General features: G+C 39.4%; 3 protein-coding genes across 5 annotated transcripts; 2 read left to right on the top strand and 1 right to left on the bottom strand.

Annotated features, from left to right (window-relative positions):
- Nucleotides 1-2,606: 2,606 nt before the first annotated feature.
- On the top strand, nucleotides 2,607-17,734 carry LOC117427647 (retinaldehyde dehydrogenase 3-like). Its single transcript, XM_034045820.3, has 13 exons — nucleotides 2,607-2,794; nucleotides 4,138-4,242; nucleotides 4,910-5,050; nucleotides 7,413-7,542; nucleotides 9,237-9,298; nucleotides 10,085-10,213; nucleotides 10,776-10,889; nucleotides 10,978-11,080; nucleotides 11,773-11,957; nucleotides 12,525-12,689; nucleotides 13,287-13,444; nucleotides 15,368-15,442; nucleotides 15,967-17,734. Exons 1-13 carry the CDS (start codon nucleotides 2,699-2,701, stop codon nucleotides 16,037-16,039), a joined length of 1,536 nt encoding a protein of 511 aa, XP_033901711.3. The 5' UTR covers nucleotides 2,607-2,698; the 3' UTR covers nucleotides 16,040-17,734.
- A 461-nt stretch (nucleotides 17,735-18,195) lies between these two features.
- Nucleotides 18,196-60,590, top strand: LOC117428132 (leucine-rich repeat serine/threonine-protein kinase 1-like). 3 transcript variants are annotated; one of them, XM_058995329.1, is made up of 34 exons: nucleotides 18,196-18,678; nucleotides 21,256-21,475; nucleotides 27,269-27,435; nucleotides 30,742-30,913; nucleotides 31,462-31,641; nucleotides 32,217-32,365; nucleotides 33,526-33,752; nucleotides 34,837-34,964; nucleotides 35,737-35,900; nucleotides 36,311-36,448; nucleotides 37,491-37,603; nucleotides 37,978-38,048; nucleotides 38,699-38,828; nucleotides 39,613-39,725; nucleotides 40,068-40,282; nucleotides 41,224-41,388; nucleotides 42,055-42,227; nucleotides 42,697-42,817; nucleotides 42,994-43,153; nucleotides 45,855-46,131; nucleotides 46,310-46,481; nucleotides 46,856-47,025; nucleotides 47,828-47,967; nucleotides 48,970-49,219; nucleotides 49,804-49,973; nucleotides 52,706-52,903; nucleotides 53,230-53,507; nucleotides 54,698-54,892; nucleotides 55,414-55,565; nucleotides 56,495-56,612; nucleotides 56,931-57,047; nucleotides 57,149-58,020; nucleotides 58,182-58,280; nucleotides 58,559-60,590. In XM_058995329.1, the coding sequence occupies exons 2-34, from the start codon at nucleotides 21,409-21,411 to the stop codon at nucleotides 58,734-58,736; spliced, it is 6,039 nt and encodes a 2,012-aa protein (XP_058851312.1). In that variant the 5' UTR covers nucleotides 18,196-18,678; nucleotides 21,256-21,408; the 3' UTR covers nucleotides 58,737-60,590. The 3 variants fall into 3 exon arrangements, with proteins under 3 accessions (XP_058851312.1, XP_058851311.1, XP_058851313.1); XM_058995328.1 differs by having other exon boundaries at nucleotides 38,678-38,828; XM_058995330.1 differs by lacking the exons at nucleotides 18,196-18,678; nucleotides 21,256-21,475 and adding an exon at nucleotides 24,365-24,577 and having other exon boundaries at nucleotides 38,678-38,828.
- Nucleotides 60,591-71,194: 10,604 nt separating this feature from the next.
- On the bottom strand, nucleotides 71,195-112,961 carry LOC117963135 (chondroitin sulfate synthase 1-like). Its single transcript, XM_034902042.2, has 3 exons — nucleotides 112,251-112,961; nucleotides 110,055-110,550; nucleotides 71,195-74,165 (listed from the first exon to the last, which is right to left on the bottom strand). Exons 1-3 carry the CDS (start codon nucleotides 112,562-112,564, stop codon nucleotides 72,567-72,569), a joined length of 2,409 nt encoding a protein of 802 aa, XP_034757933.2. The 5' UTR covers nucleotides 112,565-112,961; the 3' UTR covers nucleotides 71,195-72,566.
- Nucleotides 112,962-115,090: the final 2,129 nt, after the last annotated feature.

The raw sequence follows: 115,090 nt of genomic DNA, 5'->3' as shown, positions 1-115,090 counted from the left end.
TATTTCAGACTGTGTATGCGGTATGGTATTCGTATGTCATATGATTTTATTATTTTAATAGGAGACGCTTCGACGAATTTGATTAAAAAGGTGCGCGAGCGTTATTGCCATGCAGCAACTATGGTATTCGGAAACACATCGAGCAACTTTCCCACAAGTGAAACCGCGACAAATTAGCAAGCAAGGGCATAACTGGACGTGAAGTCTTATGAATATTATCAAAACAAAGTTATTGTACATCTCTAGTTTTACCAGGGCTGCATATTGGTAGGATATATGAATCATATGCTATGTTGAATTATGGATAACACTTGGGGACCAGACCTCTGGTTCTTGTAGATATTTGCTTATTGCAATAGACTATATTAATTAAAATGTCTGGGTGGCAAGGGCATGCTTCTGTAGGTGTACATTAATACATTGTTATATAAGTGGAACATACAGAGCATGCATTTTGCTTGATTGGTGGGTGGCAGCGTTCCTTAAAAGGCACATACTATCATGTATCTAAAGAATTCAATATTACAACTTTGTATGGTGGGTTAATGTCATGTTTGTGTCTCATGGCTGTACGTGAATTAATATAACCTGCGTACTTTACCTAGCGTACCTTCGCTACACCTGCGCGAAATCAAATTCCAGCGCGTTACCCGGTCGATCTTCCTAGAGTTCCCTCTCAAGTTCATCATGTTAATCGTCCCTTTTACTTCTTAGAGTTTTTCTGGTTTCTCCCCTATATCTTTTGCTTCCTCTTATATTTTCTCTTTCGTTTTGTTTTCTTTCTTTTCCTTCCTTCCTCTTTTGCCTTTCCCTTTTTTCCATCCCTCGCGTCTCCAGGCTCGCTCAACCACGCTTTAGTCTCTGTCTCGTTATTAAGTGTTAGAAAGTCGCTGAAGTGAGAAATGGGCCTGCGAAAGCTCGTTGTCCTAATTAAACTTTGACAAGAAGAGTGACAAGAAGCAACGGAGAGGAAACAATGCCAACAGTGTTCGAGAATGAGCCCAGAGCGGGGAAATACTTTGTCCTTCCGAACAAAAGCATTTGTTTGCATGTGTTAAACTCTATTAAACTTCATCAGACCCAGGTGCAAAAACCAACTTCTTCAAGAACATCACAACTCATCACACCTACAAGGCTGATGAACGGTCCGCAGTCACTGCTCATCAGTTCATATTCATCCGCGAGCTTCACATCAAAGGTACTCTGTTACAATATAAATACTGTGCTCCAAAACGAATTCACAGCCATTCATTGCATGGCTAAAACACAAGTACTGCCAGTGAATTAGGAACAAACTTTAAGTAGTTTCTAGAGGATTTGCAAGATTTTTATATTAATTCATGTGAAGTGTGAAAACGAAACAGTATGTAACCTACTGTTTATAGAAAATAATACGTATTCCTCTGATCCTGTTATTATTATTATTATTATTATTATTATTATTATTATTATTATTATTATTATTATTATTATTATTATTATTACGACTAATAATATTTCATTTAGAAACATTTGGATATATTTAATACGATAAACCCAAAAATATCTGTTAAATGCCTACTTCGTTATTATCACAGCAGAAATATGTACATATTGATTCAATAACTGAAACAATGCACAGATTGCAGAACTGTTTAGGTATCGATGGCCAACATAACTGCGATCAGCTGTGTGGGTTTGTCTACCCAGGCGTGAGAATGGAAAAATTATTGGGCGTTTGGCCCAGAGCAGATGTTAAATAAAAAAACAGCGAGCGGCAGCTAGATGAACGGAATAAACCATTGGAGCACGCAGATGCCGGCAACACAAAATGAGTTAGTTCTCCTTCCCTTTATATGAAGTAGCTTTAAGGCTACGCACAAGCACGATGTCTGGTAAGGTGGAGACAAAAGTATTTACTAAATGTAACTGCAAAAACAATTGTGGTGTGGGAAGTTACAGTATATTAAACACACACACGGCAATGGAATAAGCATTGGCAGCGTTCCTTTGATTAATGTAGGCTAGTCGCTCTCCAGATCCACCTGTGGTAACTTCTACGCGTTCTCAAAGTAATCGGTGCTACTATATATTTTAGGTGCCAAGATGAGCGCAAAATACTGTAGAGCCTGTAGACTGTATGGAAAGGATTCCCTACTGCTCTAAAACTTTTCCATTTGTAGTCTGATTCCTGATCCCATAAACTACAATACATAAATAAATACACGATTTTAGAAAGGTGCTGCGGAAATGCTAACTTCGACTCTATGACATCTGTTTAAATATTTACGAACCGTACAATAGTTTTGATAGTCTATGACATTAGCAATAGGTAGGCTAGGGCTACAGTAAATTTAAAGTGTACATTGTGTGTAAACAAGCATTACAAATAAAATATTGGAATTTGCAATACTCTTGTAAAACTTTAGGTATATGACAATGTTAACAATAAAGAAAAAAACACGCACGTATATTTTTTCCGTGTTGACTTCTGTCTAAAATCTTAACTCAGGTAAAACTGCTACTGCCAGAATTATATGAATGAAAAAAAAGAGCAGCGATTAGGGTTTGGGGGCGGGGTAACCCAGCCTGTTCTTAACCGCTATCGGCTGGGAGGAACGTGCATTTCTTATAAAGCCTGTTGAATGTGCTAGACACACAGACATCAACACCCAGCAGCGGAGCAATCTATAATATAAGTACTGTAATTATATTTAATATGGCAGAGAACGGGACTATAGAGAACGGACAGCCAGAGAGAAAAATCCCATTCGTTCCTCATCCCATTAAAAACCTGGAAGTGAAGCACACAAAGGTAAGATACTGGGACAGGCGATTCCAGCATACAGACACTCCACAGCCTGTTGCTTCAGTTGCATTTAGATAGTACAGCGCTATTAGACGGTTGTGTTTGAAATAGACGAACACAAATTAGTCGGATTTAGGGGGAAGATGAGGAAACGCTGTAAATGTTTAACATGTCATTTGTATGAATTCACTATGAACTAAAATACACTTTTAACAACATGTATGCTTAGAAATGTCGAGGAAAACAAAAACGATAATGTCCGGGATATATGTGTTAGTTACATTCATTTCAAAATGTTATTTAAGATTCCTGTAGTATTCTCTTTTAATATCGTAATACTATTAGGAAATTCATTTCCAGGTCTCCTTTGAACAAGAGATTTTAATCTCAATGGGGCTTTCCTGGTTAAACAAAGGTCAAATAAATTCAATGTTAAATTTGAAAAGGATTTGTAGTTTTAATTTTGTAATACAATTAAAAACGAATACAGTGTGTTACCATGTAGTAATCTGATTTAATTGTATTTTCTTTTTAAATAAATTAATTGTACTGGTCATATACCAGCATTATAAATTATAAATATAATGTTAATGTATTATAAATAGCCTGTACTTAATTCAAAAGTAAACCACAGCTATTATTTGACATTAAAATACATTATATATATATATATATATATATATATATATATATATATATATATATATATATATATATATATATATAAAGGCGCGATATTATAAGGCAAACGGGTGTAGCAGTGATATGCATTTGTTTTTCAACAGCAAGCATTTCAATGCAGATTTATCAGTGTGGATACTTTAATGAACATCAGAGAATATTTACTTTCAATATGAATTTGCAAAGTATCGTGTGCGTATGTTTACTGTACAGAGACAGAACCTTTTAAATGCCACGCACGTTTTAGATTGATATTAGAGAAACGCAGGTGGAAATGCAAATAAGAGCCCTTTTGTCTACAGTAAGTTGTCAACATGACAAATCCTGTATCTTACTTCATGCAGTCATACTAATACAGTCATCACAGTGCTACTATAATCAGAGCGCAACAGGTTGATGCTTTCATTAATATATAGCTATAGACATCGCGGGTGTTCCCAAGATATTTTCTTCATTTTTTTCGTTCACAAGGTAACCTTCACCGTGTTGCTATTTACCAAGCTCTGATGCTGTTTGTTTACAAGCCTTTGGATTATGTCTGTTGCGGCAACGAGCGTGTTTCTTTTGCAGTGGGGAAACGTCTATACAAAAAGCTCAATATTAGCCATGTTTGGAAATACATTACCAGCACGTTGGTTGTTTGAATACGTTGTTTTCCGTTTCCATAGGTTTTTATTAATAATGAGTGGCACGCTTCTGTTAGCGGGCTTAAATTTCCGATTTACAACCCTGCAACAGGCACGAAAATCTGCGACGTGGAAGAAGCTGACAAGGTAAACGTTTTGTTGTTGTTTTTGTATTTCCTATAAAAACTATCGTAGTCTGCTCATTTTCCAACAGACAAAACTAACGTCGGATCTGCGAGACGTGCCCTACTGTTTATAACGAGTTCTCCTATATCTACACATTGTTTTCTTATGTTGTCAGCTGTATCACCGATAGGTAATGTATAACCATGTATTTTACAAGTTTCCCATCTGTTAACAAAACCCACAGTAACCAAATATATTACTCAAGTTTAAGCCCCTGTCTGCCACTTATCCCTTGTGGTGAATAAATATCCGTGGGTTCTTATGTCTTAGGATATATATCTTGTGAAGCAGCACTCAGCCAATCGTTAATCATATTTGTTCTGAATATTCCTTAGCACAAGTTCACAAGGGTATCAGAATCAAGGCTCCTAATGCACACGCAAGTCTATGAGAACCTTAATTAAGTCATTTTTTTACTTTGATGGTACTTCTAGTATCTGACGATGAGGTCCAAAGGAGGCTATCAGGATTGCAGCAGTTTGATCACTATTGACATACAATCACCTATTGAAATGTTATTATCCAGTATAGCTGCATCTTTTAGAAGTCTAGCTACCAGGAGGTCGTGGCTCAGATGTTCTCTTGTGGTGCAATGCGTTGTCTTTATAATCACATCTCCATTTCCCAGGCTGATGTAGATAAGGCAGTGGAAGCTGCAAAAGCAGCAAACCTCAGGAGCTCTCCATGGAGGAAGATGGATGTGTCGAGTCGAGGGAGACTGTTATACAAGCTGGCAGACCTCATTGAAAGAGATCGGGTGGTATTAGCTGTAAGTACATCCCCTACCTGCCTGTCTGTCAGTCTGTGCTCCTGATGTACTGGTATCTAACTGTATGAGAATGCAGCCAGAGCCTATATCAGTTTTAGAAGTTCAGTTCCTCGGAAAATTAAGAAAGAAACAGGGTTTAAAAATGAATGTGCCCACGTAATGGAACCCAGAAGTTAAAATAATATATAAAAAATAATAATGATGTTTATTTTACATTAAGAAAAATATGGACTTCATTCCATATTTACTGACGTCCATGTTCTGATTGTTTTATTGTTCTTATGGCGCCTGGGGACGTAATTAGCTGCATATTTAGAGGCTTACTGCTAGGATGGCTGGCCCAGTTTTTAAAATAATCATCGTTCAGTTTAAAATGTGTATTCCTGCAGCAAATCTTTCTAACATTATACCTCCAGAAACAAAAAAAAAAGTATTATTTACAGGACCTAAAAAACACGAAGGAAAAGGTAATGGGAGATTAAAGACAGTTATTTACCAGAACACAGAAATAACTTAAGACATAAAGTACTATTCCACCATTTAATTTAGGGGCTGGTATGTACTCTGAAGTTATTTCTGATTAGTTTTAGTATTTTAATTAGGCTCACAAGCAGGTAAAAAACATTGAGAATATATTAAAAGAGCAATGGAATTAAATGGCTGCAGTATTGAAGTCTATTTAGATAATAACATAGACTTCAGCAATACAACATTAAATAAACTGCATCAACTAACTCAACATTCCTAAATGTTATGTTGCAAACATTACTTAGTTCAAATTATAGGCAGCTCTTATACGTAATCAAATCCTGGTCTGAATCCGTTTGCACTTCATTCAGCTGTCACATCTTATTAAGGAAACACTATTTTAATTCACAAAGTAACAATGTGAATGAAGTCATATTCTTGTGGGTTTACATGTGGCTGTTAAGTACATACATGCCAGGCTGGGTTACTGTATCAGCAACTGCATTGACTCCCAAACCTGTACATGCAGAATGGAAGTAAACCCGAGGGTCAACTTGGAGATGACAAGATAAACATGGATTTTGTTTTGTTTTGGTGATATGTATTTAATGAGCCATTGTCGCACCTGGATAAGTTATTTGCTAGTTGCTTTGATAATAATTAAAGCCTGGGGGATTGACAATTACATTTCTAAAAGGAAGTCTGAGCTTTTACAGCGAAAGATTGCTTAAGGCAGCTCTTGCACAGGAAAACAAAAGCAGAAATCTTCGTTTATCCCTTCTGATTCACGTATGGGTTTCAGTGCTCAATGCAAAACTATTGCAACAGCGTCGAGGAGTCTTTTCAGAAGTCTTCGCTAGAATAGTTGATAAGCATGGGAAGTAACGGCAGACACAATAATGCAGTATTAAACAGAACATAGAAAATGAATCAGGTTAGAAATAAGAGGATGATGTTGTATGTAGATGATACTATTCAATATTGCAAATAACAAGTTTTGCTTAAGCCTGTGTGTTGGTGTATTACCAGAATTATTGAAATAAAAAAGAGAACACAAGAAAACACTGTTGAGCTACTCCCTGTTCTTTAGCGATTGCTTTAGGGGGGAAAACAATCTTTTAGTGAAAAAAAGAAAGTTGCATCGTTCCCAAACTGTATGTTCTGAACTGCAATTCGTTTCATTTTGCAATTTTAAATAAGCAGAGAATCAGAGACAGTTTTGTCGTTTCATTGCCTGTGAATCCCAGTCTTGTGTGTGTGAATCAGCTTCACTGCAGTTGCAGGGAGAATCTGTGACAAACTGAGAATGCGCCTGCAGAGGGCTTTAAGTAATGAACTCTTCATTCTCTATAGGCAGCATCAGCATATGGGTTATTGTTTTAGGTGCAAAACATGGGGCTAGATTCCTGAATATATTTGAGAGAAATCCCCACAAATACTGAACATAAAGCATCTATGAAAATATTGCATGAATGGGTCCTTCTACTGTGAGTCCTGGCATGCACATGTGTTAGCTTTTTTTAAAAAATAAAAGGACAGCTGGATGTCTTCAATGCGGTTGGTTTCATTCTCTTATTTAGATGAAAAATGATCTGAGGCCATTCATAAGAAATGAATATAATTGTTGTGTCCAAAGTCAGCGATAGATAAATTATGGATGATGTCCTCAGGCTGAGCTCTTTGTCAATAGCAGTGGAATCTCAAGTACTGTTCTGGGGAATTCATACAGGACAGAGAGGATCTGCAACCGTGCAGCACCACATGTGTTGTTTTGTGAAAAGCCCCGGTGTGTTGCCAGGCAGACCTTCAATCAGATCCACTTCAAGTTGTATGTAACCCCCTATGTTAAGACTCCAGTGCTTATGAAATATTTGTTCTGTGTTGTTTTTTGCAGACAATGGAAACGATGGACACAGGAAAACCATTCCTCCATGCATTTTTTATTGACCTGGAAGGTTGTATAAAAACTCTGAGATACTATGCAGGCTGGTCTGATAAAATACATGGCAAAACCATGCCAGTGGGTAAGTCCATTTAAAGAGGTCTGACCCACACATACATACATACATACATACATACATACATACATACATACATACATACATACATACAGTACATACATACATAAAATCTTAATACAAATATACACATTGAGTCTTATTTTCAACACGTTTCCTCAATTCTTTAATTAACTTCTATATTTTGAAAGGAGAAAAAAAAACATGTTAATGTTACCAAATGAAAAAACAAAACACCTTGAGTGTGATGAAGATAACTTAAAATATCTACCTTAGTTGTTTATTTCTAGTTTTGTAAAACTAACAGGTGTTTTAAAAACAATAGGGGTTAATTAAAGACTGCACCAGCTGGAAGCTGAACACCAATCAGGAGACACACAATAAGGTCACCTGCTTGTGTGCGTAGTTAGTGTATTTAAAACTGTATCACTGGCAGCCAAACCTGTTGGAAAACATTTTTAAAAGTCTGATGAAGTTAAGAAACTATTACAAAATAGATTAAACCTATTTCTGTGAGCATGATGTATGATGTCTCTTAGATTGTTTCAGACTTAGTCACTTTTACAGCGGGTGTTTTAATTACCGTACGTTCTCAGTGGGTGTTTCTTTGGTAATATGCTTCAGTTCTGCTTAGCGTAATTCTGAAACACACGTCATGGTAGCTACAGTAAACCAGTTGGTCAGATTTATACACTTAGTGGTTACACGCTGTTTAGACTTACTGCTTGGGGGGGGGGGGGGGGGGGGGGCTTGTCACATCTCGCTCTCTAACAGCTGGGTAAAGTCTCTCACTGTTTAAGGGAAATAAACGCAATAACCGAGTCACTTATCGTTACATGGCACATTGTTTCTAATCTGTCAGGTTTTTTGGTATTTCATACATGAATATTTCAATTTACCACAAATGAATATATCTAACTCATCCAGTCTATCGCAGTATTAGTCACTGTCACTAGGGAAGGGCAGGAGAACTGCAAAGCTACGGTTCATCCCAAAAGTTATCATAAACATACCCAATCTTATGAACATTTTACAAAAAATAATTTGGATCATACTGTGAACTGTACATTCTATCCAAACATTTATTTATAAAGTTTTGACTCAAATAGGGTTCATCAGAGTTCCATATTGGAAGGGCATCTTACAAAAAAAACTGTCTTTGTGGCGTCAAATATCTGCTAGTTGATATTTCAAATGACTATTGCTTCCTGATTTCAGCTGAATTATCTTCTTTCATACTTACGATGGCTTCTGACATAAATAAGGAAGCCATACTGTTAATGTGAAACTCGGACAAGCCTTCGATCAGCAGTTCCACCTTAATTCATAATATAGCAATACCACCTTAAATTGCCTTTGTGTCGATATCTGATGCCACCTTGTATCAAGAGTAATGGAGATGGAGTCTCTAAGCCCAGAACAAAGCTTTAAACCAGAGCCAAAGGTAAAATTCACAGAGCTTGAACCAGAGCCCACTCCTTTCAATGCTCCCTCCTCTCTAGTTACAAAATGACTCTCTAATAATATATAGTTGTTTGTTCTGAGGCTGTGATTAGAATTGGCTTGCAATAATTCCCATGTTTTATTTTTTCTTTTGGAGTCCAGAAAGGTTTGCCCAGAAAGAAGCGTGCAATTCCTTGGCTCAGGAGAGCTTTAAAACCCTTTCGCTAATGTGCTGGTTTATATTTCTCTCCTTCTAGATGACGACTTTGTGTGTTTCACTAAGCACGAACCTGTCGGTGTGTGCGGAGCCATCATCCCTGTAAGTAAAAGAGAGAGAAATCGGGGTGCGCAGGTGAGGAAGCGCATCATAGTACAAAACTATCCCATCAAAGCCAGTGACACTGGAGTCTTCACTCGGAAGTGCTGTACATGGAAAGCTAATAGAATGAATGAATGTGGCATCTTCATTTACATATGAATAATAGTGTTAAGGAATTGATCATTACTTCAGCAGAATTCAATAGCATGGTAAAGCCTATTACATTCCAGATGTAAATATATTTAAAATCCCACTGCTTATGGTTAACTGTGACTGGGCCTTTTTGAAACTTGTCAGTGCAAACCTACTTGTGATGAAACTGTTATTGGCAAACACATTCGCTCTGTGTTGCCAGGTTCACAAGTAGATTCTCGTGCCACAGACCCATCTATTTGCCCTGCACTTGTCCATCTCCCGTTGTCAAACTGTAGGGCGGCTGTTGTGTTGCCTCTGTTGTTGTCAGCTCTTTAGTGACAGCGATGCTATCTGTCAGAGCTCTGAGGCAGAGGTTCAAAGTGAACCCCGGGGGAATGCAGTGCAGGTGTTTGCTTTCACTCACAGTTGAACACGGCTGGGTATCAGAATGTGAACTGGTGTCAGCTTGATAAGATAATGCCAGTCAGCTATCTAGACTCTCTATATGAGACGGACGCGCTTTGGAACACAGAGCTTTATCTTTTGTCTTTATTCTTAGTCCTGAAACTCTCTTTCCCTTCCCTGTTTTCATTAGGGGTGTATCCAGTCTGTTTCTGTGTAAAAACATGTGCTTCTCTTCTCTCCCTGCAGTGGAACTTTCCCTTGTTAATGTTTATGTGGAAGATGGCTCCAGCACTGAGCTGTGGGAACACTGTTGTTATCAAGCCTGCAGAGCAGACGCCTCTAACAGCACTGTACATGGGTGCTTTAGTGAAGGAAGTGAGTACACCAGTGCATAGAGAATACTAGAAGCAAAACAAACAAACAAGCGACTCGTCTTCTATGATAGCAGTCCAAACGTTTATGGATAATCCCTGACAGACTGATGCGTTAAGCAAGGCTTGTTTTTTAAAGCAATACCTGTTGACAGGTTCACACCAAGAATGAATTTGTAAGCGAGCCTGATGTCTCTGGTACTCTCTTGGAACACAGGTTGTTACTTTAGATCTTAAACAACACTTCATTAAGGAAGCTGTTAGAAAATGCATCTGTGGACCATGCGCTGTAGAGCCACTGAAGTCCTGTTAGGATCAATAGATTGTGAGAATTGCATCCTTGCAATGAGGAACCCTCAAAATACCAATGTAGCTGAGACCGATCCCCAGGGGAACATTGGTTGTGTTGCTGTAATTGTAATTATAATCCTCCCCTTCAGACTTACCTTTAAAAAAGAAGAAGTATTTTAGACGTGCATCCTGAACAAACAGATTTATCACAGTGAAGTTAGTATTAGAACACTGTTTGTCTGTAACTGGTTACAGTTAGTATTTTCTCCATGCAGGCTGGTTTCCCCCCTGGTGTGGTGAATATAGTCCCAGGATTTGGACCCACGACAGGTGCAGCCATTGCTAGCCATATGGATATTGACAAAGTGGCATTCACCGGATCAACCGAGGTATGTTTCTTTAATAAATACATAAACATCATTGCAAAACACTCACGTGCTGTTTGACCATTTCATTTATTTTATTTTTTTTTCGTAGATTGGGAAACTTGTCAAAGAAGCATCTGCTAAAAGTAACTTGAAACGAGTGACTCTAGAACTAGGAGGGAAAAATCCATGCATTGTTTATGCTGATGCTGACTGTAAGATCTATTTATATATACATTCTATTTTATTATTTCAAATATCTACTGATTATAGAAATATGGGCTAGTGCTTAACTAACGCTTTCCTCCCTCCTTGATACTGTTGTAACATACACCTGTTCATTGTCAATAACACAATAACAGAAACTGTCTTTGCTAACTGACCTGTAGTGATGATGGCAGATTGAGTCATAAATCTGGTGCATTGCTTCTGACAATATCAAAGCAACATATTTGAAGTATGTAACTCCTGAATCCATAAGGCAAATATTTGCAGCATCAATGGCATTAAACAGTCAAACCACTTAAAAGAAAGCCTGGATAATAGAAGTGTTTTTGTCTGCCTTAAACTGAACAGACATTTCAAATCATTTGATGAGGGATCAGAGATGGTGTTAAAGTTCACAGAGTTTGAAGAGGTCAGATCATTATTAACAGAGCAGAAGCATAATCCTTTTTTTTATGACAAAGTGTAACCAATAGGCCAATATCTTTACATTGCTTACTGCTTTACAGGTTTGTTTGGATTTCTGAAGGCATTGTCCAATTACAAATGTGGTTTGATTATTATGTAAGTTACGTGGTTGGGGAGGCTGTGTTTGATTCCAGTTCACTCCAATGTGAAATGATTTCAGGAGTCTCTCTCAGTGATACACGGACGCATGCATCTCTCTGTGGTTCTCTTCTAGTGGACCTGGCCGTGGAAGAGGCGCAGCAGGGAGCGTTCTTTAACCAGGGACAGTGCTGCACGGCCGCCTCTCGCATCTTCGTGGAGGAGCAGATCTATGAGGAGTTTGTCAGGCGGAGTGTGGAGCACGCTAGGAAGAGAATCGTCGGGGATCCATTCGATCCACGAACGTCCCAGGGACCGCAGGTACTTCTAACACAGATCATCAAAGCCTCACGCTCTTTTTAACCACCTTCAGTGTAAAGGTTCATAAATTATAAACCTTTGTCTCGGGACAACTGTCACTGCATAGCAGACCTTAAAGTTTCTATTAACTGTTGGTTTGTCTTGAAAAGTTTCATGCACACAGATCTTTCTTTATTCAGTGAAAACATGCTTTCTCTAAGTAATCTTTATGAAGTGTGTGTCTGAGGTTAGTTGCATGTAATTTACCATTACACTCTGCAACATGCAGGGGGAGCTAATAAGACATTTTTTTTGGATACCTGACAGTTCTGGCACAGCTTCCAATGTTGATTTAACATTGAAGTATTTGAAATATGAAGTGCCATAAGAAGCCAGGGAGATCATAAATGTGTGCAGCAGAACAGCAACAACAGAAAGACCTCTGAGCCATTCATTTCCTTTTAATCAGTTGAAATATTACATCCCTACCGTATTTTACATAGATTTACATTTATTAATTTATTATCAATCCACATTCAACAGCTTGATTCACTGTTATCCCTGGTGACCCCCTCCCTCCCCCTCCAGATTGACCAGGAGCAGTTTGATAAGATCATGGAGTTGATTGACAGTGGGAGGCGAGAAGGTGCCAAGCTGGAATATGGCGGCTCAGCCATTGAGGACAGAGGTCTATTCATACAGCCCACTATATTTTCAGGTGTTAAAGACCACATGCGCATCGCTAAGGAGGAGGTACGCCACTGTCTGTATATGTAGTTAAACAACATCAGGGGTATTTGTAAGTTTCACACCACTTAGACCACTTGCTTACCAGATATCGTGGTGTCTTGGAAGAGATAATTAGGCTCACTTCAAAGATGATCTAGACGTCCCACCAGAATAGTGGTATCCCAAATTATATCTTCACTACCAATGAAGAGCTGTTCTATGGAATGTTTGTTTTTCATTTTACCCTTAAAGTTTGTTTGGTTTTCTTTTGAAATGGTGACTTCCAAAACTGGTATCACATTGAATGTCGGATGAAGCATTTATTGATGTCTTGTTTTATTTCTAAAATGCTCCACCTGCTGAAATATAGTTGATTATTTGGCAAACAAATGATCTTGGGACCCAGAAGGTATACAGACCTGACACTGACTACAGGCAGCGCAATCATTTCATTACAGTGACCAGGAGGTGGCGCCAATGGACTAGATTCTGCAAGCATTTATGTGGCTTTTTGTAGATAAAAGGCCAATATTCGTGTTTATTCTTAACAGGATAAATATTTCAACTTCACCAGCCCTATTATAAAAACACCAGTTTAACTGTGTTGATTAATTATTACAGATCTTTGGACCCGTACAGTGTATATTTAAGTTTAAAAGCCAAGAGGAAGTCATTAAGAGAGCGAACAGTACTCAGTATGGATTGGCAGCAGCTGTGTTTACAAAAAGCATGGACAAAGCTCTGAGTGCAGCTTCCGCTTTGGAGTCTGGGACAGTCTGGTAAGGGTTTCCTTTAATGCAGTCCCAGTTCATTGTGTGAATTAGACATGCTTTGATGCTATAAGGATGAAATAATTCACATGACCCAGCCTAGTTCACATGAGCAGTAAGGGAAAGCTTCACAAACACCTGCCTATTATGTGCCACTATTACATTGCATGAAACAATACAACAGTGTAAATTATACCCGGCATTAACATGATATCATAATCGCATTACAGAACACCCTGCAGCTTTTACAAGAGACGCATTGCTTTACCATTGCTTTACCATTGCTGTATCCAGTGTTGTTTGTATAGCAGCTCTGGATTTTTTATATTTTTATTCACACTTTTTCACATGTGAGCGTTCTTCAGAAGAGAAAGAATTTCTCCTATGAACCCCATAGTGTATCCAGTTCGTTCTCTCTCCTGCAGCAATGCTGGTGCTCTAATTGAAATGAATGGAGTAATGCGGAAACAGACAGGAGGGAGCCTGATCTGGATACACTACCATTCTCATAATAGAGATACACAATCTAACAATTCATTGGAAATTAAAGCAATTGTGCATCTTATCCACAAGATGGCGCTCAAATATGGCAAATACACTACTGTAAGCATTAGCGTTTCCATAGCCTGAGGAAAGTGTCGGGTAAGAATGTCAGTGTTCAGCCAGAATGACATGGTTCCTATTTACAGTCTGTCAAGAAGGTTTCCTTTGTTTCGGTATTGGATTTCTTCATTGTGGGGCATATTAAACTGCATTGTTTACTATGATTTTGTAGAGCTAAACAGATGACTGCATGTCTCCTTGGCACTGTTCAGTTCCTGGATTTTATTGACTAAAATTGATTCCAAGTGAAGCAGTCATTATCCTACCAGTAGTGCCCACCAAGCTTGGAAACTTGAACTCTCACTGTAACTATTCTTACATCCAGTCTTCTACAAAACCAGTGCACGCACATCCAGAACAAAGGGGCCTTTCAATCGCTTGAAGAATATCTTCAAATGGCATTTTAATGGCTTTTGTTATTGTTTTTGTTTTTTACATTTGCCTGACTATTTTCATGATATTTACAGTCATTGTTTTACTATTTTCATGATATTTACAGTCATTGTTTTACTAGTTCATGATATTTACAGTCATTGTTTTACTAGTTCATGATATTTACAGTCATTGTTTTACTATTTTCATGATATTTACAGTCATTGTTTTACTAGTTCATGATATTTACAGTCATTGTTTTACTAGTTCATGATATTTACAGTCATTTTTTACTAGTTCATGACATTGACAGTCATTGTTTTACTAGTTCATGATATTTGCAGGCATTGTTGTGTGGTTCTGGATTGTGTTGCTCCAATATTGAATTATTCAATTTCTTCTCTAATTTACCTTCATGGTTTTCCGCTTGTTTTGAGCTTGTCTGGAGAATCGTACATTCCAGGACTAAGCAGCCTTGCTCATTCCATTAAAACCATGTGGCAATATGACCTTTCAACTGTGCTAAGCCTACTTTCTCTCTGTCTACATACCAGCCTGCTGTATATCTGTATCTATATCTATATCTATATCTATATCTATATCTATATAATTGATATGTTCAATCCCACCACTGAACATTCACCAGACAAGATCAAAGCCAGGTAAAGGCAGATTTACAGAACAATGATAATAAGTCAACATGAGAAAAGGCAACACCCAAAAGCAATTCAAATAAAAGCTGTAGCTGTTGACCATTTCAAATGCTGTATCACCAGGAGGACAGTAGTCTGTGATCAAAGTTTGAGGTTTTATTTGAGGTTCCTAACCTAATTGTTTGCCACTGGTAATAATCTGTATGTTCAGTAATTCAGGCTGTGTTGCGTATTGTTGCTTAACAGTAAAGCAGCAGTTCAGCATTGCATTCTCATAGACGTAGTTCTGCTTTTTCTCACTCAGGATAAACTGCTACAATGCTCTACATGCCCAGGCTCCCTTTGGCGGCTATAAGATGTCAGGAAATGGCAGAGAACTGTAAGAACATCCTGTCTTCTATATATAGATAATGACATGCAAATGAGTTGTGGTGCTTGATATTGAAGTACATATAAATCTATACCATAATAAGTAAATAACACCGTACCAAGTTGTATTTTACTGAGGGTTGTCAGCAAGCTATTGAAGCAAGTGGAGCTGGTTTACTTCTTCTATAAGCAAACAAGGAAAGCCCTGGAAGAAAGCAGTCTCTAACTGTCCAGGGGTCTGGAAAGACTTGCCCCTGGTCCAAAATGTCTCAAGGATTCTGTAGATTTATATAGCAGGGATGGAAATAAGAAGCACAATTTGATCCATTCCTGGTTTTACTAGGAGTTTAATAAGACACGCCTGCGCTTGTTACCTATACACTGGGGCTAATTAAGCGCAGATTAAAACCTGGAATGGGTGAAAATGAGATTCAGTAGGAGTCTTATTTCAATCCCTGTATAGACCAAGGGCCATAGGGTTGTGTACAGTTCAGTTTTCTAAATGTGTTTTATTTTTATTTTATTTTTTTCCAGTGGTGAATATGCTTTGGCAGAATACACCGAAGTTAAAGCAGTCACAATCAAACTCACACAGAAGGATCACTGAATAAACAATGAACAGAGAACTGGAAAACTCCCAATATACAGTACAAGTCACTACTGGAGTGGAGAACACAGCGTGCCAGCCTCACAGCTGGTGCTACGGCAGCACATGTTACTGTATCAGAACATCAGCCCTTTAGAGATAATCAAGGGATTTGCTTTAAAACCATAGTGTTTAAAAGAATCTTCTAATATGTTTTAGATTTTCGACTCTAAGAAGCTCTTATTTTATTTAGAAATGGTCTACCTAGGAGGACTGGAGTGCAGCACCTTGTTTTTTATGGTCCAGTCCTTGAGATTAAATGTCTTGAGAAAGCAGCAGGGAAAAGGATTATTAAGAGGCTTATTGGGGCAATATAATCAAGGAAGGTGCTGTAAAATTGTACGCACCTTGTGTCTGCTGACATAGTGTCGTATAACCTTTAGCAAGCCATTCAAGCCACAAAGGCTTTTTTTGTCCTTCAGCCAGTTTCCCATTTCTCAAACCGCAGAGATATACATAGCTCTGTGAATTTAAAAAAGTTTACAAAGGCAGTTCCTGATATTTCACAAAAGAAATGCTTCAAAGACATCTGTGGGTTTTGTGATTTTGTTTTTTTATAATTCCAAAGCCATCCAGAATGTTTTTCTAGTTTATGGCAGCTGTAAACTGCTTCCCCACTGGCGCACTAACCTGCACTGTTGGTTCCACTCTTCCGACCAAGCCACCACATTTATGAAAACAGAATAATAATTTGCTCGAAACATACCCTTTAATAGTTGATCTGTTGTCTGCTTAATCTCTTGGAAGCAAAGCATTCTGTGCTTGATCTGCTGTTTGATTTCAGATTCCCAGTACAGGACGAGATCAAACTTGGAAATTGCTCTTTAGGACATTTATAAAATATTTATATATGAAATGTGAATTTGTATTATTAAAATTTTGTTTGTTAATATAAAAAATGATAATTATTTTGGAAGTATTTGGGTATGAATAAACACTTCTCATTTTAAGATTACAATGTAACTTGGTATGTGGTGTAGTATACATTATATTTTGTTTCTGTGAACATTATAACATCTCTGTGTAGCCGTTTAGATTTCCTAACTGGGACAGTAAACAGACCCCAGTGAAAGACCAGCTACAGCTTTTATAATCTTATGGTCTCTGATTTTAAAATCAGCCCTTGATAATGTATGCACTGGGTGGGGTGGGGGACTCACACTTCCATACATTTATGGTTCAGCCCAATCCTACTGTAAATGATATGAATGAGCCTCTTTGATTATTAAGACTCCCTGGTAATGCAATGATGACACATGTGAAACTATATTGGAAAACTTTAATAACCGTTTGTAAGATGGTAGTTTATTCATTTATATATATATAAAAATTAGCATTTAAAACGACTTGTAAAATATACAACAATAATTTTCTATTTAATAGATCATTTAAGTGTTTTGTAAAAGAGATGTCTTTCTTGGTGAATTGTCTTTTTTTTTCTTGAATAGATGACATGTCAGTGTCGTCAATGTAGGCCATCAAACCAATTGTTATGCTGTTGTATCAGTTCCAATATAGAATGTATAATTGTTATAATATTCTTGAACATTTATGATTATGCTCTAGTGATTTCTGACTTTTAAACTATTTTTGACTATTTTATATATTTAAATATCCTACAACACCTCTCTATCTTTTAAATAAATAAAAAAATCTATCCAATTTGTTTTTCTTCATTGATGTTCTGCATGTATTGAACACACCTGGCTGCCAGTATATTCTGAGGCTGCCAGCCATATGTTTAAATATAAATCTGACATACAGTATGCTTCCAATAGGATTACCATATCACGCCATGTTCACTGCGACAGCTCAGGCTTTTCAACTCATATGGCAGTGCCATACTTGCCAACATTTGGAAACTGTTCAGCGGGACGCTTGTTCCGGGGGGGTCATAGGCAAAAATAAACAAACACTCATACCATATAATAGACGAAGAGCACAGCGTGTGGTTTTCACTAACTCTATTGTGCAGAATAAATGATTTTTTGATTCTACGAATAAATATCTTCCTATGCATCGGGACGCGGGACATTTGCTAGGAAATCGGGACTGTCCCGGCCATATAGGGACTGCAGTGCATTCTGGTACGTTTTACCTGTCTCAGGTACATGTCACTTGTTTCTTTTCTTTAAGAGAAGCAGGACTACACTTACCAAAATGCATCGGGGTGTGTGTTAAAAAAAAAACTGAACTGCCCCAGTGAACATGGGCATACGTTAATCCTATGATATACTTAACCTGTGCTAAAAAAGACGGGCGGTTAGCAAGTTACATCATAATTGAGCAAGGAGTTCTCTCAAAATATAAGCAAAAGTCTAGACCGGATAGAAATTAGACTTATCAATTGTTAGATACAGCAAGTACGTATTTTGTAATGTGGGAGTTGGTGCATTGAGAGTGGTTTTGTAAATGAGGAAGTGTTTCCAATTTTGCATCAAGACTGCTTGTCATCTCGATTGGAATCAATGCTTTCAACACACTGCAACTAAACGAGCTGAAGTGAAATACACCCCAAGTTAAGGAAAATAAATGCTTATCTGTCTACCTCGATCTTAATTACGGTCTACCGATGAGCTCGTGCACTTTGGAAACATGAGGTAAGTGAAACTAAAAAGGTTTATTTTAGTTTAAGGACGGCATTCCCACGTCGCAGGCCATGGCATAACCAAACCAAGGGATCACGTAAAAGCTCTCTCTGTGTAAAAAATATATATCGTTTCTCGTTGTTAAAATACACGATGCTAATTCATGGGAAAGGTGTAGTGTTATTTTATTTGTACCCTATAATGCTTTGTTTATGGGTCAAGTTGAAAAGTTTGAGAGTGTATAGAAAAAATAATAATGAAGAGTGAAGGGATACCTGCTGATAAATTCAACGTAACCGGTGCCTTTTCACTAATGTAATCAGTATTTAATCAGTTGGCCTTTTTGAGTCAGTCATGAGCAGTTTCTTATCTTCATTTGAATTTTAATAAAATGCATACGAAATATTTTGTGTTGTAATACTGTGTATTAAACACATGACCAAATATCTGTTTGATAAACTGCAGCTTCATTAACTAGAAATCTCTCTAAGCTAGGTTGCTTGCATGTTTGTTTCATACAGGAAGAGTAGTTATGTGCTCAGAAATAGACAATCACACTCATAAAGTGATGCCAGCCCACTCTGTTTAGCAACTGGACCCTGAACACAAATATGTAAATGTGAAGTCTAATTTTAACTATACACTCTTGTAAAGACGAAACATATACTTCAACGTTCCTTCATATCTTGTGGTATTTTTGAAGAAAAAGTACAGCTGTGATTTTTCAGACTTGTCTTCCAGTTGCGTTTAGCAAAAGACAGAGACGCTGAATCTGAAGAATTCTACCTAGAATCAGGAACATCTCTTCAGAAAACACCTGTAAAACTCAACTCTTCCATTCTGGACAATATAGCACTCTGCCTTAATGCAATTTAACGTGGACTTATCTGCTCCCCATTTTACTGTATTTAATCCTGCACTTAATCCAATCTGGAATATTTTGTATTTCACTTGCACTTGTATATAACCCTGATGTAACTATCAACACTGTTATCTGCTCTTGAACTGCCCCGATATCAAATCGTACTGTGTTTTGTATTTGCTCGTATTAGGACTGAAGTCAATGTATTTTGTATCTTGCTCTTAATTGTACTGTAATTATTGATTATGTATTTTATTTTGTATACAACTTGCTCTCGGTAAGGGTGTCTGCTAAGAAATAAATAATAATAATAACAGAGACTGTTATTTTCTAGATAACAGGAAGATAACAGGAAAGCAAGATAACAAAAACAAATAGAACAAAGACTTGCTGCTCTTTTGAAAGTTATAGTGAGACCTTGTGTTGCAATACTTCTGAGGCACCAGTACAACTCAGACTAGCACATAACTATCTAGTAGCTGTTCCATCTGCAAAACACACACACACAGAGTACCATGTCTTTACTTTGGCTTTACCAACTACAGTTATAATCAGTACAGAAATTGATCAAGATTGGTATCTTTGTAACCGGAGTGGAGAGTGTTCACAGTACAGACTTGATGCTGTTGGATTCATGTGACATTAATCAGGTATTGTGGTGCGTTTTTAAAATGTTCATCTTGCTAAACTAATAATACTCTGAGCTAATATCGGCCTGTAAAAAGCGCTCGTTGTGGTTTTTTTCTTAATTATTATTATTATTTTTTTTAAAGCTCTGCAGTCGTAGTTGGACTCCAGTCAGGAAGAAGTGACTAATGTGTGTCCACTGGCTGCATTATTGGCCTTTTAGAAATGAGTCTTCTGGTTTATGGTTGGCTTCTGGAGTTGACAAGGCTGCCAAGAGTGCACACACTCCTCTCAAATACAACTGGGAGAGGAGCTGTCGTGGGAAGGCTCTTACACTGCACACAATGGAGGGATGGATACAAACCGGACTCCCATTCACAGCAGTTTGAGCCATTTCAGGTTTTACTATGGGGGTTATAAAACACACTTTTAATAGGCAAACAGTGGAGAGGAAAAGCTCAGGTGGGCCAGATGAAGTTCATAATAAAAACTGGAATGGCTGAAACTGCTGCAGGAGACGTATTTTAATCTCCAGTACCCAGTCTGTTCCATCGAAGTCTTATAATCTAGAGGCTTTACTTGAATTCTGAATGGTGCGTGGTTGTTGTCAATGTAAATATGCTTTTGTTGGTGCAATGCTGTATGGTAAAGGAATAGTGTATCAGATTGGATGCTTAAAATACACCATTGTCATGCAGTTGAACAGTAAATGAGGGTCATCCTTAATTTAAATACTCCATGATAAGAGACTGTATATAGAGACATTTCGTTATCCTTAGCCAGACTTTTCTTGCTTGAGAGGTGCTATTTTGTATTCTATCCTTTTAAGCTGGAAAAGATTGAGCTGTACATATTTTGTGAGTGCAAAATGTAACTCGGTGGGGATGCTGGTCAACATTGCATTAATTTTTATATTGATAATTGCTGCAAGTATCTTATAATGAATGGAGAGGAATAATTATTGGGATAGTTGCACAGCTTCAAAATCTTATGTCATTGTATGGTCTTATTCTCTGTTCTTACAAGACAGTCTTCAATACTTTTAAATATTGAACTGCAGATAAACGCGGATTCGTTTTGACTGCTCTTCTGTTTTGCAGGATTGTTGGTGTCGTAGACGGCTGTCTGTTTTTGGCAGATGGTTTTGTGTAATCACATCCTGAGAGCTCTGGGTCCTATGGACACAAGAAGTTTTTCGTTTTAAGAAGCCACGAGAATTCGTCGGGCTTGACACACTGCCAGTAAAACAGAGGATGTACTGGTCTGTGGGCATGAGTGAATCTACAGACGGTACTGAGAACAACATGGACGACCAACATGGTGAGTAGCACATTAATACTGAGTGTTGAAGCACATGCTGTGAGTTTTCTACACATGAAAATACTATGAGCCTGTCTTGCACTTCAGCTGCTGTATTGTATGTTCTTTATTCAAGTCGTTTTTAAATAGGAGAAAGAGGTCTCAAGTACTTTAGGTAGCAGATCATTTAAGTATTCTACAGAAAGATGATTAACTCAGTTTTGTCTTAAACAATACGATCTGTCTGTTTTTATATATATATTAAACTTGTTATATATATATATTAAACTTGTTATACTTTTTAAACAATAGTCTTAAAAAAAAAAAGGTCACGAGTACCAGAAAAAAAGTCAATATTTGTTAAGCTGTCAATTACAGTATTTTTTTTTGTCATCTGCTTTTTCTAACATAATTAGCTGCACATTTGCTTCACTATGTGTTGACATTCATCTACCAAAATGATTCTTCTTCTTTTTCCAAACAGCTTTAAAGAGAAGTAGGTAGTTTCTGCCTGTACCCGGTTTAGACTGTCTGACTTTACTGCACGTTTAACCACCTCTGGGTTTCAGTTTCTAGAAGTACTGCAAGCATGTGAAAATACAAATTAGATTGAGCTGAAATTGCCTGCAAGTGAACTCTTAACGTTAGACTGCAAATCTTGTATTCATTTGTCCCAGAATTGGGCTGCTGTGTGTGATTCCATTGTAGATATTAAGGGTGAGGTTTGTCATGCTGGCTCTCAGTTTAGTATAGCTGGTAGAACAGGCTTTGCCTTAACTGATCACTTCTGAGAGAGACTAGATATGATAGTAGATTGATAGTAGATTTAAAGCATGTTTAAATGTACTGACAAGGTTTTGAGTCTTGTTGCTAATGCGTACACTACAGGTAATTGATTTGGGGGGATTTCTTGAACCTTGAGTTAGTAAAGAGTTAATTGTATCCAGAGGGTTATCACCATCTCTCTTCTGTTTTTTTTTATGGTGTGATGGTAACCATGTGGGTCTCAAGCTTCCTCCCTTGCAAGACCAAAAGGAATACTCCTGCAGAAGAAGGGTATAAATATCAGCAAGCAAACTATTTTTCAAGTGATCTTTGTTTTATTAATATTTAAATATATATCTAATACCTATCGAGGTGACACTTTGAGCATGCCACTCATATGACACCCATCTTGAAAATGCAACTGTTTCAGGCACAGGACCCTGAAGTGAAAGTTCATGAGCTGCTGGAGTGCTTTGGCTGTGTTGTGCATCCTGTGTTATATTTAGTATGGCGACATGTTTGGGGTTCTAAGCCAAAGGCAAAACTTCCTGTTTTAAGTTCTGAAAAGCTTGGTAAATCTGCCAGCATTCTGTATGTTCTTTAGATACAAGTACTTTACATTATTTGTTTAACATATTTTTGATAGGGAGTTGGTCTCAAGTGGTGTTAAATCAATTTTTGAACAATATATATATAATATAAAATAAAAAATTATATATATATATATATATATATATATATATATATAATATATGCCCAAGATAAATTGGAGGCTCTGTTGTCCAGTGGTTAAATAAACGGGCTTGTAACCAGGAGGTCCCCGGTTCAAATCCCACCTCGGCCACTGACTCATTGTGTGACCCTGAGCAAGTCACTTCACCTCTTTCGGGTGAGACGTAGTTGTAAGTGACTCTGCAGCTGATGCATAGTTCACATACCCTAGTCTCTGTAAGTCGCCTTGGATAAAGACGTCTGCTAAATAAACAAATAATAATAATAAATGACTGTAACTGATTTTAGTTGTTTCTGTGACACTCTTGAATACTAGTTGCTGCAACTCGAGCGCTTATCCCGGTGTGACATTTTTAAATCAAAGTCTGAATTCGCTACATGTTGTATTTTAAATCAGTGCTTGTAATAAAACTGATTTAAAAACGGATTCCAATTCATAACCGCGTCTCCTGTCTTTAGACCTGTCTGTGAGCTTGCGCTTGTTTAGTGAAGCCTACGGTTACCAGAAGAGAGAAGCAATAAAAATAAAATGAGAAGGAAATCGGTGGTGTGTGCAGAAGCAGTGATCTTGAATAGCTGCTGTGAGGATTTAACTGATAAAGCTTGTGGGGGGAGGGGGGGGGGGGGGTTTAAAGTACATTTTCTTAACTCTTATTAGCACTAGCAATATAACCCTTATCTTCTGTTGAATATCTTTGGTTATTTACTTTTAACCTAATGTGGAATATAGAGATATTTTAAGGGCAGTTTAGTGGATTAAAGTATAACCTCTAGTGATCATTAGGGGGCTGCTTTTTGTCTTTCAGAGGTAAAACATTCAAAGTATCTTTCTGAAGTTGAAAATTCATAAACGCATAGCTGTAGTCATACTGCACTGTGTGCAAACCGGTAATGCAAAAACAAAACACACTTACAATAACACCTTAAAAGAGAAACAACATGAAACTGTAATAATATTATTTTTTTTTAAATAAAATGACATTGCAGTGTTTCAGCCTTAGATGCAGAATCACCTGCTGTCCCAGCATCTTTTATCAGTCCTCTGTTAAAGCCTGGCAGATCTAATGTGGTTCCCCATCATGTGTATAAAAAAAATTGCAACAGGATTTTATATACAGCAAAGAAGTGTGTGCAACATATTGCGGGTGTTTCCAATTTTTGATCCAGTCCCTGTAGATATTACAGTAGAAAGGACCAGAGTGAATATCATACAGCAATATACTCTAACAATGTTATTACTGTAATAGAATTTAGCTGAAGCCATCTGGTGCAGAATCAGGCTTGGAGGTCACCTCAAAGCGCCATGGATTTTTTTTTCTTTTCCCAGTGAATCTCTACTTAGGTTAGAGAGGGTTGGATTTCACTGTAATGGCTTATAGGACAGCAGAGACGAGGCTTGCTATCACAGCTAGGAAGCTACTGTCTTCTGAACAAAGGAGCATCAACCACACCAGTCAGAAGGGCTGCCAAGGATAACACTGCAGCCACTATCTCTAAGAAAAATGAGAAAATAAACCCAATAAATGAACAGGCCAGAAACGCACGGCTAATGTCAAGAAATCGAGTTACCGCACGGGATCGAGCTCCCTGGATCTACAGTTTTATTCACACAATATGAATAGAAAGGTGAGCAATATTTATCAACGTACAAGCGAAGCCCTTTTCTTGTGTTCTGTGACACTTTGGAATCAGCTGTCCGTGTGAGGACGAGCATTGGGTTTGTTTAACTGCTGTATCACTTGCTGTGTTTACAGACTGAGATTAGTGCTCATGAATAGGCATTGCATGAGGTGAAGGAAGCGCTTGATGTATAAGGAAATTATAGCATGTGTTTAAATAGCAGCCGGCTCTTTTAGTACTTGTGTAAAACAGCATGCCACTGTTAAGGGAGTATTATTGTTTATTAATATAGGAAGAAATAAAACACAGAAAATCAGTTATTTAATTTGTATTTTGTTCAATTAGATATCTAGTTTCTTTCGTAACAGATGTTATTAGCTGAATTATCTTGGTGCATGTAAATACAGGCTCTCGTCTGAAACAATCTCCAGCTGCCTCCCCTTGTCTTTCTGATTAAGCACAAAGTTCTGTGGTACAAGAATCTATAAAATAGCACTGCAACATGCTAATACAGGCACCTGCTAGTGATTATTACAGCCAGTTCCTGCAGTGGGCCAGTCGCCAGTACCCAGTGTTTGGTTTGTACAGTACTGCAAGCAAGAGGTTTGAGTTCTGTTAAGCACCCCCTTCACTCTCTAGTTTCCAGTGAACCTGTCGGCTCCAGTATGTCTCGGCTCTGGACCAGTGTAGCTGCTCTTTTTAATACGCGTGTTTAATAAGAAGTCATGCATGAACGAGGACCCCCAAGCAAACTATTTAATATGTGAGGAGTGTGCAGCAAGTTCCTCTTTCAACTACTCCCTTTCAGAATAAGCTCTGGAATTAACTTAAAGCATTTATGTAAAAAATAAAACTCTCATGTAATAAAGATTAAGTGAAATCGATATTTGCATGGATGTCATTCCCTTTTTGAATAATAAATAAATAAAAAGTAGGCCAAGAACATGCTACCAGTCTTGTTAATTCCAGATATGCTGAAGATTTAAAGTACATGCACAATTCAGACACACTAACCTGTTACCTTTCATTTTTAAGCAAGACATGAAGGTTGCTTCAGGTTGACATTAGAGAAGTAATTCACAAGGTTTAGTTGCTGTGACTGTAGGCCAGGCTTTGTGAAATCTTTCACTGGTGTTTAAGTGCACTGCTTGGGTAGTGAGTGGGGGAGACGGTCAATCTGAACAATCTTTTTATGTGATTTCTTTTGTTGATTTATTCATTTCTATGTGGTTGGCACTTCCTTTGATCTATGTACCGAGCAGAAAACATACAGCTTTTTTTAATGTGCTCTAATCAAAGTTTATAAATGTACTGCAACTACACCGGATACCGTAACTGTAAACTTGACTCTGCAGCAGTCTTTTGTAGAGGACTAAACAATGTAAAAAAAAAAAAAAAAAAGTTTATAGAAAATCTAGATTTGCTGCATTGCGATTTTATCTCTGGTTTGGTCCATGCTAGAAAGACAGTTGCATGTGAACTTCTGATAAAATGCTTTGGCCTGTGTTTCTCAGTTTCTTGCCCTTCAGATGTCTAACTTGGCTGCATACCATAAAGGCTGCAGTGGTGCTTGCTGTATTTCTAATGGCCATGATCCCCTGAGCTTTCTCAGCTATCTGTCTGACTCAGCTGCTTAATAATTAACAGGGTCTTATATTAAGCCACAATGTATTAGGAATTGAAGCAGTTGGCATCGGTTTTTCATTCTGCTTCTTGCAGCTTTCGACTTACCCTAAAAACAGATACATTTGTCTCTCTTGCTGGAGAAAAACATAAAATCTATTCAATATTTGATTATATCTCCACAGTGAGAGGGTAGGCTTACTTGGGCCCCCACTAAGTGGTCTGAGACAACCTGAGCCCTCATGTGAATAGCTACAGCATGATGGTCTTGCAATGTGCATCCTTTTAAAATCCCCATGGCTATATACTACATAATATTAACTGTTATCTGCGAGCGTTTTACCTCCAGGATTGCTACAGAGACATTACAGATCTGCAGTGCTTTGTGTGGTATGTGTTAATATTCTGAACTATGAAAATTAGCTGAAATTAATTCACACAAACTAAGGAATTATACCTAACAGCAGTACAAGTGTTCTGCTATAGCTTCTGCATGCAGGCTTCTTTATTATTATACATATATTTATTTATATGGTCACATGAACAAGGTAGTCACCTGTTCTTACCAGCTGAATACAGGTGAATGATGGAGAATATCTTTAATAGGCAGCCATCTGTCTTGTTCGTTCACTGTAGTTGCTCTGTGTCTTATTCCTGATTGGTAACATTTTTCATTTGAATAAAATCATGCAATCCAGTTGGCGTTGCAATATGTTTTGCATTTTGTCATTGCCCTAATGATTCTTTAAGCACGCATGAATTACAAACGAGACTCGCTCATAAATTAATACTCAAGTACTGAATGGTGCCAGTTGCTCCCACTTAAAGTCCAGCTGCAGAAGAGGCAAAAAAAAAAAAAAAAAAAAAGCATTTTTCATATTAACCATACTTCATTTTTCATAAGAGTATCACAGGAAAATTTATATTTTCTGTACCAAAGTGACTGATTTTCAAAGCTGTCTTTGTACAGGGGTTGGTAGCTGCCTGTAAATCTGGTGTGATGTTTTTTATTATTTTCCCAGTGCAGCAGTGTTTGCTTAATGTGTTGGACTGCTCCTCTTCTTTCTGTGGCAGGCACTGTGGATATGGGAGGCAAGCATTCCGTCCTGGGCAATTCCACTTTGAATCAGTCTCCTACGATCGAAAACATCCAGGCTGCATACAAAGAAGGTGATACCAGCAGGGCCCAGGAGCTCATTAAAATCTCGTGCGGCGAGAACAACAGGCTCCGGCTGGAAAAGGTAAGAGATTGACGGGGGATGAGACGGCACACATCCAGGTGGGTTTGCTGCTGAAGGGGCTCCTGTCCAGGCCGTCGGCTGACAGGAGACACGATCATGCTTCTCTGCTGGAGTCGTCCTTGTTTTTCAAACCCATTTATGCAAATAAATTACATTAAGTCATAAATAGAATTCATTATAAAGACAAAAAGAATAATAGTGGTCATGGTTTTCATTATGCAGTTAGCCACTAGTAAAATCATGATTATACCATACATCTAATGTTATTAAATAAGAAATACTACTATTTGTTCTCTGTTGCTCTGAAGTACGTAGAAGAAATTGGGTGTTAAGATGATCTTGCCCTTCATTGCTTTTTAATTTGCGTTAAAACACTACCTGAGCTGTACTCTGCATTACACTCGTAAAGATGCAGGCTTATTAACTATGTTTTTTTACCATGAAGAGATTCTGTTATCAGGAGGCTTGACTGTAGTTCTGTGCCCGGATGATGGATTAAAATCATATCTGGGATGTGGATGAAAGAATACTACTAACCAAACCAATTGAGTGCCTTTATTCAATTGAGCCAGTAAAACATGGCTGTGTATCTAAGCTGGTGTATGTAAATGTTCTTGGTGTTGCTCCTGATCCAGACATGCTTGTTAATATGGATAAGGATGACCTTGATAGGAAAAGACTTGTAATAAGATGAAGCGTTTATGGGACGAGTTGTCTAGTTCTGTTGCAGGTAATGTGGGCGGGGAGGGGGGGGGGGGGGTGGTATTGACTGCTGTAACTTGCAGGTTCTATATATGGAACAGCAAAAGGGAATAATGTAGGTGAAATTGGTATTGATATTGGGTACAATTCCACTGACTGTTGAAATTAGTCTTGTTTGCTCAGGGCCAGGAGATGCTTGGGTTGTGTTCTTGAGCATTCTCTTGAGTGCATCCCATGTTATCAGATAAGTGAGGTAACCACTGGAGGAGCCTGGGTGCAGGCTGTGTGCTGGTGCTTATAAATATTAAATGAAAAGGCGACTCCTTTGTAGGTCTCTGTACTGCGGGGAGCTACCCAATCCGCTGAATGCAACGGTATGGCAATGCTGTAAAGATTTCTGCTTCGAATAAAAAACGACTCTGCTGAGGCACAATTAACAAGAGCATTTTTCTACACAATTACACCTACCAATAAAGTAGTCTATAATAGCTTTAGTTCATATTTGTATTTTTGCTGTTTAATAGTTTGGTTTCATGGGGAGTACAGAGTTACTACTCACTGCAAATATTTGGCGTTAACACTTCCATCCTACTGTAACTACAGAAGATACTGACGGGGACAAGCTGGGCTTTACATTTACAGGACAGCTTGGCGTGGCACTGCAGTCATAAACACATAGAATCATTCCTCCACACACTCTTGTACCCCCCTCAACAGCCAGCTCATTTGAACCTTTCCCAGGGCAAGATGACCATGGTTACATTTTACTGCTGCAATTTCTGACCAGTGTTAGTATTTTTTCTTAATAGTTAGTTTATATATTATACCATTGTAAATTTAATAAAGTCCAGCTAAAACTCTACTGTAGCAATGTTTAGAAGATGAGATCAGGTTTTATTTTGTCACTGACATTGCATCAGCATCCCAAGTAATTGCTAATTGTTTTCAGTATGACATAATGACTCTCTCAGCGGGTCGCCAGGGGAATACATTACTGTAGGGTTTACAGAGTGCTCGGACCATTTCCTTATACTGCCTTGGGCAGGTGTTAATCAGCAAGATGCAAATAAGGTGGACTGTAAACTGTGGTCTGTTTTTAAACAAGGTGGCAAACATATGTAATTCCCATTCTTAATGCTGCCCTATTTACTGAAATAAGTATCCATGCAGTGCTCCAAACTGTAAATAAGGTGAAGACACTGGATCAGTATTCTTGACTCATGCAGTTTTATCACCCACCGAAACCCTACACTAAGTGCTCCAGGGAATGTAACTGTAGGTAGAAAATGTATTTTTATGACCCACCAGGGATAGTGTTATCTTCCCTGCATAATGATGAATTCAACTAATGGAGAGTGTTTAGTCCTGAAAATCTGTCTGTCTTTAATCAATAAGATGTAACCGACACCAGACCTAGCACTTGCTGTGCAGTGTGCTGACGTTCACTTGTAAGGGTTGGCCCTGTCAAGGATGCTGACTGCAGCACTTCCAAAGGGTTTCACGTTGTGAGCTGTCGCAGCACAAAGGAATATCCACTAAAAAGTGTCCTGAGGGCATCGGATGATTTTTAATGGTTGGGTTTCGGGTTCGGTTTTAGGGCTGGGGTTGCTTAAGGTTAGGGTTGGGGTTGGTTTCATTGAGAATCATCCGTTGCCCTCAGGACACTTTCTAGCAGATATTCCTTTATGCTGCGTGAGGTGCCACCTCTATCAGGACTGTTTTGACTGCCGTTTTGGTATTTCCTTAAACTGTCTTCACGGTGCAGCTGCAGGAAAGCATCTGTGAACAGCTGTTGTGATTTTGAGCAGCTGAAGAGGAAGGTGTATTTGTTGTAAATCTTTCACCGTATTCATTTTAAAAAGGCTTTAGGAAACTTAGGAATTTACAACAAGCGTTCTGGCTACGAGTCTTTCTCAATGTCTTCAGTTGAGAAAGACTTTCTAGTCAAAAGATTTATCAATATTTAATATTTCTAAATTCCGCTCTGAGTGTTTTAGTTATGGATGACACATTTTTATTAAACTTTTATATTTTGTTATTCATATGTACTTTAATCAACTGGGGTATTGCTGTGTCATTTCACCTGCTTTTGTACTGCCGTTGGAGAAAGTCTGTATTTATCCAGATTGCTGCCTCTTGAATAAGTGAATTGAAACGATTCCTATCTCCTGGGAGGCCTCGGCAGTAAGCTGTAAGAATGATTCACAAGTCGGGCTTCAGTAACACACTGTAATGTAGATCTGTCTGCTTGTCGCTTGCCTGTCCCTGAGGAAGGCTAGTCAGTAGGGTTGTTTTATACCTTACTCTAAAAGGCAGCAGCTCTACAGCTTATAAAATGACCAGTACTTCTATTGCCCCCTAGTGAATATTTTTGATAGGATTTATATAAACTGTGCTCTATACTACAAAATATGAGGTGTACAAATATTTAAGGTACATTTCCTTACTTTCATGCTGGGAAAATCTAAATGCATCCAGTAGATGGGGTTCATGTTAATTTTGAGTTGGTATAGTACTGTAAACATTGTTTTATAATAGGTTGATCAGGGCCTCGAGAGCAATGAGTTTCTGTTGTAGATTTGATTGAGCATGTTTGTTTTCCAGCACCAGCTCCTCAGTGTTGCAGCAGGGAATGGAGACCTGGAGGCTGTGCAGTATTTACTGAAGGAGGGCAGGGTGGACCTGCCCAGGGAGCCCACAGATGAAAACCCAGCAGTCGTTGCAGCTTATTATGGCCATGAAGACGTTGTGAAGGAGTTGCTAGACTCCTTACCAGGTGAGACTCTCCTACTTAAGTATTAAGTTCTGAAATGTCTTGTTTTCTGCACCCAACGATAAATACAAGCTTAACGTGGTCTTGGAATAAATTTTAGGATGAACTGAAACTTACTGTCTTGATACCTCTTTAAAGGAGTTCAAACAAAAAATTGACATCTTCAGTATGTAGCTGAGACATGTTTTTGCTCCAAAATGGTTTCTTGTAATTTTGAATAACTTGTTTGTATTTGTTGTGCTCATTTGCATTTGTGTTTTGTTTTATGTGGCGCCTTCTTGACCAGGTCAATCTCAACGGGACTTTCCTGGTTAAATAAAGGTTAATTAAAAAAAATAAAAATAAAAACATAATTTGGTTTCTTCCCATTATTTGAGTTCAATGTGTTCTAATCTCTCTAATCTTATGTTAAATTCTTGTTTGTACTTCATTACTGTACTGTATCACGACAAAAAGCTCAAGGCAATATCTTTTGTTTCGTTCGAGTGAATGTGTTTTGTGTTGTCGTCTTTAATGAGGTAAGGGGGTGGTATCGCTGTTTCTTCACCCAGGGTCGGGCATCAATAAAGATTTGCTAAACTGGATGCTGGCAAAAGCTTGCCAACAAGGACACGTGGACATCGTCAAGCTGCTGGTGCTCAACTACAAGGCCGACACGGAGAACTGTGCGATAAGAAGCAATGACTTCGCTGTCATCACAGGTGTACCACTCTATGCAGCGGCAAAGGCAGGTATGGTGAACACGAGCGGCAAGACAAGCACGCTGAATGGTACTTTTAGCTTTTAACAAACAGTGTTTTTATTGATGTTGATGTTACTTCTGGGAAGCATTTTGAAACGTGTTTTAGTACTGGTACATAGTGCAGATTGTATGATCTTATGTTCACTACTGAGAAGATATCATGCGAACACCTGCATTACCTGATATTTAGTAGGTATGTATGTTTACCATAGCAGTTTACAATCATTTATTTCACCAGTACAGGCTAGTATTGCATTTTACCCTGCTGTATTACTAAATGAAGCAACCTTGCCTGTCAAAATGTCAATGAAACTGTACAAATTAGTGGTAATACATACATTTCACTGCACACTGTAGCCTGGACTTGTATAAAAAAAAACTTTGTTTTGGTTGGCAGATCTAAATATACTGCAACAATAACATTTTGTTAAATTAGCACAGTTCCTCTTTGAACAATGAACTGTACTTCCCAAATCGGTTTAGCCAGGCAAAGGGGATTTGTGCACTGGGTTTTAGTCCTGCTTTCATATGAAGCAACACTTTTATTTGTTTTATTCCTTGTAGGGAATGAAGAGATTGCTGCCTTTCTGCTTCAGAATGGATCTGTGTTCTGCTCCTATACTCTAATGGACCACCCTCACTTCGCCAAGCAGCTCCTGAGAGCGAGGTTTGTGGAGCCCAGCACTCCGGAGCACAGCGAGGAACTGAGCGATGTAGGTAACAGACGAGTTCTCTTTGTAGGAAACTTACATGCTGCAGCTTGGGGCTCTTCTTTTATAAAGGGAAGCCAGAAGCAAAGTATGTCAATGCAATGTGTTGTCTTGTTGGTCCTGCAGTTTGCTGCAGCTTTGGAGCACGGGTGGCTGAAGTTGGCCCTTCCACTCCTGGTCTTTTTTCAAAGCCTTTTTTAAATTGTTTATTTGAACCAATTAAACCTCCATCCAGACCTTGAAGTAGTTCATGATCTCATTTTACCTGTTAAACCTGGAGTGGCCCTCCAGGACTGGGATTGGACACCCCTGCTGAAGAGTGTTAGTTACGCTGCTTTTTTAGAAGGTTATTGGTCTATGAAGGCTAATCCTTTTAACATGTCCTGTGCTCGTATTGCTGTCCATGGGTATATACTGTGTTCATTTCATTGCTTTATGTTGAACTGTACTGAATGTCGCTAACATATGAAACAAAATGCATCATTTTTAAAAGTTTTTCAAGGGAGGTTCTTTTTTTAAACCTGGATCCTGTATCAATATCACTCAAGCTAACGAGAGCCTAAAATGGAGTTTGCCTAAGACTACCAAAAATGTTTTCAAAATGCCTGAAACTTCTAAAGTTGCATATGGTCAGCCGTGAAACAAACATAATGTATCCACTTGTTGTTCTGTTACCGTGAAACATGAAGTTAGTTTCCCACAACTGTGTTTTCCAGACTTTCAGTTCCACAAACTTTTTATTGAATAAATGTTTTACAGTTGTAGAAGTTAACAGTATGTGGCCAGCTTTTTCAAAGTGCACAGTGCAGACACACACACTCAATGTGCATGTAGTTTACAATAAAAAAGAGTGAAGCACTGTCATATAACCAACAGTTAAATATAAATATTCTCATAAAAAATGGAGATGTGATTCCTATTGCGTAGCAGTTTGGGCGATATTAATCACCACCACTGGTTCATTCATTCCTACAAAATCATTACCATACTGTAGCGCTAAGTATGTGTCACCAAACCACACATGTTGTTTTTGTTCTTGATTTACATAGAGGCTAAGCATCCCTTTTTGAAAGGGAAAGTTCTAAGCTTGTCTGGGAGAGAATGACCTCTGAACTGGGAATGTGATTGGTTGAGAGCACAGCTGATGTTTCTTCGCTCCCCAGAACCTCTCTGTGCAGTGGTCCAGATTGAAGCTGCCTTGGCTGGAGCTGGACTGGTTCATTGACCTCTCCTCCAGGATCTCTCAACTGGACCTGTCTTCAAACAGCCTCACTGGCCTGCCGTCCGTCATCCCCTGGGGGCTGATCCAGCTGCGGCAGCTCAACCTGGCGGACAACCAGCTGCGAGAGCTTCCCTCTGTCCACTCCTCGGAGGGTATCCTCTGCACAAGGTGTGTCCCGTCTGCCACTGTTTCAAGAGTGCGTCTGCAAAAGCCCACTTATAGCCAATGTGTGTGGAGTGTGTTCCTGGGACGTTGCCATTGAAAGCAGAGCAGGTGTAAAATTTGAATTGGGCCAAGTTTGTGACCAACTTACTTGTTTCTGCTACTGGCAACTCTTTACAAACTTTAATACAGTCGTCTCCGGCTAATAGAACACCCCTCGGGAAGCAAGTAAAGTGTTCTCTTAGCCAAAGTGTTCTTTAAGACAGAGTTGGCCACCGAGCACAATATGAATCCATAAATAAATATTTATTACTGGTCATGACGCACATGCATCAACATATGAAATGAACAGAATAAGCAAGAGAAAAGCAATTGGCAAATGTATGTTAATGAACTATAATAATAAAGTAACAGACGAACTAACGTAAATAAACTAACTGTCAAACTAAATTTACACAGCACCCCTACACATGTTAAATGCAGCAGCAGCTCTAGATTATTTATGAATACCTGTACAGGAGCAATATTCAAGACACGCACAAAAGTATTTAATAGAATGGTGAAGCAACTCACCAGAACAGGAAACTCCAAATTGCTCGGCGACTTGTGTCTGATTCAGGTTTTTTTCAGGAGCTTGAACAATTTCCAACTTTTTGTGGCAAGAGAAACACATTTTCCCATTTTTTGTCTACATGCCATCGGAATACAAAACGAGCATTTAAGTCTGTGTTTGAGTTATCGGGCTACAAAACAGTACTGTATCAGTTGTGAACAAATCGTTCTTGTTCCTTTAGACGGAGCATTTACAATGGGGGGGGGGGGGGGGGGAATACATTTCACCACAAGGGTGTTCACGTAGGCAAAGTGTTCTCTTAGGAGGTGTTCCTATACGTGGACACTACTGTAGTCTATGCATATCTTTATCGCATACCCCAGGAGCCACGTGGCCACAAGTTCCAAAATGGTCAGTTAGGAGATATGGCCACAGTGAAGAAGTTAGAAAAAGGCAAAATAAGTTTTCTGTTTTGTATCTCCTTTCACTGCTTCTAATTGTAGAACTCCATTTCACTGTCATGATCTCTTTCCTCAGGCTCCTGGAGGTGAACCTCTCCCAGAATGAGTTAACCAGTCTTTCTTCAGGATTCTTACATCTTTCCAATCTCCAAAAGCTCTTAGCAGCAAAGAACCAACTGACAACATTATTTGAAGCTGAAAATGGTACATTCAGGTTTCTATATTGCATTCCTTGTATGTTGTACAACACTTACATTATTCTTCAAAATACAGCATAGCCTAATAGTGTAGGCTTCCTGGAACCTTTTACCACACATCTTTGGCATATAGAATATCCCATCCTCCAAGCAGACTCCTGGGCAGGCAACAGTTTGAGAGTCGGTTTGTTACTGATGGTGAATTGCCTGTATTTATAACAATACAGTTTAATAACTGAATAATAATATTCTTTGTTGTGGTCCTCATAAGCTTGTCATGCTCCTGCACAATTCTAATAAAACCTGTGCATATGGTAGCATACAAATGTAATAACCTGAATTCATATACTCTACCTGTCTGCAGTCAGGAAACAATACCTGAAGCGACGGGGAAACGCTACATTAGGGGTCCGAGTGGCTCACCTGGGGTAAAAAGCACGCCTGCATGGTGTGCAGGGTGAGCCAGTCAGAGGAGCGCAGGCTCTCATCCTGGCTGTGCCAACTCACCGGTCTTCGCTAGGGATTCTGGTCAAGTGGACATTCTAAATTGGGAAGTAAAATAATTGGGCACTCTATATTAACCAATAGGGTAGGGGGTGGGGGGTGGGGGACCTTTATTTCCATCACACCTTTTAATGAGTGCCTGGGTGGCCAGTGAATCAGCACCCTAAATTAGCACAGCTGTACAATCATTAACTTTGAACCCAACTATTAGTTTTCTCTCTGTTCCCGTGTACAGTGTCTTGCAGTGTTATCGGTATTCTCTTGGTCTTTTTTAGGTACTAACTGGATAGGACTGCGGAGGCTGCAGGAGCTCGATGTGTCAGACAATCGTCTCACAGAGGTCCCTGCTTGCTTCCTTCACTGCTTCAAGTCGCTCCGCAGCTTCAGTGTTTCTAGGAACAAACTGAAAGTGTTTCCAGATCCGTGGGCATGCCCCCTGGTAGGTATCCACAGGGTGAAAATGAAATGCTGCTTTGCTTGGTGTACCTTGTATTAACCACTAATACTGGACAATTGTTGTAACGGATAAATGTTCAGAGAACTAGTGTACTGTAAAATCAAGGATGGAAATAAGACTCCTATTGCCTATCGGTTTCATCCATTCCAAGTTTTAATACGAGCCTCGGTGTATAGGTAGCAAGCTCCTAGTATCCTATTAAAACAGGAATGGATCAAATCACCCTGCAACGGGGGTCTTATTTCCAGCCCTGAAAAGTGAATTGATAACCTTTCTCCATGTTGGGGTTATGTTGAGGTTACATTTAAGGGTAGTACTGTAAAAGTCCTGGTTTTGGGAGAAAATAGTAATACATGATTACAGTGTTGTTGTTTTTTTTTCCTCCCCTCAAGCAATATTGTAGAGCATCTTCCAATTCCGTGGCGAGCATTCCAGACACTATTTCCATATTTTGGAAAAATCATCTTAAAGAAATGGACTTATCTGACAACTGCTTGAAGGAGCTGCCATTGCATATCTTTCAGCTAGAGGTAATTATACATTTGAAGGTGTATGATGACTACAGACAGCATTCCAAGCATTATAGTAAGCTTTTTGAAATATGCAGTTTCAGTTTCTTTTAAGCACTGCTTCTTTATTGAAGTTTACTTTAATTGAATGAGTGAATGTAACTGAAAGTATACATTAAATACATACAACCACTAGAGGGCGCCTTTGCTCTATGCCTTTACAGCATGTCAATGTAAACTGTTTCAAGAGAAAGATACAAGACATTTAAAGCATAGTCTTTTTAAAGACCTGTAGTATTTAAAATGATTGGTATTGTTTAGTCTAATTTACATACAGTAAATGAATTCAAAAGGAACGCAATATATACGGAGTATCAAAAGAAATTTATCACTATTATAACACTTTCAAAAAAAAAATAAAGGTATATAAATGATGGACATTGACAATGTTTTGGTTTCTTTTTAATCACTCGATCATTCATCCTTGACCATGACACGCTTGAGTGACTATGACTGAAGCATATGCACTTAATCACCTAATTAGTGAGACAGTTGATTGGACACTGGATATGAAGTGATTTCAGCTGTTGAATTGCAAGCTTGAATAAAAGCAATAAAGAAAATCACAGAAAAAACAATATGCCACGTCTGTCAAGAGAGCAGCACCTTCGTGCAATCGGCATGTTGGAGGCTGGACTAGGGCAGCGTACTGTGGCTCGCCGTCTTGGGTGCTCACAGCTAGCAATTTCAAACCTGGCGAGACGGTATAACCAGACGCACTCTGTCAATGACAGGCCACGAACTGGGAGACCAAGAGTCGCAACACCTGCTCAAGATCGACAGATCATTTTGTAGCATCTTCGTGATGTCAATTGTTAATCAGCACTATAAAAAGTCACTGCACCTGCTCAAAAACGGTTTGTCATTTTTCGATCACATCTAGTGCATTTTATCCAAATATAAGTGATAAGTTTTTTTTGATGCTCAGTGTGTGTATATATACAGGTGACAGTGCAGGCTGTTAGGACTGCAGTCTGAAATGTTATCTCCTTTCTTCCGGCAGGCATTGGTGTCACTAAAAGTGAGCGAAAATCAGCTATCTGCTTTGCCTTTGCCAAACAAGTGGACTTGCTGTCAGCTCAAATCACTTGATCTTTCAAAGAATCAACTTGGAAAGTAGGTTATTAATATGGGGTGGCTGTACTGCTGTAGAAGGCTTTTGGTCTGGATTAACACTTTTAGCTCATTATTTTTGTTTTCAAAGCCTTTTAGCCTCATGTTAAACCTTGGAGAGTTTATAAACTCTTTTTTTAAAAAAAAAGCATTCCCCCACCAGTGATACTGAAGTGAATTAATAAGTAGATAAATAAAATAGACCAGGGAATGACAGATCCAAACCCACCCTTTTGTAAGAAGAAATAAAGACTTCTTTTGGAGCTTTTTAGCTTAAACCATTCTAAGCTTCAGTATTTAAAATTGTAGTTTTGTTTTTAAATCGCTCAGTAATGCAAATGATTGACCGTGAAGGTATATTTCTTCATTCCTTATAGGACTGAGGAGGGAGCAAAAACTAAGAGACTCAGTTTCTTCACCACATGGAGCAGAAGAGACCCGCATACAGGTAATCTGGGTTGCATTATACCGTGTCTGGGTCTTGCAATAATGGCCGTGTCTTAGGCAGGTCCCCTCGGGATACACTTTTTTTTTTTTTTTAGTTTTTGGAGTGTCCTGTTTCCTCATTTGCATTCAGTGTTTCACTTTGGGATAAGATCATTTTAATAAACGTGAAGCCTGTGACCCCAGCGTGATCCCCAGGATGGTGCAGCAGGTGAAAGGACCTGTTCCTTTAGATATGGTTTCTCCTGGCTGCTCTGTCCAAACCTTTGCTTGAAATTTAGACTTTTGTCCCTAGCTGCAATCTGAAGCATTCAGCCCAGGGATTCAGTCATGCTCTTGGTTTCTGTATTTACCCTTTTTAAGAAACAAAGTTATCATCAGTAGCACCTTTCTAAATGTAACCCTGGCCTGCTTTTATTACCTCCTTGGTAATACGCACTTATGGTATGTTGCTGGGTCAATAATATATGAACTAAATTAGAAAGTTGTACTTCTGGATATCTGCTGTTACTTAAATGAAATAGTGTTACAATCCAAGTTTGTTTGTTTTTTTAAAGTGGACACTTTGCATGTGTAAAGATGTGTGAATTTGGCCCGTGGTAATGTATTGACCTCCTAGACCATGTGAAGTAGCTGTTGTTCTCTCGTCGTCAGCTTCTTTGATCGAATTCCCCGGGTTCCTCAGCGAGTGTTTGGAAGTCCTGTTCCTGAATGATAATCAGCTGGAGGCAGTGCCCCAGTCAGTGTGCTGTCTGAAGAGCCTGAATGAACTCTATCTGTCACAGTAAGTAACACTGGCAGTGGGGCAGGTTAAAGTCTGTTACTGCAAATTCGTTTCTCCAGGGGACTTTGTCATGATTTCTGTGATTTTTTTTTACAGCAGGGATAGCCATATTCTCCTCGTTGATGTTTTTTATTTTGGAGCCATATTAAATGTTTTTCTAAACCAGATTCTGGTCTAATCCCCACAAATCACCTAACCAATGCACATGAGCAGTGCCCTACTGTAATGTACTCTCATGACCATCTTGTTCCTAGCTAGCCCTATAAACTACTGAAGCGGGAAGTACTTTTGTTGTAAACTGTCTGTGTTTAAGCTGTCAACATGTTTTCTTGTTATAATTTTGATGCGATATGTGTTTACAGCTTCAAAGAAAACCTGTATAAAAAAATAAATCTCAGCGGTGGCAGAGCGTGTCAGTGTTCTTGTCTTTCACATATAAAAAGAGTGTGAATTTCAGTGGTGTCAGGTTGCTGTCAGCTCAGATATCCATGGCCCACATCACAAAGCCACAAGACTACTTAACAAACAGGCCCCAGTAACAGTGCGGTGTGATTTTATGCAGATTACACATGAAATGGATAAACAGATCTTCCCTCTAGGGAATGCAAACGTGAACAATTGTTGGAGTTTGTCCGTTGGTGGTCACGTCTTCACTCGCTGTTTATTCCTGTGTTCTCCACTCAGAACCACATGTGTAGTAAGCATGCGAATATGTATGTGGTTATTACTGTTCTGAGTGTACAGTAACATTGGTATAATGCAGTATCCTTTCCTTCCTGTGCAGTAATCCCGGGATTCGAGAATTGCCTCCTGAACTAGGGCAGCTGTCTAATCTTTGGCAGCTGGATATTGAAGAGCTGAATATTGGTAACATCCCAGCCGAGGTCAGGAAGGAAGGTAATGTCCATCTCCTGAGATGTGCTGACCTCTTAGCCCTGTCTGCTTGGCTGGTGTTCCTGCACAGTGGCAGCGGAGACTGGCTGAGCTCACTGCATTGACAGCTGGGGAGCCGATGCATGTAGCTTCTGACTGCACTCTATTAACTGCTTCAGGCAATAACAATTCCATAAGAAACAGACAAGTACAGGTGTCTTGATAGGTTGTCACAAGACATCATTGTTAGTTAATAAGCTGCTGTACATCCACAACACTATCTCAATCACAAAGCTAATGAAAATGGAAGACCATCGGTGCTAAATGTTTGTTTTTTCACTGCGGCTGATTTTCTCGTTGATCCAGGTCCTAGTGCAGTGCTGGCTTTCTTGAGGGCTCATCTTAGGAAGGCAGAGAAGTGCAAGCTGCTGAAGATGATCATTGTGGGGCCTCCTCGGCAGGGGAAATCTGCATTGCTGGAAGCCCTGCAGACGGGGAAAGTGCCGCAGATGATGCAAAATGAAACCAGCATCAGAACAACCAAATGGGAACTGGAGAAGCCCAGTGGTGTCAAAGACAAGGTGGGCATGCCTACTGTAGTGCTGTTTATCTGAGAAATAACAATGATGGGCATGCATACTGTAGTGCTGTTTATCTGAGAAATAAGGCTTGCTGGTATCAAAGCTCAGAGATTATACAAAAAGACAGGAGCAGGTACTGTTCTGTTTTATAGCAACTTTTCAGTAGGGGGTCACACTTATTTTGCACTCTTCCTGTGAGTCACAGTTGTCCTAGAATTTAATATTTTGAAATTGTGAATTTGAGTGTTTTGAATGTGCACTTTGGCTAACTGTAAAACATTAACATAGCCAAACTTACTTTGTAAGGAAAGTGCAAATCCCCTTCCCTCTACTTGTGATGTGCTTCCTAAATCCAGTCCAAATAAAGAGGAGCTGTGTACACTGTGGGTCCTGTACTTGATAGTTATTTGTGTTTAACATGTGAAAAGCTCTGCTGTTCCTCTGATTTATCTTCACATTGCTTGTGCCATTCTGGCCCATTTACATTTCTCCTTTACGATACACAGGACATGCAAACCCCTGAGAATAAAAAAAGGTTCCGATTCCATTCAGTGAAAGATACAAATGTTTAATAAGCCTGATTTTTAATTCTTATCTTTTTGGAGTCAATATTTAACTAAGTTACACATTCATTCGGAATAAGTTTGCAGTGTAAGCAATAGAAACAGTACTTGAAGATAATTAACTTGCGCTTGCACCTTGAAGGGTTTCATAAAGCAGACAGATTTTGTGTTACTCAAATGTAAACTGTGTTTCTGTAAAAAAAAAAAAAATCTGCAGCATTTTAGGGGTTAACTGGATAAGCTATATTGAGGGTTGAATTAAAAAAAGAGATTAATGTAGTTTTTTCTAATTAGCTCAGATACGCACAGAGTAGTAGAAACATTGCCTGCATTATTTGTCAATTTATGGAGCGGTTTGTTCTTGTCTTGTGTGAATAGATGGATTCAGTGGAGTTCAATGTGTGGGTTATTGGAGGCCCTGCCAGCATGTCCACAGTCAATCAGTGTTTCTTCACGGACAAGGCCCTGTATGTAGTTATATGGAACCTGGCTCTGGGGGAAGAGGCTGTGGCGAACCTGCAGTCCTGGTTATTAAACATTGAGGTAAGAAAGAGGCCACTGCATCTCTCCTAGGAACCCTTTTTATTAATCTACTGTTGTTGTCCTCCTCCCGTGTCCCTGCCCCTGGCTCTCTGCGCTCCCCCAGGTGTTTCAGTGAACAGATGCAGTACAGTATGGTGTCCCAAGGTACAGCCAGCCATTGTGGGTGGGAGGTAGCTTCCAGCTCCACTGTAGTTACAGAGTTACTGCTCGGTGGAATCTGTTTCACTTTTAAAAAGTAGATTTATAAATGTCTCTCTAACCTGCAGAAGCCGTTATTGATGCATAATTTGGGAATTCTCAGAAAACGGCTATTGGCCCCAGATCTTGTAAGAATCGAAGGTAACTGGGAGGGTAGTGTTTAGTGTGTGTTTGGGGATTGCCCATCCCTGATGAATGACCTAGCCAGCCACATACAATGGTCCCTGTATATCAAAACTTTTTTTCCAGGGTGTACTTTTTTGTGTAAAAGGAAAACATACCAATAACAAAACTAACAACCTTATTTTTACCCAAGTCATTAATTATGCAAATTGACCATTCTTAAAATATAAGTGCCGATTATATTTAAAGCTATGCCAAAAATGTGTGGTTGTCGGGGTGTTGGGGTGTTTTTTTTTTTTTTGGCTGCACTAATTGGAGTGATCTCCATGCTGTTTCTCACTGCAGGCCCGAGCCCCAAATGCTGCTGTGGTGGTGGTGGGGACCCACCTCGATCTGATTGACTCCAAGTTCCGCACAGAGAGGATCGCCACCCTGCGTGCCTACGTCCTGTCCGTGTGCCGCTCCCCCTCCGGAACCCGAGCCACGGGCTACCCCGACATCACCTGCAAACACCTGCAGTCAGTACAGCCTTTCTCATCGCATTCTCATTCCATGGCATTTTGTCTAACCTGAATTAGAATTACAAATCCCTTTTTGCACAGCCAGACACCTAGTAAGTGCATCTGCCAAAATGTTCTATCACTGAAAAACGGAACAAAGTCTAGCTTTTTTTTTAATCATCTTGCTTATCAGACAAGCTGTGCAAAGGGAATGAAACACCGCAGGTCGAAAACAAATCTCTATTTACAGCCCAGAAATGATACCAGGCCCTGTTGTAGTCAAGCTGTGTTTCCATTGTCAAACGGTAGTGCTCAGATGCATACTCGTGCCTGTTCTCATTGGGCACCGTTCTTGATTTAAAAGCAATAGTTTCCATCTCCAAAGGTAGCTGCATGTGTTGAGATTTAAAGTGGCATTTAACAGAGAGAGAGAGAGAGAGAGCTGTCCAACAGTGCTGATGCACACGTGTCTCTTTCTCTTCTCTAGTGAAGTGTCTTGTAAGACCCTAGAGGGCTTCGATGGGCTGCGAAGGCTGCTGTTTCAGGTTTCCTGTAACATAAAGGATATGTCCAACGCGGCAACTTCCCAGAAACTTGTCGGGAGATTGGTGAGTAATCTATAAAAAAAAAACAGAAGAACCGTGCAGAGCAATCGGTCAATTTTAAGGAATAAAAAGCTTGCCGCTGATTTAACTGAATCTCTCCTTTCTAGTCCAGAATGATATACCTCCAGGAGTGTTGAATCGGCTCCCTTTTTTTCAATTACATTAACTGTAACTTGCAGATACCCAAAAGCTATCTGCTTCTACAAGCGGCAGTCCTAGCGGAGCGTCTGAGGAGAGACCTGGAAGATGAAGTCCAGTATCTGACTGACCTGCAGCTGGAGCAGATTATAGAGCAGAACCCTGACAGTGACATCAAAGACTATGAGGACTTGCAAACCGGTCAGTCCTCGCCCAGACTCGTGCAAGATCCATTTCTTTCAGAGCTCCCCATTCCTGACCTAGCCCCAACACCAAGTTAAAATGTCAATTGCCACGTTTATAATTACCCTCATAATCTGGTGTAGGAACCCTGAGTAGATTTCATATGCAAGTGTGTTTTGTAATAGTCTGATATTTATCTGAAGTGTTACTGTGGCAAGAGATTGCAAGTACACTCAGTGCTTCCACTTTTTTTTCTTTTGACAATTCCTTCATTGTGTTGTCAGTTTCCTTGGCCATGCTGTCGGAACAGCCAGATACCAGAAATAACCACGGAAGCAAGATGAGACATGAGGCTTTTCCACCTACAGCTGTGGCCAAAAGTTTTGCCTCACTTAGAATTTTAGGATTGAGATGTAATTTAAAAAAGAATATATATACTGTGTGTGTGTGTGTGTGTGTGTATATATATATATATATATATATATACACATACACACATACAGTACTGTGCAAAAGTTTTAGGCAGGTGTGAAAAAATGCTGTAAAGTAAGAATGCTTTCAAAAATAGACATGTTAATAGATTATATTTATCAATTAACAAAATGCAAAGTGAGTGAACAGAAGAAAAATCTACATCAAATCAATATTTGGTGTGACCACCCTTTGCCTTCAAAACAGCATCAATTCTTCTAGGTACACTTGCACACAGTTTTTGAAGGAACTCGGCAGGTAGGTTGGCCCAAACATCTTGGAGAACTAACCACAGTTCTTCTGTGGATTTAGACAGCCTCAGTTGCTTCTCTCTCTTCATGTAATCCCAGACAGACTCGATGATGTTGAGATCAGGGCTCTGTGGGGGCCATACCATCACTTCCAGGACTCCTTGTTCTTCTTTACGCTGAAGATAGTTCTTAATGACTTTCGCTGTATGTTTGGGGTCGTTGCCATGCTGCAGAATAAATTTGGGGCCAATCAGATGCCTCCTTGATGGTTTTGCATGATGGATAAGTATCTGCCTGTACTTCTCAGCATTGAGGATACCATTAATTCTGACCAAATCCCCAACTCCATTTGCAGAAATGCAGCCCCAAACTTGCAAGGAACCTCCACCATGCTTCACTGTTGCCTGCAGACACTCATTCGTGTACCGTTCTCCAGCCCTTCGGCGAACAAACTGCCTTCTGCTACAGCCAAATATTTCAAATTTTGACTCATCAGTCCAGAGCACCTGCTGCCATTTTTCTGCACCCCAGTTCCTGTGTTTTCATGCATAGTTGAGTCGCTTGGCCTTGTTTCCACGTCGGAGGTATGGCTTTTTGGCCGCAAGTCTTCCATGAAGGCCACTTCTGACCAGACTTCTCCGGAAAGTAGATGGGTGTACCAGGGTCCCACTGTTTTCTGCCAATTCTGAGCTGATGGCACTGCTGGACATCTTCCGATTGCGAAGGGAAGTAAGCATGATGTGTCTTTCATCTGCTGCAGTAAGTTTCCTTGGCCGACCACTGCGTCTACGGTCCTCAACGTTGCCCGTTTCTTTGTGCTTCTTCAAAAGAGCTTGGACAGCACATCTGGAAACCCCTGTCTGCCTTGAAATTTCTGCCTGAGAGAGACCTTGCTGATTCAGTATAACTACCTTGTGTCTTGTTGCTGTGCTCAGTCTTGCCATGGTGTATGACTTTTGACAGTAAACTGTCTTCAGCAACCTCACCTTGTTAGCTGAGTTTGGCTGTTCCTCACCCAGTTTTATTCCTCCTACACAGCTGTTTCTGTTTCAGTTAATGATTGTGTTTCAACCTACATATTGAATTGATGATCATTAGCACCTGTTTGGTATAATTGTTTAATCATACACCTGACTATATGCCTACAAAATCCCTGACTTTGTGCAAGTGTACCTAGAAGAATTGATGCTGTTTTGAAGGCAAAGGGTGGTCACACCAAATATGGATTTGATTTAGATTTTTCTTCTGTTCACTCACTTTGCATTTATTTAATTGATAAATATAATCTATTAACATGTCTATTTTTGAAAGCATTCTTGCTTTACAGCATTTTTTCACACCTGCCTAAAACTTTTGCACAGTACTGCGTATATATATATATATATATATATATATGAGAACATAATTTTAGATATGGGAAAATTACAAAGCGGCATGTAATTCAATGTGTCAGCAGGTTTCAGTCGACCTTTTATGAAGCCAAACTTGTTTAATTCTATAGGATGATGCGAAACGTTTGGCCATAGCTGTAGATTCTGCATACTTTTACATATTGTATGTGTGATATTTGAAAAGGAAACCTTGTGTGCTGCAAAAGGTGCTCGAATAGAGGATTCCAGTCCCGTTCAGCCACTAATACACAGAAGTTCTTTTGCAATTAGTGGTCAGTAAAAAGTCGCTCACATTTAAAGTCATGTTAGCACATTTGTGTGGTTTCTTTCTGATTCTGGAGTGCAGGCATTCTGATAAACAATTAAAAAAAAAAAAAAAGTAGTCCAGGAAAGTATATAAACTTAACTTGGGAACAATTTTTGTGATCAAATCTGTCCCTTTAAAATGTTCTAGAGACCAAAGCCCATCTGTTTACTAATAACCACAGAGCAGGGATAGCCTGGTAGAGTGGTGATGTGAGCTTCACCTCAAGCCTGCCCAGGAGAGATTCTTACCTGCCAGTGTGTCGGTTTAGTCCTGCTGATGCGGTCTTTACTCTCGACCAGCTCTCAGCTTCCTGATCGAGACGGGAGCACTCCTCCATTTCCCTGACACGAGCCACGGCCTGCGGAACCTGTACTTCCTGGACGCGGTGTGGCTGTCGGAGTGTCTGGAGAGGATCATCAATATTAAGAGCTCCAAGTCGGTGGCAAAGAACGGAGTGATCAAAGCAGAGGATCTGCGCATGCTGCTGGTGGGCACCGGCTTCACTGAAGAAACCGAGGAGCAGTATTTCCAGTTCCTTGCCAAGTTTGAAATCGCACTCCCAGTCGCCAGTGACAGGTGAGCCCTTTGAAAGCGGACTGCATCCTTATTTGTGTTTTCCTGCTTTTCTCTGTATGAAAATGATCAGTGAACAGACCATTATTGGAACGCCCTAAAGGGAAAGTGGTTTTAACGTCTTTTGTAAACATGCAGTTGCTCCCAAATGTTCTGACCTGCAAACCTCTTTGTGCTGCAGTTACCTGCTGCCTCACCTACTGCCTCCCAAACCGGGATTGGATATCCACGGCTTCCGCCAGCAGACAGCCAACACCATTCAGAGGCTGTTCAAAATGAGCTTCGTCCCTGCTGGATTCTGGCAGAGGTTTATAGCTCGGATGTTAATTAGCCTCACAGAAATGGACCTCCAGGTACCTGTAATCTTGTAATGAAACAGCAAGGGGATTTGAGGACAGGCCTCAGAACAGCTCTTATTCAGCTCTGCTATTCCCTGGGGAGCATCACCACCTTGCATATTCCCAGGGAATGCAGAGAGAGAGAACACAACTGTGAATCGCTGAATGTCAAACTTGTACAGAAATACCACAAGCAAATGTACTTTAAGATTTTTTTTTTTACTTAGTAACACGAAGTCATTGTGGTGAAACCATGACCAGAATTTTTTTTATTTTTTATTTTGCTATAAAATCTGACTCGCACAAACGGCAAACGACTGCATTGTAAGCAGAGAATTTTTGTAATCAGTTGTGTGTGTGTGTGTGTGGTGTTCCATTTTTCATTTCAGTCATTTGAGACCAAAAAGAACACAAAGTCTGTGAGAAAAAGGCAGACTATCATTTATAGTTTTGCTGGCAACCAGCAGCGAAACCGTTGCAGTACCTTCCGCGTCCGGAGAAGCCAGACAATTTACTGGAAGGAGGGGCTGCTGGTGACATTTGACGGTGGCTACCTCAGGTAACCAGAATAAAGTTCCCCTTTCAAATACAATAAGCCATCTGTATATTACTGAACTCCTCCAACAGGCTTCCAGCCAGCCTGCAAGATTCCCTTGAATTAAATGAAGTCTTGGCTCACTAGGATAAATTACAGCCTGTTGCATCAAATGCTCCATTCTGTGACTCATTACTACTTCTATTCAGATGATGACATACTAATTTGCCTTTTATTCTTTGTATTTGCTTCAGAGCACTTCAGGTCAAACTAGGTTTCAGCTTTGCAGTGTTGAAGTCTAAAAGTAAAAAAAAAATAGGTTGGCACGTCTTTATATAAATGAAGAAATCTTAGCAGAATCATTAGCAGACCACTGCATTACCAGGGCATTGTGGATTTGCAACAACAGCTGTGATACTGTAGTGCTAATGAGGTACCATGGCAGGGATGGAAATAAGACTCCTATTGCATAGCAGTTTCACCCATTCCACTGATTCAACTTGTTAAAACCAGGAATGAATCACACTGCTGTGCAATGGGCGTCTTATTTCCATCCCTGCATGGTACTGTGTTGGGTTATAGGACAACCATCTGTGTGAGGTAGTATCTGCACATGTTTATATGGCCGAATCCATCCACTGTGATGTCACCATTTTGAATTGACTTAAAGGGTTGTTTTTTTTGCATAGCAAGTGGCCATACTGATATTGACAACAAAGCACAGTAGAATCCCTATATAGCACAGTGTACAAAACTGGCGCTTTGAGCTGAAAGACCCACAGTGGTCTCTAATGTGTGGTTTGTGCATTTCTGTTTGTTCTGGTAGTGTTGAATCATCGGATTTGAACTGGAAAAAGAAGAAGAGTGGCGGAATCAAAATAATCTGCCAGTCCGAAAACCGAGATTTCTCCGCCATGGCTTTCATTACAGACCATGTGAACTCCCTGATCGATCAGTGGTTTCCTGGTGAGAGTCTGATTTTCATTACATCTGCTCGGATCCTTTGAGGCTTCTGCTACTGATTCATACAAAAGATTGCCGTGTTCTAGGATCACAGGCAAATTGCTTGTCCTGGTAGGATTATAAGCTTCCCAAGCTCTGTTCCATCATTAATCAACTCACAATTTAAATAGTGTCTGAAAGCGCAAGCTCTTACGGTTTAGTTACTGAAGCTCAACATCAACACATTACATATTGCTGCAGGTGTGGGGCGAACATGTTTCTGTTCAAGCAAGGCAGCTGGTTTCAGGGCATCGGCATTGTGATAATGTAATGTCAACACTAGCAACAGGGCTGAGGTCAGTATTTCTTTAAAAGCTAGCCAGACACGGCGGAAATGTGCTCAGATGGTCTATAACATTAAACACTCAATAATAGTCTGAATAAAGCTTAAAGAAACTTCTTAGTGTATCATGGCTCTTTACAACACCTTCTGTTTTTTATAACACGCTGCAGAATCCAAGGCCTACCTCTCTGGAGTGTTGGTATCAATATGAGCCACACTTCAGTCGGTGACCTTGACTGTTGAAGCAGCTTATCAGTAAAATGGTTCATACTAGAACTTCTACTGATCGGGTATAATGACACTTCTTGACCTGTTGGTAATGCAGCCGTTCTGAACTATTTAATCAAGCTCAATAGAGTCCTCTGTGTGTTGCAAGTGACAAACGTTTCAGCTTTCTGCATGCATCTGACTCGGTTACCAGAACTTGTATTATTAATGTACTTTTTTTTTTTTATAACATAACGTGGTGTTTTGACATAAATTATTTCATTTTTGTATCAATTTTATTTAGATATAGTCCTGCAATGGAGACAATGCCGTGAATTTAGTAGATTTCTGGTTATCTGCTTGCTCCCTCTTTGCATGCCTGCTGTACTTTTGAACAGATCACTGGCTATGAACCCTGTCTGAGGATCTCCTGCATTGCTTCGGAGTCAGTTACGATGCCCTCCTTCATTTTCCAGCGCTGACTGCCAGTGAGAATGATGGCACGCTGCTGATTGAGCAGTATGCGCCGTGCCCCTGCTGTGCTACAGCCACCGCAGAGAGAGCAGGCGTGCCGGGGACATCGAAGACCGTGCACTTCTTCAACATGGAGGACTGCGTTCACGCTGCCATGGAGCTGGATCACATTGTCTGTCCGAATCACCCCTCTGTCCCAGTGCCCCTCCAAGAGCTGGTCCCGGAGCTCTTCATGACGGATCTCCCTGCACGGTAGCGCCTTCATTCCCTCTTGCTGGAGCTTTCATTGCTGCCTCTTTCTGTGCCTGTTCTCGCTATACACTCTTCAATATTCATCTCCTTGTACACTGTGCATCCCAGATGGACGTTGCTCCTATTTGGATTTTGGTTAAAGCAGAGTATGCACAACAAATAAAAAAAAATCCTAATCTATCACGTACTTTTGTTCCGGGGGTAAAATGTCAGCCACCTGTTCCATTTTATTTCAGCACTTACTGTATGTATATGCACTACAATATATACATGCATCAATATTACGCAGGAAAAGCAAGATAATGTATTCTAGTCGGCATTTGCTGTATACTGATGCAATAAACAAAGTCCATCATATTTACAGTGAGGGTTGTTTTCAGGAAATCCTTTATCCACATACAATAACATCATCGTAATGAATGCACCAGGCACACCTGGTCCTGGCATAGAAAAGTTTGCTTGCAAGCTGTTTCTATAAAATACAAGTAAAAAGAACCTGTGCCTCTATGAAATGTAATCATCCAAAGGGTTTTCTTGTCCGTGACGTGGAGGGTGTATGAGGTTCTCTGTGGTTTCTGTTGCAGGTTGTTTCTTGAAAAGAGCAGCCTGGAATACAGCGAGCATGAAAGCAACATCCTTGGGCAGGGGGGCAGTGGGACCATTATATTCAAGGCCCAATACAAGAACATGCCTGTCGCAGTGAAGAGGTTCAAGTTCAAGAGGTGTCGACAGCAGTCCTTCGATGCCAGCACAGGTAAGGGTGCATCTCCACCAAGCGAGACTCCCACCCTCCAAGGAATTGCAGCGTACTGATGCGCTGGAGCCCATAGCTGCCGGGTGCTGTTTCTTAAGGGTGCCGTGTGGGGGCGTCTGCAGTTCTTCTCACAGCTCTGACCTTTATTATCATTACAGTTGTGCTGTTCCCTTGCTCCCTGCTCAGTCTGTCACGGTTCCTTTTCATCTCTGCTCTGAAGAGCCCCACGCTTGAAAATCCATGCCCTTACCTTTCGCTCCCACACGAGTCACTCTCCCAGTTCGGTTCATTTTTTAACATGTTTGCTTATTACCTGTCTAAACAGCTGTCTTGATTGTTATTGTTTAACATTCAGATTGATGACTGCTATTACAAGTTCATAAATCCAGTGTATATTAATGAGAATTTGGCTACAGTGCATGACTTGGATAATATACAGGGTGCCTCAAAAGTCAGGAATCGTGGGCAATATATCAATATCCTGTTTGTTTTAAAGAAAAGAAAAGACATTAAAAAAAATATATAGATATATATCTATATATATATATATATATATATATAAATGGATTCCGGTTGAGGGTTCCTAAATGCAGCACAAACATGGTGAAGCCCTTTCACATTTTCAAGTGCTCCAGTTAATCATTGTCTAAATCGTTTGTCCTTGATGAGTGTTAATTATCAAGCATGATAGAAACTTTCTCAAACTTGTGACCATCAAAGAAATTGGATATTCGTTTTTGAAATGCCTATCAGTGAGCTTGCTTCCCTTTTCTTAAACTATTCTACATTTTAAAATAGCTGTAACGTAAAATATTTGTTTGGTTATATTGTTATAGTGATGCTGAGCACAGTGCAATAATAATTTTAAACATGGAAGGAATTTAATTTACCCAAATGCATCTGTTAAACGGGCCTCCAGGGGCGTCTGGTATATTATCCAGCCGGTAGATAAATAATGGGTTGCAGGAGACCTAATGTATACACAGCCAGTGTAAACAGTATAGTGTTGAGATCCTATCGCTCCCCTTTAGACGGAGTAGAAAAGAGGTACACAGGGATTTCATTTAACTAGACAAACAGGCTTGATATTCTGATGAAGGATTAGAAGAGCTTATATAAATGTTATTTGAAATGTATTCCTTTGCAGTTGGGATTTCTGTTTCTGAGGATGTTTCTTTCTCATTCAAACCCAGCATGATGCTGCAAGATCTGGAGTTTGGGGGTTTAAACCTTCCATAATTCTTCAATCAGTGGAAAGCACAGTATACCAAAGTCAAATGTGTATTATAACTGGAATGTATACAGCTATGAGAGCATCTACTTAACCCCTTCCCACTTATCAGCAAATTTAATATTCCCAGCTGTCAAGCTAGAACAATTTCAGGAGTGCGCCTTGTATTCCACACTTCATTCAAACCGGTTTGGAATGTTTTAGAATTGTTTTTGCGTGATTTTATTTATGTTCTATCCATGAGTGGTAGAAACCAATTCATTTGGGGTTTAGTGGCATTCTGTTGATTTTAAATTTGTTAGTGATCTTTATCGCTTTCAGTTCCACTTCTAACATCCTGAGTTTTACCTGGTTTTGGTGCATTTTAAATAAAAAAAAAAAACATATATAATACCTGGGTTAGCAGGAAATTACAAATTGAACAAAATGATGGGAAAATGCAGTAAATGTCAAACCAGTGCTTTTTTTATATATAGGAATGGCTTATGCAGGCTGGTTGGTTACATAAGATTCTGGCTGATTGTTAGCCAGAGACCTCTACACCTTGCAAGCTTTTCATTGGCATGGAATATGACGCAAGTGAAACATTTTTTGTTACTTTTAAAGTGTTTCCTTTTTTGCCACAGTAACTAAAGCCTTACAGAGTTCAGAAATATTCCTCCTAGCAGGGGCTGCCTCACACTGTGACTGCTGAGGGGGAGGGCTGAAGGTGACAAACATGTCAATAACTCTTAACTGAATGAAAGAAAAGCAGTGTTCAGAAAACTCCATTCTGCATTGTATTCTGTTAGAAGTACAAAACGTGAAACTGTATGATTTAACGAAAATCAAATCACTGCTGCCAGAGTAACTTAACACCATTTTTGCTGAGTTTATAAAACCCAGTGTGGACCCCTTCTCAGTGTGGTATCTTCATCTATTTTTAATGAAGTCATTAAACTGTTTCAATTGTAAAATCACTGCATCCACATTTGGTACTATGCTACAAAGAGTTGACTCATTTCATAAGATAATTCAGAGTATAAATCGTGCACCAGAGATATATATTGGCCTGTTTTTTATATTGAAACCAACCCCTGCTTGTGTAAATATAGCATACATTTGTTATTTAGACTAATGGAGAAGCTAGCAATACTTTTAATAGCCTTGTTATTGGAAGAAGGTGTAGTGAGACCTCATTCAGAGTGCATGACTGTTTCGTAACAAAAGTATTATGTTTATTATGTTTAGGGCTTAACAGCTGTCGGTGCCATAAATTTGTTTTAAAAAGTGGGGGGTGCAGTCTATGTAGCTGGGGAATATAGTAATATAATTCAGAATAAACCTTTATTTCATTCAGATTTGGTGACTTTTGCGGTCGTGAACTCCCTCTTAGGCGGACAGGAGGGGTATTTCACAGGCACTCTACAACAATAAGATCCCTGTGTTCAAATACAGCATATTTTCTATTTAGAAACAAATAATGCCCTGCTCACAGTATTATTTTTTTATATTGATTCAGACACTATGGTTAGACACTTGCGATCCATGGATGCTCTGAGGAATTTTTCGGAGTTCCGTCAGGAGGCCAGCATGCTCCACTCCCTGCAGCACCCATGCATCGTGTCTCTGATCGGAATCAGCATTCATCCACTCTGCTTCGCTCTGCAGCTGGCCCCTTTGGGCAGTCTCAACACCGTGCTGGAGGAGCACTCGAAGGGTGAGTACGTTTCTGTAATAGACAGCCTAGTTCAAATGTAAATTCCACAGATGGAAAGAAGACTCCCGTTGCACAGCAGTTTGTTCCATTCCTGGTTTTACTATGAGTTTAATAACACACCTGAGCTTGTCATCTGTGGCTAATCAAGCACATATTAAAACCTGGAATGAGTGAAACTGCTGTGCAATAGGAGTCTTATTTCTGAAATTCTGATTACCTCAAACATGAGATACTCCAAACATTTTTTTAAACTCACAAAAGCCTAGCTTGTACACTGGTTGAATAGGTCCCAGTCTCACTGAACTCTCAATGTTTCCTCAAAGCAGGAGTGCTGTTTATGCCACTGGGGCCCATGCTGACCTTCAAGGCAGCCTATCAGATTGCAGCAGGGCTGGCCTACCTGCACAGGAAGAACATCATCTTCTGTGACCTGAAATCCGACAACATTCTAGTTTGGTCCCTGGAGACAGACGACCCGGTGAACATCAAGCTTTCAGATTACGGAATCTCCAGGCAATCATTCCACGAAGGAGCGCTGGGGGTGGAAGGAACACCGGGCTACCAGGCACCAGAGATCCGGCCTGGCATTGTCTATGATGAGAAGGTACGGAACCTTCCTGGAGGTTCTAATTATTATGTGTCCGAACAATGACTTGAGGGAGAACACAAGTGAGGATCACACTGGCCACGAAATGTTTTGTTTTGTTTTGTTTTTTTGCAAACATAAACTAGAGCAGTGGTGATAGTCTTTTATAATGGTCCAATCATTCACTTTTGCCGTTTTATTAAGGTCCTAATAAACGTTGTCCCATGTCCCTGCCAGAGGTAATCCGATAAACAGTGCGAGTCTTTGTGCAGTTATTAGAGGAGTAGCTGTACCTGCTGTTCTCATGACTTTATGTGGCCTTTATCACCTGGACCTGAGCTCATTAACTCTGTTGGCTTTTGTCTATTGTGTAAATAACCACTGACTATCTAATGAAATGAGGCAGTGTTGAGTGAGGTCTAAATTTCCCACAGAGAATGACATTCGCCATCTATTTCTTATAGGGGTTGTAAATCTGCGATGAAACTGCCTGGTGCTTCTCACCACGCTGCACAAAGGAAAATTATAGGTCCCTGAAAGCACAGACATGGACTTGCATAGCAATCACCTCCTCATTATAGAATGAGTCATTTAATTTGAGTAAATGCAGCTTTTTGTGTTCACAAAATTACTAAATAATCGGTTTTGCCTGGTGTACTGTTCTTTCTGTCTTTTCATACAGTATATTTACTCTAGAACGAAATCAACTAACCATCCCTTTTCAGTATGTAATGTTCTGTAAATTCAGACAGCGGTCACATGTGCTTGCTTTGATTGGAAAAAAATGCAGCCCTGGATTGTCCCGTGAGATGGTCCATCTGATTTTAAAAGGAATGCAGTGTACTGACCACAGTACGCTCGGAACACTGGGGCTCTGACCCACATCCTTCTGCAGTGCAGTCCAGTGCTCTAACTAGAATACTTGAGATTACAGCACAATGGAAGTAAGATCAGGACGAAGTTAGCCAGACTTGACCCACTTTTTTATAAAAACCCCATAGTCACACATAGGTATGAGGTACATATACCACATGCATATACAGTCTGGCTTTACTGTATTTTTATAAACAGTCAGACTATGACTGTTTCTGATAACTGATTCTAATTCCTGGATTACTCAGTCTCAGTGGTTGTCCTGGGTTGACAGTGTGCACTGTATTGTTTGTGCTCCTATGGGATGGTTCTCTATTGTTTGTGCCTGTGCTCAGGTGGATATGTTCTCCTATGGGATGGTTCTGTATGAGCTGTTGTCCGGGAGACGGCCTGTGCTGGGTCAGCATCAGTTGCAGATTGTGAAGAAGCTGTCCAAGGGGATCCGACCGGTGCTGGGACTCCCAGAGGAGGTGCAGTTCCACTGCCTGCAGTCTCTCATGCTGCAGTGCTGGGACACCAAGCCTGAGAAGGTACAGGGGGAGAGTTACTTCTGTGTGTGTGTGTGTGTGTCAGCTCACCACTGTACATGGGCACAAGTCATGTAATCACACAGTTAAACATTGTTAACATATTTAACTCTAAGAATGGACCAATCCACAGAAATCTGTATGAGCAAATCCAAATCAATCCATTTATTTATTTATTTATTTATTTATTTATTTATTTATTTATTTAATAATCGCTGTGTATTTAATTCATTCATTACTTATAAACACAAATAGAAATTATTATTTATATCTTGTCTTTTGCCAACAAAATTAGATTCCCAATAGCAGCAAAGATAAAACCGCTTTAAAGGGGAGCTCAGCTTTCAGTGTGTTGCTGTGGTGTTATTTTGGCCAGTCAAGCACAATGTATTCTGTTTTAAATCTGTCCAGGAGTGTGTAAGAATACTGTGTATACCCTGTTAATAGAACACTAGCCTGGATATCCTGAATTGAGACCACTAGAAAATGCCTGACTGTCTATTTGGTTCTTGTCTTGTGTTCAGCGTCCTGTAGCTCTCTCCCTGCTGAAGCAGATGCAGGAGCCCAGCTTTCCTAGCTTCATGTATCTGCTGCCTAGTGAGAGGCACTCCCAGCTGTTCCTCTCCACAGAGCAGGAGCACACTGCTGTGTTTTGGGATGGGGAGAATGAGGAGAGGTACTCAAATTTCCATGCTCCGAATCAACACTTGAGCCAAGGATCACTGCAGTGTTTCTGAAAATGTGTATTAAATATATTTATAAAGAAGACACACTAGACCCTATTCATTTAGTCCTGGTACCGTCCACCCTCATGTAGAGGAGGCTGTGTGGTCCAGTGGTTAAAGAAAAGGGCTTGTAACCAGGAGGTCCCCAGTTCAAATCCCACCTCAGCCACTGACTCATTGTGTGACCCTGAGCAAGTCACTTAACCTCCTTGTGCTCCGTCTTTCGGGTGAGACGTAACTGTAAGTGACTCTGCAGCTGATGCATAGTTCACACACCTAGTCTCTGTAAGTCGCCTTGGATAAAGGCGTCTGCTAAATAAACAAATAATAATATACAGATACATCTTTAGCCCCACTGTTTGCAATACAAATGAATGACAGAGGCTTCTTGAATAAGCAGTTTTAGTAACCAAAAATAGGTCAAGTTATTTCCGGTTTCACAGTATAAAGCTGATATTTAGCATATCATATTTGCTAAGTCTTGCTTTATTCAGTACTGTATAACTGCATACTGCAGGTACTTTTAATAGCCAACACTGCTAATGGCAGTACTGTAATAGAGCCCTGTGGATTTGTGGTCGGGGCACAGCCTTTCATTAAAGTCTTAACCATTTAATTGGTACTTTTTATTTTAGGATAATGATAGAACGAGAGGTTTACGTGATTGTTTTTGTGTTGGGCTAATTAGGAAAAAGCACAGATGTACTGTTAATACGCATGGCCACTTCTTATAATACTGTGCTCTGGGGCTATTGAAAGCTGCAGGGTACCCACTAAAATGTGATTTCATTGCTATATACTTCCGCCGTCTATTGAAGTGCTTGGATGTGGCATCTCAGTCTGTCCTGTGTATTTCAACATGCTTTGCTTGCAATCACAGGAATTACACTGTGGTGAACATAGAGAAAGGTCTGGTAGAAGTGCAGAGAATGGCTTGTGGTGGAATGAAGTTGAGTTGTCAACTGAAAATAGAAAATACACTCTGGACAGCGACAGAGGTAAAGTACTGAGGACCTTTTAAAAGCAGGTCAAAGATTCTGATAAGTGCCTTAATCTGTGGGAAATGTTTTTGGGCTCTGCAAAGGCTTTTCATTGCTAAGTGTCAGTGTAATGCTGTACAGGTCTATCATGTGTTTTGTTTACCTGCTTCTTACAGGAATGATGGACAGTGTTATAGTTAATGAGAATTTTTTTTGTTCGGTCATTATGTATTGCTTAGAAAAGGTTATAAATACAAGCTCATGCATATTAAAAGAAGCTGTGTATACTTTTGTGACCTTATGCTGAAAATATGTAACCATGTCATGTATTTGTAGGACCACCATATTTATATTTACACTCTGAAAGGCATGTGTCCACTAAGTACTCCACAGAAGTGTCTCCCCTGCCCAGCTGTTGTAACTTGCATGCTTGCAGTGCCAGCTCAGAAAAAGGTAAGTGCTGAAGCCGTTTGGATTATTTCAGAGATTCCCATGAACTGTACCAGGCTTACCACACAGCAGTGCTTCACATTTGTTTTTCCGTCTTTCTTTAGACTTTACCGCTAGTCTTTGTTGGAATGGCAGATGGGCTAGTTGCAGTGTACATATTGATCAATGACCTCCCACATGAAAGCCAGTCCTACCTGTGCTCCCACACTCTCAATAAATCCGTCTTTAAGATCTCGGATGACGACCCACGACAAAACCCCTACCCGGTGAAGGTCATGGTGCTGGTGAAGAGCGGCTCGGAGATCTGGTACAGCACTGGCCCCGGCATTCTCATCATAGACTGTTTGACCCTTCAGGCTGTCAAAAGACTAGATCCGTACGTCTGTCCCTCAACCATCATCTCAATGACCTGCAATTCTGGCTGCGGTGGAGAAGAGGCAGTTTGGTGTTTGGACGACAAGACCAACACCTTGCTAATGTATCACGCCGCTACATACCAGCTGTGTGCCCACTACTTCTGCGGAGACAGCAATCCTCTCCGAGACATGTTTACAGTCCAGAAACCTGCTGGGGTGATTCGAGAGCCTGACGCTACACCTACCTCCTCCACCTCCCCCTCCATTGATGAAAAGGGCTGTGAAACCAACAGCCCTGGGGACGTGACCATCATCTACAATGAGGAGACGGGGACCCAGATAATAAGACACCAGGACTCCCTGACGGACTATTGCTCCATGTCTTCCTGCTCTTCTGACCGACTGTCACAGATTGACAGGTCCAGCTCGGGGATCTTGAACTCTCTTGCCAGCTCCACCAGCATGCCCTTCTCCACAGACTGCGAGGAGTCGGACAGGTGGCAGGATCAGATGGGCATGCCCGTGCCTGAGAGCATGGATTCCTCTCCCCAGGGTGACGATGTGGAGGGCCTACAAGCCGTGAAAGTGCTTGCGGTTAAGGACACCTTGTGGATCCCAAGGTAACAAGTCTCTTGAGTGAAAAGTGTTGACCACCAGACCTCATGGTCGAGATCACACTAGTGTAGCGGGCAGTATGTACATGTTTTTGTAGAATTGTAGACTGTCGTGCTTTGCCTCCTCTGTTTTCCTGTATCCTCATTGTTTGGCTTGCCATTTGCAGGAGAGGCGGGGATGTAATCGTTATTGAGCTGGAGAAGGGGTCTGGCACCCGGGGCAGAGTGGTCGCAGTACTCAAGGAAGCTGCACTGGCTCAACGAGGGTAAGATCAATTATATCCAGATTCTTCCTGTATGATAGAGAAGTCAAGTTGAGTACCACCAATGCACCCCAACTCATTTAATACATTACCGTCTTGGCTAGCTTTTGAGATTTACAGATATTCTTTCAGATTCCTATTGCAACTGCACCTTATTATGCAATATGTTAAGCCAGCCCCCTCAGCAGGAAGCATTTCCTACTACTGCCTTCCCATTTCTAGGTAGACGCATTTCAAGTTTGATTTTTTTTTTTTGTGTTAATGCTGTCTGTTTTTCCCAGGGTGCTGGTTGAAGCTGCTGTAGTTGCAAAGGACACTGTTGTGTGCGGCTTTCAGAATGAAAACATGGAGTGGTGCCTGGCTGTCTGGAGAGGCTGGGGAGCCAGAGAGTTTGAAATCTTCTACCAGTCCTACGAGGAGCTGGGAAAGCTTGAGTTCGGCATGAGAAAAAGAAGGTAGCTCTTGTGTGGCTCAAAATCAGGCCTCTGTGAAGGATGTGCTTTGGGGAATAGAGACTGACCGCCTTCAGTGTTTCAACCTGAAGGGAGGCATGCTTCGACCATAAGTGCTGTAGACAAGAAAAACACAGAGCGAGCGTCTACTCAAACTGCTAGCTTGCAAACACTGTTTGTGTGTGGCTATTTTTGAAGCTCCTGTTGTGACTGAAATCAGATTACACTTGCATGCTGTCCTTGGAACACCGTAAATTACTTAGAGGCTGCCTAACTTAATGGATGTCTTTACAATGTCCAAATATGAGCTACGTTGAAATGCTTTAGAATTTGAGACACTGTGGGACAAACCTAGCATGCTAGAAACAGACCCTGAATATACTGCACTGCATGTTCTGAGTGGAGCAAGAAATGCTCTTTTAACCCGTGTAAGATTATTTAAACGAGTTATGTGTAATGTTCTTGTAAATATCATGAAATAAGCTGTATATGTAGATTTTTTTTTGTGTAAATAAAACTTGAAATTGAAATGGTTGAATGCAAAATAGAACAATCTTGTGTATTAATACAGGAGGTACAGTATCCACATTTGATATCAAGTTGCCTACAACTAAAAACAGTAATCATTTTGTCCAGTAATAATTACCCATGCTGTTTATTAACTTCAAATCAAGTGTCTGATAAACCCCTAATTACCCCCAGTAACAAAGTCACTCCTTTTGGTCTTGGTTCTGTTATTATGCAGTCATAAAAATAGAAGTAGGAACGGTAAACAGCAATTGTGCTTAAAAGCCCACATGAAATTGCACAATGAAAAAAGGACAGACATTCTCAGGGCAACAGAAGCAAAGAACAAAGAAAGGCCACCAAAGCCATTTGCTATATTGGCCACACATGTAGCAAACATGTTAAAGTTCTCAGTTTTGTATACCTATATTTGGGTTGTCTGGTACAGTTACACTTTACAGTTCATTTCACCACAGCACTGTTTTGGGGGGCCATGGCATGCGACTGGTTGGAAAGCATGTCAGTCATTAGGGGAGAGCAGTTTTGGTTAATGACAGGAAAGAAGGCCTTGAAGAGGTACAATGTCATTCTCCAAATGTAATGACCTAGGAAGAGTGAGAGTAGACATGCAAACAGAGCTTTTTAACCTTGAATAGTACCAGTTATTTTATTTATAACTGGTACTGCAGCGGTGTGGAGTAGTGGTTAGGGCTCTGGACTCTTGACCGGAGGGTCATGGGTTCAATCCCCAGTGGGGGACACTGCTGCTGTACCCTTGAGCAAGGTACTTTACCTAGATTGCTCCAGTAAAAACCCAACTGTATAAATGGGTAAATGTATGTAAAAATAATGTGATATCTGTATAATGTGAAATCTTGTAACAATTGTAAGTCGCCCTGGATAAGGGCGTCTGCTAAGAAATTAATAATAATAATAATAATAATAATAAAAACTGTGACCTACATAGAGAATGGAAGAGCAAGGGATGTTTCAATAAAGCCATATAAAGTCTTATTGTATGTTTTAAATTGGAAACAAACCGATGGTCATTTTTATTCCTGTCGTCTTGAAGGAAGTGAAGGCCTTAAACCTGGCTCCTCGCCTCTGAAAATAAGCCCATCAGATGAGCTTGGGCGGGGGCTTCAGAGTATGCTTGACTGCTAACGACTCTGACTGGCTGAAACCATTATTTAGTCATTATTAAGTAATTTTCCTTTTTAAAAAGCCAAGAGACTGCATTTTTCATGGATGGGTTAAGGGACTTTCAGGAACAAATTTTTCATGTGAAACTGTAAAGTGCTTTCTTGACAATAATTAAACAAATGTGACTTGTGTTGCGTTGTATTCTGACCTTTGCCTGGCTCCAGTGGTGGTTTGTTTATTAGTTGTGTATTCTTGAAGGACTGTAGTTGCTGATTATCCAGTCAAAGCAGAGGACTGGCTCTAACAAGAATCATGTGTGAAAACCCTTTCTGAGAATGAAGGCCAGAACGTATGTACTATATAGCTCAGATGCCTATCAGAAGGCACTAGAGACTGGATTTGGTCGATTTGTTATGTGCTGTAATATGTGTTTTTTTTTTTTTTTTCCCCCATGCTTTTAATTTTACATGAGGGCAGTTTTAAATTGTTTTGGGTGTCTGAGATTTGTATGCATTACAAACCATATTTTTCTCTTAAGATTGAACTACAGTTCAGCTTCTAGAATTGCTATACCCAGCACCCCCACCCCCCCTGCAAATCTCTCCCAATAATTGTTGAAAAAGTGTATTTAACAAAACTGACCTATGAAACTACTTTTTTGAAGCTGGTGGAATGGTATTTCGGTGTATATATTAAGCCCTCTGGACAAATTGGAGAGCACCAATTCAATATAATTAGGGCTTCTGATTTTAAAACAGTGGAAATGGTTCATCAATTCACGTTGACCACCCCTTTCCCATTAAAATAAAAAACCTACTACAAAAAACAAACCGTTTCCAGTGCAGCTGGGCAATGTGCCTCCTTCATGACTTGTATCTATCATTGATTCTTTCTGAATACTTTAAACCCACCCCAACTACTGAGTGACGGCACATTCCTACATTTCTAAAAATAAGCACCGAAAAATGAAATTTAATAAAAATAAAAAAAACGAAAAACAGAAGCCCTAAATGTAATACACCAACTATGAAAAGTACTTTCTGAAGCCCTTGAAAAGGAGCTTCTTGTAGTGTTTCATTTCCACTGGTTTCCATACTGTAATGTGGGACCTTGCAGTTACACCCTTTGGCAGAGCAGGAACAAGCTGCCTCAGCCCTCGTCCACAGGCAACTATAAAGTGGGCCTGGACTGAGGGCAGGTGATTGGTGAATTATTAGAGCGATGACAGGACGTGCACCTGGCTGTTAAAAAGAAGTATTTTTAAGCTGTTAGTAACCACAAATTAATGCTATTGCACAGCACTGATGGGAAGACTTTTGAGCTTAAAACTTGAATTTGATCCTTAACACACAAAGGCAGACCCAGCCTTTGTGTGTTAAGGATCAAGTTCAGTTGTCTTCCATAACTTCATCGATTTTGTGTGATGATGATGATATATATATATATATATATATGTCTGTGTATTACTCTGAATAGCCCCATTTTTATAGTGGTGCCAGTTCCCTTGCAACACGAGCTGGTCACTTTCCATGGTGACACATCCTACTTCCATGTTTTTGGACTTGCAAAAGATCTATGAACAAGCCCTGATCATTTCAGCTGTACCGTCACCGTCAGCTCTTCAGAACCTTACGGTGAGTTGTATTTCGGGAGGGAAGAGGGTTTGTGTTCTGCAGTCTGCTACAAAAGCAGGGCAGTGTTTTAATGCAAGTTAGAAGTAATGACAAGCCAAACGTGCTTGGCCTTTTTAAAATATTAATGATGTATTCAGCAAATGCCAACTAAATGTCACCAATATTTGCAACTGCACAAGTAATCATTTGTGCCTCTATTTCATGGACTCGCATTCTTGAAAGCAGGATGGCAAAGATTAATTGCAAAGATGTGCCTCAAAACATCCAAGTGCAGCAGGAGAAATACTGGGCTATCGTGTCAACTGTATTCCCATGTATCAAGGTCACCTAAAGATTGTACTAAATTAACCAATATCAATAGTTTCAATGCCTGATGAAAGAAAATGTGAATATGGTTTGGCTAGATGAACATATTTTGCAGGCAATAGAATTGAAATAAAAGTTCATTTGTTCACCTCTGGCTTTTTTATCAAATAAAACGCTTATCTTCCCAATTGGTTATTTGTAACTCATTGGTATGACACTGTACAGTGTTGTTTTTATTGTGTTTACTCATGTAATAAATATATGAAGCTCATCCTACCCTTATGTCCATAATGTATGGACAGTACTATACGTTATCGCCAAGGAAGTCCTGGCACACTCTCTTGTGATGTTGTGTCTCTTCCAGTCCAGGTCTGTGTTCCAACTGGGGCTTTTAATTGAATTATTCAATTGATCCTTCTCCGTTCAATTACATGAGCTGAAGGCCTGGTTTTAACAATTGTCCGGAGCTGGAAGAACCGCAAGTGAGTAACACTGTTCTAAGTCAGCAAGCTGTCCTATTTAGTTTTAAACTGGATTTTGTATTGCAATTTAACGCACAGACATAATATATGCAATGTGTATGGTGCTGGATTATAAAACCCAGTTTTTTGAAATAATTGGTTTCAGTGCAATTTAATATAATAAGCAAGTGCGCTGCCCTAAATTGCTAATGCGACTGTCCTTTTCATCACCAGCCCCACTCTGCAGCTGCTCAGAAGCAGACACAAGCTGAAGGTAAGCTTGTGGGGGTGGGGGGGGGGTGAACATATTCCTAAATACAACTAAGTCATGGACACGTGAAACTACAGTACAATTACAATTGAAACCGCAAACACCCAAAGATCATTCACAGCTTCTCAGAATAAACCCCACACATCCCTTTCAGTTACGGGAACAGTTTTCTAGGAAGCCTGCTCAGCCCCATAAAGCAGCTCCTTGCTATTCCGAGAAAGGGGGTGAATTTCCTTGTAAAACAGCAAGAGGCCTGGCCACAGACGGCTGGTAATGACTTCCATATGGTGGCCAGCCCCCAGTTCCTGTCCCCTGGGAGGTCGGTGTAGTCAAGTGGAGGGAAGCTAATGGGAGAGAAAGTTGGAGCTAAATTACAAGGACTCGTTTGAGCAGCAGAAGGGTCTAGGACCGCCGTGTTAACAGCAGGAAAGTGGAGACAGCTCCAGAAACTGAACACTTGAGCATTGCTTCCGCACTGAGAGAACAGCCCCACGATGGACTTTTTCACACATAGCTTTACCAAATTAAACTTTCAAATGCTGACACTTAAATTGCATATAATTGCTTTTTTTTCCCCATCCTGTGTTGGCTTTAAAATACATCCAGATTCACAATTTTTGTTATTTTAACAGTACTTTTTACTTTTAACAGCCTACATTTGATCAAATGAATGTCGATTCAAAGATTTAATATTGAAAAGTTGTGGAATGAGATTTCTATTGCACAAAGATAGAAACTGATGCGGTCGTGATAATTGTGTTAAATAAAAAAGGTAGGGTTCAGGATAATCATGGAATTGCAGTATTGAAATACAAAAAAAACAGCGTGGTGTTACAGTATACCTCCATTAGTCTCTCTACATTTTAATAAAGGGCATTTAAAGGGTAGCAGCAACATTTATATTGGATTTCAATACCTTGGTTAACATTCCTTTAAGTGTCCTGTTTTTTAACCACTTTTTTATATCGTATTGAAAATAAATGCAAGAATCTGTGACGTGCAGTGCTGTGTCCCGTAATTTGAGTGCTTGTCCCGATGTGTGGGACACCAGCTTTTTCAAACCCTGATTTGTAGATACTGACTGAGCTTAAGTGGCATCAGAATAGTAGCCACATGCATCCCTTGTTTGCAGACCGCCTGTTCTCAGCTCAGATCCCGGGTCGTGTGATGGACTCTCTTAGCGTATCTAATTGTGAAGGGTTCCATTCTCTCCGTGGCCTGCCAGAGATTATTGCTGCTGACATGCGGAGTTCTGTGGTCTGTAAGCAGTTAAGATGAACATACACAGTTGGAGCACTATGCAGCTTGCTGTCTTTATTGTTTAATCCACTGCACATCTGCAAAGCAACAATACTTGTAATTGTTTATGAGTATGCTATTATATCAGAGGTGCAAATTTGGCAGCAGCAACATTAAATGCTGGCGCCAGTAGACCTGTTTTAAAATTGTGCATTACTTGGCAACAAATAATGATAGTTTCTCATTGGGAGTACCATTTGTTAACATGTTGGTAAGCTTGTTAACAATGCATTAAAGTTGAGCTTGCTATCAGTTTAGTAAATACTGATTACATTATTGATTTTAATTTTGGCCAATGGCCTCCGATCAATATGAAACTACTGGAGAATTGAAAACCGCACTGCCTATAATTCATCTAGATGCTATACTGTGTAAATGACTGACTCTACAATTAAGTGCTGCCAAATTTCAATGTTGTTGGCAACCGTGGTGATAAATTCCTTATATCTGGCCTTGTCAGCTCCATGTCACTGAGACTTAATTTACTGAAATGAAGTCGCCTGAAATGTAGCCATACAGAAAAAAAGTTAATAGCCAGACTCCAAGGACATTTTGGATTCAACAGATATTTCAAAAAACGTTCTCCTTCCCTCCCTGTTGACCTAAACAGCTGCAGTCTGTTACTCCGTGGTCTTGAGACGACAGGACGACAGCCTGGGCAACCGCACTGGTTCAGTGTCTGACTGAAATACAAAACGTGTGCCATTCTAACCGTAAGGAGAGCATCGGTGTGTTTCTCAGCACTCGTTTCTACTTCCTATATGAAACAGCTGTTTGCAGTCACACGTTGTATAATGTTTATTTGTGTTGCCCTCTCATCAGTAATGGATAGGGGTTATGGGGCCATAAGCCTTGTGCTCCAGTAAAAACTGCTAGTGTTTGACAATCCTGAAATAAACAACTCGGAATGGTAATTAAGGTCTCCTACAAGTACCGGCAGTTGGCTTAGCATTATTAAAAAAATAAAAAAGGCACAACAGCAAATCTTTAATAAAACTGATAAATGAGCTACTTGGCTGAAGTTTTCCCTGTCAAAGCATGGTTAAGCAAACATGAAAAAAAGACTCATAGAGAAATACATGCTTAGGAAAGTCTACCATGGTAACCAAGGGCAGATAGGGTTCTGAGAGTGCTAGTTCATAATGTTAAACTTTAGGTTTTCAAGTTACTTGGTGCCAAATGTATCCATTCACTTACTTTTGTAATGATTGATGATAGCATCTGTAAACAACTAAGGTACTCGGGCATTTGCATCCTGTTAAATAACAGCTTAGGAAAGCAGGGTTGTCCCAGTCCTTGTGGGGGCACATTTGTTGAAATCCACTTAAAGATCTGTGACCGCTTATTATCTGGTGGAAAGCAAAGTAATGAAAACAAACAGGAACGTCTATCTCAATAATAACACACAGGGCGTGGATTAGGGGGGGGGGATAGCCCACAGCTGTGAAAGTGTACCTCATCTTCAAGAACAAACGCTTTGAAAGCTGGATTGCACTCACTGAGGGGGGAGTTTTGAGCCTATGACTAATCGGCACCTTTTTTCTGCATATCTAATAACCTAGAACAATTCTGCTATTGTTCTGATGTTGTACACATTGTTCAATGTCCTGAGCAGTTTTGGCTCTTGTATTAATTGCCCTTCATAAAACACGCTTTTGGCAAGATATACTTAAGTTTATGTCCTCACTGTTTAAGTATTAAAATGAATACATTTATTATAAAGATCAGCAGGCCTTGATTTCTTGCAAGTGTTGTGTGTGTCTGTAGTGGCTGATTATGGAAATGCATTTATGTATTTGTCTATGTTCTAATGTGCACCAGGTGCCAGTATTGTCACAGTGAGGAGGACTTGAATAACACAAATCGGAGGCAGCTGTTGTTTTACATCTTTATCTCCAGAGCAACAGGTAGGCTTTTTCTTCTAAAACGCCCGTACAGCATTCCTGCACAGATATTCCACATTAAGCAATCGGCCACCTTTTAGAGATCCCATCTAATTGCTTGCTTGCTTGCTTGCTTGCTTGCTTAGGTGATGGCTGAAGAGATGTGCACTAGCCAGCAAACCCATGCCTGGCTCAGACACAATCTTTGACTTCATCTTGTCAAAAGCTGCAGGTGTCTTCTTTTTTTTTTTTTTTCAAAACTAGATTTAACGCAAGAAAATATTTTCCCCTGCTAATTAAAAAGAAGCCATTTCACTGTTATAGTTGGCAGTGGTGACTGCCAAAGTTGAGAATTGAAGTACAGGGACGAATATGTTCTTTCTAATTTAGTTTTTATACAGTACTTGGCTGGCGCGCACTATTTGGGCACTCTGATCTGATATATTTCAAGTTTTAGTTCTTAATCCTTGTTGCATCCTGTCATTACAGTGGGCTGTGGATCAAAGTGAAGGAGAGAGTCTTAATGCAGTAAAATTCATCAGAGGAGGCTGCTGATTTCTGTGTTGAGTCTAGAGCTTCTACACAGTTGGGAATATACTTGTATAATTATTACAGTATACACTCGCTGGTCTTGCTATCTTTCTAACTGGCTATTGAAATAATAGACTTTAGTTCCATCAGAAGGGAGTGGAGCAGTAGCTTTTGCTGTCATAACAGCACAACTCTAAAACCACAGTGTCTTTAGAAAATGTAACTCTCTTTAGCCATGTGTTCTACAGGTGATCAGTTATATCAAACTAATTTAAAATACACATGTACCTGTATTTTAGGTATTTTTTCTCTGTACTCTGTGGCCAGTCTTAACCAGGTTTAGTACACAGTTCTGTGAATTGTTTCAAGATTTAGTGTTTTTTTTTCTCCATTTTAAACAGAAAACGGGAAAGTGTACCCACAAGCCTCCAGGAAGTGATCCAGTTTTGTTTCCCAGTTTACCCTGAAGCTACAGCAACAGTTACTTCTTATCAAAACAATGTGCTCTGCGATGAGTAGGGATTTTATTTATCAAAGCGCAATTGATACAAGTCAGGGCCCAGAAGACTAAAAAATCTGAGTCGGTCAGTTTCCTCTTTTTTTTACAGGTCTTAATTGCTTAATTAAAGGATAACTGTTTAACTGGTTTGTGTGTGTTCATTTGAAATAAAGTTTTGATTAAACCTTGTTTTACCTCTAGAAGCAGGGAAGATGCTTCCATAGTAAGCTATTTTCTTAACTGCTGTTGACCTGAGGGGTTTAGTTCTAGATTATTAATCTGTTAAAGTGCTTCTTCATATCAAGTTCGTTTACAGTTACGAAGTGAAATAATATTGTTAAAGTAGAGCCACCAGCAGGATTTTATCTGAATGTATCTAAATGCCTTGGGGTTATATTTAATTGTTTTTTAGGAGTTGTGTCGCCTCAAATCCATATTTTGTAACTGTTACTGGCTTTTTACCTGTATCTTTAGTGGAAGTGAAACCATTTAAGTGCCATTGTCTTCACTGAGGACAGGCTACTTTAATTTTTTGGCCCATTTTTAACTGGCATCTACCTGTTATTTTAATGTTGCTCTTTATCTATACTGTTAACGTACTCTAATTTTAACTGTTGAAGTTGAAAATGTAACTGTTAATTCTGCAAATACAGCCCTTCAGATGCTTTTATGACACCTAAATATAAAACGAGAAACTGAAGCCTAAAAGTGATGATAAAGCTCCATGTTCTAAGTGCTGAGCTTCATAGCCGGTGTGAAATTTCACTGCTCTGATTACAGGTACGTCTAACAGGACTGTCCTCAAAATAGGACACAGCAGTTTGTAACCAAAATGAAGGATTTCATTTTTGCTGTGACGAAGTATTGCAAGAAATGAATTTGGTACTTAATTTAAGATAAGAGCCAGCCTTCTGATTGATTTACAGCCGAGGAAATGATTAGATATCCAGAAACAACAACAACTTTTTAACCTAGAACTTTGTAATTGAAATATCGTCCTATACTGTACCAAATCCAAGAACATCAGAAAATCTTAAAACCTGAAAATTAAGACATTGTGCGAATAAAAGGGAATAGATTTCGCTTTTTCACTGGTATCAGAACTCTTTAAATGCTGGAGATCTGTATGGGTTATAAGAAAGATTACATCTACTCAAAGAAAATATAACTCCACTTAACTGCATATTTACTAATACTCATGTAATATGTATATCAATGCCCATCGTTCTGTTGTTTTTGTAACTTGCATTCTACGGCCTGCAATGCCTAGATTCTATCCAGAATATGAAAAGGTAGCAGAACCATTTATTTGTCTCGTCTGATAAATGGCCACGTTTGTGTCGCTCTGGGGCTGCACTTATGAAATCCAGATGTTGCTTGACTTTTGAATTTTACATCACTTTTAATTGAGCAGTTTCAGATACAACTTGGACGTTGTTAATGATGATGTTTGACTTTGTGATATGCAGTGCCTGCCTGTCATCCTCCCAGCCCCTCTAGAAGGAGGACAATTATCATTACCTGAAAGCGTGAAGCTCCGGACCACGCATCGAGGTTAAAAGGCCCCACTCGAGAGTATTGGGTAAGAGAAGAGGCTGTATACCAGACTATTTTATGAAAGACGCTATAATGAGCCTGGAGTTAAGATTAGACCTTCCCTGTGAAAGCATCAGACCCAGATGCAAGGCACTGTTTTGAAAACTGAGATGAGTTGAGTGAGTCCACACAGATAACAAAGCACAATGAATTCTCTCACCCATCATTTTTATTAAAGTTATTTCCAAATACTTTCAAAGGTGCTCAGCTGCTTTTATCTGGGCTTGTCCAGAACTTTTCAGAGATATTACGTGTTAAGGACAAAATGTAACTGTACTATTCACTTTGACCTGTGTTCTAATACAGCTGCCATATTACGTTCACATGACTTCCTGGTTTCTAAATAAAGACTTACCACAAAAGTGGCTTTATATTTGGTAAACAGGTGTATTCTATGACTCACTAGTACAGTATTGTACAATAATAATGGATGCTGTAATATTTTCTCAGATTTTACTGAAACCGTTCTGGTCAAGGAAGAAAGCGTTATGAAATCAGAGGTTTTCAGAGGTAGCATTTTGTAACTTGTACATCTCATCGTATGTTTTGGTGCAGAGATGAAAAAATAAGTTAATATATATTTAAATTGATACCTTTTATTGGACTGACATAGAAGTTGAAAATATATACAAGCTTTAGCAGTTAAAAGGGAAGTAACAACGTAGCTTATATATACAGTGTGTCCTGCGAGTCGGGAATCAGAAGCAGAATTATTAACATTGATAGTCTCTGTCTTTCAGCTGTGAAATTTCTAAACCACGAAAAACAATTCAGATCCTCTTGATGCGTGGTGCAGATAGTCAATGGGTTACAGCCATCTGATTCAACAGAGAACATCCTAATTGGCATAACATATGATGCTGCCTCTGCTGCTTGAATTATGGGACACCCTCATGATCCAGTAAAAAAGATGAACTTCAACAAGCTGAATGGGAAGATTGGTACGTACAACCATTTTAAATGTTCCGCTCTCTAGGCACACTCAGCGTAAGGGGTAGCAAAGAATAGTCTAAAGGGTTTGTAAATATCTCCAATGAGTTGATTGCACTATAATAAACTGTCATTGTTCTCATAAGAGGGTGACTTTGTTAATGAAATGTACCTTTTTTAAAGGCAATTCTACATCGGTTATGTGTAATCATTGAGCTAAATAATTGTTTTTCTTTACTCCATGTGCATTCAATAATCAAAGTATTATTATAGCCACAGTCTATATGAATCTGCTACAGAAACCCAGAACCTCGTGACAGCCCTTCTGCATTGCCCTCCTGTGGGGGTGACTTGCGAGTTGTGGAAAAAGCTTGGGCTGCACTCAGAAGGCTCCAGCTTCATTGTCCTTCAGTAGGGAAGGAGGGAAGGGTAGATTTAGTGGGGTCAAAAGTTGGAAAAAACATATTGCCTTCTGGTGTGTTGGCAAGAGCCAGTAACAGTTCCAGTAGGAGTCATTGATCTAAACAGGAAGTTGGGAACAAGACTACAATGCACTGAGCGGAACAGAGACATGTGGTATATGTTACCAGTGTAGGTAATTGAGTGCAAATGGCAGAAGCAAAGAACAAAGTGTGTTTCTTGTGAAATCCGAGAAGGTTACTGTATTTAGATAACACACTACAGAGGAGAGAAGAAAGTCAACCAGCTGTTAGGATTACATTTTAATTCTAGGTGCTGCTACCCATAACGGCTTTAAAAGAAGTAGCAAAAAAGGAAATGTAAAGCTAGTGGAGCTACAATTATCTAAATTGGAGACAGGCTTCCTCTCCCCAGCAATGTAATCCATTCCAGGTTTTACCGTAACCATATTAAGAAGACAGACCTGAGCTTGTGTCCTCTGATTTTAAAATCCTGTGATTAAAGGATTCTCCTTATAAAACCTGGAATGGCTCAATTTGTTAGACAACACATTTTTTCAATTCCATCTCCTGTAAAATCATTACAGTACCAACGATATAAAAAGAGTCCTTGCCTATTTAAATAAGTAAATAAAGGGGAGGTGGACAGATTACTGTGTGTTTTTTCATAAGGAAAGGTCATCACTCGTAGCAAGCAGGAAACAGAGATTGACAAGCCTGTTCCTACACAACCTCAACTGCAATTGAATAGGCAGTGTGCTCAGTAACACTTTGTAGGGGGCCATGCTGGCACAGCGGAGTTTCCCAGGGGTCTCTTGATCTGATTTTCACAATGACATTCATAGGCTAATAACTTCGTGCCTCCAGGTCTTACATTTCATGTTTTTGTCACAGGGAGAACAAAAGACGAAACCACTTTATTTTACCCCAGAGGCTTCTGCTCATTTATCAGACAGTCGCAGTAAAAACAAAAAGGAAGAAGCACATTTGTGTGTGTTTTTTGTAAAATAATTTTATTCCTTAAATATAAAACCATACCCTTTTGAAACAAGGTTTGAACATACTGAAAACAAAAGCCCCATAGAAGTAAAAAAAAAAAAAGGCTACGGTGGGAGATTGGTCTTCTCTGTACAAACCCAAGTGTAAAGCAGAGAAAATACATTAAAACACCTCCAGGGTGGATTACTGTATAAACAAATTGCAGAATAGTCCTAATCCACACAGACTGCTATGGAGTACTTGGACTCCAGTCCCTTGGTCAGACTCCTCTGTATTTCATACACAAGGTTGTACAGTATGTTGCCCCGTTTGCTATATTTCTGCAGTATATCCTGTTCTGGTGGTTATGTACCTTCATTAGCAGGGTATGCACAGATGCAGAAAGTCAAACAAAGAAGCAACTGTGCAAAAACTCTTTGGAAATCAGTTTACTCTGAAAAAGTAAAAAAAAAACTGAAAAAAAGTAGGTTACCCAAAAGAGTGATAACGAAGGTCATACGATCCTTCTAAAATACATAAGTAACAATACATCAACCAATGATCTGATAACAGAAAACAAAAAGTGAATGAATATTCAATAAATTAGACAGTCAGCATTTAATAATGCAGACATTTTAAAATCCAGCAGATGACTGAGGAAGAAAAACGTTTCTTAAAATGTACTTTTAATTGAACATAAAATGAAAAACTTAAATAAGTTCAGTGTTACTCTCAATTAAGGAAAAAAAATCCCAAAACCCCACATAAATCAATGAAACTCTCAATTCCCTGTGAATTATTTTGTGTCTTCATGCACCTTCCTGTAAACCATTAAAAAACAAAAAAACAAAACAAATGTAGCCTCATACCATTGCTCAAAATTCAAGACTTATCCACTTGATATGCCCGATTAAAACAAAACAAAAAAAGTTTCACATCACAGCCAGTTTACATATATACTCCCGATCCAGAACCTCATTCAAAACACGACAAGTACTGTAGTCTCCATTATTTGGACAATCTTGACAGACCACTGATAGCGCAATACTGTCATTACAGTATCTTCAATATTTAAGCTTTCTGGATGTTCTTAACATGCTAGGAATACAAAGTATAAAAACATAACCCCTCTATTTGTTCATAGTTCCCATTCCATCGCTTTAAAAAAAAAAACAATGCACATTTACATTGGTTTAGGCTCAGCCACAAGAAAACAAAAACCTATGTTTTTTTTTCTTTTTCTTTTGTTCAAAAATCTCATCTTGAAAAAGTTTCTGTTAGAAATTTCCTTTTCTAAAATATATCCTACTGTGGTCTTTTAAAAAAAAAAAAAAAAAATTGTAAAAATAAATTAGGTAGTTAAAAACCAGTCAAGCTGGTTCATGATGTCCTCATTGATCCATTATTATTATTATTGCTGATTCTCTGAAAGCTGGGGTCATTTTTTTCAAGCCACAGTTCAGCCAGCTGCTGTGTTGACCCATGCGATGAGGCTTTGGATCCCAAGCACATTTTATACTGTTTTGGATCAAGATTGGGGTCACATATGACCGCGTGGTGAACATGCACAATACCAATGTCCGTGCTTCTAAATATTTTAATGCCCGATTGAACAAATTTGTTAAAAAGGTCCACATCTTCCAAACCCCATCCCTGGATGCCGACGTCAAAGCCTCCGGCCTGAATTAGGTCCCCTTTATAAACACAGGTAATGCCAAACCCATAGTGCCTCCACAAACCAGTTTTGAGAGTATAAACATAATGGTTGTCACTTTGGACTTTTCCAGCATAGACAACCTTTGGATCATACTGGCTAAAGATGATTGGGAAATAGGACTGCTCTCCTAATATTGTATTGCTTCTACATCTTTTCATGAAGTCTGCTGTAAATAAAAGGTCTACGTCACAGTAGAAAAGCAAAGAATCGTTGGAAAAACGGGAAGAGCCAACATCCAGAGCCAGGGCCCTGGAAAACGGACCAGACACTGACTTGATCTCCATGTCAGCCTTTGGATACTTCATATGATATTCTCTCATCAACTCGACCTGTTTCATCTTTTCGGTATTGTTGTCTGTGCTGAAAAGCAGAAGCAGCAATTTGACATTCTGATTCGGGATAAGGCAAGTTTTCTCAAAGTTCGCCATGAATCTGACAAATATTTCGTAACGCCCTGAAAGCGGGACCAAAATGTTGATTTTAGTCTCTTTGGGCTCTTTGTACTCTGCGTTCGTGCCGCCAAGTTTGAAAGGAACCAACATCTTCAAGGAGTTGGAGAGGAATGACAAGGAGCCGGAGTCTTGGTTGATTCTGCTGGCCAATTCTCTGGCATCTATCTCCTCCTCTTCTGTAAACTGGATCTTGCTGAAGGTCTGCTGCAGGTAGGCATGCCTCCTTACCGGGACAGTCATTGCCTTTCCCTTGTGCTTTTTGTACAGCAGGAGCAGATCCAAGACATACTCGGCTCCGTACATAGGGTTGACTCGGCGGTAGCCGTACTGGATCTCTTTGAAGTCAATGACCCTTCCCCTGGTTTTGGCGTTGGCATTGATCATTTCCATAACCTGCATGACAATGTCGTCCAAGGCAATCTTCTGGGAGGAATCCATCCCTCTCCGGGGAGGCTGCCCATCTGCTGATGAATAAATGTACTTCCCAGTCAGGAACTCCCACTCCAGAATGTCTTCGCGCTGGTGGGGGTGGAAGCGCATGAAGGAGGGCGGGATTCCCAGCTGCAGGTCATCTTTGTGGACCTCCGTGTTGCTGTACTTGCTCATCTGGACAATCTCGCGGTGTAGCTGGATGGTGCGGTGGCGCAGCTCGGCGATCTTGCGGCTCAGCATGTAGCTGTGAAGACGGTACTGGTAGGGCGGGTTCTTGTTCGGGTGCAGGGTCATGGCTCGGTGGATCTTGCTGTTGTGCAGGTCTCTGATGTAGCCCTTCTTGTTGGGTTCGTAGTTTTCATAGAACAACTGCTGCATCTGAAAGGAAAACAAAAAGCTTGTTAATGAGATAATAAAACCAGTTTAAAAAAAAAAAAAAGCTATTTGAAATCTGGGATCCAAACTTACAGTAAAATCACAGCTTAAAAATAGAGGCTTTCAGACTTTCTGCTATTGGGGTTCATACTGATTATGGAATATGAACATATCTTTGACTGTTATACATCTGTTTTCCATAACAGGTCTTCCTGTATTACTGTTAAAAAAACAGATTCTACAAAATAATAACAAAGCTATTAGCATTTAAAACTTGTCCCTGCCATTTTCCACTCTGAAAGTATTACCTTACATGCGCAAACAAGAGATTCATGCCAAGTATTTTTATTACAGAAAACAGTACTCTGTTGTATTTTAAAATTAATCAACTTACATGTTGATTAGGCTATAATTCGTAATTGCTATTGAAAACATGTGTGCATTCAAAACAAAACAAGCCAATTTTTGAGCTGCTGCCTTCTTCCAGGATACAGAACTTTTCTACAAATTGACATTCCTCTGACAAGAACAATAATTAGAGCTAGGTGTTGGTTTTAAATCGGGTAGCAATGATCAAGTCAAAAATATACAACTGTAAATACGCCCTCCCAAAACAGTATGTACAGCACTGTAACATTATGCAGGACAACAAGCTGAGGCACTCCATTTAAAACACCTCAAAGAAAAATAAAAACATCTTTAAAAAAAAAAAAAAAAAAAAGGAACTTAACAGCACATGGCATTCCAGAGATAGAAGTCTCTTACAACTGGATGTGCAATTATTAGATTTGTTTAGAAATTTGGATGCATCAAAATTACCTACTGCAGACACTGGTTAAAAAACCCCTAGTGAACAAAGCCCCTCTTCAGTTGGCTCAATACTGTCAATTCTAGCGAGTTTAAGGAACACATTCTTTGGGAACATTGTTGCAAAAGGCCACATATTGGGGAAGAGCTGGCCTTTGTTGGTCAGTGTTTACTCAAAAACCTGTCAACGCTTTAAAAACCAAATATTGAGAGTCACTGGGGGTCAAATGTTTAAACTGTGCTACAGCTGCTACAGCCTCTATTGGCAGGAGCTGAATACCTTGCCGAGAACTGAACACAGTGTCTTATGTTAGTTTCTAATGAAGAAATGATTTGTGAAAGACGGTTAGACGGAGGAAGCTAATTCAAAAAGGCAGCTTGGACTGTAGCCTCATTCTAGTCCCAAAGGAATCTCTCACCTCTCCCAATTAAAAAATGGAAAACCAGCAGAGACAGCCAATGTTGTACAGAAACAGGGGCTGTGCGAGTGCTTCACCAATACCCTTTTATAAATAAGAATACTGTGCTTTAAAAACTGCACCACCACCACCACAGGGTCTGGAAGACTTCTGACTTGGCAACATTTTCACATTTCACATTTAGTATGTGATGCCCATTCTAATCAATTTGAGTCACTTATATAAATATACTTTATGTAATAACTTACTGTATGTGTACAATAGCCTGTGTTTTCTAGAATCAAGCAAATTAATATGGACTGCTTGCAGTAGGTCATCATTTTGTCTGCCAGTCTATTGTCTAACTTAACGCCCCAGCCTGCTTGAGTTACTGTAGCACTGTGAGAATAAAAAAATAATAATATGGATCCTGAATGAATTTTCTCCTCGCATCTGTTTTTAACAGCTGCATTAACACAAGGGTCAAATTAATAAATAAAAAAAGCACCAAATAAGACATCTATAACTTGAACACAAAGTATCAGACTACAGTAAAGATCTAACTGGTTGATTACTGTGGACACTATACAAAAGAACAATGAAAAAAGCCCTCCTACCCGCCCTTTCTGATAATACGAAGAAACTATTTCACAATTTTTGGTCTATACAAACTACACAGATTACTAACCGAAAGCAGGCACAATTTATTCAGTACTGTATCTGTTTATAAAAGTTGATTTACTAGACCATGCCAAAATCCAATTTTAATATACTGCCGGTGGCAAGGGCATGTTGGGGAAATGACTCATACTTCTTTAGAACTTAGATACAGTACTTCACATCTTCAAATTGAAAAACTATTCACTGGCCGGCACTCTGGTATCATGCTAAACAGTCCAATAGGCTAAAAACCACATTGTCAAATTTAAAACCAAGCCAAAAAGCAAGTTCAGAAGCTTCCCATGGAACTTGTAGTCCAGCTGTGAACAGCTGTATGTTCATAGAGATTGCATTATTAGTCCTACAATAATTGCCTGCCCTTTCGAATCCCATATTATTCATTACAAGAATTTATTTTACAGTCATTAACTTGGCTGCGCTGTTACAGCCTGCTTTTATCTAATGACCCTGGGTATGCAATTTTAAAAGGAGGCTTAATGGACTGTACAGGGCAGCTATTTGTTTACACCAATTAGGTGATACCAGCAGCCCCCTGGATGTTGTAAAGGTTGGCCACACTCCCCAGAACATCAGTGGCCCATGCTGAGCATGCATTTTAGTGCTGAAGCTTATTTTATTTTAACACCAATAACTTTGTGTAGAAATCTGCCCATCCTCAAAGGGTTAAACACCTTTCTTGAGCTCCTCTAATTAAAGTACAAACCTGGAAAATGCTCCGTTTGCAGAAAAGCTTCTGCCGCAGGCAGTTTCTGTATGGCTGTTACAATAAAAACACAAAGGTTTTGGAATAAACTTGGGAGGAACTACTGTACTGGCTGGTATGTTTTGTATAAATCAGCACTTACATTTTCTGAAAGTGTCCATACAGTTTAGAATCAATTGGATGAATCATGTGAATGAGAAGAAATAAATATAGGAAATCGCTTTCCACTGTCCATCTAAATCTGACAACTTAAAAGAAAAGTGAGCAGGGACAAGACAAACAGCAACGATGGCAACAGGGCCTAAATGAAGTCTATGTGAATGTTCATCATGCTCCAATTCTTCAACACTACTGTACATGGGGAATGTGTTGCACCCTACTTTAATTCAAAAAAAGAAAAGAACGTTTGGTACACACACACACACACACATGAAACTGTTGCCCAAGGTCAAGCTGAGCTGCTCAAAAGGGGTTATTCACTACAGAAAATGCCAAAACAGTGGGCTATAGTGTAATGGATGGGTTCCATTAGGGTTTAGATAAGATTGTCCAAACAGAAAGACTTCATGTATTAAGATAACAGGCCAGGGGAAAGAGATTTGCTCAATTAATGATTGGGTCTGTTTAATGTTACTTACACAGGCATTTCAAGCACAGAACTTTACTTCGGAAACCTTCAATAAAACTGACAGAACTTTGTTCTGCAACCAACTACAGCCAGAAAATTACAGCACAGCAACATTCTCAGCGATTTCATGTTTATAAATACTATTACTATGGGAACATCAAAACTAAGCCTGTAAATATATTAAACATATTTAAAAAAAAATAATAATTGTACGCAATCGTTGATCATTTAACCTGCCATAAACATTTTTAATAAATTAATAGTAGACTTGAACCACTTAAACATTTACTGCCATGAACAAGGATGATGGATTTTCCCGTAATTGTCTGTGTCATTTTAAAACCATCACTTCCTACCTCTGCGACTGTCGCTTGTTAATGCAAATCCGATATGGCCTTGTCATTCAATGAAACACAGTATAATTAAATCACAAGAGAAGTAATACACTCTTGCCTTATTGTAACTGTATACAGGCAGAGCATTGTGTCTATCTTGTTAAAACACAAAAGGACAGTGCAGTTCATCAGCATTAAAAGCACTGTCTAGGGTGCTTTCAATTACAAACACAACAGCACCGCTGCAGTACGGGCAGCACTCTGCAAAGCTGGAATTCAAAGACTTCACAACAATTCTGTGCAAGTAGATTTTTTACTTTCTGTGCCTTCACCCCCTTTTCTTGACAGCTGCCATCAGGGGTAGAGATCCTTTATGGGGCCAAAGGAATAATGCAGCAGATTAGCTGTCTGCCACTCTCTAAACACTTCTGGTCTGTCTCCATCTCTTCTGGGCCAGGGCATTCCAACGCCATTTCTTTGAGTGCCAATGACATCATGTTAAATAATTTGGAACCGCGGGCACCAACAGTTGTGGTTTTGCTATGCACTTACTGGTCACTTGCCTACAGGGGGGGGGGGGGGGTCATAATCTGAATTTGAACCGAAATACTGAGAGAGTCGTTTATCATAAAACAAGTTAGTGTGTTTCTGTCAGTTAAAATGAGGATCCTATTTGAATGATTTAAACATGATCTCTGATCACTCCTAAGATATGTTGACAGTTCAGATTTTTATTGAGGCCTCTTCAGGTGACCCACTGTTTCTGTCAGGGATGTCACTCAGCCAGACACTTAGGTTCAATGCCATTTCATGCAAAATTCAGAATTTGCTGAGCAGAAGCACAGCATGTCTCCATGGTCTGAAGCTAACTTTCAGAACAAAAATGGCAGCTTCTGGGAACAAAACAGGATATCAGCTCATTTGAATAGCTTTGAATCAAAACGAAGTCCAGGATATAAGATAAAGATAAAAGGGCAGGATATTAAAATAATCTTAATGTAAAATCACAAGGAATAACACTCCCAAAAGGAACCTCTCAACCAGGAAAGAAGCCCATTTTAAAATAATATGCCAGTTATTGTGATGCAGTATCTCATAAAACTTGTAGCATGTTTAATGGATTACTTTAGACACATCTGGTATCACAGCTGCTCAACAAAATGTAGTATTCAGTATGATGCTGCTCCACTGGGAAAATGAACTATTGAGGAATACACTGTAATATTGTATTGAATGTACATTGAATTCAATTTTCACTCTTGTGCTGAATACAATATTAGGGGATTTTAGGTTAAACCTAACTATTGTTGGATAATTAAATTAGTTGGTGTGTATATAAATCAAAAGACTCCGCAAAAGCTGGGGGAATTGTAGGTAACATGTATATATTCAATTAAATTATTAAAAAAAAAAAAAAAAAAAAAAAGAAAAAAGCTTAATATCCTAACCTAGAACAAATACATACAGTATGTATTTTAAATGTTACAGCAGTCAATGAGGAGACTAACTATGGTAGACTCAAGTCCTTTTGGATCACTCACTTGATACTTTTGTACCTGAGGCTCAATGTGTGAAGCGGATTTATGCAGTCCATGGTTTTAATAGACCTTCCAAGCTCCTGCAATAATCTGGGCTTTGTCTCCGTGTCCCACTGCAGGGTAGCGAGTGCACAGGTGAATTAGGTTACCTTTTTATCAAGTCAAAAAAGCAAGTCCATTAAATAAGATTAACAATACAACATCATATTATTACTGTGTGTGTGTGTGTGTGCAGCAATAGTAAAACGACTTCACTACAGTAATCTGTGATGTCAAAGCATGAGGATTTTAATACATTTGATTACCACGAGTAAGCCTCAATGGATTTGAAAAGCAATGAAGCCACCACAGTAGACCAATGTGAAACGTTTTAACTGGGCAGTTAATTAGCTTTTTATAAAGTGCATTTGGTTCATTGTAATCACAGTAAGGTTGGTCCAAGGATGGGATTTGTGTAAAATACTGAAATCTACAGCTTTATTATTTTATTTATCTTGACAAAATTTCTATGAATGTTTCATTTGAAAAGTAAATACTGTTCGCTAAAAACTGTAGTAGTACAGTATGGAAGCAACAAATGCAAAGAAAGGTTATTCAGCAGAGTCAATCTCATTATTGCACGTTATTTAATTTGTTATTTTACTTTTCGATTTGCTTATTTTTAGTTACGGCAGATAAGATGAACACACAAAAAACACATAGTTTTGCTGAAATATCAGCGGACAACTGAAAAATATGTGCTCATTTATATTCTGCAAAGTGATTATCTTAATCCATCCAGTGACTGGTTATTCCTCAAACTGAATTAACACATTTGACACAGTGTATCTGGTTACTAAATGCTAGCACCTGTGCAGTGCTGTTATTGCAGGCAGCAGGATTACTGTAAACTTGGCCAATTAACCCATTTTATCCTGGCTGATGTTGGTTTCATTCTAACAAAAGGCTCAGAAATACAAACAGAGTTGTATGGGAGTCACTTCTTCAGGAGGTACTGCAGCTTAAACTAGTAAAAACTCAAAATCAAATCATCACATCAGCGAGTTCTATAAAACCTTTTTGGTACGCCAAACATAAACCCACTGGGTATTATAAATTAGCCTAAAAGCTCTGTAAAAGGAAATAGCAAGAGCACTAAAAAGCACACTGAAAGCTGTGCTGAACAGAACACACAATTTCAACATGTATTGTTCTCTGGGCTCTGTATTCCGCATACGGCACTGAGAATAATTAAGCTCCAGTGAAAGTAACATTTTGCACTGTTCCTGCGGAGACAAAGCATCAGATCCAGCAGCTCATGTTGACAAAGATATATTAGCCATAACTACAGCAGCATACAAACTGGGACTTAATTAACAGTAGAAGATGGATGCAGTCACGCAAGTGAAAACTGAAACTCGGTTTCCAAAATAAAATGTTGATTTGTATTGAAATGAAGTGATAAATGACATTCCTAAACAAACGGTTGTATAACCATGAGCCCAATGGCAAATACAAGGCCAGTTTACTCACTGGCTGGGAAGTACTGTTACAGGTCACTCCGTTTCTCATTTAATAGTGATAATAATGCACCCATAAAACTACCACATTAAAAGGTCATTCACTGTGCGTCATGCTAAACACTTTAAATATGGCAGTTTACATGAAGACTGTTAGCAAACACAATGCTACTGACAAACAACCCAAACCTGCTGACATCTCGTTTTGCACACTGCTGGGAGACACAGCAGTGCTGATGCAGTTCAAACCATTCTTACAGGTGAAACTGTCAGACTGTAGCACTATCTGACATAACGTGGTGCGACAGGTCATCCAGTTTTGAGAAATGTGCTTAGTTCGGAAATAAACGGTATTTTCAGCTGCTGCTCAGAGGAATACTGTACGTGCCATGAAAGAACACCAGCAACCTAATTAAATAACCTTCAAATGTTCTGGAATTGAATGCACACTGACTCTACAGAAAGTTGATAATGTTAAAGACTCTAAAGATGGCTTTAACATTATCAACCGGGGCTTTTTATGTATGTCACTGTTTCAGTGGGTGATATTTTACCAAATGCTGCCTTGTATACACTGAGATTAGATAGATAGATCTGTGTGTGTGTGTGTGTGCAAATAAAAAAATAAGAGATACTGCCCCGTGGTATATTTTTATTTTTACAAACAGAATATATCACCACAGCACTGGTACTGAATGAGTTGTGATAGAATGAAACAAAAAGTTTAAGTCCTTCCATGTGGCAAAATGATGCTGCTGGCAATCATTCCTACGACAGGAACAGAAGCAGCTGGCCAGACACCTATGCATTTTTTTTCCTGGTGTAATGATCTAAAATAAGACTTGTAATATCAAAAACCAGCCACAGCATGACAAGGCGGAGTCCTGCTTTTGACAATCCAGCCTTGGCAAAGAGCTGTGAAATCTAATTGGGACAGTAAATCTAACTGGGACAGTAAATCTAATTGGCCGTGAAACCACAACTTCGGAAAATCTGAAGCCCAATGGAAATAGCGTTTGTATCTGACTGTCAAATAGCCGAAGGTTTAGTCAGCTGCCAATAAAAAGTTCTATCTGCCGTTTAGACTGCTTAGACTTCCTACCTCTGTACTTAACTGCCAGAGTATGTGGCAATAATAGAACACGTTCTTAATATAAAGCTCCAGATTGCTAGTTCAGTTTTTTCTTAAAGACACATTTGTAAACATGTTTTAGCAAACAAAGCTATTTATATTCAAGGTAAGCCACCAGGGAATACAGAACACAAAGATTTAACGGGTGCTGGAGGCTTTGTCATAAGATAGTAGGCTAGAATGTGCCAAGTTAACATCTTATAGTATCATTGTTGTAAATGCTCCATCATCAGCTCCAGCTGCTCGTAGTCCCTTTGAGGCAGTATGTGTGTGCTGCAATCACATCAACATACTGGAAACTAAAGGATTTCCCTAGTTTAAACTGTACAAGATTCAGTACCAATACTTATGCTACCTCTGTGCTACTCATACAGCACGTCCCTCTAATCAGTTCTTCATTCTGCTATTAGAAATTAAAATAAAATAAAACAGGAAACCTAATTCGTTCTGCTCTAGCAATACAGTTTTTATCTTCTGGGGGAAATCGCTTCTGCCAGGAGAACTTGCATTTTGGAGAATCCATCCACCCTTTGAACCAAGCATGCACAGAATCTTAATCCTTCAAATTCAATTTCATGTATCGGATGTATTCGTTTTCCTAAGGGTGGGGCGGTGGGTGGGTGTACATCTGAACCAAATTACTGTAAAAAGCATCTTGACCTTGAGCTAACTTAAAACAAACAGATTCATGCCACATAATGACTGGATAATTCATCTTTTTTGTATTATTATTCACATTGGGTTTCCATATTAAAAGCACTGAAACCTGAAACCTGTGGAAATGTAAATCAACAGCAGCTGTGATTGGTACTGTAGCCTTGGTAAATGTAGAACTAGGATTGGCTTTTGCTACTACACTGAACTGGTCTGATCCGACTCCTTCAAGGTACAATCAATTGTCCTAGGCACAAGAATGCTGAGAACGACAAACTAAAATCCAGTGTTCCGGTTCTTTGTGTGATGCTACAATGCACATGGCATCTATATGTTCAGTTTTTACAGGTGAACACACAGAGGCAGCTCATTTGAACGAGTGAAGTCACTTTCACTGTGCTCAATCGGCTCAGCACGACATTAGCAATAACTTCCTCAAAAGCTTCCCATATCCTTAGGTCTAACAGCAGCTGGATGGTACAAAGCCATAGACTTTCTGGAAGCTTGACCTCTGACAAGTATATCAAGTTACAGCCTTTCCAGCCTTCAGAGAGCCCGAGAGAAACAAAAAAAAAACAAAAAAAAAACACCTGTGCAACAATAAGGCTAAGCTTCCAGTGACAATGGGTGCACAGCAGAATCAAACAGACAAAACTCAACATGTGTGCCTTTGCCAAAGTGTCTGATCTCTTCCCAGTCTTTCTGCTCCACTCTGGAAACAGGAAGAGAGAACCAGCAGCAGCCACTCAGCAGGTTTTTAAAAACTCAAGTACTGCTGTTAAGCCAAACGTGGAGGAATACTGTCAGAATAATGTATTGGGCTTTTTTTGTTGTTGTTGTTTTCGCCTCTTCCAGAGAGATTTCTAAAAACCTCTCCTCATTAATGATCACGCTATTTCAGCAATAATTTCTGAAGCCAAAAGCTCATAAAAGGAAAAAAAAAAAAAAAACCATATAAAAAAAATCGCCAATCTCCAACACACATACACTATAAAATGTCCCTTTCCCAAAAAGAAAAAGCAGATCCACAATTAAACTAATGAAGCCGTATTACATTTACATAAATTACAGACAAAATAATTAAACTGTCGATTTCAACACACAAGCACTTCAGTTTGCCAATGTCGGACATAAAATATGTACAAAAATGTTTTTCCCACAATCTTATCTACTGCAAATATTAAATGTAATTTTTACTGTTTGATTAAGCTCGATTTAAACTGATCACTTGGCAGCAGGCAAATGTTTTAACCACAGGACAAATATAATTATGTTTATAGCACGACCAGGGGGTTATTTAGTCGTTATGGTCTGTCTGGGTGTTCAAAACGTCTGTAACCAGAGGAAGAATGGTCCGTTTGCCGGAAAAAGCTGAAAATTTAAAAACAGCTAAAAGAAATAAAGAAAAGTAACATTATTGGAGTCCTTTCAATCGGCAATGGTATTTATGCCTTTGTGGTGAGGAACGGCACACACTTGAGGGACCCTGGTATCCCAAAGAGCTGGCAATTAGATGCCACAGGGGCACTCCACCCAAGAAAAGAGGATGAACCACAGGAGCAGAGATACAGTATGGGCTAAATCTCCTTAAGGATGTTTATTAATAAACTTGACTTGCTGAAAGCGAGACAAGGAGGGAAAAAAACAGTGTCCATTAAAACCTCCAAGCCTGTAATCTTCTTTGTATAACTGGAGAAAAACCATGCTAAAATTTGAGGCTCCATTTCTTAGCGTTTGGTGTTTTACAATATTTTATTACTTTAGTTCCACCTTGAAGGATAACTGAAATTATAGGGATGGGAGCCCGAGGCATTTTCTATAGCAAACTCCCAGCTGTTGCTATTCCTTGCCTTTAATTGTTAAATTGTAGATGACTGCACTGGGCAGCGTGCTCACAATCCAGCCAGCTCTAGTCTGTGCCAAGGAGGCTCTACAGTCTGAAACGGACTGGAAAAAAAATTATCCTTTGCACAAATGCAATTAAAACCAGGAAAAAGGTTTTATTTTTATCTTCAAATCAACGTCTCAGTTTTCTCCAATTAAAGGTACCACGAGAAAGCCGGTTAAAATGGTTGAGGTTCTTAAAACCCTCAACATGTATTAAAGTCAAAATGGAAACTTTGGGGAAAGCAATAAAACATACATGTATTCTTTATTTAATCCACATGTTTCGTTGAACCCAGGATCCTGCTGTTAAGATTTTTTTTAAAGCTCCTGGTTGTAAAGCAATCTGCTACTCAACCACAGAAATAAACAGTCAGAAAGCATTTTAAATCCGTTGGGCATGCTCACATTAAAACGTCTTCATTTGTCTCAAAGAATAAGTCCAGGCATGTCTATAGACTGGAGTTCAAAAGGGATTTTGGGTGATTTATGTGGAGCTTCCTTTTTTGTAGTTTCTCAGTGAAAAAGTCAAGAATTTGAGGTTTGAAAATTTGACTGAACCCAAAAGGTACCACACACTACAGGAATTTCAAACACGTACTTCTTAATTGGTTTATACCAATTTTTACATGTCACTTTTAACCACTACATCCTGTATTTTCTTCTCTCCTTATCAGAGCCCATCAGTGCTGGTTGGTTGCAAAGACACTGTGACATATCACCTCACCCCCAGCATTTCACACTGAAATCATACTACAATTGCCCTCCAGGCAAGAAAAGATGATACAATATATAGCATTTGTTGATACAGCAATAGGGGAATAAAATGTTACAAGTGTGCACAAAATCTCGGTTATGCTTTTCTAACAGCTACTGGAGCAAATCAGCCAGTTAACATTCATACTGTACACAGAGGACTTTGATTGCAGTATGACTTCTGTCAGTTCAGCAAAGCAGCCAGAAAGAGACAGCTTAAAGAGGCTATATGCTGTTGTGTGACTTTAAAACAGCTGTTTGTAAGACGAAGCTCCCATAATTCCTTCCTGACATGACACAAACACTCCAAGGAACAAGCACTTAAGGTGAACAAGCGCTGCGGAGGCAGTCTTGCTGTAGATGATTTACTGTTTAACCTCTCCGGGACACAAGATTATCACTGTTTAATCAGTTGCAGCCATTGGTGATGTTTACAAATCCCTTTATTGCAAGGCAAGAATAAGGACTCAAAAGAGACTTCTTGACAAACAGCTTTAAGACTTGATATGCTTCCCATTTCATGCTTGAAATCCAGAAAAAAATTAATTATTAGGATGAAGTACATTTCTTTATTGCCCGGAAATTGACTTGGTTGACACTGTAGCAGTGTGAAATAGGACAGAACGGTTTGTAACATGGCTTCTATTGCTTTAGAATGGATAGGTGATCCATGAACGCAAGAGAAACGCTGTCTAACCTGGGAATCAGTACATATTACGAGGTAAATTACAAGACGACAAAGAGATAAGTTAAGAGGAAACAACCTCCCTAAAATTACAGAAGGTCACAAGTGAAAACTAACATAGTTTGTTAACAGTTCCTTTATTTTGTGAGCACTCACTAAGTGGTAATGGGATTAAACATGCTGCCTCTCAGGGCAAATGTTTAAAACAATAAAATAAAATAAAAAAGTTCCCTGTCGTCTATTTGCAGGGCTTTTCAGTAATGATCTCCCTCACTGCTGGAGTACCTTAATGAACATCATGAGCGCTTTTCCTCCCCACTGAGGTCTAATGGTTTCTGTTTATCCACCTTCACTCAAGGCAGTAATACACTGAGCTGCACAATATTACTCATGCTGTGCCCAGTCATTGTTAGGAAATGTCATTAGCAGCACTAACATCAATCAATGTTGTTCTTTTTTCCTTCTAATGATTTGCAATATATTTTTCAAATAGGGTGAGTCATACAGCGCAGGTTCGCGTCCTGGCTGTGCAAAGTAAGCCGGTCTTCGCTGCTGACTCTGAAGGAAGCGTCGTACTGACCCAGGCGCTCCCGTGGGTTAGGGAGGTAAAACCAGCCGGGACTGTTTCTCCTCATCGCTCTGCAGCGAACCCTGCTGGCCAGGCAACCAGAGTGGACACCTGCAGGGCTGGCCTTTGTCCTCCAGAGGCCGGTAGCTCACTGACATTCGCTCTTGAGTTCCAGGGTGAAAAAAGAAGCTGGCTTGGTCGTGGGATCGGAGGACGCCCACTGAATCACTGGTCTCCTGAGCCATGTGGGGAATTGCTGCGGTGAGGAGAGAAGCGATTGGGCATTCCAAATTGGAAGAGTATCAGGGGGAAAATGATAATGGGAAACACTAAAATGTATTTAATAATACCAATAATAATAATAATAATAATAATAATAATAATAATAATAATAATAATAATAATAATAATAAATATTTTTAAAAAGAATTGTATGACTTGTAGTCAGTTAAAAAGCAAGCTCTATGATTGTACTGCAATACATTTTTAAAAGCAGTTGTTGTGAAAGTGGGTTCTTTAACCCCAGTCATGCTTTTCACTGAAGTGTTGCAGGGCTTGAGGCAATTCAAAAAGAAAGTACAAGAGAGCACACTGGGTCAAAACAACCACTGAACATAAGTTCAGGTATTTTCATTTTAGTGGAGATGCACGTGTGGATAAATAATTGGACTTCACTGGAGTTTTGGATTACATAAAGCAAAGCTGTTCTTCATTTTTATGATAATCACTATCAAAAGATTAATTCCCCAAGGGAGAACCCCCTGAAGAGAAAAGTTCTTTATGGATTAACCACAGCAGAATGGCACACAGTCGGCCTCTGTATTTATTTAACTTTGAATTCCATCAGCGTGCTGATCAGATCATTTAATTTAGAACGTTACAATATTATTAAAACAACTGAATCTGCAGGTAGCAGACGATTCTTTCATTTCGGGCAAAGCCGGTGTTTCCCACATTAGCTATAATAGCAATTATCTCCAATTCATTTTATCCAGGAACATGAAAATAATAGCATTAGATAAACATAACTTGATCCGAAAGGTTCTTTCTGCAGAGTAGAGAATGACACTTTCCCTTTAAAAACGTATGCAGCTCCATACACTAAACAATATACTGCATTGAAAAGTCCACTTTGCAATGTGGGCGTCGAAAAAAAATATCGAGGGAGCACTGTATATATATATGGGATCGTGGCAGAGCTCCCACAAGCAGTCACTACTGTATGCCTCTGAAGAGGATCCCCTGCTTGCATTATGCAGTGATCCTCTTTTAAGCACAAGCCTGCTGTAATCCAAACAAAGAGGCAATTCTGGCTGGAAACCTTACAGACAGAACCCCCCTCATCTCTACAAAGAGCTTCTCTCTCCGCCTCCCTCTCAGTATGAGGTGCCCCGACCTTTCTGTACAGTGGGTACTGCAGACTCAAGGAAATCTCTGTTTAGAAACTGATCAGCTCCATCAGCACCCCGAAAATGAACCACTTACACAACACTGTACTTTCAGTTAAATTGAATAAAGCTCCATTCATCTGCTTAGGGGCAAGTGGTGCTCACACTATGAGGAACCCTGCTGGGGCGAACAGTTCTTATCCTGGGCCAGACAAGGTTAGCCGTCTATCGAGTTTCCTAATTTAAAGATGAATTTGAAGTATAAGCGCAAGCTTGGTAAAACAGATAAATGTTTTTTTTTTCTTCTTCGTCTTGTTAGCACGTGACAAAAAAAAAAAAAAAAAAAAAAGAAGTTGTTTCCAGCCGTCACATTGCACATCACCATCTATAGAATCACGTGGGAGGAGTTGTTATTTTCTATTTAAAAGGTGCTTTTTTTTTTTTTTTTTTTTTTTTTACACAAGCCAAGGCACTGAAATCTACAAAGTCGTCAAATTGAAATGCAAGCCGTTGCTAATAACAATGCACCAGTCTACAGTAGATTCATATCTGCATGAATGTGTCTTCACTAGTATGCTCTCTAGACATTGATCAGGTTTTATGTTGTTGAAGATAAAAAAAAAAAAAAAGTCAGTCGAACAGGAGCTTGGTTATTATGTTGGTTAAAGGATTTGGAAGATGCTTTTCTGATTATATCAAACCATCAATAAAATACAGGTGATGTGACGCTCAGCCTCTGTTAAGTTCTGGAAGCATCTTGTTTACAAAACAATTTGTATGCAAATATATTATAACCGGTTATCATAGAATACCAGCCATTTCAGATTCCTTTATTCCAGTGATGTTTAATCCTCAATGCTGACAATTTTGATCAAAATGTAATTTATGGCCTAGGAGGAAAAAAAGAACTAAGAAGAAACAAATTCATTACAGCTATTGAACACCCACGGGGTAACTGCCAATGGAAAATAAAAAACACATACAGTATTATACAGCTCTTAAAATGTGCATGTTAAACAGACTGAATAATACGATCCAACAGGATAAACCACCCCCTGAGGCACACTGCTGGTATTTAACTGGGATACCGGTTGGATTGGTCCCCTCTGGTGTATGAACTTTATACAATAAAGAGAACGCTGTGCAAATACAAAAACAAAAGAAAGGGTTATTTTCATCTCTCTCAAGAACGATGAGAAACTTTCATGTAGCTCCTGTGTTTAGCCATAGTACCTTCTTAATAAGTAAAGTTGAATTCACAATAAACTGTAATCCAATACGTCTGCACTAAATGAGTAGTACAAAGCTAAAATGGGTGAACACCGTCTGCAGATTTTTTTCACAAAATAGATATTTTCTTTGAAGATAGCTCATAGAGAATTACGAGCAGTCCCCAAACCAGTTTTGATTTTTCTATTCGCATGAGAAGGTACTGCATGTCTTTTCTATTAATGAGAGTTTTCTGGCATATGGTAGCAGGTTTAAGAAGTTTACTGTTTAATCCCATTTAATTGGATCGAAAGGCCTATTCATATGCCAGGAGCTTGTCTGTTGTAAATGTCATGACAGGGTAACATGTTCAGTACTGGGGAAACCGTTCTGTTCAGCTGAGCTGACGAATACACCAGCCTCAAGTAAACTCTTCAATCGGACAGATGCTGAACAAAATCGGTGCTATGAACTTCATGGGGCATTGATCAACCTAGCAAACCCTGTGGAAATTCAAAATGCTTCACGTTTACCTGTAGCTTTGTTTAAAAATGTTTGTACCGGTTCTGTGTTACCGTTTTAAAACAAAAAAACATAAAATCAAAGTGTTGCTACCTCTGGGTGACGTTTTCATTGTTCGTTATCACTAAAAAAGAGAATTTACTAAAGAAAAAAAAAATATATATATATATATATATAAATACTGGACCACTTATGTATATTAGCATAACTTTCATGAGGGAATGGTTTTTATCAACTTATCAAGCACCTGGTAGTTTTAGAGTAGCACCTAATGTTTAGATAGGGAACCAGAACAAATGGGAAAGGAATTCACATGCTGGAAATGCCTCTGGATCACTGTGATCCAGAGCTCCAATATGGTGCTTTACCGACACTGCCAGACTAGGACAGCTTCACAAATGCTTAGGATCTCCCTGTAAAACTGCTCTGAACAGCGAGGCGTTTCCTTTTACATTTCTGTAGCCCGGTAGAAACTCAGCCCCAGGTGTGAATGTAATCTGCTGCTCAATGGCAAAGCCTTTTGTTATTTCACCTCAACTCCTCTGCGTCCTTTCTCAGTGCAGATTACTGCAGTGGGGTGTGACGTCAAAGCAATGCTGACTCCTCTAACAAATCAGCTTTAGCAGGATTTATTACTGGAACATCCTGCGCATGGAGAACCCCCCTGAATGGGAAACGCTGAAAGAAGGGGTTCTAGCTGGATTCATTATTTTGGACTGATCTGGAAAGGAGCTGTGTGAACACATGCACGGCAATGAGGAACCAACTCTAGGATGATATTTCAAAACATTAAGAAGCCTATACATATCAAACCATCCCCAGATCATATCACTGAGGAAACTGTCAGATAACCTCACATGAGCGTTTTCAACAGATCATAACCACATCATGCATTAAACTCCCAAGCAAATCAATGAAGGGAAAGAAGGGGTACAGCAGAACAGTGCCATAGTAATCATTTACAATGGGCCCCCATGTTACAATTTGTCCTCTATTCACTATGACAGGAACAGCAGCTGCCGAAGCCATCTTTGAACTCTGGGGGTCTGTTTATAGGAGAAGCTGTAGAGTATATTTGCGGGTGAATTCCTGGTCAGAATTTCCATTGACAGCCAGCTCCTACTGTACTTGGAGGCAACTTTTTCCTTTTCTTTCTAAACGAATATTTTTGACTACCACAATAAACGTAAGAAAGGAAAAAATGTGTGCAGACTGCAGAGGCTAATTAGAAAGCATGACAAAACATGTTAGTTTTTGAAGGCAATTACATTAATGCTGTAACATATGTTCAATGCCTAGACAGTTTCTACAAGATTACAAGAAAGCTAATGAAAGGTATGGACTTAACCCTGTAATGTAAACCTTCCCTTGTCTGGCAAGCATATGGTAACTTTGTGGGATTACGAGTAACCAGCATTACAGTACAACAGTTCAACTAGCTGAAAGTGCAGTGGTCTGGCCAGTGTTGAACAAAGTGAACATCAAATAACCTTTGCAGAAGGTTTTATGCTCAAACATTTTAAAACGATTCTATGAATGTCAATATAAATACACATTATTGACATTATTTTAATGAAAATACTAGCCCTTCTTATTTCAACTGTACGTTTGTCATAAACTAAAAAAAACAGCATCATGCACTTTGTGGGTAGGATCTCAGTGGGACACCAATGACCGGATAAACTTGGTTGCAATTGTAGCCACTTTTCAACTAAAAAGGCAGATCCTTCTGTGTCCACTTGGTACTGTTAAGGCCAAAATAACAGGTTATGCCATTTCTGATTAATAATGATCTTCATTACAATAACCAAAATCGCTTCAAAAGCCAAACAAAAAGGCTAAAATAAAAAAAAAGAAAACTATTCTTAAGCACGGTGTGTTCCGTGCCAGGAACACAATTCAGCACGTCAGTTAGATAAGCCACAGCATGTGTGGATATACCCCAAGCCAAGCCACTGTACGCCAGCCCTGTATATTGCACTCATTTACCAGTCAAAGCTTTATTTTCTACAAACAGCTGATGATAGAAGCCAACAGTTTGAGCTTTCTTGCTCCCAGTCGGAAGGTGATCAATGCCATGTTTGTTGTTGCGAGTGCCGTGCCGTGTCGTGCGTAGAGAAATTCCTCCTCCGCCGCCTGGACTTGCTCCAACTGCCCAATGTTGGTAGTGAAGTGCCAGCTCTGAGGAGAACACTGCTCGGCCTCCTCCAATGCCTGGACTTGCTGGTAGTGAAGTGCCAGCTCTGAGGAGAACACTGCTCAGCCTCCTCCAATGCCTGGACTTGCTGGTAGTGAAGTGCCAGCTCTGAGGAGAACACTGCTCGGCCTCCTCCAATGCCTGGACTTGCTGGTAGTGAAGTGCCAGCTCTGAGGAGAACACTGCTCAGCCTCCTCCAATGCCTGGACTTGCTGGTAGTGAAGTGCCAGCTCTGAGGAGAACACTGCTCGGCCTCCTCCAATGCCTGGACTTGCTGGTAGTGAAGTGCCAGCTCTGAGGAGAACACTGCTCAGCCTCCTCCAATGCCTGGACTTGCTGGTAGTGAAGTGCCAGCTCTGAGGAGAACACTGCTCAGCCTCCTCCAATGCCTGGACTTGCTGGTAGTGAAGTGCCAGCTCTGAGGAGAACACTGCTCAGCCTCCTCCAATGCCTGGACTTGCTGGTAGTGAAGTGCCAGCTCTGAAGAGAACACTGCTCGGCCTCCTCCAATGCCTGGACTTGCTGGTAGTGAAGTGCCAGCTCTGAGGAGAACACTGCTCAGCCTCCTCCACTGCCTGGACTTGCTGGTAGTGAAGTGCCAGCTCTGAGGAGAACACTGCTCAGCCTCCTCCACTGCCCTGGACTTGCTGGTAGTGAAGTGCCAGCTCTGAGGAGAACACTGCTCAGCCTCCTCCACTGCCTGGACTTGCTGGTAGTGAAGTGCCAGCTCTGAGGAGAACACTGCTCAGCCTCCTCCACTGCCTGGACTTGCTGGTAGTGAAGTGCCAGCTCTGAGGAGAACACTGCTCAGCCTCCTCCACTGCCTGGACTTGCTGGTAGTGAAGTGCCAGCTCTGAGGAGAACACTGCTCAGCCTCCTCCACTGCCCTGGACTTGCTGGTAGTGAAGTGCCAGCTCTGAGGAGAACACTGCTCAGCCTCCTCCAATGCCTGGACTTGCTGGTAGTGAAGTGCCAGCTCTGAGGAGAACACTGCTCAGCCTCCTCCACTGCCTGGACTTGCTGGTAGTGAAGTGCCAGCTCTGAGGAGAACACTGCTCAGCCTCCTCCACTGCCCTGGACTTGCTGGTAGTGAAGTGCCAGCTCTGAGGAGAACACTGCTCAGCCTCCTCCACTGCCTGGACTTGCTGGTAGTGAAGTGCCAGCTCTGAGGAGAACACTGCTCAGCCTCCTCCACTGCCCTGGACTTGCTGGTAGTGAAGTGCCAGCTCTGAGGAGAACACTGCTCAGCCTCCTCCACTGCCTGGACTTGCTGGTAGTGAAGTGCCAGCTCTGAGGAGAACACTGCTCAGCCTCCTCCAATGCCTGGACTTGCTGGTAGTGAAGTGCCAGCTCTGAGGAGAACACTGCTCAGCCTCCTCCACTGCCTGGACTTGCTGGTAGTGAAGTGCCAGCTCTGAGGAGAACACTGCTCAGCCTCCTCCACTGCCTGGACTTGCTGGTAGTGAAATGCCAGCTCTGAAGAGAACACTGCTCAGCCTCCTCCACTGCCTGGACTTGCTGGTAGTGAAGTGCCAGCTCTGAGGAGAACACTGCTCAGCCTCCTCCACTGCCTGGTGCAAACTAAACCCATCGGGGGGAGGACATCAAATTCAATTATGGTACAAAAAACTAAACAAAACTTTTGGCCATAGCTGTAGATACAGATACCCATTGTATAGAATGCACAGCCAGGAGCCAGCAGATCCTGGGGTTGAAACCCAGATCAGGCTGATTATTAGAGCACATTAGCAGGAGGACAAGTATACAGGCTATTTAAAAAAATAGCCTAACATTAACTGAAGTATGCCATGTTCCACAATGTTTTACTGAAGTGTGGTTATGTACTGCGTTGTGAAAGTTTACCACTTCCCTATTAAAAGCATGCAGATCCTTAGCACCCCTTAGGCCACCCTTAACTTCTGTAGCCTGACACTAACATTGGTTTGGTACAGCAGGCAGGATATTTTTTGGGGGGGGGTTCTGCTTTTTGTTTTGGGCTTTTGTATTGAAAATTGGTTCTGGGAGAAACTGGTTAAAATGATTTCATTCAGCAAACCAGCTTACTGTACAGTACCATTCAGAGAATAGGCGGGATTTGGGTCCTTTTTGTGCTTTTACCCAGTGGGGGTTGATACGATAAAATTATTGAAGAATGTATTGCTTCTTTTTGGGGAACATCATTTGATATTTGTTTTAATTTGTTTTCTGATTAAACTTTTGACTCCTTGCTTGCATTCTAAATGGTTGTGCTGTGAAGCTACTCGACCTTTGCCCAATACAAAGTTAACCTGTGTTCTAAAAATGTATCTAACTATTTTTCTTGAGGCGTAATTCCTGATGAGGCGTGACCATTGCTACACCCCAAATTCAACCTATCTCCTGTAACCAGGGGTACTGTGAACACTTACGTGTGGGGAAAAAAAAAATAGTTTTTTACTTCACAATGAACGTGACAAGAAAATTTGCTGATGACATTCAAAAGCACCTGTTTTACCAGTTTAGTTTGAATGTCAGCGTTAAAAATATATATATATTTTTTTAACTCTGCAGCTTCATTACTTGGAAATGTACCCAAACTGGATTGGCAACATTGTTTTCTATACAATTGAGCGCTTTGCTGCTTTCATGTCTCCTTAACTGTTTATCTTTAGGCGCAATTCCTGACCAGTCGTGATCACGACCTCACCCCAGCTTCAACCATCTCCTGTAACCAGCGGTACTGTGAACGCTGACCCACTTCAAAGTGCTCCTGTTTTTCTGTACCTCTTACACTTGTTTGGGCTACAGTTTTGTTTGGACTATGATTCTATCTGCAGCTTAATTTTTTGGAAATGTACCTAAACTGGTACGACAACATTGTTTAATATACAATTGAGCGTTTTGTTGCTTTAATTCAGGACATAATTAGCCTTCATATCTATGACAAGCCCATTTATTATTTAGATATCTCAAATTAAATTTAGATATCTCTAAATATATGAATATATCTCAAAATGATTTCCAGATCTCTAAATATTTAAAGATATCTCTAAATCATTTTAAGATACAGTATCTAAATACATTGAGATACCTGAAAATGATTTCCAGATAGATCTTTAAATGGAGCTTTAAAATAGATATCTAAAATGCATTTACAGATCTCTTTAAATCATTAAGATATCTCAAAGTTTTTTTTAGATACTTTGTCATTTTCAGATATCCGAAATTCAATTTAAGATCTCGAAATGGCCTCCTGTTCATTTAGCGATATCTAATCATTCAGAGACATCTTAAAACGATTTTGAGATATTGCTAAAAAATGAGCAAGAAGTTATTTGGAGATATCAATAAATGACACTGGCGTACCATACTAGAAAAACAGTTAAATATATCTGTACATCCATTTGAAATATCTCAATTTCATTTTTAGATATCTCAATATTTCACAATATCTTAATGCAATTTGAGATACAGTAAATGCCAGTTATTAAACAACCCTGATAAAGACAACTTTCAGTTATTAACATTTTCCCAGGAACCAATCCCGTCCCATAGACTGTAATGGTAATGGAATTCTGATATTAGCAACAGTTTATGTGCATGCTTCGTGCAGCTTTTATAACACACTGACTTCGCAACTGCAGATTTCTGGCGGAAGAGTTATGGCAGGCGAGCTCACTGATGCACAACTTCTTGAGGCAGTCGGAGCTGCTAAGCACCCACAGGTTGAAGAGCCACAGGATACTGCATCAGACGAGGAACCTGAAGAGCCTTCACTCCAAGAACAGTTACGTGCTGTGGACTTTTTCCACACGATATGCCAGAATCGTGGCTTTGAAACTGGCTACGAAGCTGCACGCAAAATTGAGATGGATTTACAGCAGGAGGTGGTACATCTTAAAAAGCAGACAACGTTGGACAATTCCCCGATTTTAAAATTGTGTTCTTTAGAACCGATTGGAAGTACAACACATTTTTTATGTTTGCTTTACTCATTGCAAGGACAACTGTAGTACATCGTTGGGTAGTACTATTTAAGCCTACTCCCTTTTTTTGTTTTACACACGCGTGAAGTAAACAGTTCTATGTTTGGGTATTTTGTGTTTCTCATGTTAAATTCTTTAACACTGTAACATTTAAAACACATGTATTTCAGTGTCATATTTGTACAACTACAGTACATATTGTTGTTCCATATAAACACACTTGAAAACGGGGGCTTTTTGCTTATTGGCAACTTTCGGTTAATGACAACTTTTTGGTGAACAACTTTTTGGGGAAATGATAACTTGGCTTGCCATGCATAGCTAACATTTGTATTGCTTTACCACAACCTCTTCTTATGGATCCAGTCCTTTTTGTTAATGCAAATAAATAAGCAAGACCTTTCTTACTTGGATTTCCTCCCATATATTCACAGTATTGAAAATTGATATTAGTTCTAAAATGGATACAGTATGTGCAAGCCTAGATTGACACGTTAAAGAAGGTAGGCTATCATTCATTATGTGAAATATGAACCTTTAAAAAAAAAATTGTAATACCTTAACATGTTAGTGATTCATTATAATTTGTATATCGTCCCTTGTTATTGAAATCACAGCTGCTGGCATCAATCACAATAACAGCAGCAGCAGTACCATCAGTGGGATTTCGGTCCAAAATGTGTGGGGGCAAAACAAATTCACAGAGCTCCCCTGTAAAAACGTTTTCCCAATCACTAAAAGTGTTACTGCCTATTTGCCATCTACAAAGCCTACTAATAATCCTTTGTGCCATTTCTTTGAAAAGCCACTTAAAAATAATTGTACCTGGCGCTAATTGTTTGCATTTATTTGTGGTTGATACAAAACAGTTATTGAAGAATGTATTGCTTCTTTTTGGGGAACATCATTTGATATTTGTTTTAATTTGTTTTGTGATTAAACTTTTAACTCCTTGCTTCATTCTAAATGGTTGTGCTGTGAAGCTACTCGACCTTTGCCCAATACAAAGTTAACCTGTGTTCCAAAAATGTATCTAACTATTTTTCTTGAGGCGTAATTCCTGATGAGGCGTGATCACGTCTACACCCCAAATTCAACCTGTAACCAGGGGTACTGTGAACACTTGCGTGTGGGGAAAAAAAAATAGTTTTTTACTTCACAATGAACGTCACAAGAAAATTTGCTGATGACATTCAAAAGCACCTGTTTTACCAGTTTAGTTTGAATGTCAGCGTTAAAAATATATATATATTTTTTTTAACTCTGCAGCTTCATTACTTGGAAATGTACCCAAACTGGACTGGCAACATTGTTTTCTATACAATTGAGCGCTTTGCTGCTTTCATGTCTCCTTAACTGTTTATCTTTAGGCGCAATTCCTGACGAGTCGTGATCACGACCTCACCCCAGCTTCAACCATCTCCTGTAACCAGCGGTACTGTGAACGCTGACCCACTTCAAGTGCTCCTGTTTTTCTGTACCTCTTACACTTGTTTGGGCTACAGTTTTGTTTGGACTATGATTCTATCTGCAGCTTAATTTTTTGGAAATGTACCTAAACTGGTACGACAACATTGTTTAATATACAATTGAGCGTTTTGTTGCTTTAATTCAGGACATAATTAGCCTTCATATCTATGACAAGCCCATTTATCATTTAGATATCTCAAATTAAAATTTAGATATCTCTAAATATATGAATATATCTCAAAATGATTTCCAGATCTCTAAATATTTAAAGATATCTCTAAATCATTTTAAGATACAGTATCTAAATACATTTCGAGATACCTGAAAATGATTTCCAGATAGATCTTTAAATGAAGCTTTAAAATAGATATCTAAAATGCATTTACAGATCTCTTTAAATCATTAAGATATCTCAAAGTTTTTTTTAGATACTTTGTCATTTTCAGATATCCGAAATTCAATTTAAGATCTCGAAATGGCCTCCTGTTCATTTAGCGATATGTAATCATTCAGAGACATCTTAAAACGATTTTGAGATATTGCTAAAAAATGAGCAAGAAGTTATTTGGAGATATCAATAAATGACACTGGCGTACCATATTAGAAAAACAGTTAAATATATCTGTACATCCATTTGAGATATCTCAATTTCATTTTTAGATATCTCAATATTTCACAATATCTTAATGCAATTTGAGATACAGTAAATGCCAGTTATTAAACAACCCTGATAAAGACAACTTTCAGTTATTAACATTTTCCCAGGAACCAATCCCGTCCCATAGACTGTAATGGTAATGGAATTCTGATATTAGCAACAGTTTATGTGCATGCTTCGTGCAGCTTTTATAACACACTGACTTCGCAACTGCAGATTTCTGGCGGAATGAGTTATGGCAGGCGAGCTCACTGATGCACAACTTCTTGAAGCAGGTCGGAGCTGCTAAGCACCCACAGGTTGAAGAGCCACAGGATACTGCATCAGACGAGGAACCTGAAGAGCCTTCACTCCAAGAACAGTTACGTGCTGTGGACTTTTTCCACAAGATATGCCAGAATCGTGGCTTTGAAACTGGCTACGAAGCTGCACGCAAAATTGAGATGGATTTACAGCAGGAGGTGGTACATCTTAAAAAGCAGACAACGTTGGACAATTCCCGATTTTAAAATTGTGTTCTTTAGAACCGATTGGAAGTACAACACATTTTTTATGTTTGCTTTACTCATTGTAAGGACAATTGTAGTACATCGTTGGGTAGTACTATTTAAGCATACTCCCCTTTTTTTTGTTTTACACACGCGTGAAGTAAACAGTTCTATGTTTGGGTATTTCGTGTTTCTCATGTTAATTCTTTAACACTGTAACATTTAAAACACATGTATTTCAGTGTCATATTTGTACAACTACAGTACATATTGTTGTTCCATATAATCACACTTGAAAACGGGGGCTTTTTGCTTATTGGCAACTTTCGGTTAATGACAACTTTTTGGTGAACAACTTTTTGGGGAAATGATAACTTGGCTTGCCATGCATAGCTAACATTTGTATAGCTTTACCACAACCTCTTCTTATGGATCCAGTCCTTTTTGTTAATGCAAATAAATAAGCAAGACCTTTCTTACTTGGATTTCCTCCCATATATTCACAGTATTGAAAATTGATATTAGTTCTAAAATGGATACAGTATATGCAAGCCTAGATCGACACGTTAAAGAAGGTAGGCTATCATTCATTATGTGAAATATGAACCTTTAAAAAAAAAAAATTGTAATACCTTATCATGTTAGTGATTCATTATAATTTGTATATCGTCCCTTGTTATTGAAATCACAGCTGCTGGCATCAATCACAATAACAGCAGCAGCAGTACCATCAGTGGGATTTGGGTCCAAAATGTGTGGGGGCAAAACAAATTCACAGAGCTCCCCTGTAAAAACGTTTTCCCAATCACTAAAAGTGTTATTGCCTATTTGCCATCTACAAAGCCTATTAATAATCCATTGTGCCATTTCTTTGAAAAGCCACTTAAAAATAATTGTACCTGGCGCTAATTGTTTGCATTTATTTGTGGTTGATACAAAACAGTTATTGAAGAATGTATTGCTTCTTTTTGGGGAACATCATTTGATATTTGTTTTAATTTGTTTTGTGATTAAACTTTTAACTCCTTGCTTCATTCTAAATGGTTGTGCCGTGAAGCTACTCGACCTTTGCCCAATACAAAGTTAACCTGTGTTCTAAAAATGTATCTAACTATTTTTCTTGAGGCGTAATTCCTGATGAGGCGTGATCATTGCTACACCCCAAATTCAACCTATCTCCTGTAACTAAGGGTACTGTGAACACTTACGTGTGGGGAAAAAAAAAATAGTTTTTTACTTCACAATGAACGTCACAAGAAAATTTGCTGATGACATTCAAAAGCACCTGTTTTACCAGTTTAGTTTGAATGTCAGTGTTAAAAAAATATATATATTTTTTTTAACTCTGCAGCTTCATTACTTGGAAATGTACCCAAACTGGATTGGCAACATTGTTTTCTATACAATTGAGCGCTTTGCTGCTTTCATGTCTCCTTAACTGTTTATCTTTAGGTGCAATTCCAGACGAGTCGTGATCACGACTACACCCCAGCTTCAACCATCTCCTGTAACCAGGGGTATTGTGAACGCTGACCCACTTCAAGTGCTCCTGTTTTTCTATACCTCTTACACTTGTTTGGGCGACACAGTTTTGTTTGGACTACACCCCAACTTCAACCTACAACAATGTTTGCAGATGACATTCTAGAACACCTGCATCTTAAATTTATTGGAAATGTACCCAAACTGGAAAGGCAACATTGTTTTCTATACAAGACTTAATTCAAAAGACTTTGACTCTTTCATATCTAAAATATGTTATTGCTTTACCACAATCTCTTCTTAGGGATCAAGTCATTTTTGTTTATTAATGCAAACAAATAAATAAGCAAGACTGTTCTCCCTTCTATCTTATATATATAACTACATTATGCATCACTCCTAAAAACTACAGCACATAAATAAAAAATTAAAATTAACAAAGCAACTGATTTACAGCTGGGAAACAAACAAGGAGGATAAAAAGCAGCTTAAAAGCTGGGATAATGTGAAATGTCTTTAAATGATTATTATTATTAAACCAGAGGATAACCAATGTTGAATGCATTCCCTTTCACAAGAGAACCCTGTAGAATCTCAAGTAATTTAGTATTTCATTTCAAACTCCTGCACAGCAGATGGCAATTCAGTGAATTTTGAGTATCAGATTTCCTTAAATGCGAAGCAAATTTGCAAGGGATTATTAGAATATCCTTCAACGCATTTTCTTTGGAGTTCATGTAGATGGTTGATTAACGTTCACCCATTTTAAACTACTGGTACTACTGGTCACCTACACATCATAAACAGTAGATTATGCCTATTTTAAATATCTGTAAATACAGTTTATTGACATGCCTTTTTATTTGCTCCCAAATAATTACATTTACAGTATTATGTATTAAAAACCCTTATAAAAAAGGAAATGAACACAAAACAAAAGCCATTTCAAAACTTACTGTACAAGCCTACATATCTGTACTGATGCATGAAGGTACGCTGTGGAATTCAGTCAGGTGTCTGGGGTCAACAATCATGCTCTCCTGGGTACAGTGAGCAAGTGCCAAGAGACCTTTAACTTCCTCAGAGCTGTTGTTGCCTCGTTATCAGTATTAAATGATGTTCAATCATCTTAGCTGGGTCACTGAGGAATACAGCAGTCAACCTATTAACATTGATGCTTAGATTAAATGCAGCACCACTACATCGTTCCTACATTGTAAACTCATTTGTCAATGCCTCCAACATTATTCTTCAGAACTGCGACACAGCAATACAATGACTTTGCCGTGGAGCAACGCTGTGGAGCTCTCTCTGCACAGAGTTCATACAAGCACCCCACAGGGATGTTCAAGATTGTATTTCTGTGAAGTGCCCATCAGACAAGCCTTCATGTTCAAGTGGCACAATGAACAAAGGCCATATTTTCACAGCGTTTACTTGAATATGAGATGCAGACAACTTGGACCACATTTTCAGAGCGTTTCCTCCATTCTTTAATCATGAACTGCTATTTTTTGAAAGGAGAACAAAACTATGTTGACGTTACAAAATTAAAAACAAAACACATTGAGAGTGCTTAAATACATTACTTGGTTGTTTGGTTCCAGTTTTTTTTTTTTGTTCACTTGTTTGGGCTACACAAAGACAGGAGTAAATACTTTGAAAAAAGACCCTTAGCATTGTATGCCTTCCTACCTCTCTCACTCTGATCTTCACTAATCTGCAGACAAATATTGAATGGTTTTTGATCATTAGCGTAAAGATTTGAGTTAATGTGCATCATTAATATTCTTCACTCTTATGTAACATTAGCGAGAGGATATCATTTAAAATGTGTTACTGATGCCTTAGGAGTCCATCATAAATCCACACACACATATAAATACAGTTCATAAAATGTCTGCAGAGAAGTTCTCATTTCAAGTAAGTCTAACACCACAGTGGCTCCCAACACTAAGCTGGGGGTTGAAATATAGCCATGTTAGCATGACATATAACCGTGCTGCCTCCAGAGCTACAAACTCGGTCTTTAGTATTATTAGATAAAGAAGACACAAGGAACAGTTTGTTTTTTTTTGGTCAAGTGGCTTTCAAAGCAAAGCGCTTTGTGATGGTGGTCCACTATGAAAGGCGCTATATAAAATAAAGATTGATCGATTTTTTGATAGAAACTCTCTTTGGAGGTATTAAAATGTTCTTCCCAAAGCGCCTAATGAGTCTGTGTACGTTTTATAAGTTACTTGCAGGGGGCCATAGCCTTTATAAAAAAATTAAATAAATCTGTAACAGGGGCCAGTGGCTTAAGGAAAGGCAAAGAGAGAAATGAGAGACTCCTGGGTACAAGGAGAGATCTACTGCCTTAACGGGATAAAAGGCACAAGATTAAGAATGTCTGCCTGAACCAGCAAGCCTACAGGAAGGTAGTTACCATGGCTTACTGGGACCCGGGCCCATGCCAGCGCCCCATGAGACTGTTGAGATTCTGACAAGCACTGGCATGAGCACAGCTGAAATGCTTTTTGTAAATAGAGTAAATTACAACTGGTAAGATTGGCCAAGGCACAACTGTGCAGACAATTTTAAAAAGAAAAAATCTCAGAGGAGTTAAGGGCTTGGCAACCATACTGAAGCTGCTAAAGCTAGGGTTTGGTGTGGCTTAGCATGCATTGCTGCATAACAGACTGTTCAGGCTGGGCAAACAATATATTTCTCACAGACTGGAGAGCACCTAAAAAGCACAAATACAAAGACAAAGAAAATGTTTCTGCTAGTTTTATTTCTTTCTAAATGATTAGATTCCTTTCATAAATGTTCCCTTTACAATTTCTATTAGGCCATCTGTTAAGATACCTTGGGCTGCAATACAGACCTCGTTGGAAAAGCTTTTAAAAGGGCAAAAAAAACGGTTCAGACGATGAGCTACACCTTTTGGTCTACAGTATAGAGGTGCTCCAGTTTGGGAGGAAGACGTGCACCAGCGTGTATCTGAAGTGCATGTTTCTATGGCTCAGACATAGGTATAAGAAAAGCATTTTTTTTTGATTATCCCACAATCAGGACAATAAATAAATAAATTAAAAAGTAAATAATGGATTTTGATCAGCTCTCTGTTTAATGCACATCATTAATTTTACATTAAATCCCTTACATAGATTTCTCTTGTAGCCCATTCTCAACACATCCCACTAGCCTGGAAACAGGATTTCTAGGAGTGAGAGAGATCATTAGGGTCGTTTTATATCACTGTCAGTATGCAGATGCACGTGCATTTACTACAAGACTATGGAATCCTTGGTGGTGGCTTGTTTCTTGCGATGCACGGTAAACATCCATTTCTTAGCGATGAAGAGATGAACTTTGCAACAGCTCCCTACTTTCACATTCAAAAACACACATGCATTAATAAACCATGCAAAAAAAAATGATATTGTACTGGTTATACCTTAGTAATAACACTGCACATGGCATATATTGAACAACTTAGTGAAACTAGATCAAAATGAATCGTTTTATGACACAGATACCAGTGTATCATTTTACAACAATTTAGGTCATCAATTTATTTGGATTCTCCCAGGCTTTTTGTATTTTGGGAATACAGAAGCCCCCGCATATAGGAACACCTCCCAAGACAACACCTTGGCTTAGGGAACAACCTTGTGATGAAATGTAATTTCCCCATGGTAAATGCGCCGCCTAAAGGCACAGGAGCTTCTAAAAGGAACACCTTTTTGGCATCCATAGTGATTAATTGCTAACCAATTCAAACTGTACAGTACTGTTCTGCAACATAACTAATCATCATCAAATTAAACTTTAAAGGCTTTGAACATCATTTGTGGCTTTATTCAAAGTCAGGGGCTTTCACACAATTATTCTTTCACTACGGTTGAGGCATAAGTGGCATGTTTTATTTCGAAGAACCATCTACCTTATCATTTATGACAAAGCCAGGAGTTCCCCAATGTTCTGGTGAGTTGCTACACTACTGTGTTCACTAATTTTGTGCAGGTCTTGAATATTGCTCCTGTATTCATAATTAATCTAGAGCTGCTGCAGCATTTTTTTTGCAGGGGTGCTGTGTTAATAACCATTGTGTTCAAATTCATGCTCGTCTTGAATAAAGCTCTCGTATTCATAATGACTGTTGGAGCCACTGCTGCATTTTCATCGTATGTGACTTATTAATTTAGTTTGTCACTTAGCTTACTAACATTAGTTTATTATCATATGCTTGCCTATTGCTTTTCTCTTACTTATTCTGTTCATTTCATCTGTTGATGCACGTACATCATGACACTAGTAATAAATACATTTGTATTTATTGATTCATATTGTGATTGGCCTTGGCATATTGTGTCTGACGGTCAACTCTGTCTTAGAAAACACTTTGGCTAAGAGAGCACTTCGCTTGCTCCCCGAGGGGTGTTCTCTTTACCTCTGAGACTACTGTATATCTCCCTCCCCATTTGCAGGACTTTTCAAACAGCATCAGCTTATATTATCTCAGCTGGGGAAGCAGAACAGCCACCAATTCCCCCATCACAGTGACTGCTGATTTTAAATGCATTACTGAGATCTCATGTTTCAGCTTCCCTGGGGCTACCAGCTAAGAGGAGGACCCCCTATCAAGTGTAAGATTATAATCCGAAACTGTCCTCAAACTCCCAAAAGCAGTCATAGGACTCTCAAACACCATCACTATTGACTTATTATAGTGACATGTTTATTACCCTGAATACTGTAACGAGAAACCCTACAGAGCACTAAAAACTGTATTAAGAAAAAAAAAAGGAATTTGTGACTCAAATATCAAAACAGCTGTATCTTGTATATAGGATTTTTGAATCAGGAGACAATCTGTAAAGCTGTAACTGGAAAAACACGTTCCTCCACTGAATTAATCAAGACATGCCTTTGAGGCTCAGATTAACATGGAGGTTGAAATGATTCATTTTGAAAGCATGCTAACCTCCTCCTCCATAGATGATTACATGTGAAGCCTTGTTGCACAGCATTTTAAGAGGGAAAGGGGTTAAAAACATAACTAATTTATCATTAGAGCTCAAACAGATATCCTTTTCTTGTTCCCATGAGGGACAGTGTTTGGAAACACTTTCGGAAGTGAATTAGTAGCTCATTCAGTTAAATCTGTAAATGCATACTTAAAAGGAAGACCTCAGTGGGGTTGAAGAGGGAGGGTGACAGGAAGTGGCAGAAAGTCTGATCGAGAGAATATGTGTATGCAGGAAATGACACATCCACAAGCAGCAGACCACTCTTTTCTCCTGTTTTGAAATGCAGTATTACATTTTTTTTTCCCCCCCGTCATCATAACCTCTACAGCCACCGGTTTCGGTTTCTCGAATGGCCACTTTGTATTGGCCTAAAAAGCTGCTTCTCATGATATGACCCCCCCCCTTCCCCTCCCTACGCTCACAAAAGTGAAGATGATATGAAGGGTTCAATTTAAACCACTTGAATCTGGTCGGGGATGGATAAATAAATAAATAAATAAATAAAACAATGGCTTTTTATCAGTTTTATATTATAGTATGGAGGTGGTGAAGAGGATTAACACAATGGCCAGCCCATAGGCTTCCTGAAGCATATTCTGGGAATGTTTCTTGATGAGCATGATAAAGGCTGCCCTCTCCTAGCCTGAATGCAAAGCAGCTCTCGAAATAAGAAGAGACATCATGGTGTGGTTGGAGGAGGGGGCTTAAGGATCTTAAACTGGCCCATTAGTGTCAGTGATTAAACACAGGTCAGTGTCTTACTGCAGGTGGAACACGGGTCTACGGAAATGCAGCTTTAGAGACCGGATAAGGACAGGAACAAAAAAAAAAATTTAGCAAACATTTACAGTAATCTAAAAATTCATAACTATTGTTTCAAAATGGGTTAACCAAATCAAACCGGATTTCCTCTTGGAGAATTACTCTACATATAAATTAAAAACTCAATTAGATTTTTTTTTAAAAAAGGTCAGGCAGACACACATCATTCAGTTTTAAAAATGTATTTTCCTTTTTGTGAAAATGATGTCATGGCTTGATCAGCTCAAGTGGCAATTATCAACCAAACTGAAAATGTACTGTACTGTACTCTGTGCTGTATGGTTGAGTCAAATCATCTGTATTTGCTTACGATTGTAAGTTGCCCTGGATAAGGGCGTCTGCTAAGAAATAAATAATAATAATAATAATAATAATAATAATAATAATAATAATAAAGAATAGAAACGCTGCTGGTTTCCAACAAAGCAAGTAGCTTAGCTGCCAAACATCATCAGGTAGCCAGTTAACTGCAGTGCACAGATAAAACAGACATTCTGGCACTAATGCACTAATGATGTGTTCAGACATTTGGTGATATCAAATGGGTAGACAACAGACATCAAAGCCAGTTCAATTAAAAAAAGAAAACCATAATCACTTGCAGATAAAAGATAACTCTTTACATAGAATGTGCTTTCATTATACAATCGAAGGTTTCATGTAACTTTTGACAGCCATGAATAAAGTCTTTTGAAACAGTACAGTGTTGTACGAATTAACTTGACGTTTGTCCCATAAGTACTATAAATAGTGTGTGTGTCAGATTGATAGGGGGGAGGGGGGGGGGGAAATTAACGGAGCTAAACACTTCGAAGCACAGGTGTCTCATTAGAAGAGACCTGTAAAGCAACTTTATGACCAATTGTGACATTTAACAATGCAATAGCACTAACACAGGAAGCTTTGAGACAGTAAACCTTAAAAGAAAAGACAGGGGAGGAGAACGCGCAGCAAGCAGTGCAACCGGCATTCTATCACTTTAAAGCAGACATCGTCTTACGTGGCAGATCTACTCCAAAATACAAGTTTGACAGCTCAAAAAGACATGCAGGCCTAAAGTCTGGGTTCATGAAAAGAATGCAACTGCTTTTGATTAATTGGTGTGTGCTTGTTTAATTAAGATCAACATGATCTTGAGCCACACACACACACACACACACACACACACACACAAAGCTTGGTTTGAAAGTACAGTCAGGCTTGTGCACTTCATTTAAATTCAATAGGAATCACTTAAATGTGAAACATCCCAGCCTTGTTGACAGGAAACCATATTGGGATATCATTCTTGCTGATGTTTGCTAAAGACAATAACAATATCCAATTGATTGAACAGGTTCATTTTCCCTGTCCTTAAGGATTTGAGAGATATTTGAGCGACATTTGAGCTGCAATCTCGGGATGGATTGAACACTTCTGCCATCACAACACAACAGGAGTTTTTCTTCCAGTTTCTTTCAGCAAGGACAAAAACTGCAAAGCAAAATTATACAGCAATGTCCATTTTACTAGGGGGCATGACAGACAGGGGGTTACTGGCAATGCAGTGACTTTACCACCAAAGTAATAAGGTTTACCTGCATAAAACACTGATCATTAGATACCAGCACTGGAGACACAACTACTGCTGTTCTACAGTAATGGAATATATTATAATAGTATTCAAGTATGTACATATTTGCTGGGAGCAGAGTCCACAGCTGATTTTCAAAGTTACACTCAAAGCTCACAACTACAGTAGGGTCACTGGTCTGTAACCAACACTACTCTATAGGGTAAACAGATGTCTGTTTAAAGGTCTAATTTTAGATTTTAGTAACAGCTACTTATAGAAGAAAGACAGCAGGGCATGTAGTAATTTTAAGAGAAGCCACAGGATATCTGAAAATAAGCTGAGGTCTTCCTCATGCTGGGCGCACTGCCTCAAAAGACTGCTTTTTCATTTGTATCATAAATTCATATCTACTGAATGTGATGGTGGCCCATTGAGGACATGAACAAAAAATAATAATAAAAATGACTTTGTGATCTCGACAGAACGCTTTCAAAATGTAAAGATTCAGAATGCTAAACGTGATCTCGACAGTGGTTTTAAATGTCCAGATCCTGAGCTAATTATCTTCTGACTTTTCTGTTGTTATTCCCACCCCCCATCCCCATGTCCTTAATGAGTCTCCATCGTATGCACACCGAAAAAAAACATGACCAATATACAGTAGCATTTTATATAATTATGCAGAGGTAAAGTATGACAGGGCTGCTGTACAGCAACTTACCAATTTTAAAAGTGGAAAAAGGTTAAAAAAAAAAAAAAGGCGCCTGCCTTGGAATGCATGAACCCTTTCAGCAATACCCCAGACTGCTAGAAAGTGTTTCTGAACTGAATCAGTCTCCAATCTGCAAGCTTTCATACTGACTCAGTGCAGCAGCGGAAGGAGATAAAGATGTTATACATATTCAAAATATGTACAACAGATGCAGGCAGGTTAAGGGCAGGGGTAGGTCTGATATACTGGAGGAGATTGAAATCATCTTTAGAAACGGTTCTACAATCTGTCCATCAGAGAACCAATCAGCACAGTGGTGCTGGAGTGTTAGTGCAAATTGTTTTGCAGGAGATGAAAATGGGTCCTACTGAAGCAAGTGACAAGCTGTCTCTGTGTTTATTTCTGAAAAGGAAATAATATCCATACATACCAAAACTAGTAAGAAAATACAGCAGTTATGGTTTAGAGTTTATTACGTTAGAAATGATTTATTCATCTCGCGGGGGGGGGGGGGGCAAACTGTGTATTAGTTCAGTGCTTAAACAGTGTGCAAAAGCAGTAGTGTATGGTTTACATAAAACTAATTAGATCATCATATTAGAATAAAAACAAAATGTAGAATTACGCTCGCCGTCAAGTATGAAAATACATAAATATTGAACATGTGTCATCGGTTTGAGGCCAACTCCCTGAAGGCTGGTCATCTTTTGTAAATTAGCCACTGTAACTAACATTAGTGCATTCAAAACATCAGTCCTACTGTACCACAAAGACATGAAATGATGCTGCAATTGCACAATTGTTTCCACTGCGTCAGATAAGCCGCTGCCCACAGTGGAGCCAGGCTATCATGGGGAGGTGCAGAGTCAACAACCTCAAAGAAAAAAAAACACCACGTTCTTAAGTGTTTTCCACTTTGATTTATAATGGTCCATTACCCATTTAGTACTAGTTCACACATTTGTTATAAATGACCTTCGCCCCTACAAACCACTGGATTAGATCCCTGAATAACATGCTTGTCTTACTGACCTTTGTAATCACAACTCTCCAGTAATCTGCAACTACCTAAAATGAATATTCTCTCCGAAAGACAGGGACTAGAAAAACAAATCTAAAACATGGCCATACCATACCATAGCACAAGCAACAAAAAGTTCCATTCTCTAGGCTAAAAAACATGACACGGCCCTTTTCAGTAACCAAATTACAACCAAAACAGTCAAAAAAGAGATTCAAAACACTGAGATTTTAAGACTTGATGATGTCATCCTTGGCAGTCATGCTCACTTTACATTTCAATGGAATGCAACTTCTATAACAATAAGAATGATGTGCAACAAAAAATAAATATCAATACCGAAAGTGACGGCTGTGCTTTGGGTGTTTACTTTGACAGAATGTAAAATAAAAATTGTTAAATCAGTAAATCAATAATTGTACTATTACCACATTAACCAGCTCCTCCTCCATTGTGCTCCCATACCTTTAAATTGAAATTCCTATCACGTTTTGACACAGATGGAATAGTTTAACACATATTTACAATTCCTACCAGCTGTCTCCTAAGGACATTCCAAGTTGTTTCTGCATCTCAGAGAGAAGTGCGTTAATATCTTTTCTGTCACAAAACAAGATGTATTACCTGTTCTTGTTAAGCTCCTGTGAAAATGATCACTCACTCCACAATTTAATAATCAATTCACAGAAATGTTAGGATATTTAAAATGATCAGTCTTTGCCACCAATACAGGTGATGTAGCTTCACTCTGCTTAACCTACTGTCAAAATCACTCTGTACCTTCCAAAACTTTACTAGACATCTGGCCAACTAATTTAAATCACTGTATTGGTCCTGTAACATGTGCATGTGCAGTATTGCTACATAATTAAAGTATACTGGCATTGTAATAAGTATATGTGTATTATGGAATACAACTTCGGAGAACATGATCCGATATTAAGATTTGTATCTTTTGCTTGGATCCACAGTGATCAACCTACTGAAGAGAAGATTATAATTATTATAATATATATATATTTTAATCACTTTAAATCAGTGAATCGTTGACAGTCAGTCCATCCAAGCTACTCACCTGGTGGGAAGGAACAAAAAGGCATTAATAAAGCATCCTCACCTCGTAAGACCAGGCGCACTGCACGCCCGCGAACCTCCTGACACAGCGGCCCACCTCCACGTCCTCGTGCGTGGTGTACATCTCCTGCAGGCAGGTCTTGATGTGGGGCACCATCCTCCGCAGCACCTCCCGGCTCATGATCACGCCAGGGCCGCCCATGCAGAAGTTCTCTCCCGGCTCCAACGCCAGCTTCCCCAGCTCGTCCCTGGCGCCCATGCCCGTCTGCCCCAGGAAGAGAGCCTCGCTGCTGTTGAGGCTGCGCAGGAAGCTCTCCAGCCGGTCACTCTTGATGTAGACGTCATCGTCTGCCCGCATGAACCACTCGTACTGGTTCAGGAAGTGGTCATGCATGTACTTGATCATCATGAAGGACTTCTTCTGGGGCGGGTACGAGTCGTCCACGTGGTCCAGCGCTACAACAGGGATGGGCAAGGACAAGTCTGAGCCTTCGCTGGAGAAAAACGCCACCTTGCCAGGGATTGTCTGAGCCCAAGTCCTGAAAATCAAAGCATGCACATTCTTTATTATGGTCTTTGATGTCACTATGATATATTTCACAAAACATGATGAGCGACTTGTGTGATGTGTATCAATAGTAGACTGGTTTGGTAAAAAGCAAAATTTCAGTGAAGTAAAAAAAAAAAAAAAGTTATGTAGTGTGAAAGAAGCAATACAATATCATGTTAAACAAGCAATCAGGATTTATCAATACCAAATACATCTTTGCACAGCAAATGATTGTCTATACTCTTGGAAGTAACACTAATTGAACTGTTGAGTAATTCTATTAACTGTATTTACTGACACCTGTAGTGATATTCTGGTAAAGTCCTCTGGAGTGAAAATGCCAGGTAATTATTTGACTATCGAACCATTTTGAGCAAAGCAGAAATAAAAGGTACAGTAATCAATCTGCAAGGCCTTGTTATTGTTTAGCATTAGGTTCAGTATAATTAATAAATACATACATATATAAGTAAAGAATGCTTTTTGTTTTTGTTTTTTTGTATTGCATAGGTAAACCTAGGTGTAAATTGAAATATAAAATGTCCACACAGTGTAAAAAGCTTGATTAAACTTGGTTAAGACTGGAAACCTAAACTGGTGGTTGAAGTGTCAAAGACTTGACATGTTCCTCACAGACAGGTTAGGAAAAGACACACTGTTAAAACCAAAAAAGACAGGGGAGACAAAGTCCAGACTTGGAGCTGCACATTTTCTGATTCTGCTACAAGTGAGCTTGCAGTGTTTGCTTGAACTAAAACTGGCAAGCCCCTAAAATCCTCCACACCAGACTGAGGAACTTTCACAAAAATAAATGAGGAGCATTCTGACAATTTCTTTATTTAATAATTATAAAAAAAAAAATCTACTTGTTCCTACAAATGCCTTCCACATTTACTCTTTCAGAAGCATGACTGCAAATGCATAATACATTTTCAGCTATGATGTATGGTTATATTCTCAGTGTTCACTTTTTAATCATCTTCTGATTTGTATCCAAAATTTGGCACTGCATGCAGTCACTAAAAACAAAGCATTTGGATTGCTTCTCATCTGTTCAAAATAAAAAGGAACTGTTCATTATTTGAAAAATAATTATAATGTTCCTCAAAAAGACTGTGTTCCTTATTTTCAAAACTTACACAAGGAAAACTTCTGCAAAAGATTACCGCACCCCGAATTCTTGACAGATAAGTTCACTAAATTAAACCTAACTGTGTTGCTCCAGCAACATGTATCAGAAAGATTAAGCAATACCCCGTCAGCTTAGCTCAGGAAGCCTTCCTTTTCTTTAGCCATTCCGCATTTTAAGTCATGTGTTCTTGAAAAAGAAATTTGGAGGGCATTATCAAGGTCTGTACAATAAGTTCGCCCCTTTTTTGGGAACAATATATATGTTAAAACGTCAAGAACTACTATTTAGACATATTTTGTCCCAAACTGTCCCACTGTCAACTGTCTTCGTCCAGGACACTGTTGTAAGCTACCTGAATTCCAAAAAGTACAGCAATTATTTTACGCTTCAGTCCAAACTGCTTTGGGGTTACAAATAGCACGTTACAAAACTCGCCAAATTATAACCACATTATTAAACACATGTTTAGACAACAAAAATACCACACAGAATCCATGCAGTGAACTGCAGTACATAACGGTAAAGGTATATCACCCTCACCCAGCACCGTCACGTACCTGTGAGCAGCCACAACCCGGTTATCCAGATACTTCTGTGCTGTCATTACGCCGACAAAGAGGAAATTCTTAGACCTGGGCACCGGTTTGTCTGTTGACAACACGCTGTTATCTTGTTGCGGTTGCCAAACTTGTGCGCCGCTGTAGTCTCTGCGCAGACCCCGTTGCAGCCCGCAGCCGCCCGTGCTCGCTCGCTTCTGTCCGGCGTTCTTCAGCTCCGTGGCCCTTGGTAAGATTACAAAGGAAGCCAAGGTAAACCCGACCACCAGTCCCAAAAGCACACTGAACCATGCCCTGCAGCTTCGTCCAGCCATTCTCAACAATAAAGCCAACTTCTTAAAGGGTCTCTCTAAGGCAATCTTATTTCTCGAATCCTGGCCAATGCTCGGATTTCTCTGTCATTATAGACAAGACCCCCTTCCTCCCTGCTGTGTGACTGGCTGCATACGTAGTAACACAGCAGTTTTCCTGTACCTTCCTTTTAAACCGCCCTCTTCGTGTTACCCCTCTAACCATTAAAACCGGTATTGTTCCCTTTCAGCGGATCATTATCTCCTTTCTCTGTTCATCCTTCTTAGCTGAGGAATCTCCTCCATCCTCTCCCTATCTCGCCATTGAAAGAATGCCCAAAACGTCATGCTGCTACGCGGCTTAAAGCAACGCTTGACCTAGCTCGGCTTCCATAGCGCCAATCTGATTGGTGCAAAGTGAAGATTGCTCGTACTGGAGGGTGTCGGAAGAATTTTTTGTTCTGTAAATGCGTTTTTTCCCTGGGTGCGTGGAGTTAGTAGGACGTTGGTTAATCCATGTGATTTTACTTATTCACTTTTGTACTTATCTGCAAAAATGCTTAAAGTAAATAATGTTGGCGTCTTATGTTTTTATTGTGTGTATTAAAACAGTATTGCTTGGTAAGACGGTTACACTTTAGAGGGGATTTTTTGTGGTTCAGCAGCTCAAACAAATTCGATTTTGTAATTAAATATGCAGGAACTATAAACACAGGATCAGAGCCAAAGTCTGGTTAGAACTACACCGCATTTACGCAACGACACACATTTTTGGCGCATATGGTTTTAAATTGGGACCTCTAAGTGTTCTGTATCATGACTGTATCTGATGTTAAAACAAACTTCATATTAACAAGTATTGTTTCACTTTCAAAGTGGTTTGAAAGATTCGCTGTCGACAGCATCTCTGCCGTTTCATACACTTACCAATCCTACAGGAAATAAATTGCTATGCAAACTTAATTAATCAGTATAAATGATTAATGAGATTTTGTGCCCCTTTGCCTCAGGGTTATTTCCTTATTCTGTCTAGGGCATCATTAAATCAAACTGTCTAAACGGGCATATTTGTTTTAAATTAGGGACATAAAACAGAAAGTAATGTGGGTCCTTAGTGCTGTATTTTTATTTTTGTATTTATTTTATTTTTTATTTATTTATTGATTACCCCTTCAGTACTGTATGATCAGATTATGTACTATGTGGCCAGATATTTAAAAAAAAAAAAAAAAACATAATTAGAGCACAATGGATGTATGACTTTTCAAAAATGCTGTCTGGTTGGATGGGAGCTCTATTAACTGGTGAAACTGGTACTATATATCCTGTTCTAGTAATATCAGGCTGTCAAAACAGGCAGAGAGGGTGTGAAGGACTCTACCACCTTTAGCAGTGGTATTATTTTTTAATAATATGAGAATGTTTTAGAACTGGGAAGTGTATTACACTACATTGCTACTCAAATGAACGTATTCTTTTCTTTTAAAAGGGGTTTTAAAGTGTGCTCCAGCAGGTATCCGTTATCCCCTCCATGTATCACTTAGCTGGTGCAACATCACTGGGATAGGTACTATGTGCTCAGAAATTTTCAAATGAACGGTGGGAAACTAGCCATACAAACTGTCAAGATGTCAGCAGTGTATGGGGCACTACTGCACTTGTGAGACGGATTGCTAATTCAAATCTTTGGCAAGTACTTAAGAGAAGACCAAGGTTGTCCCGAGTGAGGACAAATGGGCAATAATAGCCCCAACCCAAGTCATTCTAGAAAAACGGATAACATTTTGGGGGTACCAATGCACTCATGGGATGGGAATTTGAATTTGAGATCATAATTTATTCAGAGATACTAATAGGTAAAATTGCAACAAATGTTGCAACCTCGTCTCCACCCCATTTCTACACTCCACCTGTACAATAGCCCTGTGGCTTGAGAAGAACAAAATGTGTATATTGTGTAAACCACTTATAATAACAAACATATTTTAATAGCACTCTTCATGCAGGCATCAGAGAGCTCTTTACACAAAAGAAATATAAGAAAAAAAGTATAATGCTAACTAATGACCAAAAGCCTAGATTTAAAAATATTTACTGAGTCAGCATTTCTGTTACTCTAAGGAACAGAATTTCAAAGAAAAAGGGCATTATAACCAAAAGACCTGGTTCCAGCCGACTTCAGACTGAGCCCAGGGGCTGCAAGGAGCCCAGCACCCTGAAACCTCACAGTACGTGCAGAGGCTTAGGGAGGGAGCAGTTCCATGAGCTAAGAAGGTCCATTGTCCACTGCAAGAATAACTCTCATTCAGTATCACTCAAGTGTTTTGTGTGAACCACCAACGACCTATATAATGTGTCAGTGGATTAATATGAATAGAATAAAAAAAAGCAAATTCTAAATAAAATACAATTTACAGGGAGCTATGGGACAGTGTTTTAAGCAGGGGTCTCCAAACCTGGTCCTGGACGGCCGGTGTCCCTCCTGCTTTTTGTTCCAACTGTACTCTATAAATTACTTAGTTGGACCAATTAAGTGATTATTAGAAGCTC

The sequence above is a fragment of the Acipenser ruthenus genome, chromosome 21, assembly GCF_902713425.1.
Source record: "Acipenser ruthenus chromosome 21, fAciRut3.2 maternal haplotype, whole genome shotgun sequence".
Lineage (NCBI taxonomy): Eukaryota > Metazoa > Chordata > Actinopteri > Acipenseriformes > Acipenseridae > Acipenser > Acipenser ruthenus.
The sequence above is the reverse complement of the archived record's forward strand: the minus strand, read 5'-3'. Positions and strand labels throughout refer to the sequence as shown.

Excerpts from the sequence above, each read along its gene's own strand:
- LOC117427647 (XM_034045820.3), top strand. The coding sequence starts at position 2,699 with ATGGCAGAGAACGGGACTATAGAGAACGGACAGCCAGAGAGAAAAATC. Across the intron at positions 7,543-9,236 it reads TGGCAAAACCATGCCAGTGG|ATGACGACTTTGTGTGTTTC; the intron begins GTAAGTCCATTT and ends CTCTCCTTCTAG. Across the intron at positions 15,443-15,966 it reads TCAGGAAATGGCAGAGAACT|TGGTGAATATGCTTTGGCAG; the intron begins GTAAGAACATCC and ends ATTTTTTTCCAG.
- LOC117428132 (XM_058995328.1), top strand. The coding sequence starts at position 21,409 with ATGTACTGGTCTGTGGGCATGAGTGAATCTACAGACGGTACTGAGAAC. Across the intron at positions 43,154-45,854 it reads CTATGAGGACTTGCAAACCG|CTCTCAGCTTCCTGATCGAG; the intron begins GTCAGTCCTCGC and ends ACTCTCGACCAG. Across the intron at positions 56,613-56,930 it reads CACTCTGGACAGCGACAGAG|GACCACCATATTTATATTTA; the intron begins GTAAAGTACTGA and ends ATGTATTTGTAG.
- LOC117963135 (XM_034902042.2), bottom strand. The coding sequence starts at position 112,564 with ATGGCTGGACGAAGCTGCAGGGCATGGTTCAGTGTGCTTTTGGGACTG. Across the intron at positions 110,551-112,250 it reads CGGGTTGTGGCTGCTCACAG|GACTTGGGCTCAGACAATCC; the intron begins GTACGTGACGGT and ends TTTGATTTTCAG. Across the intron at positions 74,166-110,054 it reads AGTGCGCCTGGTCTTACGAG|ATGCAGCAGTTGTTCTATGA; the intron begins GTGAGGATGCTT and ends TTTTCCTTTCAG.